The sequence below is a fragment of the Pempheris klunzingeri genome, chromosome 21 (assembly GCF_042242105.1).
Source record: "Pempheris klunzingeri isolate RE-2024b chromosome 21, fPemKlu1.hap1, whole genome shotgun sequence".
Taxonomy (NCBI): Eukaryota; Metazoa; Chordata; class Actinopteri; order Acropomatiformes; family Pempheridae; genus Pempheris; species Pempheris klunzingeri.
The window spans coordinates 7,058,383-7,200,353 of record NC_092032.1 but is presented as its reverse complement, the minus strand read 5'-3'; the positions used below and the strand labels follow the sequence as shown (position 1 = coordinate 7,200,353).

Genomic DNA, 141,971 nt, shown 5'->3' with positions numbered 1-141,971 from the left:
TCTGCCCAAAGAAAACAAGCTAACTGATTTAGATCAGTGGTCCAGATGTTGACAACAGCTGTATTTGAGGTTTCCTAATGCACAATATCAACAAACAACTGGCCAGCCAATCAGAGACAGTTATTGGTCATAGCGTAAAGGATTTTTCTCAATGCAAACCACAGCCTATCAGTGTGGTCTGTAATTAAACTCCACATAATGTAGTACGTATTAAATCAGAGGTGAGTATAAAATGGGCCAGTCTCCTAAAGTGAGACGTAAAATGTAAAAGTTGTGGACATGAATCAAACTTGAGTTGTCAAAATTGTGGGGAGATGCATGTATTTTCCACCACGTCAACCACACACACAATACTTTTTTAACTCTCAGACATAAAATATGTGGTATCTAAAAACATGGTGTTCATTTCATGAACTTTCAGGAGACCCAGCTTAAATGTTGATATGTTGCATTAAATCTTTTTGCAGCCCGACCACTTATATAATTTATTATGTTTAGAATGTGAGGAAAATTATAAATGGATTTGTCAGTATAATAAAACAGACACAGAGTTTTAGCCCTTGCAATGTTAAGCCCTAGCAATCATAAGAAACAAAGCAGCCGTACTGGCCCACATATATTATACTCCACACAGCCATGTCTGGATATGCTCAACTTCTTTTGTTATGCTACAGCTGTAAAACAGCACAGAACCATATGGAAGATATCACACATCTAAAGCCACGTTTGAGTTCCTCAGAATTGTCTCCAAGCATAATTTCCTTTTGCTCTTTACCCTCATGCAAGAAGTATCACATCCAATAGTGACTTTGATCAAACAATCATCTTTTAATTATTTCACTCTGATTTATTGAAGTTCCTCAGATCATTTTACAGGTTTGAAGTATGAAAAAATCCTCAGCCATGACCCTGATTGTGAGGACACACATGTCCATATATAACTTTTACTGCAGACATTCATAACTCATACTTGCCAAAGTGTGATGGGGGGAAAAACATTACATTGAGATATACATCTGAGCACAGACTAAACACAAGCTAACGATTTATCATGTAAATATTATGGCACAGCTACAGCAGAGCTAATTCCTATATGAGTAACTGGGAGGTTGTGGCACAGCGCTACATAAATCAACAATGGAAACTTATCCTGCGCAGCGTAAACTCCACATGAAAATCAGATACAACTAAGATTTCTTGATAGCCGTCTAATAGACAGGAAATTAGATGTATGAGTTTGGTGCCAAACAAAGCAAAAGCCAAAAAACAAATGGGTCAAACTGGCTTATTTGTTTTGTCGTCTCTGTTAAAGCCGTTCAAGCTCCATTTGGATGCCTGCAGTCTGTAGGACAGAAAATGAAAACACAAGCAAAGACGCGCAGATACGGACAGACATTCGGTACAGACGCGAAACCCGCTCACACACCAGCGAGGAGGCTGGAGCATGATGAATGATGTTTGGGCTCGGGAGGTTGCACTTCATTAGGGAGGAGGACAAACTTTGTGCCAAACTCAGTGCTCTGTTTATCCTTTCTGGTCTCTGACGAGCCAGCGGAGACAGTGGGAAACAATGTGAGTGTCAATGGGGGGGCACAACATATCCGTGACTGGGCCAGACGCGCTCTCACACTCTCTTCGCTGTATTGTATGTCGTGCACATGGATCCCTGAAAGTTAGCCGGTCAGCATTGCGATGATGGATTGCCTATAAGGACTGGAACTCAAGCCGAGTCTCGTGTTTCTTCCTGTGTCCTATGTTTATTATTGGACACTGTAGAGTCATCTGTCAGCAGACCTGCCTCAGGCCGTGTTACAGATACAGTGAGCCTGCACCCGTAATGTTGGACTAATCAGCCAGATCCGAAATTATGCTGATTATGAACGCATGGTGTGTATCTAGTAGACAGTATGAGGAGCTAATATAACCGCTGCTCACACAGCTCTGCGCTGCATGTTGCCATGTGGGCAACATAATTATAAGACCTTGCTGATGTCATTGATGCACTCGGGGTCTCAGATTGTTTGTAACACAGTAGGCCTTTCTTAAGCAGTGTTCTTGTATTTGGGTGCTTGTGGAAACGTCATCAGATACTTACCAAGTAGCCCATCGTCGCAATTCGAAGTCTGCATGTAGCTAAGCACAATCCATGTGCCCCACAAAGTGTTCTAACTCCTGTCGTTTCACTGTGGATGCTCTTGGAGCTCACTGGTGTGAACCAGGGGTTGAGAAGTATCTCTGTATACCTTTCACGTCACCACAAAGTCATTACAATGGGAATTAAATATATCTATGCACACTTTTCATGTCGGTTTCATCGTTGGTGAACTTTAACTCGCAATTTTGCTCTTTTAACCAACAGCAAATTTATTGTCCCATTAGCGACAGTGACACTTATTAGCAATCTTGTTAGCCTGGAGAGATTCAGTAACTCTTAAAGCTATCTTTAAGAGGTAGTGAGACTAAAAAGCTTTAGCCTGGTTGTCAAGTGTGTAAGCAGTTATCTTATCAGGTATAGTGGTGCACCAAGTAGCCCTGTGAGTAGTCACCAGGCATCAAAAACCAGATATTTCACAGAGATGCACAAATGAATTTGACGGTGCTGCTTACTTGTCTGACATTAGTACCTACATGAAACATATTGAGGTGTGTGCATGTAAATGGTAATTGTCTTGCTCAAGGACACTTTGGCACGCAAAAGTGTGATCCTGAGCTGCAGCCCTGCCCTGATTTCTCCGTTTGTCTTACAAATGTTGCTATATCTTACGTTACAGGGGTCTAACAGCCAAAATTTGTTAGTCTGATGGTAAAACTTTTTTATTGGAAAATTAATGTTGTACAAGAACTAGAATTTGAAAAAGGCCTTTTGTGTGCACAAAAGGTTCACATAAGCAGTATAAGGGCTGCTGACAACATTGTTTACATTTGTGGGTTTCTTTTAGATGGATGTCAGCTAAACAAAGTGTAACAGACCTTTGTCTCCGTGGTCTCTGCTTGGTTAGCAACAAGGTTCTTTGGCAGCACGTTATACCTCAGCTTACCCTGTAGCAGCCACAAGCACAAATCAGGTGTTGAGTGAAACTGATTTTCTGAGCCAGTGTTGCTGTGGAGCACAGTATCATTCAGAGAACAACAATGGCATGCAAAGCAGAGCAGCTTGTTCCCCTGACAGTGAACTGAAAAGTGAAACATTTGCCCTATAGTTTGGTTTTCTTCACTCACAGAAAGCAGTTGCATAAAATGTAGCAGGGAAACCTAGACGACGGGGTCTCTCTTGTCCCTTTGTTGTCAACTTGTCTGAATTTGTATAAAGCATCGCTGACCTGTGTGGGTGTTGGGTCATCACCTGAGTGACTGTGAGCAAAAAGCATCACGTGGATGGCAGGGTCAGATCAATTTGTGTGTGACCACATGCTAATATGGATGTATGTATGCACTGTAGGTACTCATACACCTGTGTGTGTGTGTGTGTGTGTCTGCGTGTGCTGCGTTTGTTTGTGCTTTTCATTTTAAATGATGACTGAAGACATATTGGCCTTGGAGGCAGAGCAGCGATCACGCTCCAGCGGCTTGTCCGGATGTGAGGTCATAGGAAGTGTGTGTTATATTTAAGGACCTGTCGGCCGGTTTCCTGGTGACACCTCCTGCGGCAATAGTGTCACCGCACCTAATGAGTCCTTTGGCCTCCCGGGACGTTTTCACAGGGTTTGGTCCAAATAGCGGAAATGACTTGGCTGTGACCCTCCTCCCCTGTGCCTCACGAGGGCAAACAGGAGGCTGCACAGACTCAGCAAACCTTTCAAACATAGAGGACAGAAAATGGGAATTTTCCCATGTTAAAATAACAGTTCTGTGACTTTGTGAATGTCGTGAAACAGTTTCTTGCCAAGAACTTTCTTGCCAGCTGATTTAACAAGCCTTTTTAAACTTGTTCCTGCAATTTTCCAGTTTCTACACTGCACTCTAGAAACTGTTAGGATCCCCTTTCATTAGGAAAAGGCTTGAATGCTTTGAGACTCCATATTACCACTCAGTTTGTACACATTTTCAGCCTCACTGGCAGCATGGCCCTAAGGAAAGCAATGGCGGTTGGTCAGTTCATCACTTTTTAGTCCAGACTGAAATAGCTCAACAATTATCCAGTGGATTGCCCCAAAAGTTTTGCACATACATTGTGGGTACCTAGAGGATCAATTTTAATGACTTTGCTGAGCCCTTAACTTTTTATACAGCACCATCATCAGGCTAAGATTCCCAATACTTTGTCCAATACTTCGGTTTATGACCAGATACCTGCCAAACTAAGTACATTACGATCAAACTCATTATTTTGTCTCTAGTGTGTGGATTCATGAATCCATGTTACACAGAATTTTCACCTTGTGATCAGTGTGTTTCGACAGACAACACCCCGTTGTCATCCAGAGATGCATTTGCATCCTCGTGGCCCAAATGTTGGATTTCAAGAGTCTCTCTCGTTTTCTCTGGCCTGATGGGTTTTTGCTATAAGAGTTTTTCCATAAACTGTATACCGTAGTGTCAGGATGGTTGATGGTGGAACCAGCATGTCTGGCACAACAGTAATTTTCTGTACAAAGTGTCTTAAATCACGTCCTACCCTGTTTATTGTTTAGTTGAACAATAATCAAACCTCTCAGTGTTGACTGAATGCTCTGTGTTTGTGCTGTATTTAAATATGAGTCAGTGTCTGGATGAGTAAGCCACTTATACACATAAAGGAGGCAGTGTACCTAATGAAATATGCTATAAGAGAAATCTTGAATTATTTCATTGTTTCCAGGAAGAAAAAGAGTCTAGCCCGAACAGACGTGGAGAGATGATGTTTTTGTAGCAGAGTCTCACTCTATTAGGTGATGTTTTCTCCTTTCAGCTGATATTTTTCTGCACCAATGTCATCAGGACAAATTATTTCGCAATTATCATGTGAAAAAGAGATTCACACAGAGATTGATCGCTTTTATTTGACAAGTCACAGAAACGGCAGCAACAGCAAAGACGCATATCTGGAAAAGCCAAACTTCCACCAGTGACGCCGCAGCTCGCTGCTAATGTCGGCCTTTCATCTAGCATCTCCGCTGATAGGAATATTTCCCCACCTCGGCAGATAAACGTAGGCATAAAAGTAATGACTGAAGCAGTAATTACCTGATGCAATCTGAATCCAGAGCTATTTTCATCGCATCCCACACGGTGGATATAGACCAACGCCGCCGTAAGCTTGTTTTTCTTCTTGCACTCAGATATGATCAAATGGAAAACAACGTAGGTCATTTAGCATGAAGGTCTCAGTTACTGGGCTTGTTTTAGAATCAATTTACCCAGACTGAGGGGTCGTTCCAGTTCAGGATGACCAGAGCTGTTTCTTTTTTCTACTGGGAATATGAGAAAGACCAGATTCTTGAAGAGGGTCAGTCAAGGTCTGTATAGTCTCAACATTGTCTATGTTCTTTAAGAGCTCTGCTTGTCTGTACTGGTGCTGGATATATAGAGTGTCCTTTGGTGACATTCCGATACGCTTAATGGAAAGAAAATCATATCAAATGTCGTTTCATTTTGTCCACTGTGTTGTCTGTCACATTGAAAAAGCACTGTCTATAGTTGGAGTGACCTTAATGATTAACCCATCAAACCAAACCACAAATGAAAGAAACCCACAGGAATCATTTCAGTAAATTCAGTGTTGAAAGAGCAAAACAACGGTCTAACTTCACCGTGGTGGTCCATTTAAAGATGTGCAAAAAGCTGAGCGCAGACATTTAGTTTCTCTGATGCTCCAGCAGTTCACAGCAATGATAGATGGCTTCAGTCTGGATAATACAGCAAGTGCTGCTGTCAGAGGTGGGATCTGTAAGGATGAAGTCATCCTGTAAACAGCAAATGAGGCTTTGGCAGGAAAAGTTCCAGTGAACGTTTGAATTTTGCAACATCTGGCTTCCTCCTGAGTCAAAGGCAGCGAGTGCACATGTGTGTCCCACAAAAGAGGGATGAGGCTTTGGTTAGTGGCTTAAAATCTACTCTTCTCTCCTTTCCTATCATACCATTAATCTGCATTCACTTAGAACAGCCAGTTTCTAGCTTAAATAGTGCCCATAGAATGCTTTACCACCAAGGTTTCTGCCCTCAAAGATTTATGTCCTGTTTCCACTCATGTAAAGCTGAGCAGACGGATTTAACCGAATTTTAATTAATGTTAGAACTGGGCTCAATGTCTACCACAAATCAGTCATTTGACGTTAAGTTTGAGCAGACCAGAATCCATAGGAATTACAGCCTCAAAATTTATATCCACTTCAGTGCCAATGCAGGAAGTATGCTTTATGTAGCAAGGCAGGACATCAGGGCGTGGAGGTCCGGGTTGTGGGTGGACGTGTTCTACTTTGATTCTGGAGGCTGACCTCCAATTAGTGTTTTGTAACATTTTTATCAACTCTGTAATGATCTTTCCCTGACCTTAATCAACTGTTTTAATTGCTTCTACTTAACCACAATTTATTTGCTATAACCCCAATCGGTATTGCTGTAATGAGGAATTTCGAAAACATTGAGACTGGACATCAAAATAAAAGCTTTGTTATTGAGCATAATATGGAATTGTGCAGAATCAGCCAATATTAATGATCTTATCTGGGGATAGCGTTGGTTTAAGGGGAGCTGTACACCTGTTTAACCGCTCAAACAATCACCAGTCTGGCTGTTGAGAAATTGGATGAATGTCTGACATGTCAGAAATTTTGGTTGGCTCAGCCGTTTCAGTCTTTTTGTGCTCCAATTGGCTGCTCATTATAAACTATAGTGAACTTGTTTGAAGGTTAATGGAGTAGTATTTGAAATGCTGTGGCTCTCTGTAGTGTTGACTGTACTCTTCTGGGATATAAATGAAATTGAACTTGACTGGAACAGACCACATTGTCTGCATCCTCCCATTGGCAGGTCCATATTATTCTTTTTTTCCCCCCTTGCTTTCCATTTAAAGTAGAACTGCAAAAAATTAGCACTGGCTTTCTCTTGTAACTAGACTCTACTTGACTTCAAAAGGACAAAGTCTTACAGTTTGACCTCTCAGAAAGGGTGATTATTTATGCCTAGTAAGTAAGTAAGTAAGCGAGTTAGTAACTTTATTTATGTACCATCTTTTGAGAGTAGAGATGCCACAAAGTGCAGTTATAACATGTAATGAGGCAAAAGAAATAACAGAAAAAATAGACACAGGTCAGTTTAAACAAATGGGAGCTGCTTTGTAAGTGTCCCCAGATCTTAAATGCAAAGGAGGACAGTTCCAAAGCTTGGGACAACAACTTTAAAAGCACAGTCTCTTTTAGTTTTAAGCCTCAACAGAGGAACAACCAGCAAACCTCCATCAGAGGCCCTTAGAGACCTGCTGGTGATACAGAGCTGCACTAGATCTCTCATGTGGGCCGGTGCCTGACCATGCACAGCTCTACAAGTGATTACAAGAGCTTGAATGGAATTCTGAAATGAATGGAGAGCCAGAGAAGAGCAATTAAAATCTGTCACAAGAGACCTTTTGGAGGCCACGTTCAAGAGCCTAGCGGCTGCATTTTGATCCTCTTGTGAACGGTCCAGGGAAGTTTGGCTAAAGCAGAAGAAAAGGGAGTTACAAGAGTCAAGATGGGATGAGATAAATGCATAAATTAAGATTTCCATCTCTGCTTGAGACACAATGGGCCCAAGCGTTGTGTCTCAGCTGGAAAAACAAGAGCGAACCAGACAGTTGACATGTTGGCCCAGAGTAAGAGCCTGGTCCACAGTGACGCCCAGATATCTTATGGAAGATTTACCCGACAAGGTCAGAGACCCAAGACCATCTTTTATCCTAGGGGCGTGACCAGGTGGGGCAGAAATAAGGATGTCTGTTTTTTCCTGCATTCAGCTCTACTTTAGCATGAGTTAACATGACATACAAGATTAATAAGTCTGTACAATGTCTGGCCATCGTAAAAGATGGAGCGTGGACAAGAGATGTTAGCACATATGAAGCATGCTGATGAAATGTATTCATATTCATTTATTCTAATGTTTGTTCCTTGATATGTTCTGCTTTAACTCAGCGTTTAAAGAGAGTGGGGCGTGACTATAAGAGATGTAAGACAAATGAACAGCTTCACTAATATTTTCCTACAAGTTTACCCATCTCTGCCAGGAGCCTCTGTATAGGAAAAAACAAAGAACACATCGCAAGAAAGCGGACTCATTGTCTACAACAGGAGAATGTATATAAATCAATGCAGTGCTATTACTTGAACTATCTCATGGGCACATAGTTTGGATCAAAATTATAGGAAACAGATAACCAATCATAGAGTGAATTAGAGACAGGCAGACACCCAGACTGATTTGGCTGTGGAAACAAATCAAGGGATCGATGTGCGTTATGTTTATGAATACAAACCGCTGCTCTCTGGTGGCCCAGACAGGCGGCTTTGGATTGAAATCAGAGAATGCATGCTGTGCACTCATTATCTGCCTTACAAGATGCATGCTCACGCACAAATAAAGACGCAAACCTGCGCGCGCACACACACGCACACACACACACTAATCAGTAGACTGAATGCAGCAATAGTATAGTATGAGCGCACTTGAACACACAGTTCAATAAAGTGGGAACTGGAGCAGGAGCCTTTTTATTGGGTTCATTAGATCCTACCTCAGGGCAGAGTTTCTAAAAATAAATAGTCATGAAATAATTAAAAGGTGTTCAATAAGTCAGTAAGGTGTGTTTTTCAAATGAATGTTCTGCCCTCGTGGTTGCAAATGAGAGCGAAGATTAGTGCATCAGAGCCCATAGAAAGTAAGCAGCCCTTGTCTGCTGCAACAATTTCATGTTCTGCTGTTGAAATCAAAAACTCAATCAAGCATAATGTTCAGCTTGGTGCAACATCAACAAGAAAAGGGAAGGAAGAGAAATGCAGGGAAACATAAAGAAACATCATAGAAGTTAGCATATACAATGGATTACAAATGTAAGCCGTGTCACGTGATGAGGTGTTTTGGTGCTGATAGATGGTGTTATTGTAAGGAACCACCTAGTCACTTCACTCTGCTTGCTTTTAACTGCTCCCTCCCGTTTCATCCACACCCTTTCCCACATCCACATCCCTGCATGTAACTTATTCCGTTGACAGGGACCATACACCAAGCAGTCTAACTTCTGGTGACAAGTGCTGCTGTTCCAAAATTACAGCCCAGGTTCCTGAGCAGCAAAGTAGCTGTAGTTTATAGGAGAGATTCACCAACGTTTCTGGCCCAAAATCCTCTCTTTTTAAACTTTTTTAAACTTGTCAGACAACATTTGTGGCATTTACCAAAAATAAATGTCAAAGCACATTCCCAATGTAGGGAGCAAGTAAGGTAGAGCCTCAGCTCCCAGTAAGATTCCCCAAAACGCACTATTAACGCTGGATATAACGCTGGAAGCATTGAGCCACAGAGCATGCAACTGGCTCTTTTTGAGGAAGACGTGAAGAAAACATAAAATTAATTGAATATTTTTTTGAAACAGTTGTCATCTTTACAGAGATTTGCAAGAATTTCTGACAACCGTTTTATAAATGTGAAGATGAGGAATGTGAAGGAGGGATTCCACTTGCATAATGAAAGACCTTTTTAAAAATGGCTCAAACTGCTTACAGGCCCAGCATTGTAGGTTTGTTAATTTGTTAAGTTAAAATTTAAGAGTCAGTCTTTGAAAATTGTTTACCGCAAGTATTCTGCATATGGGTCTGTACACCCCTATGGCTTTGAGCACAGAGCCACAGTCCAGACAATTTGAAGACATTTTGGCACCCATTTACCCATCAGAAGATCATTTTTTGTATCTAAAGGTCACTGTGGCTGCTACACCACAGGCTCATTTTTCCAATTTTCTAGTGAACCCTGACAGGAGGGAAGTCCTAGAGTTGAGACCACAGGCACTAGGCAGCGATGAAGTCCAACAACTGGGTGCTACCTGTCTGTGTGTCTGTCCGTCATTCTGTTAGTTTGACATGATTACACACAAGCTGTGCAAGCATAATGACGTGCGATTGTGGGACTCTAAAGGGATTGCACCGTACTGATTAGCATCCATAATGAATTTCCTTCTCTAAGTCAGTATTTGAGCCACGTTAGCGACAGCGCACACTGGCGTAATCATCTTGGGAAGCTGGCAGAATCCCAACACACATCTTACATGACACAACCGCAAACAGAGAGAGGATGGAGAGTAGAAAGTGAGAAGGCGAGCTTGCTGGGAGAGAGAGGGAGCGCGGTTTGGTGGAAAACAAAGAGAAACCACTGGAGCTGCTGGCAGGGAATTAGTATAAGCTCTGCTGACTATCAAAGCAAGTCAGCATATGTGTCCGCGTTGTGATGCAGGTCGAATACATTCTAAAAGCAGGTTGGTGCACTACAAAGGCAAAAGCATTCAAATGAATCATTCAAACACACCAAGATCCTTTGGGATTTTCCCTGTCACATCAAATATAATGTTAAACAAAGTATATTTAAATGAGTCCCTGACAGCTGATGCTGTGACAATGATGTGCTAATAATATCAAATGGTTATTTCTGTCATTTCTGACAGCACCAGGTGGTTTTGTGCCTTGGTAGATTCCCACTACTTAAAATTCTCGACTCAAATACTCTCTGTTATCCTGGTTCAAGAGAATGAGAACAAAATAAAATAAATAAATCTTTTGTCTGCCAGTCTAAACTTGAGAATATCAATTTTCATGTTTTAGTATCTATGTTAGTTGCATGGCTCCACTGTAGGAGCGACTGTCTCTTATTATTATTGTGGTTATTATTTTTGCCCGGGGACTACTACACATTTGCTGCTCATTCAGAGTAAACTACAGTGCCCGTGCTAATTGTGATGAAGGAACATTTTGCCCAGTTCAACAGCGTGCCTCACTAATTTGTATTTGATTGTCTTCCGACAACAGTGTAGCTGTATGGCACACAAAGAAACAAGCTACTTCACTGTATATCAGGCTTTTTACGGACAATACTGTAGGAGCAATTCACTCTTGGCGTCGGTCTTTGCATAGGATTTGCTGATGATAAGAACCATTTAGAATATCACCAGCCTTGACCTTTCTGTCTTTTTTGTAAATGGATATGGCAGTCTCCAGGAGACAAAATTGAATTTGAATGTTGTAGAAAATGAGGAATAAATGACCTGTTACTACTTTAACATTTCAAATGAAGTGTAATTATCTAGTTATTGAATGTGTTAAGCTACACAATGACTTGGTACACCCAGCAGTCAAACATGACATCCACCAGAGTTCTGCGTTGTTGCTGTTAACCTTTTATATTTGCTGTTTCTGCAGCTGCAGTGCTGTTTTTCATTGTCATGTAGAACGCCTGTAGCTCCCCTGTGGGCCAACCAAACCATGCCATCCTGCTGCCACTGAGCCCGAAGTGTACAAACATGTCTCGCATGACACATCATTTAATCCAGTCAGCAGTGTTGTTCTTTGTGATGTTGCTAAACACCCGCCTGTCACTCTGGATCTACAAGTGTCAACAGTCAGAACAAAAACAAAATATTTCCAGCATTTTCTGAGTCACTCTGTTTCCTTTTATAGAACACAGGAAATCTCAGGAGCTCTACATCATTTATTCTGTTTGGGGGAAAATCCTTCATAACTTTTATCCAATCTAAACACCAGGGTCACGCCATCGTTTTTAAGACCAATTTGGCCATCATGTCTGGATTTCAAGATTTGTGAAGTACAGCAGGGGCAGATTGGTATTAACCACTCAGATCTGAACATGCCCCTGTAAATAAGAACCGACACTGAGAAGTGAAGAAGAAATGAACGCTGAACATTAAAATGTTGAAATGGTCTTCTCAAACACACTCGGGCTCCCTCAGTATTGTCTTGTCTGCACTGACACATAAACACAAAGATCGTTGACTCTATTTGCACAGACAGTGATCATGTTTGGCAGCACAGGCATCAGTTTTAACTACAGCTAATTTAGCCTGATACTCTCCCCCCTTTGACTTTCTTCTAATGTAATATGGGAATTGTTGATCCAGTATACAGATCAAGTGAATTGTTCACAGATCTCCCTCCGTTCATGTTAGAATGATATCACATTCAAGACCCTAAAAATGGGGGCTTTCTTAAGTTCAGCACTATTTTCAAAAAATCTTTAATACAGCAGGTATTCCAGAGGGACGTCTGTTTCATCTGTTTTTTACACATTAGTTTTTGTCACAAAAATAACCCTAACTTCATGCCAGCCTCACCAATGCTCTCCTTCCCGCACAGTGAGTTTAGAACACACGTCAAAGGTTATAACGTTCACTTGCGTTATCCAAACCTTTCAGCCAAAAAAATAAAAGATTTTCAGTGACTATGGCATACAGCCTCTTATCACCAGCATGCTTGTGAAACACATGCCCACTTACACAAAGCAAAATGGTACAAAACATTACACAGAAAACATGCTGAGAAAAAAAAAATTGATAATTACACAATAAATATTCCCCATGAACCTAATTGGAATTATTATGACTATAATTTGGCAACTTATTACTTATTACTTAATCATTATTCCCTGGATATTTGACATATAAAAGACGTCTTCCTGTTGAGCTTTTTAAATTTTGAATTGGAGCTTGGTAGTGTCCTATCACTGCCACTCATAATAGGTCTCCTGTGAGGTGTGCACTACTGTAGCACTGTAATGTCTCCTCTGGCTGCCTGTTAAAATGCAGACCATCAAGTGTTGCTAAAAAGTGAATATACGGTGAGAAACATCAGCCAGGCCTGTGGACACTGCACCTGTCTGCCAGGATAAGGTCTCCAGTGACAGGAACTACTTTACTGTCCATGAAATATCCCCTCTCTATTTTCAGCCTCCGTCAAGTGACGATATAGATACAATATAGGTTTTAGTTATGTGCATAATTTTCAATGGAAAAGTTTTTTTTAACGAGACTTCCATTCAGGCACTTCCGGTCGATTAGACAGTCACGCCAAAAATAGACACATATAAGTTTCTCTGGCCCATATCTGTTGTTTGGATATGTGCAATGCTTTTGAAATGATGTTAAAGTAATGTTTATTCCACATGGCGGAACATTACACAGGCACACATATGGCATATTATTTAGCTTATTATTCGCCATAAATAGTTTGATTGCATAACCGGTTCTATTAACATTGCATAACGTTAAGTCATTTGCTACTGGTCAGGCGTAATAGGCACATACACACATTTGTCATTTCAGACTATCTGAAGATAGAACACAATGAGAAAATACCTCGACGTCTATGCCAGTCATACCTATGCCAGTAGAAAACGTTAAAGAAAAGTGTCATGCCACAATGACAGGAACCAGTTTCTCATTTAAATTATTTATGGTGAATGATGAATAATATATGCCTCGTTAATGTTTCATGATGCAGAGTTTGATTCTATGATAATAGTAACCGGTTACTCGTCATTAAATCGTTGTTCAAAGGCATTAGACATCATTAAATAAGCTAGTTAAGCTAGTTAGCTGAGGTGAGCGATGCGATCAATGGAGGTGCCACACGTAAAATGACCAACTGTTACTTCCTTACTTCAAAATAAGGTGGATCCATGTATAAAACCCACCCTTGCACTGTAGATTACATTAACCACTCTGCTTAGAAACATCAGCAAAACACTTTGAGAGCGTAAATGTAAAGAAGTCTGCAGGCAGCAGGGCTCGGTTATACAGAGCATCACTGACACAGGCACAGTCTCAGCATTTAAGTGCAGGATAAACAGTCGCTTGTTTAGTGCAGCCTGCTCCTCCTAATCCCCCGTTTGTTCTTTTCCTCTTACATTTGCATCCATTTGAAACGCTCGCACTGACTTAGTATATATTTCCCTATGACATGCCTCAACACCTCCGTAAGAAACGGAGGAAGCTTTCGGAGCTGTCTGCTGGGGACACCACTTGATTTAGTCATGTGTGCTTTAGTCTGCAAATTTTCAGGCACTACCTTCATAAGACCCGATTCCCATGAGCAGCGTTTATTAGCATGCATGTAAAAGATTAAAAAAGCTTTGGTAGTGGTCACAGGCTAACCTCTGTGTAAAACCATGGGCTTTACTGCCCAAAGACACTTACTGCTGCTAACAGTTTGTATTTCATGCTTAGTTTTTGGTTTAATGCTTCCTGTCCACTGGGAAGTACTTCTCACCAGTGTTCATATCCAACTTCAAAGGCCAACACGGTGAATGTGTCACATGCCATTAATTTGGAAAGGGACCCATTCCTCTGTTGTAATTTAAGATGACACAAGCATGTCCTTATATTATAATTAAAGTAAATGCAGTTAAAACATCCCCAAAGCATTTTTAGATCTTGCATGACCTCACACATTTTGCATGTGCCATTATAATGACTTTTGGAACTGGTGTCTCTTCAGTTTAATCCTTTTTCCATCACCGCCACCCATCTGCTCTGTCCTGGTTCCGCGTTTCCAGTCCACATCCTGTATGAACTATTGAGCCTGAGAGTCAGACTCCATCATCTGTTCCAATCTGCTTCAGCTGTGTGCTGGAAGAATACAATTTTTTTTTTACCGGTGTAGACCCAAAAGGAACAACACAAGTTTCAGGGAATGATGCAGCAAAATATCAACGTCTGCTGTGGAGCAAATAGAAGACATTTTGTAGGGTCAGACCTCAGATATGTCGGACCATATTGGAGGTGCAGTGGTTTCAGCTTTGACATTGAAATCAAATTGTTCCTGTATTGATTTATCTTGTTCTGCTCAGTGTGTGTTTTCTAGAGATAGCAACATAACAAAAGCGTGGCCAGGAGTTAAGATTAGTAACATCTGCTTCCTCTTTCCACCATGTAGTGCGATCAAGACTGAACTCCTACTTTATCCCATCACAAAAGAAAGCATCTCAGTGCACACACAGACAAATGGCTGTCATAAAAGCGAAAAGACAGAGAGAACGGAAAAGATGAGAGTGAAGGAGGTTGAGAAAAGTGAAGTGTGCTGCTGTGGTGCACTAGTTTGAGAAGATGATGCATCAGGGCAGTTAAATGAGCGAGATGCCCCAGTCTGCCTTCACTGTTCAGACCGGACAGGTTAGGGATGGCAGGCGTACTGTCCCTCCAAATCTTTTCTCTTTACTGGTTTTAGATATTATTTGCAAAAAAAGGTGGGGGAGGCCTTCTCTTCGGGAACTAATCCAAAGGAAACACTCTTGTTTGTCCTAGAAGTTGATTGTAATGGTCAACAGGTTCCAGCTACGAGGACTACAGGCAAAGACGCATGGAAACACATCACTCAGGAAGTGAACCACCTTGTTGTGTGCCAGTAGTGGCAACAGTGTGCTAAATCAGGGTATTTAAATTACACGCTTTACGCTAAACACGCCTGCAAGCTTCAGGCAAAAAGGCAAGAGAGAATCTGCCAGTTTGAATCCATATGTGAGCGCGAGGCTTTAATGTACCTGTCAACAAAGCTTTATATAGATTTTTACAGCATTCATAGCTGTTCTCGTCTCCCTTATCTGTACACCTCCCTGCAGGGGACTCATTTGGACCATTTCTATGGAAGGTAACATGAAGGCAGGGATTTCTGTTTTTTCTTCATCTCACACCTCTGTTTGTGTGTTGGCTGAAAAAACTAAGAAAGAGCCCTTTAGAAAACTCACCATTAATGCAAATGTGCTCATCAAAAAAAGAAAAAACAAACATGCTACATTCTGCATCATCAGTGCATCACAATATTCGCACTCTTCAAAGCTAATACTCGCTTTCTTCATTTAATGGGATTGAATTATCCATACAGTTTCTGTTTGACACCAGTGCAGAGAAGCCAGCATGGTGGGGTAGCAGCAGAGCTGTTTATTAATCAGCTGTAAATTGCAGGCTTAAGTGTGATGTATGCTCTTGGAGCCAGAAACTGGCATTTGTGATTGACACCATGCTAATGGGGTGAAGCCAGCACCAATGCTTTTTCTAGTTTTTTGGAGGCAGCTGAGGCAATTACTGTGCACGTGCACAACGTGAACAAGTGTGCCCATTTGTTTGTTGGTGTGGTATATACATTAAAGCATATGTTAAATCTCAAGGCCACTCTAGCTCAGCTCATTGATTGTCTAGATACCAAGTAAAGAGGGCTAATCAGGGGACAAATCATCTTATATCATCTCTAATAGCCCAGTATTAGGCTGCTATTACCCTGTTTGAGCCCTTCATTGACAGTAATGAGGCCATTGGAGCTGTAATCAGTCCATAATGCAGTGTGGAGCTCTGGCACATAAAGCAACATAGGAAAAAGATGGAGGGAGAAGAGAAGAAAAAGACAGCTGAGAATTCTCAGACGAGGCCAGATGCCAACAGCACACAGGCTTTAGGAGGAAATGAATTCATTCCCAGTGGATGTATCACGTAACATCAGTGTACACACACTGCTGCTCAACCACTGATAGCTCAGTGGGAACGATCCCCAACGCCACCACAGCCACACAATACGTAGCGGATTGTAAGCTTTACCTCCTGCATTCCCCGAAGGGGTATGAGTGATGCCATAACGCTGAGCCGTCCCACTCAATTAAAAGACGGCACAACAGCACAGCAAGCTCACGCGTGCACCGAGTCTTCACAGGATTAAGGCAGGAGGCATGGTAAATCGATCAGGTCTTTCCCTATACAGCACTATGAAAGGATCACCACGTTTTACATGTAATCCATCAGGCTGGATGGATTAAAATGCCCGCATGTACAGTCAATTCAATCCCCAGTTCTGTGAGGCCTCTGTGTGTTTGTGTATGTGTATGTATGTGTGTATGTGTGTGTGTGTGTGGTAGATGAAAACTAAAACAAAGACGGGCCAGTGGACTAACATGACTGTCTGGACACGAGACACAATATTCTGATGTGTGTCCAGTGTAAAAGTATTCCACGGTGTCTTATTCCAGGACAGTGTGCTCCAGTTTGGAAGCGTGGGAAAGCAAAGCTGCTGTTTGAATCAGGCCAGGCCAGCCAAAGGGCCCGTGAGGTTTGTTTGCATGAGTGTGTAAATGTGTGTGAGTGTGTCAATGTGTGTGTGTGTGTGTATAGAGCGCTCTGTAGATGAGATTATTGCTATATTGCCAGTGCAGACTTTTATGGATTGAAGCATCTTTCTGATTCCTGATCCACAAACCTCTTATCAAACGTCAATACTTCATTAAAAGACTGTAGTGGTAAAATAAAAACACACCTGCTTCATTACTGAAGATGAGAAATTCTGTCCCAGCTGATTCAGGCATGCTGCACTTTCCAGCCAGGTTTGGACAGACCGGCTGAGGTGACGCAGCACATGACAGGATTTTAGGACATATACTGTTTGGCAGCCATATTGGAGGCCCTTGGCTCCACCTGTCCATCTGTGTTGTTTGCGCTGATTATTCTAAAGAATGCCAGAAAAGAATGAAAAATATCCGTTAAAGAAGCTGGATCCAGTGACTGGACTTTTGCTTGATAAACAAGTAATGATTATGACTATAAATGCGTATCAAAGTTGTTGTAATTTCTGTCAATTGGCTATTCCTGCACGCCTCGTCTGATCCCCTGCAGGCAACCGTTTGACTGCTCGATGTATGTGTGTCCTTACAGCGGCTCTCTCCTCCCTCTCTGGGTTTATTTTGTGCATGCAGGGAGACCCCAGCACTCTAAGAGGTGAGACACACACACACACACACACACCACTACACACAAATACACACTTCTTTTTTTCTTCCTTCCTGTGTGAAGAGCCTGGATTGTTGCATACAAATGAGAGAAAATGATTAAGACAGAGACGGCTTCATTTAGTGTGTGAGCTACTCTGTGTGTGTGTGTGTGTGTGTGTGTATTTGCATGGCTGGGCTGAACCCATGTGTACCCTGCTGTCAGTCACCTGTCAGGCGTTGGCACTGATAAGACACAATCAATCCACCTTCCCTCTGTCGGCCCGGCTAGCTGTTATCTCACTGTCCACTCCATCTATCTGTTTCTTCCTTTGTCTATACTTTCTCTCTGTTTCCCCCTTTATCTCTTTACACATTATTGTCCCTCTCGCCTCTCTCACCTTTATTTTTTCCCATCACTCCCACCTCTATATCCTCTTCAGGAGACAGAAGCAGTGGAGTTCAAGCAGATGTCCTGGCAGGTGTGAATATCCCTGACGACAGAAACAAACCCCTGACCGACACTTTACTGTATGTATCTCACTTTACCACGTACTGTACTATAAGCATTGTTACATTTGGTGGCTCAGTGAAGAAAAGGCAAGGAATGATTTAATGGACTTTGTCAAATGTTCTCTTTGCTCTGACAAAATAAAAGCTTTAAAGCATTTTCCTTGAACCCGGTTCAAGGAAAAAAGAGGGCTTTAAAGCTACTTCAAAAAGACTGTTTGGGTCATGTTGTGGCTCCAACCAGGGGGTGAGAAGCATAAAATGTTAGAAAAAAAAGGCTGGACACACCACGTAGTGAAGAGTTCAGAAAAGACTGAAAAGTCAATCCGTGTGGTCAAAGTACCCTTGTTGAATATTATATTTTATGTATCCCTTCGGCATCTTTTGATAGGTGTCACTGTCACCCAGCTGTCAACCAAACAAGATCCAATCAAGACTGCAGAGCACAAAAAGTTATTACCAGAAAAAATTCATGCATTTGTTGCTCTTTTCACTAGCAGCAGCTCCAAAGCTGCACTAATTTACATGCTATATCTCACTTGTTTAATTTGCATTAAAACCAAAATGTGGCCGGGAGCGGTGACTTCCTGGAGCCTCCCAGCAGCAGCTGCTGGGCCAGCCAGTAAGATGTTGTGAACCAGCAGGCGAGTTTGCTCCTTCCTTTCACAAGTGTTTGGAGTTGAACCCACTTATGAGTTTTATATCCAGGGTGGGACAATCTGAGTGTTTTCATGATTCAGTGGTCAGTGTTGGCTTAACTGGGAGCATTTCAGGAGCCAAAACTTCTCCACACACAGAAAATAACAGAATAAACACATGATGTGATCCCTTTTTATCACTGTAAACAGATACTTTTTCTAATACCCCATCATTCTCTGGGGCCCTAAAAATCATCATTCAAGCGAAGAGGATGTTTTGACTGATTCATCATTCAGCAGATGATTAATACATCCCCCTGTGATTGAAAATCTCATTACTGGGTCCTTTGGGTCCAAGTCCACCGCTGAGCCCAGATCATGGAGCCATACCTAATAATGTAGAAACGCATAAAAAAAGTTTGGCTGTCGGGCAGCGGGGAGGGGAGAGACGAGCAGAGTGAGTCATAACACAGCTACTTTCTGGCTGAATGTCGGCACTCAGGGATTTTAATGGCGTGACCATCATCGAACACATCAAACAATCATTTCAAGTTTGATTTCAGCCAATTCCCATTCAGCTTTTGTTATTCTTCTCTGGGCAATTAATAAACCAGCCTTCACCAAGATAAAAGCCACACCATGGCAGAGGCTTATCTCTCAGAGAAACACACATGCTTGAGATTTTGTCTCAAAGGACAAATGCACACAAGGAAAAAAACACATTTCTGTTATTGCACATTTTGCTGTTACTGTCATAAATTTCATACAGCTGTCTTGTCCAAACTGCATAATGTATCCAGCGCTGACATTTACTCCCGACATATTCAGTCATTACTCTCTGTCCGTCTCTGGCACTTTTAGACCAAGCAGAGGATTTTGTCTTTTCCTTCTTCAGACTGGTTCCTGCTCCAGACTTCTCTACCAATCATTAATCCACTAGAATATCCAAGTGATTATCAGGTCTGGCAAAGAGAGAGCAATTTAGTGAATGTGAGAAAGACAGAATGGCTCATATCAAAGCAGAGAAAATCCCGAGATGACAAATGAAAACCCACTGAGCGTTGTCGGTTCTGCTTTGACAGCCTTTGATGATGTCAAATTGATTGATATCGGACCTGGTTTACAACATGGTCTTCAACGGTCAATCTAATACAAGTATTTTCATTTGCAGCAGAGCTTCAGCGGCTCTCTGCAGCACACATCATTTTCACCACAGGTGGATATTTTTTTTTATCAAAATGGAAGAAAGAGCCTTTTTTTTTTTCCTTTTTTTGTGCCTGGAAGCAACTTTATCTTCACATCATCGATAAATCTACATGAACTGACAGTGTGAGCATAGACGTCGTATGTTGTAGGTGATCCAAACATAACGTGTTTGTGTAAAATTGCACATTGTCTATGTTCTAATTCTGACTGTTAACAATCACGTTCCTCCCAAACCAGCCACACTTTTCAGGGCATGAAATCTCTGTGAACGTTTGAACCTCTGCAGACGCAAATCTGCCTTTCTCTATCTATAATTCCCTTTTGTCTGTCACCGCCTTCTCTCTACCATGTGGGTTGTGCCCATAAAGCAACTCTTTATTGTACTAAAAACAGCAGCAGTCGTGGCAGCTTCTCTCAACAGGCAACAGTTGTAAACCAGTTTAAAGTACAATGAAATGAAGTAAAACAGCATTTGATACTCAGTGCTGTGAAAACTAAAAGAAAATGCTCAAACCCACAAGGGCAGCCAGAAGCAGTGTTGGAGAACAAAGTTATTTATTGTTGGTGCCAGCAGTAGTTCAATGCTTCACTGTTGCATTATTACAGTTTGTCAGCACTTTATGGAATTGGAACTTGTTTGACCTTTTGTACCCTAAACTGTGGTTTATTCAAAAGTCCTAAAACATTTTGCTTTCTATTGTAAAGGGGCACACTTACGTCACATTGGCAGATGATAACAACACACAGCAGTTAACACATTTAGAGGACTATTTGGCACCAAAGTATTACAATAAGATACAATGGCCTAGGTGTTGGGGGAGACTGCTATACGCTTATTTGAGCAGTTCAATCTGACCAATGGATCATGTGGCTCTCATTAATTATAGGCTAAATGTGTTGCTGGGTTAGCTCAGTGGTTTCCAAAGACCCATAGCCCATAATTTAATCAGCAAAAGTAATCATGGCTTATAGAACGATGACTCCCCAATGGAAGAATGACCTTCCCAGCTCAATCATTACCTCACAGGCAGCCAGTCCCTTTGTGCCATTGTGAACTGAAAACACATCGCTTAAAAGAAAAGCTTCACATCCCACTGCCCATTACTGTTCTATACATACCAAATCACACCCCTGCCTCCCTCTCATGCCTCATCTGATTTGCAATTTTGACCCACTCTGTTCCTTTAGTCACCCAGTTCTCCCCTATCACACACTATGTTCTTTCTTTAAGATACGTTATACATGCATTTTTTCGATTTTTAGACAAGGATGCGTCATTCCCTGTTGTTAGAAAGCACTTCATCAATATGCAAAGGGTGGAGAACAGAATCTGTGTGTGTGGTTGAGAGGTGCCTTTAACCATTTCCTGCCTTGCTCGGGTCTGGGCTGTGGTGACAGCAGACTAAACAAGGTAGCCTGTGTGTCCTTCTCCTTACTCCCACATTCTTGGGCAACACCTGGAAAGATATTAGCCCTTATTCAGTGCTGTGTGTACATTGGAACCATTGTGTGTTGGTGTGTAGTCTTTTACAGCTCCAGCTCCTTCCCCACCAGAGAGGTATCATTCCACGTACCTGGCACTTGTTTCTGCAGCCAGGGCCCACTCCTTAGCTTGCTGCCGAGTTGGCAGCACACCCGAACTCTATGCCCTCATGGGTGGTGGGCAGTTCCATGTTGTTTCTTTGGGCTGAGCCTGGTCAAGACCCAAAGATATTGTCCTGATATGTTGCAGCTAGCTCCCCACCTGAGGCTCTATGAATTCCAGCCCAGCTCAGGTATCCATAGTCTTGGCAAGGTTACTTCAGTCTAAAGATGTAGATTCATAGAGCTGTTTTATACCATAGGCTAGGATCACAGGGATCCACAAACCCTTCAAACCGCCATTAGGTGGTGATTGATCACAGCATCTCATATCCTCTGCCATTCTCCCATCAAAGTACTAGCCGACCCTGCTTTGTTTTGTTGACATTGGATAAGATCAGGCATTGTTAGGCTGGTTTACCATAAGCAGTATTATTATAGATTTTTCTTCGTTGTTCACACTACAGTTTGCTTCATAAATTTGTAAATCAACAGAAAATCAATCAGAAATGCTTAAGTTTCCCTTTCTAGTTTCAGTTCCAGTTCTCATATGACTTAATCTGATGCTTTTCTCTGTGTTATGACATTGTAAATCGAAAATCTTTGTACTGGACTGGATTGGACAAAACAAACATTAAGGACACAACCTTGGGTTTCTGAAATCGTGATGTGTATATCAAATGAATAATTGATTAATAATAATAATGATAAATGATATATGATAATGATAATTGAATAAATCAATAATGAAAAGAATTATTAGTACCAGCCATTATTGAATCTGTGATGCAGAGAGAACATAGAAGCTGACTGAAAAGAGAGAGGATACCAGGAAATAGGAACGATTGCTCTTCAAGCTTCATTCGTTGGCTGTTGCTATTTCAGTAGTAACAAGTTGTTTCAGAGGCTAAATGGCTGACGGTTGTTTCCAAGTGTTCCAATTCCCTGTGGTGCTTCTCAACTGCTGTCATTCCTCTCCCACTTACTTCCCACCCATCCTCACCATTTCTTTACTCCTTTCTCCTCTGGCCTCTCTTCCCTCTTCCCGCTCCTCTCCTGTGTTTTGTTTTCCCCATTTCGCTCGTCTTTCTGCTTTTATCACGTGAAGGAGGGTTCCACATATGTTTGATCTGGCCCACTCGACATGGGGAAGGAGCTCTTCAGCCACGGAGAGTAGAGAGAGTGAATTATAGATGGATGATAGAGGCTGAGTAATTAAAAGAAACGGGCAGATGGCTTTCAGGCAATCAAATGCCTTTCTTGGTATTCATGTTCTGTTCATCTTCAAGAAAATGCAGTTCGGAGAATCAGGATAATATCATCATATGCATGCATGGGGTTGTGTATGTGTGTACGTTTCTTTTTTTTTTTTGACACATGTATGCATTAGTGTGTGTGCTCCAACATCCACGTCTAATGATTGTCCAGGCGCAAGCAGGCAGACAGACTGTCGCGGTTTGTTTTGCCTCCTGCTTCCCTACAGCTAAATCTGAACCGCCTGCTTGCTTGATGTATTCAAATGGCTTTGGTGAATAGGATGAATAATAGATGGTGATTGTATGTGTTTTTTGTGTCTTCAGTGTGATAGAGAGCGGTGGTGGGGAATGGGGCTGTCCAAAGCAATAACATCAAGGCTTTCTTATTGCACAGTAGTTATGCAAACAAACAGTAGAAGAGTTGTAAAAGTCTGTCAGCCCGGTCGCCTGTCTGTCTGAATAACTTACCTGGTTTGACAGTCTGTTGGCTAACCTGTCTGTCTGCTGTCTCACTTCTATCTCTGTGCAAACAAACAGGCCAAATAGTGGCTATAGTTTATTTTCTTTCAAGGTGACATCAAATACACAAGAGACTAAATATTAGACGTTTTATAGAACCAACAAGAATTGGATTCCTAAAGGTATGTAGGGCTAAAGGCACACAGAAAAACATGCATATACTGTAGTTTTACACACCGCTAACTCAAAGTTTCTCTCCACTGGTCTGTTATTTGTCCCTGGCATTTGGTTTATCATTGCACACCATTTTGTGTGAGTGAGAAGACTGTTTGCTGACGGTCAGCTTTTAGCTCAGCTTCGTCCAAACGAGACAATAGCTTCACACATGAAATGTATTTATACCATCATGTCTCATAACCGTTTGCAAACCAGTTCTTACTCTGACAGAGGAGGTTAAATAAAAGGGACGGTTGCAGCACTGCTAGTGAGCCATGATAGCTTCTTCTATTTCTGACTGTCTGGCTGTCCGCTCTCTCATCGGTCAGTACTGTCAAGATGGCTTGCTATTGGTCAGTGGCGCAAATCCGTGTGCAAACTTCACAAAAACTCTACATGGAACATTTGCACAGATTGATTTCGTCTTCTTGAGCAGATCCTCTGATCACAGCGATTCCATTGGAATTGTCTGACTTAGAATTTAAATTGTGATGTGTCCTCACCTTTAACAATCTGGGGTGGCAGAGAGAGGACAGTATACATATTATATGTGTCTCAAATTCATACAATACATGAATACTACGAAGTATAAACTAAGAACCAGTCCTTAAAGTTAACTTTTTTAACAGGTGGTACACAGGAAATACATTGATCACTGCAGCTTTAGAAAGCTGCTGCTCATGCAAATTTGGAAAGTTAGCAGAGAGAATGTACAATGTTTGACCAAAGATCTCAATATTCAATGTGTTTGTCTTCCAAGTTGTCCTTGGAGCTGTTTCACCTCTGCCCACAGTTACTTTTTAATTTTTCCCAGCTGTGAGTAGGTCCTCCATTTTCTTTTTTTATTTTAGAATAATAGTCTCTAGCAACAGCACATTATGCAACTTTAGTATTCATACTAACGCCAGTGAGTATTCTTGGTGTAATTTTGTCACTTTTGTGATGATGAAGTATAGAAATAGGAGTCTGCAACTGTACTAGTGTATTTAACATCATTTATATTAGTGGTTCTGATTCTATATAAGAAATATGTCTTGCTAATATATACACACTTCCTTGCAAGGGACATTTCAGCTGATGGCTTCCAACCAGAGGACTCCTAACCACTAGACTAGCCAACTGTGAATGACAGAGATGGAAAAAAAAACAAAAAAAGAGACAAAGAAAGACCTAAAGAGAAAAGGTGTGTCTGCTGTTTCTGTTAACATCCACAGTGGAGAAATTGAAGACATGTACCAGAGTCCAAACAGGAAATGGATGCCACAACCCATAGTCTGTTGTTCTCACAGTAATTCCTGAGAGCATTTTGTTGTATTGTAGAAAAAGCTGGTTTTCAGCACTTTCTTCCCAGTGGGAGGTTTTCTGAGGTCAGATGTCTGTATTAAATTTGATAATATTGCAACCTGCAAGTTGTACTGTGTGTGTGTGTGTGTGTGTGTGTGTGTGTGTGTGTGTGTGTGTGTCTGTGTTTTGCTCCACCGGATAGAGCAGTGATGATGATAGGGTAATTAGGTTGCCGATGTGGCTGCCTGCTCGCAGAATAGGTCAGAGACATCAATCACAGAAACCTCCACAATGCAGGCCTGTTGGGAGACTGGTGACGCTATGTGTTTATGTGTGCGAGTCTGAGAGAGACAGAGGGAGAGGTTATTGTGTACTCTTTTTCATGTACTCATACGGGTGTGGGCTTACCCTCTATATGATTAAGGAAACTTGTGTTTGTCTGCTTTGAAGATGTTTTCACATTGTAACAAAAGCCCCATTGGGCTTTTCTTCTTTCTTTGTATTGTCCTCACCCGTTCTCATTGTAAATGTGAATGAAGGAAGTCAAACCAAAATTATAGCATCGTGTCTTTCAGTTTCTGAGTTAGAAATTGACAGCCAGCATAAGACAGACCTTCTTATTCTGACAAAATTTGCTGTTTCACAAAAATACTATCACTCTGATTCATTTTCACATTTTATTTAATATTTATTGCCAAGTTCTGCCGATAAGGACCTTTAAGTATATTTCTGCCAAGAATCACATGTTCTTTCTGTCACCTTTTGAAGACGATGAACGTCCATTTGACCGTTGTATGCAAGTTGTATAAACAAGTGCACCTCACTTGTTTAGTCTCTAGAAGTGCTTTCCTCTTATTTTGTATCGTACATGAGTTGATGTTGTCACATTTGGACATGGCATTCTGTTGTCACCGTCATTGGCGTGACTCATGTTGTTTAGCAAGGGATTGATGAAGAGTCACAACACTGTCAACACTGAAGATGGAGATGTCAGAATCTTATACACGTGTCACACCAAAGACTAAAACAGAACATAGCTGCAAGCGGCAATTTCACAGGCCAAGCAAAGCATTTCCAACAGGATATAATGCAATGCACATGGGTATACTCCATCATACCCAGCTGCCAAGCACTTTGGCTTAATGATGAAAGTTTTGGAGATATGCAAATCACTAAGGTCCTGCCCAGAGTTTGGAGACTTAAAATGTTGTTGAAGAGAGACAATCAGATAAATGAATCTATATAATAATTACTAAAGCACAACAAAGTTATTTACAATACCATCCCAACACGTATCTGTTTGAATACAGCCTTAATGTTGCAGTTTATTCTCCATGTGGCTGAGTGGGATTTGGACTGACTGAAACTGACCCGACTGCTGTATGTTTTCTGAGCTCACCCAAAGCCAAGAAAGTCAGGGAAAAGTTTAATAACAGGATAAGTTAATTGGTGAATAACTGGTGCAAAAAGCACATGTTGATACATTGAGGAATTGTGTATCCTTGGAGCAATTCTGATCATTAATGAGGATCAATCAACTCCAATGCCCAATTTGACATATTTTATTATAACTATTAGTCACGCTTTTACATTTAGTCTATAAGAGGTCCTAAAGTAGGGACAAAACAAATGCCTCTCACAAGCTCTTAGAGTTCAAAGTATTGTGTTCAAAAAGTGTTTTTGTCGTACCAACAGTCAGAAAACCTAAAGGTATTTAGAGTATACTTCCATATGCATTTGCAGAACCAGAGTCTAATATTGGATTCTCTTTGTGCGCTTTGTGTCTCCTGATCATCAACATTTTAAAAGTCAGATGGTGAACTCTTCCTTCCACCCTGCGGCTCACCCACCTGCCAAGTAGAGCATGGCTCGTCGATGATGAATCCTCCAACACTGAGGACCTCTGTCCTCTCCCACCGAGTCATGCATGACTTTTGCTGAGCTCTGCCTCATAGCTCCCAGGTTATTTCAAAGGTTCAGTGCTAGACAAGCTCAAAGAGCCTGCATGCTAAATCAATGCTTCTCCATGTAGTCACACTGAGGCCAACAGGGAATAAGCAGCCTGTGGTATCTGCATCTGATTTCCTTCTCATATGGCGCTATTGCATTTACAAGCATAACGCAATAATTAGTTTATGGTTATTGCACCTCATAAGAGACACGATGAGCTCAGTTTGTTTGAGCAAATACTGGAGCCAAAGTCAGCAGCGTTATGCTGAGCTGTGCTGTTTGAATCTGTTTAAACAATATTCATGGAACTATGGCAGGGTTTCCCTTTCTTCTGAAGTCTCAGAGGGACCACATGTGTTTTTACTAACCACCAAAATGGAAATGAGAAATACACCATGGATTAAATTTTCTTCCCTTTATAGAAATCCCAGCAGTTGGGAATCATTGTGTGTACCTAGAAGCATAGGCCTACAGTACCTAAGCTATGTATATGTAAATTGTAAAAATAGTGTAGGAAAGGGTTCAATGCCCAGACAAACAATATTCAGTCATCCAGCTACACCGACCTTTATTCACTGACCTTGTTCCCTTCCAGACTTTTTGCTTCTGCCATCTTTGGTCTTCACCCCTTACCTGCACATAATTACATGTGCTTTCTCTCTGACTGTTACAGGCATCACAAGCCTCATCATACTATAGATGTATTGCCTTTTGAAAGTTGGTTTGATTTGCTGATGCAGTGGCTGTAGGCACAAACAAAACGTGGTGTAACTATCCCTTTCTGGATAATTGGCCAAATAAGACCTCCTACAATCATCTGAGGACTTCTTTGTTGTGTGGCTGATATTTTATTTTTACTGCAGGGAACCAGAATATCTACAACAACGGAGGATTGATACACTGAAAATGCAATCAAATGCTAAAATTGTCATAGCAAAGCATTCAAATAAACCTGATGGTGATGCAGTGCAGCGTACATTACTTTTGTAATGTCAATGCCATGTTTGTAATATGACCCCCTGTTTATGAGTGTTGCAACAAAAGATTAAATTATTTCCACCGTGCTACACCTTTCAGACTTGTATCCTGGTAGCAGAGCAGAATATTACAAATCTATTTGCAGTGCTGTGGTTTCTAATAAACTTTCAAACTCTCTGATCTGTTCATTCAAACTTGATTCCCTGGATCACATTTCATTGTCAGTCCTGTGTGTTTTAAAGCAGGGCTGTTGCTGAGAGTCTACAGGCGTGCTAGTGGCGAGGGACAGCTGTTAGCTAAACGTGAATGTCACCATTCTAACAGGCACATAATGGCAATGCTAATATGAGTAGTAAATCTTATGTTTACCATCTTAGTGTTTTAGTATGAAGCAAATTAAAGTTTTCAGTTGTTGATGGCACCCAGGATTAATTGTGACAACTGCAGGGATCCTTTAGTTTTCCATGTTGCGCCATCGTCAGGTCAAGTTTTCAATATATCTAATACTTTGATTTATGAGCAAAAAACTCAGCTGTTCTATGTATTTAGTACTATTAGCAGATATTAGCATGCTAACAAGCTAAATTGATGGTGAACATGGTAAACCGTCCCTCAGTGCAGCCTCACGGATTTGCTAGCATGGCTGTAGACTCTTGGTTTTTGCTTTAGCATCCTTCTGCCGTTTTTTTTTTTATTTGTTACCTCAAAAGAAATGGTGGACTTCCATTATTAGTGATTCCTTTTGATTTTTGTATTTCTAAGACAAAGCTAGTGACCTTCTCTAACCCTATTCGTTTGAAACATATTTCACAGTGAGGGCTGCACAGCTCAGAGGATACATAAAACCAAAAAAAGCAAAACTATGCATTTCTTAAAACCTCAAGGTCAGGCCACGAGGAGTGCTTGGTCTTCATCCTGCTTTCACAGTAAACAAACAATTCTAATTAATTCAGGCTTTAACTGCTATTTTCATATAACACTTGGTGACACTAATCATACATTTTCCAGTGATAATATTAATTGCCCTGTCTAATCCTTCCATACATTTGTAATTAACTGGTGCAAAAGTTTATCATCGTGAGTACAGAGATGACTTGAATTATTCTTGGTGGAAAAAAAACCCATTTTCTGCAGTGTCAAGGATTTGTAGCTCCTTGATGCATACACACATGCGCGCACACACACGCACACAGCAGCACACAAGTAGCTGAGCAGTCAGAAAAGGGACAATTGTGTGAGCAGCATGGCAGATTAATTTGTAGGATGCATGGTGTGTGTGTGTGTGTTTGCATGTATGTGTGAGAGAGTGACTGGTAGAGAGACAGAGGTTCTGACCGCGTCCTATGCCAGAGGAGGTCAGCTGTGTGCTGCAGCAGTGAGAGCTGAACAGCTCTTGTTGATGCTGCACTCCAGAGAGTTTGTCACTCAAGAAGAAAACATGGTAGGAAAGAGACGGAGACACTACAAGAGAGGATGATCTAAACTCCTGCACCAATAGATGCTGACACAGTCCACCCACTTTCTTGTTGTCATTTCTCTTCATCTTGCTCTTCCTTTCTTTGACAGCCTATTTCAGCTTTCTGTTTCAATCATCCTCTACTGTCCTACTTTTGCTACTTTTGTTAGTTGTTTTTTCTTTCTCTTTTCACTTCCATCTCTTTGAATAGCATTCAAAATTCTGACCAAATCATAATTTCTACTTTTTTTGTTTTACAGAGAGTAATTTTGCTAATAGTTGTTTGTGAAAATAGTTATTGTAATGTACACCAAGAGGTTATTTTCAGTCAAAAAGTAAAGTAGGTGATAGCTGGCCACATCACCTGTCTGGAGCCATGACAGTCCCGACTGTATATATGTGCTCTATTCCCCATCCATGGTCCAGTTCTTGGTGAATGGTTGCACACACTGTTGTTTTTTGATTTTTTCTTGTTGTTCAGCCACATACAACAAACAAAGGAGCTTCTCTCCTTTCTGTGGTCCAAGAGGTAGGGTTGTAGGGATGTAGGGTTTGTGTCTGCATACATATAACCTCTATTGTAGTATAGAAAGTGCCTCAGCTGTCCAAGTCCGTCCTGTAGAATTGTCATTATCTATACTGAAGTTGGTTGTTCAAGAAGATTTTATGGTTCTTTCCTAATTCTTCTTGTTGGTGTGCAAGAACTTGTTGTGTTACCTGCTGGGTATTACTGGTTAAAGTCATTAAAAAGGCAGAATATTTGTAAAAGTGCACAGAACTATGGCACAAGTTATATTGGGCTCTTACAAGCCACTAGCACAGTCAGGCCGTCTACACACCATCTCCACATTACTACGCTAATAAACATCCCAGGTAGAGCAGAAGCTGACAAGTGGGGAACAGTGTAATCTGCTTTTTTCGCCATGGTCAGAGAGAGAGAGCAGACATTATTTCATTACCGAGTCTCAATGTCATGACTCAGTGTCATAAACCTCTCTCTAAAGTCGGCTATCTAATGTTAGGACCATGGTTCACCAGTCCCACTGGGACTGCTTTGGCTCTGTTTCACCGGTGAAAAGGCGCTGCCTTGTGGCTGATCCAAATAAAACAGCTAATAAAGACAGGGCCACTGGGCTGCTTTCATGGTGCCCTCTGAAAATGATGATAATGATGGTAATGAGGGTAATGGACATTGTTGGTGGAACCAGAAGAGTCAGAATTGTACACCACAGTATATCTGTCAGAAGCACTGAAAAGAACCCAAATCACAGCAAATAACATCAAGTATGGTTTTTGTGAAATGCCTATCAATGCATGTGTACAAACTGAAAGCGCATTCTCTTCAAAGCTGATTAGAAACATACTATAAAACGACAAAAGCAAACACGAGGAGAGGTCTGAATAGCTGCCCGGATTTCCTAAAAGTTGGCAAGCTACATGTGCTTTCATGAAAATGATCAGAACTGTTGGAACAGACTCCTTGGATAAAAAAAGCCTGCTGTATAACTGAGGATAATCTGACTCTCTGGGAGATATAACTGTGTCGGTGGCCTTTCACTGTTGGAGAAGATTACAGTTCCCCTGTCATCAATCTGTCATGATTAATAATCACACTGATGCTGATTCCACCTCCACACATCCTGCTCCTCCAGCATCATCACATCAGAGGCTTTCACGACCAACACGCTGGGCGTCGAGTTGTTGGATGAGATTAGTTTCAGGTCCAACAATGCCTGAACCTGGCTGTGTAGCTCTCAGGGTGTCGGCATCGGAACGAGACCTGTCGTTAGTGACAGAGCTCTTTGCCTTCGCTTCACAAATAACAGTAATCGCCGCTATCACCGAGCTTTTCTCTGGCCCCTCCGACACTATCTTACCAGCCACCAAATACCTTACTTTTCCCACTATCTCCAGTGGATGTGGCAGCAGAAAATTGCCACTAAAGCAGAGTCATTCAGTGACATACATCATTGGGATGGGGCAGCATTGATAAGAGCTATCTTGCTAAAAGTTTAGGAGCAAAGAGCCCCACTGACTAGACACAGGTGATGAACTTAATTTGAAGTCAAAGTGCCACTTCCCCTGTGTGAGGCGGAGGCCTTCGCTCGCTTGGTCACTGAGATCAGGAGACTTTGATTGCTTCTTTGATGGCCTCAACTGTCCTCTTGTTTTTTTTTTTTTTCTTGCCTTTTGCTGTACTTTTCTTCAGAAAGAACTCGTAAAGGGTCAGAGGTGAGTCCCGAGGAAAAAAGCAGACTGGTTCAGTTTCAATTTCAGCAGCAGTAGGGGATTGCAGAGGAAGCTGTAGCTCGGTCATGTCTTTGGGGGATTGGGAGCAATGAGATTCCTACTGAAGCCATTTAGAGCTTTATCAGCACTAGCCAATCACTGTGGCCACTGTGGAGCGGCGAGGACCATCCATCACAACAAAGAGAGCAGGGCCTGCGACGCCCCTGTCACTAGATAATGCATTGTGAACAGAAAAGGGGGGAAAACGTCTCAAGAGGAGGGTGAATGTCCTCCACTGTCCTTAAAGGACTCTTTTTTTTTTTTTCTGGTGTAGTTTTTTTTTTACTGTAGGCGTGACTTGCACGGTGCGGCCAAGGCAGAGACAGCGTGAAAAACAGTCCATAACAAACAATACAGAACTTACCCAGAAACTTCAAACCCTTCCCACACTCAAACAAGCGTGTTTCTCTAGAAGGCTCAGCCAAGCGCCAGCAGCGCCAGCTAGGCCTGCGCCCTGAGAGCCAGAGGCCTCAATGTCCACCATCATCACCCAGTTTGGGGCGAATCCCAACACTCAACCACTGGAACACTGGGTTTGATTAATGCCCTGACTCCTCCAACAGTTAACTGGTGAGAGAAATAGAGAGCCAGAGGATGAGAACAAAGAAGAAATAAATGAGCAAAGAATGGGTGTTTAGAAGAACTCCTTTCTTGTGGGGTTTTCCCCGGCAGCAGCAGCAGCGGCAGCAGCTGTCTTTATGCTGGAAGAGAGACCTGGCAGTGGGTTATAAAGTTAGGTCCCACATCTGCCAGAAAGGAGTGAGTCTCGACAAAAAGAAATCCACGACAGAGATTACAGTGATAATATTTCAGCTGAAATGAGACTCCGCAGCAGCCAGTCTGAGTGTCAGTGTGAGAGATCGGAGAGAAAGGGGCAAAAAGCAGAGGAAGTTTTTTCTGAATCCAATATGAGATACATCAGGTATATTGCGGAGCATAGTCGGAGCATATCTTTATATTATTGCCAATAACATCTGCCCCATACAGTGTGATGAAAGAAAAGCAAAACAAGCCATCCTTAATAAAAGTGTCTATCAGATAGCTGCTCCCTCTTTTGTGTTTGCGAAGAAACCACAAAGTTCAATCTTCTCCACCAGGTCCTCTGACACCACAAAGTGGGAGATAACATTCGCTGGTGTACAAATAATATGACGGATCAGTCCTCCATCTCAGAACAAACTTTAGTATTGATACTTGTGACCAAACAGACAGCTGTATACATGTATGGAATAAAAGGTGTTTTTTATGACTAGAGTCTGCGATAATTTGAGTATTATTTAGTCTGACTTTAGTCATTTCTCATTTTTCGCAGATCTGTGTAAAACTTGGACTTTGAAAGTTGGATGTCACCTTAGACTGTTATTACAAAGTGATATATAAATCTCCAAATCACATTGTGTTGGGAGTTTGTCTGTGGAGGACTTGAATTAGATAATGGAAATGGTCTGGTAAAACTTTCCAGCCATGAGAAATAGGTGCCCAGAGCCGAATATCACAGTGCTCAGTGGTGCTTTTTCAAAGTACAAAAAATATAAAAAGGGCCTGATTTTGCCACTCTACACACCACAGATCCAAGAGGATGTCATTTCATTATGGTTATTATTTCTTTGCAATGTCTTTTGCATGGCACTGATAAAAGATGTCACCCTGCTGACGGGTTCAGACCTGAAAATGCTTATATATGTTGAAAAAAACCACTTGATTTCTCTTTTTACATAGTGCGTGGTGAATATTAAATTAAATGGCATTCTATTTCAGTAGTTAACCACCATGACTTCATGCGTTTGACTTGGCCACCATTTCTCCCCCTAACATCTGTCTGTGTGACCACTAATGATACAGAGTTAATTTCCATTCCTGGCTTGTGTGTGGACGTCTGAGTTAAACAGCCATCTTCCATTGTCTTGTACCCACTAATGTGCCTTTATATTGATAAAGCTGAGCTACTCTGCTCAGGATTGATGAACTTGGCATTTACAGATGATGTTCCTCATTACCCACAGCTGTCTCTCTTCAAGGGAACTTGTTTTTTGTTTTTTTTTTTTTTTTTTTAAAGCTGTGCCCTATTTTTACACATCTCAGGTTTGAAATAAGTGGGCAGGCACAAAAACTTTTTGAGTGGATAAGGAACAGGTTGTAATGCCTGGAGTGGAATCCTTCAAGGATCAATCAAAGCATGTCCACTGAAAGTACCTGTTTTTGCCATTTACAGGCTCAGACTATCATTCGAAATGTCTGACAAGATTACAGAAAGGATACCTACAGAGGTATACCTGTAAGATCCATTTTGTTTAACCAGAAACAGTTGTTTTCAAACCCACCAGATTCCATTACCATTTTAACTCACACAACATGTGATTGACAGGTTTGCCGCTGCCTTGATTGGTTAGTTTCTCTGTGTTATTATGTGCTACACAAATGTGTTGGTTGCAAACTACCTCTTTAAAGCACTAAAGTCACACAATAACACAAAACAAACTAACCAATCAAGGCAGCAATGGCCAGCCACTACCGTGTAAAAATACTGTTTTTGTCAATTGAGTCTGGTGGCTTTGAACCGAGCAATACAACAGCCATGTCTGGTTAAACAAAAAGGACCTTAAAGGTATATCTCTGGAGGGATCCTTTCTGTAATGCTGTCAGCCATTTTGAATAGCCCTTTTAGTGGACCTTCTTTGATCTGGCGCAACTGCCCCAAAGGATTACATTATAGTCATTGTTGCACATCCACCGATCCACTGCACCAATTCCAAACATTTTTGTACCTACCTGTCATTTCAAACTCAAAATGTGCAAAAATAGAGCCTGGGTTTATACACACTGGACTTAACTTTTAAAAGATTGCCTGATTTTTTTTTTTTCTTTCCCAGCAGCCACTGTTGTATTTGCTTGATCCTCAGTGGTGTCTGTGTAATGCAGGGTAGGTATCCCACTCTAAAATAGGAGAAAAGTTGAGACACTCCTGTCAGGCTGTAGTGACCACGCTGTCACATTTAGAATCAGATGTCCCCAACTTTGGGTCTCCTGAAGTGCTCTGTTTCTTCCTGTATTTCTCTCTTTCGTTAGGTGACTGAGCTGAGCTATACTCTGTAATTTTCTGTGCCCCAGGCAACTTTCAGTTTCTCTCATGTTTCACCACCAGACTGGAATCATTCCATGGGCAATTGTAGAGTGAGGAGTTCACGCACTCGCAATGAATGACGCCACCACCTCCTTTGGCCTTTTACTCAGTCCTGAAATGACTGCCTTGCCTTGAAATCTGAAATAAAACACAGCATTACTTGCCCGACAGTAAGCTGTGTAGGATTTCCATGCACCTGACTAGTCCTGAAAGACGCTCTACCTCGGTTGACCCTCAGAGCGAGATGGGAAGGAAAAGTCATTTAGCATTGTGGCGCTCCACAGGATGACTCACTCCTCCTCTGCCAGAACCAGATGAGAGGGGAACTTCCCTTCTTTCTTCCTTCAGCGACTCCTGTCTCTCCACTTCTTTCTCAGTGTTGACGTTTCCACAGCAAGATGAGCGCCCGGGTGATATTTATGTCCTGCTTCTTTTTCCCCTCTCGGCACAGTGTCAGACACATTTAAATAAAAAATAGAGAGATTGGCATAAAATGAGGTAAGGGTGAAAGTGATGGGGGGAAAGTAATCTGGAGGGATATTGTGTTTCCAGTACTGTGTGGCTGCAGGAGGGTTTTATCGCTGGACGGGCCTCGGTGCGGCGAAGCTGCTTCCAAGCACCTGTCTCATATTGGAGAGTGACGCCCTGCCTCTCAGTGTTGTTCACTCCATCATTCCTTGGGCAGGAAAAATGCTGGCAGAGACTTTACAGCTATCTGTTCCATCTCCAAGGCTGGTAATGCACCTCCACTCATCTCCTCCCATGCACCATTTTTCTACTGCACATAAGTCTAGCAAGGGCAGCTGTAGATTTGACTCCTATACGGTGTGCAAAAGCACAATCTACTTATCAGAACAGATGTATATCACGCTATGAAAACACGCCACAGCCCCTTGGTTTGATTCATCTAGCACACAGTCCACATTAACAAGGCTGAAGCGGAGCAGAAAGAGGGGTGGTTAAAGCATTTGCTCATGAGACAAGACATCAGACAGGGTTCAGGGTTCTGGCATCAGTCTTTCTGAAATACCTCAACAAACCCCTACCCCTGTAGGTCTGTGGTTTCTGGGAAAACTCCGGATAGATCTGAATTTGGAGGCAAAACAGAGAAGCTGGAAAGATGCACGCTTTGTACAAAGACCTCAGTTTCAGTTTATATCAAGCTTGGTCTTATTTTCAGTATTTGATACAGAATTTCAAGTATTGATATGATCATACATGATAACATGTATGAAAATGAAAATAATATGAAAATGTACATATTTTCATATATTGTGCACATGCAAGATAGTGTGGGTTTTTTGTTTATTTGAATTAAAGCAATATGTTATTTTCTGTAATTGTTTTGCTAAATATGGGCATCTCTGCTCGTTCCTGTGTAGCAGCTCCCCCCCACTGAGGTGCTGGAATGACGCTGTCATGTCAAGATATTTGAGGCCAATGACGCATCCATGTTACTGCAAGATCCCGCGTCACAGAAATGTTGTCATCTGCATCACAAGCGCGTCAGCGGCACATGTGCAAGAAATCAGTGAGGACCCTTGTTTTGCGTACTGTATGTAGGAACTATATTTCCCATCCATCCTGTTCTTGTTTTTTCTTTTATTACACTTTTTCATGTCGTTCACCCAAGTACAACAAGCGATGGACCTCTTCTGCTTGCTCTCATTGGGTCGCCATCTAGTGTGCATGGCGGGAACCCATCTGTGTAACCAGACCCCCAACTGTAGTAAGTGCGTCCCCAATCTACGTCCACGTCCACATTCGTGTTGCATATTAAAGCTTTAGATGGAATTCAATATTCATGTTACTCTGTCAAATTGGCCAAACCCATTTTCCCACACGAGAACCACAACAAAATAATGCATCCACAAGCACACAAACAGAAATTTGATCCCCTCCCTCTCATTCCTTGTGGATGTGGGAATGCAGCAGCTTCACACAGGGAAAGAAACACAACACTGACAAACAGCTTTTTGGAAGAGGGAGGATGATGAAAGGTAAAATAATGTGTGCCTGGAACAAAAATACAAATATTTTCAGTCTTCAAATGAAGTGGTTCAATATGGCTGAGCTGTTGGCTTGTTTCTGTACATTTTGTGTGATTGTCTGACCGTCACTCACACGTTACTTGTTGCAGCAATATTGCCATGTTCACTGATCTCTGCAATTACTTGGATTAGTATATTGTTATCATAACCGACAGAAAAGCCCACCCAAACTACAAGAGTAACACCAAAGATGCTTAAGACCTGAATTACTCTTTAACAGAATGACATACTGTGTACATCACTCAGACAGTTACGATACAGCAACCAGGTTACTCGGGCACATCAATATGCTTAGCTTTTAGTCCGTGAGTCACTATGTCTGATGCCACAGGACTTGCCTCATATTGATCACAGCTTCTAGTTCAGCGGACACAAAGCCAGCTGGCTATCACATTTCCATATCCACTCTAACATGATGGTGCGTATTGATTGCGCTCATCCCAATGGCTGCTAATAAATACCTTGTTGCTTCAGCTGCTGTAGTTTTTCCCTGAGCTTGCATCTCTCCAATATGGATCCCCAGTGCTGCGTAACTCCGCCATTTGCTCTAAGTAGGACCACCTGCCATTACTTTTTAATAAAGATTAAATATATAATGTATCAAGATTTCAGATCTTGGATAACGGTGTTGGGGCGAATAGGCGGATAATGATAATAGATGGCTTTAAGAAGAGCAGGGCCATCAGCTAGGGCAGGGAGGAAATCAGGAAATGAATAGCTGCTGGAATTGTGTGTGTGTGTGTGTGTGTGTGTTTGCCCGGCTTTACTGGCAGTGTTTGCAGTGTACAACACAGAGACAGCAGGCTGTCTGGCAGGTTTCCATTTGTTTAATTATTTTTGTCTTTTTTCCACCCACCTGACAGGTCGTCACTCATTCAGAATGTTGTGACATTTTGTGGCAGCAGCATCCAGGCAGGAAAGTGAATGACTTGAATCTGAGCCGCTCGCCTCTCTGTCCCCTCTGCCAGCCTCTGTACTGCTCCTTTGCTGAGGCAGCGATGGCGATTAAGCCACTTACTGTAGGTCACCGCAGTCATAATGATCACGGTGCTACTTCATTAATTTACTGGACCAGAATAAAACAAAACCAAGCTGACACTCAATGAGAATATTGTAATTTCGGCATGACTTGCCATCCATGTAGGGACATTTTCTTCTCCTGATCTTTTAAGCCATGCTAACAGCTGTAATATCTCAACTATATCTGATGGATTGCCATGAAATTTTGTGCAGACATTCAAGGTTCCCAGAGGATTATTCCTATGGACTTTGGTGATCCTCTGACTTTTCCTATATTACAACCATGAAAAATTAACATTAACATTGGTTTAAACCTTAAAGTGGACTCCATTCCCATCAGCCTCAGCTATGCTTTGTGTTTAGTGCTAATTAGTGAAACGCTAAACTAAGATGATGATCATGGTAAATATCTTAGTATCGTCATTGTGTTGAAGTTAGCATTTAGCTGGAAGAAGTGCTGTGTCTTAGCCTCACAGAGCTGTTTTTATTTCATAACATCGCATGCATACAGGGCAAAATGCATTGGCATAGTAGATATTAGGACTGCCCCTAAAAGTCTGTGAGCAGAGCGGTCAGTCGAGAAGACCAAGAGTAGACTTTCATTCGGCAGTGGAATCACTGTACTGTATTTTTAGCTGCGTTGTTGTACACACTCCTGGCTCATTAGTTAGGTCATTTAAATTAAATTGTTGAATATCAAAAAGAATCAAATCTGTATTTTTTTCAAATAAAAAATACAGTGGCAGACATTACAATCCTATATATCAGCAGTTGTTTTGTATTTTTCTTGCCTTTTTTCTGAGGAAAACAATCTCAACTCAAGGTCAAGAAGCACATTTACTGATGAAGACTGAAATGTGGTTGTCAGCTCAGTAAATGCTTAGGGTCCCTTTGAGTTGAGATTATTTGTTGCACATTCTCTGAGCTCTTTCCTTGCCAGACCTTCATCATTGTAAACTACACAATACAATTCTTACATGGGGCAGCATGGAGACAAAAATATGGGTATTTTTGTGTTTGAAATTGGTAAAAGACATGAAGGATAGGAATAGACAAGTCACTGACTAGAGTAGCAAAATCAGTAATTTTTCCCTCTGTACCAATTACTGGACCAGTGCTGGAATGGTTGGAAAGAGGAAATGGAAGTGGAAAAAGGAGGCTAAGAGGGAGAGAAGGATGGCTGATTCATAAAGGAAACACAAATAGTCGAAATCAGAAAGGTAAACAGTGAGAAAGTGCAGACAAAGCAAGTTCTCTGCTGGGGTCCCGTTTTCCTTCAGAAAACAAGCCGTGAGTTCCGCTGAGCTCACACATCAAGGGCTCCTGTTCCCCTGGCCATTACCCATGAGCACTGGGGCTGGACACCTATCCCATCCTGTCCCAGAGAGACTCATCGTCCGACATGGTTGGGGTGGAGGGGCAGGTGCTGGGTCCCAGCAGGATGACAGCGGGAGGGACAATGTATGCAATTCCTGTCTGGCACACAGTCGAGCTCTCATGGGAAAAAGGCACAGGAAATATATGTGTGTGTGTGTGTGTGTGTGCGCGCTACTATTGGGCCCCCCACCTGTCCGTAAGTGAAAATCTGGTGAGGCAGCAGGCATAGGTGGAAAAAAAAACTGCAGTGTACTTGCACATGCTGTAAGGTCAGCAGTACTGTATATGCACACACACACACACACACACACACACACACTGTAAATGCCTTTCAGCAGGTCTGTTGTAAAAGTCAAGCGATCCGTTTGAGCCGCATTGTGCCTGAGCAACACCTCTGCCCGCATGAAACAGACTCACGTATATGTAATCAAAACACTCATTAAACATAAAGCTGCTCAGAGACTTTAGCTTCTTGCTGTGAAGTGAACATAGAGGTGATTTCAGCTTCACTTTTTGGTTGGAAGAGTATTTTTAGATTTCTAGTATAGCATGCGAGGTGGGCACTGTTCCTGTGTTCAAATCCACCAGCTGGCTGGGCGTCTCTGTGTGGAGTTAGCATTTTTCCCATGTCTGCGGGTTTCCTCTGGGGCAGAGTCCAAAGACACGCAGGTCAGGTGAACTGGAGACTCTAAATTTGTCCGTAGGCGTACAAAAAATTAAGTATAGAGAATGGATAGTATATACTGTAGATGAGAGGCCACCATGGAATTCTCTCTATAATCTCTAATCAATATATATTTGGTACATTGCTCCTGGAAAAAAAAGGCTTGCTCAGCTTAATTTTAGCTGATATGTTCTTATACTGCATACTGTTGGATTGATATGCACCGAGGCTCGCAGTCTACTCCGAAGACACTCCACTGTGTCTTCTTCCAGTGCTGCAGGTGCACAGATGAAACATTTGGTTACACCACAGTCTCTGCATTCCCAGTCTTAACAAATGAGTGGCAGTGCAGCCAAGACGGTGTTAGAAATGATCCTCTGCGGTGCTGTGGGTTAAGTGGGGGCCAAAGCGTAGGTGTGGAGTGGAGGAAGTGTACAGTAGTGGGTGAAAGCAGGTGTGATCTGTGCAGCAGGAGGAGGCTCTGTTAAGACTCCTGGCTTAATTGTAGCTTTGGCAGCTCAATGCAACACAAGGCTCTTCATGATTCCCAAAAGACATGAAGTTGGAATTTATTTTACAAGAATGTAACACATTTAGTGATTATCATTTGATCATATGGAAATGATATCATAAGATACATGAAAAATTAATGATGGGTGCTGTGTTACAACTCCCAGATAACATCTAACTAAAGGAACGTATTAGTTGAAATCCAATCGGTGTTGCAGGATCAAAGTAGACATCCAAATTGAAATTGGGGTGGGATGTGTTTATGTCTTTTGTTTGTTTTGGAATAAACAGAAAAAGAACTCCACAGGTGGTGGTTACCGTCAGATTAAAGTCACCAACACTAAACAGGCAAAAGATAAACCACCGCCTACAGACAAATAAACTGTTTCACGCGGCATCTTGAAACATTCCCAAACTAGAATTACCGCCTCGTGGTTGTATGCCTCCGCCAACCAGTCAAGTTGTAGTTTACATCCACGTCTGTCCAGAACCAGGATTAGTGTCACCAAGTCAATATACGATCAGATGTGACAATGGTCACAATCTCCCCTTCTCTAACAGCATTGAATAACGGCCAGAAAAGCCAAATGATATTATGATATCATAGTGAAGTCGGCCTTTGTCTTTTCGGATGTAAGATGTCATTTCATCATTTTATCCTAATAGACATTTGTGGATCATGTGATTGGTTGTTTGTGTGTATCTGTCTGTCTATGGCTAATCTCTATGGCTAATATTTTCTCCTTACTCCTCTTCACTGACCAGTAGGGGCAGTGAGTCATCACTGACTGACTAATTGCTATAGGTTGACATCACACAGCAAAAGGCATTCAGCTGGGCTGAAAACAAGCCTTACCTAGTGTGTTCAGGCCTTTGCCGCGCCTCAAAAACTGGCAAACTGACAAAAGTTTGGTGTCATTTTGAGCTGGTGTATCTGCAGATTAATTTCATATGCAATATGTTTTGATCCACTTACAAACGATGTGACATGAATAAATCCCTGTATCTGTTATCTCCAATAGTGCAGTTTTCTAGTTAGGGGATGAATTTTTGAGTTATGGACAAAAATGTGTTTTGTGAGGTCACAGTGGCCTTGACCTTTGGCCTTTGACCACCAAAATCTATTCAGGTTGTCCTCGAATCCAAGTAGACGTTTGAGCCAAATGTAATGAAATTTCATGGAGCTCTTGAGATGCCGCATTGAGGAGAATGTGATGTATAGACGGACATATAGATGGATGGCCATCCTAAAACATAATGCCCCTTGGCATCACTGTGGCCAGCACAGAGGCATAAAAAGGCACTGTTCCACTGAGGTGATCGTGGGAAGTGCTTTATAAATCACCAAAAAGTAAAGACAATGAGAAAAGGAGCCCAGACTACTACTTTTAAAGGCTAATACCAGTGTTTTCAGCTTATATTCTCAACCCCTTTGACTGCATACAGTCTAAGTGGTGGAGAAACCCACTGCATGTTATGTCTAGCAGATGTCAAGAGTTAGCTGTTCACATAACTATTACATTTACAATAAAAAGAAGTTAAATAAAAGCCAGAGGAAATAATAGTGGAGTGTTTGTCCACCTGCTGTGCACAGGCCTCGGAAGTTGCACCATGGCAACACAATCATAAGCAAAGAGAGTTTTATCACTTTAAAAACACCAATTGGAAACACAATATGTATCCTTAAGCTGAGGTCAGCTTCCCTTTGCTATTATTACATGCCTGCTTTATCTTGCACAGATCACTTTCACACAAAAGGCAGTACTGCTCATTACTGTATTTGACGCACACAATAAAAGGCTGTCCTATATTCCTCACCAAAGCACACAGACACACACACCTGACAGATTACAGTTGGCATCCGTAGCCTAGATATGAAGATAGTGGGTGCTGCAGCTCTTATCCAGAGGAAGTGGAGCTCGACAGGGGAGGCAGCCGGGGGCCAGAACACAGCCAGGGCTGGGAGAGGAGAGGAAAAGGGAGGATATTATCAGTGTCTCCATCTGTGGAGGGTGGCACAAGACAAGATGACAGACACACCTTTCATTAACCTTCACCTTCCTCCCCTTGTTCTCGCATGTGTGTGTTTGTGTTTATGTGGTCAGATGGCAGATGAAACGCTGGCAGAGCAGCGTGTGGAAAGTTACAGAGAGGGATGGGTGTAAACCCTGCTCCTAGTCCTTTATTGTCCTAGTCCTAGTCCTTGATTTATCCTGACTGCATCTACGTCGTTTATCTTTTGCTAATTCGGTATATTTGTCATGTGCGTTTATGTCTTTTTCAGTTCCACGTGTGTGTGTGTGTGTGTGTGTGTGTGTGTGTGTGTGTGTGTGTGTGTGTGTGTGTGTGTGTGTGTGTGTGTGTGTGTGTGTGTGTGTGTGTGTGTGTGTGTGTGTGTGTGTGTGATGAGTGTATCTTTGGTGATTCACCACATAGGCAAAAAAAATAAAAGCAGAATATGTACAAAACACAGTCTGAGACCAATTCAATAAACAAAACAAACACTAACACCGCAGCTAAAAATACCTTTTCCTGATATAGACAGAGTTGTGACCAAATGTAGTTAGTCATCACACAAAAGGGCACACTGAAATGCAATCATGTCGTCATGACATAGATTCTTGCTGCAGGCTTTGTGATATACAGTAGTGACTATTCGCCATGAATAAAGAAGAGAAGTGGCTGCTGTGTTTAAAGATGGCGTCCCAGTGCACCTATAAATCTTTCAGATTTCCCCTGGCTTCAGTGTTTTTGTGCCTGTAGAGGATGCACATTACAGCCCTTCTGAGCTGCTGACGGAATTTTATTAGACACTGAACATTAAATGTTGTTAATCTTGTGTTTGTGGTGTGGGAGGGCTAGGTTAGGTATTTTCATTCAGATTCTTCTCGTTGATTGGGATTCTTTGAGGGGTGAGGTCAAAACAGGCCACATGCTTATTTAACAGAAAACCCTTTTATTTTTAAAAACCGGTTCACTTCATGCACTTTATGGAACCTGTAAATTAATTCATATAGTTTAGTTTGGTTGCTGCAAATTTATTCTTTTTTCATTCACTGCACTGTAACTGTAACAGTGAAGCCCACTGAAACGACAACACAGCAACAGTCTAAAAACCAATTAATTGACAGTTTGGGGAGTTGCAGCCCAGATGGGTGTTGATGACGATATAGTAGAAACATCTGTGCGTGGTACTGTGCACCTGCATTATTGCAACCAAACCAAACAACAAAGCTAGAACAGTCAAACCCTGTTGCAGACTAGCAGGTACGACTCCATAAAATATGAACAGTTGTTTTTGAGAGGAAATAAGCTGCCTGTATCTCGCGCAGTGGAGAAAACCCATTTGCTGGGTGCCGAGGAGTCTGGACGCATAAATACGAAAAGGCCATATTTGACAGTAAAGGATAGGCCATCCACTGACACCCCAGTAGGTCACCTGGTAGAGCGCGAACCATTAAGGCTGCGTCCTTACAGCAGAGGCTGGGCTTTGAATCCAGCCAGGATCCTTTTCTGCATGTCGTCCCCTGTCTCACCCCCGTCTTTCCTGTCTCTCTCTCTCTCTCTCTCTCTCTCTCCATTGTCCCATCAAATAAAGCAGGCTTATTACTAAAAAAGTGAAAACATCCATCAGAGGCATAGATGATTATTAAGACTAAGAACCTAAGATACCCAAATATAATTTCAGGTATCCTACACTTACATGCTCCTCTTCCTCGCTGTCTGCTCCTTCCTCATTCTCAGTCTCTCTGCTTTTCTCTGACAACACTGTGACATCATCATCTTCTCCAGGATCATGCTCTGTTGACTGCTGACAACATAACTGGCATTTAGATCAAACATTTTAATTACTGAAGAGGAGACGGTATAAATTTGTGCTTGAATGATCATTTTCAGTCAGTTCTCCAGCCAGTAACTTCCCCTCGATCGCTCCCAGAGTGTGGCACCGTCGTTCATCCTTTGTTTGAAGCGTGGGTCTAATGCAGCGGCCTCTTCTCGTACTCTTCATTAATTTCTTTATAGCCAAAATGCTCGTGGAGAACCAGCAGGATGTGACCGTATGTGGGGTGCTTTTCAGTAGCAATGCAGAGTGTATACATACGTACATCACTAAGTGTCTGTTCACACGGCCACGTTTGTTCAGTGTGTTGCTGGTACAGTGTTACATTCAGTTCACTGCATAATCTACACAGGCCCATGTAAGCACTGTTTATGAGGTAGAAACCCACCAGCTGATTATTGTGACGGTATTCACTTCATGATTGTTTTTGTGGCTTCAGCTGTGTTTTAATAAGCTCTGACCTGGCACTAACGCACTGTGTCTCTGCAGTGGTTCACTTCCACCACTGATCACAGAGATTCCACTGAAATGAATTGATTTTGGTTCAGTATTTAGGTTCTAAATGCTGGTGTGACTGGGCCCTAAGAAAACAAAACAGAGAAGATAAGTTTAGTGAAGCAGATCTTTATTGCTAAGCCTTTTTCTGAATAAAACTATTATCTATGATTTTACCAACTGTTATTATGAGGCCGCAAATTTAGCAAAGGAGTTCATGGGAATAGATACACTCAGTTATTTATTATTTTCATTTACCAAAATGTCCTCTGTGACACCTCTCTACTGTATATATTACATTATAAAGTAAGTATAAGATGAACATGTCAAAGAAAGTAAAGAGAATAAGTATTTCCTGTTTGCTTTCTGTATCCCTACAGCTGTTTCCTGCTGCAATGTCCGGTTCCCCACACAGATCATTAAAGTTTCATCTCATATCTGCCTCAGTCAATGTAACTAATTCAGGAAGTGTTGACCCAGGGAGTAATATTTTTCAGCATCGCTTGACCTTTGCCAGGCTGGAAGTGTTATGATGAGGAGACCTGTAGCTTAACGCTGCCTGACAGCCTTGTCATGTAAGATTTGATTGGTGCCAAGGGGTGTGTCAGACACTGACATAAAGTGGAGAAAAAAGAAATTGGGCTGTTAACATTCATGAGAAATGATCGCGATGTCAAAGGAAGAGCATCCACTTGTCATCCCTCCAGACAGCACTGATCTATTTGACTGGCCATCTTTCTTCTACTCCCTGTGATGTGTGATCTGTCTCATCTGTCCTTCCGTCCTTCCTTCCTTCCTTCCTTCCTCCCTCCCTCCCTTTTCTCACTTCTCTCTCTGATCCTTTCATGTCCTCCTTACTATCCTTCATGTCTCTACTAAAGCCATCCTTTCCTCCCTCTTCTTCCTTGCTTTTATTTTCTTCATTCGCTCCCTCCCCCCTTTCCTCCCTTTACGCCCTCACCTCCTTCCCTCCTTCATTCACTCACCCCTTTTCCTTTCCTTCCCTTCCTGTTCCTCCAGTTTGCAGTCTAATCTGAATCAGGCCACAATGCACGCATGAACAATATAAATAGACAATGTGGTAAAAAATGAATGCAGACATACTGTAGATATGAATAGCCACAGCCACTAGAGATGTTTAGCATCATGAAGAGGAGATGTTAGCACATCCCTGCTTATTGGCCACCTGTCCATCCAGCCCCCTCTGCCTAGGAGACCAACGCACCTGAGCTGCCGGCCGATCCCTCTCAGCCCGAAGCCCCACTGTTGTGTCTGTGGAAACATGTGACTGTGAAGCTTTAATAGACGGTCTAAATCACAGGCCTGTCACTTTGAGCCTTCATTCAGATTAATGTACACACCGACCGTCCAGGCATTAAGCCCCACAGGCCCTGTCATTGACACACCTCAGTGCTCTGTGGCTCTCTGCTGCGCACCTGCTGCACAGAAATACACACTGAAAACCCACAGCGAAGCTTGCCACTCTCACTAAGACGCACATGCACTCACAAGACAAACACGCGCATCGTCACCAGGAAAAGCCAGTAAACCAGCGTTCTGCAACCTCGGGAAGAGGTGAAATGGAAAGAGTGAAACAATGGGAGTGTGAGGGAATCAAACGTATCTCATATGTGGAATTCGCCAGTAAAAACACGACTGTGGGCTCACCTCTCACCTCATCTCACCCTCCCTGAGCCTTTAGTTAGCAATTGAAACACACCTCAAGATGTAAGTCTTCATGGCTCATTATTGGTTTCCATTCAACTATCAAAGAAATTCTAAGTGAGTTCTTGACAATTATGTGAATCTGGCGTGTTTTCATAAGCTTTGGTTAAATAAGAGAAGATTCACTCATTTGTTGTAGTCACACACCATTAATGGAAGCTTTCTACATAGGAATGATGATATAAGTTAAGGAAGCATTAAAATGGAAATTTTTGTGAAATGTCTTCTCAGTTTACACTTTAATACATCATCATTTGCTTAAGATAACTTTTTCGAAGCCAAACAGTCACAGTCACTGCCCAAAAGACGCGTCATCCAAAAGAATCACATGTTAAGTATTAATTATCTCAGATTTGACGATGAATTAGTGGCTCTTTTTATTTTCTTGGGAAAAGTTCTGTAGTGGAACCAGATGCTGCTGTCTTTAAAATGCTCGTACGTCGCACTGCTGTTTACTCTTTTTTTGCTCAGAGTAATTGTCAACAGCATCTGTTTAATTCTGATGAATACAGTTTCATCATCTGTCGAAGAGGAGAGGAGCACAGACATATGAAAGGATGCTCTGCCCCCATTTGGTAGCAGATAGAAATGCAACGCTCAACATACTGAGGACTGAGACCTTAAAAGCCAGTAAACCAGCGCTCTGCAACCTCGGGAAGAGGTGAAATGGAAAGAGTGAAACAATGGGAGTGTGAGGGAATCAAACGTATCTCATATGTGGAGTTTGCCAGTAAAAACACGACTGTGGGCTCACCTCTCACCTCATCTCACCCTCCCTGAGCCTTTAGTTAGCAATTGAAACACACCTCAAGATGTAAGTCTTCATGACTCATTATTGGTTTCCATTCAACTATCAAAGAAATTTTAAATGAGTTCTTGACAAAAATTATTATGTGAATCTGGCGTGTTTTCATAAGCTTTGGTTAAATAAGAGAAGATTCACTCATTTGTAGTAGTCACACACCATTAATGGAAGCTTTCTACATAGGAATGATGATATAAATAACATCTAACATAAAAAAAAGAATAAGTTAAGGAAGCATTAAAATGGAAATTGTGAAATGTCTTCTCTGTTTACACTTTAATACATAATCAACGTTTTGACACATCAACAGTCACAGTCACTGCCCAAAAGACGCGTCATCCAAAAGAATCACGTTAAGTATTAATTATCTCAGATTTGACAATGAATTAGTGGCTCTTTTTATTTCCTTGGAAAATATATATATAGTGGAACCAGATGCTGCTGTCTTTAAAATTCTCGTACGTCGCACTGCTGCCTACTCTTTTTTGCTCAGAGTAATTGTCAACAGCATCTGTTTAATTCTGATGAATACAGTTTCATCACCTGTCGGAGAGGAGAGGAGCACAGACATATGAAAGGATGCTCTGCCCCCATTTGGTAGCAGATAGAAATGCAACACTCAACATACTGAGGACTGAGACCTTAAACAGCACCAAATCTAAGCCCTTGTTAACTTTTCAGATATTTTCTTTAAAGATACTGTTCCCAAGATGCACTAAACACCAACACATCAAACACACAGAGAAGAACTTAAGACCATTTTCCTGATTGTGAATCTGAGGAACATTATTACACAAAGATTCTGAACTACCGTAAAGGTGCACAGGCATGCATTGCAGAGGCTTATGCAGCAAACAGAAATGTATAATGTCACAGAGAAGAACTTGGTATTTAGTATGAGCAGTGAGGGATTTCACGGCTAAAACACTGGAAGTCAGACTTGCTCTACAGAAAAGCAAAACAGTAAAAATACCACAAAACACCAGAATGCTTAGCAACAACATTGCCAAAACACCCCCCAAACACCCACAACAAGGATTTTCAAGGATTATTACTTTAATCTTTGTGGACCTGCTTTGAGGTTTACGATTTAATACAGAACCAGTAAAAAAAAAAAAAGGTGTATTTAATGTTCTTATAACAATTTAACAACTCAGCGTCATCCATTCAGTTTCCATTCAGACACACAGACACAGATGAGCAGTGATTGTTTTTGTAATTTACTGTGGACTTGGATCACACAGCTGGTGAGCCTGCTCTGGGTCATCCCTGGGTAAGATAGGTGACGGCCTCATTATAAAGCTTCATGGGGCCGATGGGAGCTGCAGAGTCAGGTGATAATTCTCTTCACATTCATCACCGCAAGTGACCCTTTTCACCCTGTCACAGTGTTTTCACGCTGTCGTTTCATACATTATTATGTAAGTATCGATTATCGTCACTTTCAGCATTTCTCTACAACTCATAACTAAATCAGCGAAATGCAGAAATAAAGCTTGGTCACACTGCATGGCTTTCAAAGTTGGCAGATCACTGTACTGTTCACCCTACGCTACTTTCTGCAATGTAATTTTGAATCTTGAAGCCGTGGTGGTTGTGGTTTACAGCTACAGGCGGTCACACTCAGATGAACCCGCCTCGTCTCCAAACTACATTTTGTCAAGAAAACACACGCAACACATGCCGTCACTTGCGTCATTTTCCACCTCACTTACAAGAAGTGACGCGGAAAATGAAGCAAGTGATGGCATTTTATGGACAGACATAACAGACATTCACAAGAAATGAGTGGTCCAAGTTGTTTACGTACTGATTTGCAGCAAAAAAAACAAAAAACTAGGAAGATAAAGAAAAGTCTGGTGCTATTTTGTCTCTCCCCTCTTTTGGCCTGTATTGTTCCCACATCCAAAAGCAGTTAGAGCTGAACTCATATCCCATTTAAACCGTCAAACAAATCAAAGCTAAATGTTTCACTCAGATACATTCAAAAGTGCATTCAAGCTTATAGTCAAAGTTCCCTTTCTTTAGATATTCTAGACATTTCCCCTGAATGACCATGTTGTTTAGGCCCATTGATTTCCTGAAGTGGGTTATTTTCAGTAAACTGAACCAGTCCTTCAAACAGCCTTTTTCTTGGAAGAAATCACTTCCATTTTCCCTCCTACTTCTCCTCTCTGAAGGGAGACCCCTCACATAGGAAGTGAGAAGTGCTTGATTTTTATGGCATTGTTAAAGGGGTAATCACAGTGGCATTTGCCATTATGATTACTCTATGAATTGGCCTCCCTTGGCTAGGCCTTTTTATAATTTCCAGACCCCTCGTTGAGAGTAGCTCTGTATTACACCAATTAGAGCGGTGAGTCATATGTCACTGGCCACAGGAGAATTCAGCCTCCTCCACTTTGTGCTATAAATTTACCTCTAGCTCTTTCATTGGCCTGTTGTCATTCTGCTGCTGACTGACAGCGGAAACGGATATGCTTCCTGCGCGGCGGTGTCAGGGCTGTGTGGTGGAGAATCTGTGCGACGAGGTGAAAGTTCAGGGATCAATCAATCTGGTGTTGTACTGCATTCATATCCTGAAGTATCCTGAAGTACATTAAAATGTTTTCTTCACTTTTCCCTGTGAAACAACGAACGAGGCAAAATCTTTGCTCTGTTTAATATGTTTGGAGCTCTTTCAGAGAAATGTCAGGCGCAAGGCCCAACCCCAAGGCTTAATTAGATTAATGGAAGAGATGGAGAGGATCTAATGACCTATCTCCCTGCATCACTGGACAGCAGAAAGATGGAGAGGCATGAAAAAAGTGCAGCAGCGCTCGCTTGTTTCCTCCTCCACTCATCCTCTCCTCTCTTCTGCCCCAGACAAGTCAATGGTCCTTGAGAACGTTCGGAGATACATTACACAAAAGCCCACGGCTGAGTCAAGCCCCGCCTGCATCACTGTGGCATTTTGTTGGTCGTTCTCCAGTGTGACAAGGGGAATGGAACAGCAGAATATGGGCTGAGTGGGTGGGCTATAGTGGTATAATTTTATTCTTAATGACAAGCAAGCGTACGAGTGTCTTACTGAGATAAGGGCTAAATGAAAACAGGAAAATATGCAGAGATAATGAAAATGACAATGAGAGAGATTTATAAGTGGAAACAGTCCTGCTTATAGTTTCCCCCCCTACATGTATCATGCTGATTATAAAATCTGCTTAATGTATTCATGATGTTGAGTCTGCACACTGTGCATAGTGGGCTCACTGCTAAAGCAGAGTGCTGTTACGTATCGGTAGACTTGTACAAAGACAAAACATGTTTGAAAACTTCTCATATTTTGCTTTTCATAGAGCCTGGAAAGACTTAAAGCCGCCGCGTGGAGTTTCTGACCACTGGTGTCACGATAGAGCAATGTTTTGATGAATGGGTCCCCATTTGGTTTGTATCTTGTGCTGCTACTAGCATGTGCACAAGGACACACAGTGGGAAACTAGGCCCTCACAGACAGCAGATGATAACTTATATATGATTTTAAAACGTATTATTCCTACTTCTATATTTATTTATATTCCAGCTATTCATTTTCAATGACATCTAAACGATCATATTTGGAAAAATCAAGCACGGAAAACAAGATAAATACATATATAAGGATCTTTTGCTGGGTGACTGGATTAAAAAACATGTCGGGGAGTTCTGTGATCAGTGGTGCCTCTATAATTTTGCAGAGGGCCTTGACATTACAACATTATAAGACTACTTTTTGGAGTGACAATTACACTGACAAATCATATTTTACCTCCAAGAGGGAGCGCTCTTTTAGTGATAAAATAGAAACCTCTTCAGCCATGTACTGTAGAGTGCCTGCTTGAACTTGAATAACAATGTTGGTGTCTGCTTTGATACGAGTGAATTTCGCAGCTGGCGAGTCACGATTCACCAAATGGTTCAGTTTATTGTGCTAATCTACAAGTTGGTGGAACTAATGTACCAGCACTAATATGAAAATGCAGCTTGATAAAGGCATAAAGGGAAGAAGAAGCCTGCTAGCTTACAGTAGAAGTTTTGAAATGTTTAAACAATTGTGTTTTTGTTTAATGAGGAAAGAACTTCACTTAAAATCAATCAATCAATCTTTATTTATATAGCACCGATTCATAACAGCGTTATCTCAAGACGCTTTCCATAAAGTGCAGGTCTAGACCAAACTCTTTAATAAGATGCTTACTTACTTTTGCTAGGCCTCAACGATACAAGATATTTTATTAACAACCACTAAACACAAGAAAACTGCCAGGTAACCTTTAAAGGTAATGATAAATGAATGACAATATCAGACAATGTGAAAATAAACTATTTTTGTAGTGTTTGATTTTACTAATATAGATCAACTTCACTGTCCTCTTAACATCCAAATGTTACAATATATCAATTACAACAAAGTCAACAACAAGCTTTTCAAACAGTAGAGCAGGACTTTTGTCTTGAAGTCACATTATTAGTCCTGGACTGTTTTCTGCATCAGTAATTTGGTACCGTTAATTTAGTTTCTCTAATTATCGTCTCATAGTGCTCACACATCAGCAGCATTTCACTGTACCCTGACAACAGTAGCTTGTTGTGGCGAGCATTTGTTTCAGCGTGACACCAGAGTGCAGAGCTCATAAGCAGCTAAAGCTGGCAATTCAGCAACTGCTACCAGGGTCGATCAGTCAATCAAGCCACGGCTGAAACATCTACAAGCTGACTCCAACTGTGCTGAAGGAAGGGAAAAACCTCTACTGCAAATGTGGTGTGGTGGCATTTTCCAAAACTATTGTTTTATTAATAAAATAATGAAGTTTAAGGGCTTAAATTTGGATTCATCACACTCACAGGTAATATTTAGTAGACAGTTTTGGGCCTATATTCACCTGCATAATTTAAGGTCTTTACAATTTAAGTAGTGGGATTTACTTAAACTTGATACTTGATCTTAAACATGTAATTTTCCCTCTGTATACCACATGATGTCTTCCTAAAGGCACAGGGACCATTTTGTCAATATAACCTTTAATCACAACAGTGTCATGTGCTTAGATACATGTCTTACAGCCCTCTTTCATTTAGTACAAGTGCGATAGTAAATGCAGTCTGAATGCACTCTGCACGCATGTATTCTGTAGAGGCTGCCCTCGAGTGTCTCAGCCCCGCTTTAGTGGTCACCTAAGCCTATTGGGATCTTGTACAAGATAGTGATGGGCTTAGATGTCACAGGTGATGGTGGGGGCTATTCTTCATGCAAGAGTATTAGTGGTGCTAAAAGCAGTAATACCACTTGGTTATGAGGGCGTGTTGCTTTAAAGTAGAAAAGGCAGTCGGACAGAAAAGCAAGGGTTAATCCAGGAGGGTGCTCTCTCAGCTCCTTAGGAATCGCAGCGTTCGCTTCATAGTCACTTTCAGATGGCAAAGCAAGTGCACCTTTAGGTTTGCAGACATGTTTAGCAAGTTGAAGGGCTTCCTCAGTGGCCCGCCGGTACCAGCAGCTTCAGGGACCACCAGTGTGGCTCCAGCTCCAGCTCCAGCTCCAGCTCCAGCCAAGGTAAGACTTGTTTGTAAGATATTTGTATTCATGTTTAGCGTCTTTGCTAGCGTGTTTGATTCTTCTGGGATGCTCTTAATAGCTTTCATACAGCTCATCGTGTGCCAGAAATAGCAGTTAACAGCCAAGAGTGAAATCAAGCATGACCACAACAAATGAAATATTGCATCCAGCTTGTTATACAGCAAGTTTGGTTACATTTGTTTCTCCCAAAATCACAGCAGTAGCTTCTTATCCGCTCCTCCATCCATTCAGTTGCTCTGTACGTTTGCCAACAACGGGGATCAAAGAAAATAGTTTCATTACATGGACCTCATTGAAATCACTCATTACCCAATGGGCACTATTGAATCCTATCCATCTCAAACACAGCTTGATTTTAAAGGACTCTATCAGGCAAGGCAGTCGTTTGTCAACTGCTACATTCGCTGTTCTTTAAAAAGTAAAATGTCTCTCTTATGGCGGCGGTTTAACTTAATGAAGCCGAGCATCTGACTTTGTGGAAAATGTTGATTTTGTGGTGTAGGAGGAGAGGCCAGCGGATAAGGAGAATGAGGCCAAGAAGGTGGACAAACCACAGGGTAAGTCATCATTAGAGAGGCAGAAATGGTTCATTTAGAGACTAAATGACAGGATGTCCTGTTTTGTTTTGCTTTGTGTCAGATGGGCTTTCTCTATGGTGACTGCCCATTACCTCACTTGTACCAAAGCCAGTGGTTAATACTGCATCCCAGGCAGGTACTGGGAAGGCTGGCTCTTATAGAGAATACTGATATGACAGTGTATCAATATGATGAGTTTACCTCTGGTCAGCTTTTCTTTCTGTCACCCAATACAGGTGATTCTGAGAGGTGCAACTTATCTCTCAAACAGCCCTCTAACTGCAACACAAGCTGCATATGGCCTTATGAATCTCATTGCTTCTGTTCTGTCTGTCCACACATTGTCTTCCTCTTCTATTTAAACGGTGCAGCACAGATGCTTGAGCAGGATTAACCCACTGTGTTTTGCGTGATTGCTCCTTATAGAATATTTGAAATGTGCTTCTAAGCATCAGCAGTATTGTAAATCCTTTCAAAATTCATAATGTTTCCCCTACAAAAATCATTTCTTGAGGAGGAGAAATGTAATTATGATTGTTCCACTTTCTTAGACTCATCTCCAGCTCCACCAGCTCCAGCAGCTCCTGCTCCAGCACCAGCAGCTCCTGCTCCAGCACCAGCACCAGCACCAGCACCAGCACCAGCACCAGCACCAGCTCCAGCTCCTGCTCCTGCTAACCCTGATCAAGCTGGACCTGAGGGGTAAGATCTGATATTTAATTGCAGGGAAGATGCATTAGAAGTATGACAGTGCAGTAAGCATAATCATTTAAAGAGAGACATTGTGTATATAGCCCTGGAGTATCTGTCTGGACTAAAGCACATGTCTGCCAAGACACTTACACCAAACTAGTATCAAATTAATCATCCAATGGATGCTAATTAATCAGATTCCCTGGCAACATGGCAGAAAGAGACAGAGAAAGCTTTCAGAGGTGAGCGCAGCATGTGAGATCTTTATCCTCTGGTGCACCATGCATATTAACAGAAGGATGACCTGAAAGTGGATTAAAAGCTTTTCAGCTTTTTAGTTTTAAGAAGCTCACTGGCGCTGATTCTGGCCCAGCAATAAAAACTACGAGGGCGACAAGTTAAGACAGACCTGACTGATCCTCGCAGCTGTAAACACAGCACACACCATGTGAATGTTTCCTCAGGGGGATGATAAAGGAGTGGTGGAGAGAGAGACGGGCTCTGTGTGGAGCACACACAGAGGTGTTTGGCCATCAGCATGTGTGTGTGAGTGTGGAGACAATAACCAGTGTGTATAGAGAGCTCAAAGGTGATGCTAATGAAGTGAACCCCCCTTTGAGTGAGACTGGTACGGGCTAATTGGCATGTTATCAAAGGAACAGACGCACCACTGATAACGCTGTGTTTGATTATATTGTCAGATTAAAAGGATTTAAAGAAACACGGCCTCTAAATCAGGCTATGAAGCAGTCTGGTGATTTATTTGCTTGACTGTGCTTATTCCTAAACAAAGGGCACCCAGGTACACCCATTAGGTGCACTCAGCTAAACCTAGTATAGGCTAATATAACAGTCCTGCAGTAAATCCTCTTTCATGAAGGTCGTAATGTTCACTTTTAGTTGAAATGTTTCAACTGCATATCATGGATTATACAGAGAGGTGTTTCTGTTATTTTGCCCATGCTCAGTGTTGTCAGTGAGGTGGCCAAAATAATAGAAACACCAACAGTTCAACAGAACCACAATCTGAAGCTCCCGATTGCAGGAAATATTAGTGTCCTTCCTGCCTCCTCCTGTCTTGCTGGATTGTGTCCACTAGGAGGCGACATAAGAGCACAGACGTCCCCTTTCTCTGCGTGTACTGCAGAGGCTGAGGTGTCTGTCAGCTGAGCCTTTCTGCTTAGAATGTCATTTCACAGTACAAATGTTTTAGTTGCCATTACAAATCACAATTCACACGTCATGTTATGTGTGAAAACCATTTTCTGTAGCCTGCAGACTTATGAAAACGTCTTTTGTGTAAGGTGCTCATTAATCAAACAAGCCACAGTAGTCTGGTTAGAATAAAAACTCCAGCTCCTCTCACTACTCCAGCTTTGTATTTAAACTTATGGTACTTCAGTATTTGTAATAACTGAACACAGCAGTGACATGTTAAATTAAGTTGATATATCAAGCTTGTCAGCATACAGTTTGCTATTCACACATCCAGCTGACTCATTAGCAACATCAGCATTTGTTCCAGTTGCATCTTTGACATTAGCTCTGTTTTTTGGTCTCCACTAAACTCCTGAGGGAAACATCTGGCTGCTAAATGCTCCACCATGATGACCAGCTAATGCCAGTTGTTTTGTTGAACTTTGTCAGCAGCCTGGTGCTGGGCAGGTTGTGCACAGAGGGCACATGGTTGTTGTTTTCCCACAATGAGTTGCAGCTCAATAGTTCTGCTGTGAACTGCAGAGTGTGGTGACGACATCTGTCACACTAAACATTACACTGAAATGGTATCAGAGGGATTTTAGCAGGAATTTTGTTTCAGCAGGTAGAAAAGTTCCTGCAAAGTGTCTAAGTGGAAAAAAAAGTGTGAATGACTTTGTGGCTCACTTTCCCAATGGTATTTTCCATCTGCAGGCAAGAGGCGGCCCCTCCTCCACCGCCTCCACCCATCGTTATCAACAAGTATTCAGATGAGCAGCTCAGAGCCATCATCAGACTGATGAGAGAGAGGCTGCATCTCTACAAGGAAAAGGTGGCTGATCAGTATGCTTCATCCCCAGAGATCAGCCCCCCTGTCAGTGAGTACAAACACAGAACTATTCATCTCAGCGCACACAAGCTAGAGCTTCACTTCTGCCCACTTATTAAGCACAAAAGTCCAATATTTGTGGCCTATGATTATCGTTGTTATTGGTGCTTCATTTCTGCTACAAATGAAGAATGATTAAACTGGATTACATGTTGCAGCTCCTGTGCTGCGCAAAGGTGACTACGCACAACTCATGGAGGAGAGGAAGCGGCAAGCTGAGGAGGAGCGGATAAAGAAGGAGGAGGCTGAGCAGAAGAAGAAGGAGGAGCAGGAGAAGAAAAAGAAGGAGGCTGAGCAGAAGAAGAAAGAGGATGAGGAGAAAAAGAAAGCAGAGATTAAAGACGAGATAGTGGAGGAGAGGAGCGTGAAGACCAGGCTCAGTGAAGCTGCCTGGTCTATGGTGGACACTGCGCTGAAGCCGGTTGAGGACAAGATGGACTCGGTGCTGGGGAACACCATCGACCCTTTCACAGACCGCCGCTACATCGCCTGGCTCAGCCTCGTCACGCTGGCCTTCAACTACAACACCTGGTTTGTCACGGCCCGCCTGTGTTTCCCGTACCACGGCGAGAGCGCCAACCTTAACTGGTTCATGCTGGACTCCCTGGCCGACCTCATCTACCTCACAGACTCCGTCTTCTTCCAGCCCCGCAAACAGTTTGTCAAAGGAGGAGACATCATAGTAAGTCTTCGATAATCCTGTCCTATGAGTCCGTTCCTGAGAATGACCTGGATTTAGGATCTAATAATAATACTTGTCATTTTCTTCTATCAGAAAGACAGAGTGCTGACAAAGAAGAACTACAGAGAGACGGAAAGATTCACGGTATTGTAACATGAATTCTTTGAAGTTGGAACATTAGGATGAACTCGGGGGCGTCACACGTGTGTCTCTCCTCAACAGATGGACGTGGTGTCCCTCATACCGTTCGACCTGCTCTACCTCCAGTTTGGATTCAAATCCATTTTCAGAGCCAACCGTCTGCTGAAGGTGAATTTACTCGAGTGCTGTCTCTGACCATCAAAGCGGACCCAAGTTAGCTCACCAGAGTGACGTTGTCATGCTTACTCCCAAGGCAGATACGTTTTTTGAGTTCAGCGACCGTCTAGAGAGCATCATGGCCAAGGCTTACATCTGGAGGTGAGGCACGTCAAAGAAACTATGATAATGTCATAGCTGCTTAGTTCATTTTTGTTGTTATAGCAAGGCCAGACTGTGTTAGAGTCATCATCAGGTCAAGGCCAAGACAGGAAGTTTACTAACTAATACATGTGAAAAATAATGATGAACTCTAAATCTTCATATACAGTAGCTCTCTTGTGTTAGTTTAGCAAAGTCGAGGTGAAACTATGTAACATTATTATTGATACCACGGTGTCTGCACCTTAAAGTCACTGTTACCTCTGGCTTTAACACCGGTGGATAAACAGAGCAGAGACTCTAACATCTTTACTTTTCTGACAGAGTGATTCGGACCATCGGCTATCTTCTCTTCATGCTCCACCTTAATGCCTGCTTGTACTACGTGGCGTCAGACTACCAGGGCATCGGGCAAACGAAATGGGTGTACTCCGGTCTGGGCAGCGCGTAAGTACAGAAGCTTTATAATCCAGCTTGTGTTTTCTCCATAATGCACACTCTAAGATCTGATCCGATTGGTAGCTGATCCTAAGTATCAGTATTGTGCTCTTTCTGACTATTATTTACTACCAGAATACTACTGCTATCAACACTACCAGTACTGTGGGTTACCATTCTGTCAAAGTCAACCATTAAAGATGAAAACTGTTGGACTTCTGTCAACACATTAGTGAAGTGCAGTATAATTCCAGTAATACCTAGACTTTGGTAACAGTATCCCCACAAGCGACTTGTTCCAAACTCTTAGATGAAGAAATACTCGCACTAATGAAGTTTATTGAAATATAGTGACCAAAAGCCAAGAGACCCATAGTTCTGTATGATGAAAGTCATAAGACACCAAGTACCAGTTAAACAGGAAAATCTTTTTGCAACCTAAATAACAACATTGTTGGTTTTTTTTTACTAATATATTAAATGAATTAGATATAATAAAAACAGTAATCGTACTTAGGACAGAATATGTGTCGACCTTACATGGTTAAATATGACATGATGAATATCAGACACGTCACAGAGGTTCATGCTGCACTGAAACAGAGCTCCAGTTTTCTCCTGCCTGAGAAATCCAAAGACAGACACCAACTCAAAGTCTATTGTGTGTTCCATCTTTGCTGCTGCTGCAGTTACCTCAGCTGCTTCTTCTATGCGGAGAAGTCCCTGCTGATGATCGCTGAGCTGCCGATCCCGGACACCATGTTTGGACAGATCTTTCAGATGGCTAACTACCTTTTTGGGGCATTCTTTATGTCCATCATTCTTGGCCAGGTAGTTTGTCTGTAATATTTTTAGTCTTTTTTTGTATTATTTTTTTTATTTTTCTTGATGTTTCGGTCAGCCTGTGTTTGGACGGCACATATGGCATTATTTTTGAAAAGTGTGCAGCAAGACGTCAAGGGAATCAAACTTGGAAAAGGGCAGAAATAAAAAAGATTACACACACACATACACACACACACACACACACACACCAGTGACATGTAGTTTGTGACAGCCCCTCTGACGCCCACACCCTCTCCACAGGTACCTGCGTTGTTACTACTTCGCCGTCCGCAGTCTGATCAACATCGGGGGTCTTAACGAACCCCATACCGTCTTTGAGATTACCTTTCAGATGACTAACTTTTTCACGGGCGTCTTTGTGTTCTCCAGTTTGATTGGACAGGTAACATAGAGATACAGTCTGCCCATAGTATGATTCATAGTCCCAGCACACTCAGTTCATCTGGAAATTAGCATCTCTAAATGAGCATATCATCCCCTCTAAATTAGTATGTCTTTCTTTCTACCTGTTCATGTAGTGATAGTAATCCCACACTAGTTTCACTAACCTGCCATCCGTCAGTCCAACCGTCAACTGTTGTTGTGTGTCACTGGTTCCCTGTGGAGTCTTGCTTGTTAAATGTGGTAAATGTAGCATTTCTGCAACAAAAAGTTATTAAATCCACTGTCTGATTGACATGTGTCATCTAATTTAAAACTGAACAATATGTTTTCCTCAGTTCATGTGTTTACTCCATCATCTCACCTCAGATGAGAGATGTCATTGGTGCAGCCACAGCGGGACAGACCTACTTCCGGAGCTCCATGGACAACACTGTGGACTACATGGTGACCAACCGCATCCCCTCTTTGGTGCAGAACCGAGTCCGCACCTGGTACACCTACACCTGGGACGCTCAGGGCATGCTGGGTCAGTAACACTGGACAAAGAAATCACTCCATCCTTCAGATTAAGAGCAACTTTAAAAAACACCATTTCGGTTTCATCTCGGTGCTTCCAGATGAGTCTGAGCTGCTGGACAAGATGCCTCTGGTGATGAGAACCGCCATCGCTGTGGACATCAACCTGACCACCTTTCAGAAGATTGACCTTTTCAAGGTGCCTTTTTAAAGACATGATAGCACAGTAAAAGAGACATACTGCTGCTAGGACATGAAGTCAGCCAAGTATCATGTTGTCTCCACAGGGCTGTGACCAGCAGATGTTGGTGGACATGTTACTGAGGCTCAAGTCCATCATCTATCTACCTGGAGACTTTGTCGTAAAAAAGGTGAGTTCTTATCATCAATCCTGGACTTCAAGTGTGAACTTTTATAGTTTACCCTGCATGTGTACTGTATGACTGTGCCCTCTGTGCAGGGTGACATCGGCAAAGAGATGTACATCATCAAAGGTGGAGCGGTGCAGGTGGTGGGAGGACCTGACAACAGCATTGTGTTTGTCACACTGAAGGCTGGCTGTGTGTTTGGAGAAATCAGGTAACATAAAGTTGTCACTTCCTCTTTATTCCTCAAACAGAAGAAGATAATGGATTCAAACCCACACGCAGGGAACACTGGGGAGGAATGTTCAGTCATAAAATGTTTTTTCTCAGTCTGTTGCAGTCATCCAAAGATGGAGGGAACAGGAGGACAGCTAATGTCAAAGCCTACGGCTTCGCTAACCTCTTCGTCCTGGAGAAGAAAGACCTGTTTGACATCCTGGTCCACTACCCAGAGTCTCAGAAAGTGTTGGCCAGGAAGGGAAGGTGGGTCAGACAGACAGACAGACAGACAGACAGACAGACAGACAGACAGACAGACAGACAGTGCTGATTTGTCTGGAGACATTTCCTCTCCCACACATTGGAGTGCAACTAACTTTTAGCTTTTAGGTCTTTAATTCAGCATCATATACAACTGAGGGAAATATGTATTATTTTTACTTGATAAATGACTTAAAACGTATTGATTTTTTTTCCTACAAAATTTTTACTCAAAGCCATTTCTCCAGTTTAAGAATCAATATATTTTCTCCGCTGAGCGAGCTTTACTGTATACATCATAACAGAGGACATTTCTTCAGAATGATCAGCCCAGCTTCTTTATCCGTCTGTGTGTGTGTGTGTGTGTGTGTGTGTGTGTGTGTGTGTGTGTGTGTGTGTGTGTGTGTGTGTGTGTGTGTGTGTGTGTGTGTGTGTGTGTGTGTGTGTGTGTGTGTGTGTGTGTGTGTGTGTGTGTAGGAAACTAATGAAGGCAAAAGGTCCAGCAGCAGCTAAAGCAGAAGAGGACAAGAAGAAAGGACTGGCGCTGTTCGGACCCAAACCTCCCACACCCAAACTGCTGCGTGCTTTTGGTGGAACTCTTAACAGAGGGATTATTGACAAAATGAAGGTACCTACTCATACATTTCTTTCTCTGAGTGGTCGTATAAAAGCCTTTGCACTTGTGCTGACTGCTAAACACACCATATTTTGTGTTTATTTTTTCCCCAGAGTACTGCTGCTGGCAAGTGAGGGTTGTGTGGTCATTTGTTTATGACTCCGTTTTGGGAGTGAATGTACAGTTTTGTTTTCAGCCTCTTACTGCCCTTTTGTATTGAATCTGTATTTCCTGTCAGGTTGAGATGTGTTTTTTTTAAATAATTCAATTATTCCCCATGGTCAAACCTTTGGCAAATTAGATGGAACCACATGAAAAAATAAACATTTGTAATATCTCATGTGATAAAGCCCACCTAACTACATAAAAAAAAAGTATTTATACATATTTCCAAGCTATTTTGATTAGATGTGCAATATTTGAATCTCAAACTCTGCCCCTAGTGGATGCTGCTTGTCACATGTTGTATATTTGTAAACTGAGTATAACTTCCCGTTCACATTTTTGCGTTTGCCTGCTTTTGTTGGCTGCATTTTTTTTTTTCAGTTTTCAGATGCACTGTAGTTATAAAAGCCTAACAGAGATTATCACAACAACTGCTGACAGTAAAGCTCTCAATTTAACATTTGATTGATTTCATCTCTGTCGATATCTGCTTAAATAAATAATTCCCACATTTAACTGCAGTTTACTTATAGTGGCATCCCGCTCTGTTGGTTTGCTTGTTGTGTGTCTGTCTGTCGGCTTTGAGTTCGTACACTTCAGAGGGTGAGGTGCTAACTAATCCTGTTAGCCACACAGGGACATTGTGAGGTTTAATTAGCTAAGAAGTCTGTTTGTGAACTGTGGAGCCAGAAGGGCCTGAAATAACCCCGCAGTCTAATTTTACTGCACCTACTTTTATCACCTACAGCCAAGAGTTAGTACCCTATAAATGTTATGCCATAATGATTAAATATATTGAAACATGCATGTAGTTCTGTGTGAGGCAAAACTGAGAAATATTTAGTATTTTATTTCTTATTAACTATAAGCTTAATGGCAGAATACCTAGTTTGTAATATTGAAAATGCAACACAGCCTACTTCGACTGGCAGTGATTCATCCTTTCATTTGATCATTGATTATTCAGAGGATGCAGTTTTATCATGATGGCTCTAAAGTAAAAAGACCCTGTAAATGGTCCTTGTTCTGGACCAGAGCCAAGACTGCAGTGACTGACAGCTGTGACAGCTGATCTGGTGTTGACTCCAGGAGGAAGGGGAGTGCCCAGAGGGAATTAATGGATCTAAGAAATTAAATTGCCTCAGTCTGTCATTCGGATGTGAGACGAGGACTACGGAGGAACTCGGGACTCTTTTAGGGATCCGCACAGGAGAGGGTTTCCAGGGGCAGAAGTGGGTGGGCAGGCCTGTTCGCTGTAGCCCACACCAAATAACGCCATGTTCAGGGGGCTGAAAAAGCTGCTCGGGGTTCCTGAACCTCCTTCTGCTCAAGCTGCTACCCCACCTTCTACCGCGGCTCCACCCGCCAAGGTAAGACCTGGCCTCTTTCCACATCTTAGATATAAAAGACCTGAACCAGAGACCTGCTTTGAAAACCTTTTTTGACCTTAAACATAGTTTTATGAAACTGATTTGTATTGGCTGCTCGCTAAACAGTTTTCATATGTGCACCATTTAAACCAAATGTTAAATTAATCAGGCTCTTGCTTGTCACATTGAGTTGTTTTGAGGTAAACCATGGCAGGTGTCTCAGATCAGTGAAAGCCTCAGAAGCAGCTTGGCACCAATGAAGAGTGGCCACTGCAGACTGGATTTATTGCACCGTTGTTTAGACATTCTCTGGATCCACAGTGTGGAAGATGCACTTACAACAGAAAAGATGAAGCTCACAGCGAACCAATGTTGTGTATTTGCAGGAAGAAAAGCCACCTGAAAAGAAGGATGAGAAAGAGGAGGAGAAGAAGGAAGAGGAAAAGAAAGAAGAGAAGAAAGAAGAGGAACCCAAGCAGGAAGAGCAGAAACCATGTGAGAAGTCTGGTTATTTGGTCTGAACTCCATACAGCACCTTCTCTTTTACCCTTTCTCTCACAGCTCTGTGTGTCTGTTTTGAGCCAAAAATGGCTGCAAGCAGATCATTAGTGTATTAATGTGTCTTCTGTTCTTTCTGACTCGACTCTTGGTTGCTTTGACTCATGTACCTCTGCGGGGAATTGCAAGACAAAATACACACTACACTGTATTTTTCTATTATTGGAATTTTACACTTGAATTTATAATCCACTTAGCAGAGAAGCAGATTCTGGAGCATTCACACATTTCCAAGTGATTTTATTTTCACAGATTCAAATCTGCAAGAGGTCAGAGGAGGGTCTGTTACAGTAATGCACAGGATTAAGTGCAGCATTTCATGGTGTGATCACCCTTTATCAGTGTGATATTAATGTTGGTGTTTGAGATGAACTGACTAAAGAGGGCTGCTATGTTTTTCTTCCAGCTCCTGCCGCTGCTGCTCCTGCCCCTGTTGCCCCAGCTGCTCCTGCCCCTGCCGCTGCTGCCCCTGCTGCTCCTGCCCCTGCTGCTCCTGCCCCTGCTGCTGCTGCCCCAGCTGCTGCTGCCCCAGCTGCTGCTGCCCCAGCTGCTGCTGCCCCAGCTGCTGCTGCCCCAGCTGCTGCTGCCCCAGCTGCTGCTGCCCCAGCTGCTGCTCCTACCAATCCAGAGGGGGCTGATGGGTAAGAATGCATCATACACTGTGTGTGCCCCACATCTCACCAGTCTCCTGTCCCCAGCGCCCCTGCTGAGGTTAAGCTTCTATAGATGATGGATGTACCAGTACTGACATTTCAAGCTTTACCTTACAGGACTTAAATTCACAGTCTCTGATTGGAGTCGATCCATTTTGGAAATGACTGTAATAAGATGATTACAGGAGTACATTTGATGGGTACTCAATCAAATTTGAGAAAATTTTAGTTTAATTTTAGTCAAAGAGCTTGAATTTTGGTGAGTGAAATGCATTCACTAGCAGAAATACTGTGAAAGCCACTGTGGTGGATGAAACACAGTGTTTGACCATCTTTTAGGTGTATTCTGTTCTCTCCGGCATGGGATCAAAGCACATATGTCTATATTTTTGTCTAATAGGCATGTTCCAGAAAACATTTCAAATATTTGAAGCGGCATGTAAATACACACAGAGCACCCAAACACTTCCTAGTAATAAATCCAGAAATAATAAGAAGTAATTAGTAATGAAACAGTCAGAAGTGATTGTACAGATGGGCAGGCTGCACTCTCTGTTAGCATGTTCACACTTGAAGCCTGTGACTCCTAAAGTAGAAAAGGAGATTAGGAGCTTAGTGGTATTTGTGATTGATCAGAGATAGCGAACCACATGCAAGTGGGAATTCCTTTCCAAGAATTAATGTTGTCCTCTGCAGACGATTTATAATGAATTTATTTACTTATTGTTGCAAATGAACAATAGCTGAATTGCAGAGAGATTTTTTTGTCTTATTAAAATGCCAGAATAATATTTTCATCATAAAAGAGGAAAAGAAATCTAATGTGCTCACTACTAAGTGTTATTCTCCAATCATCCGTTCCTTCCTCTCACCTTTTCTGTGGTATTCCTTTTTGCTCTTCAGTGAAGAAGCCCCCCCTCCGCCTCCTCCGCCCGTTGTCTATTTCCGTGACACAGACGACACACTCAGAAATTTGGCGAAGAGGTTGAAAGAGCGGACAGAGATTCTCAAAGAGAAAGCCATAGACCCTTACGCCACTTCCCCTGAGATCAGCCCACCTGTCAGTAAGTATTTCCGCACACAAACCGCCATTCAGACGGAAAACAAACACGACTGAAGGGCTGTTTGACTCACCGCCACCCCCTCGCCCTTCCAGCGCCTATCCTGAGGAAGGACGACTACATCAGGTTGAAGGAAGAGGAGCGGATAGCTAAGGAAGAGGCCGAGAAAAAGAAGGCAGAGGAGGCGGCCAAGAAGGCGGAGGAGAAGAAGAAAAAGGACGAGGAGAAAAGGCTGGAGGCGGAGAAGAAAGAGGAGGAGGAGAGGCTGGCAGCGGAGGCCAAGAAGAAGGCGAAGATTCTCCCGGACATCAACTTCTCCTGCTTCGACGCCCTCTTCCATCCGATTGAGGAGAAGATGGACGCCGTCCTGGGAATCACCATAGACCCTTTCACAGGTGGGTGAGTTTCACAGCTGAGATTAAATGGATGCATAAAGCTTGATCTTTAATCTGCACGTCCTCCTCTCTCCAGATCGACGCTACATTGCCTGGCTGACTGTGGTGGCGGTGGCATACAACTACAACGCTTGGTTTTGCCCTGTCCGGCTGGCCTTCCCATACCATAATGAAGATGCCAACCGTTGGTGGATAGCCTGCGACATTCTCAGTGACGTAGTCAACGTTATTGACATCGTCATCTGGCAGCCGCGACTACAGTTTGTCAAAGCCGGGGACATTATTGTAAGCTGCAAAGCATCACTGATCCGTGTGTCTGATCTCTGTCTGTGCCTGGCGCTGTGTGAAATTCACAAAAATCCTCTACCCCCTGCAGAAAGTCAGAGCGATGACGAAGGTACATTATCGGAAATCCCAGCAATTTAAGGTGAGAATGTAACTGTATGTCACTAATTACATTCACTGAAGTGCTCTACTTAAAGCATATCTGTTACTTAGCTGTTCAGAGGTCAGATGATCTAATATTTCACCAAACATGCCAACGTTATTACAAATCTGTGTAGCAGAACTTTGTTTTTCCTCCTGTCTCACTCCCATTAATCATGTCTCGACCCCTCAGAGTGATTTTGACCCTTTGAGGGAGCCCACTCCCCATGTTGGGAACTGTACATTAAAAGTGATTAAGAGTAGATCCACCTCAAGCAGCTGCAGCAGTAAAATGGTGGCTATGCAGTATGAACAATCTAATGGTGTCATATCTAGTAATCCACCAGTTGAATACTTCATGTCGCTGCTAATCCTTCTGTACTTTTACTTAAGTAGAAGTTCACATGACATGTACTGGTAGTTCTTCTTCACTAAATCATATTAGTACTTCCTCCACCACTGTGTGTGTCCCAGTAAACTAAAACATCTCAGTTCTGGAGGTCAAATCATGGAATTTTTAACAAATCTACCACTTGCTTTAACCTCAGAGGTACAAGTACTGTAACTTTATTTTTTCTTTATTCCTCTTTTTAGACTGATATAACCAGCGTCATCCCCTTCGACCTGCTCAGCTTTCAGTTTGGATTCTCCTCCATTTTCCGACTCAACCGCTTAATCAGGGTAAGCAGCCCGCCAATCAGTTTTTCTGACGATGCAAATGAATAAATGCAGAGGAAAATCTATTTCCTGTGAAGATCCTCATCAGCTCTTTGGTTCCTTGTGTGGTCTAGATCAACTCCTTCTTTGAGTTCAGCGATCGACTCGAGAGCATCATGGCCAAAGCCTACATCTGGAGGTAAAAGCTTGTGGGGCCGATGACGGGAGCCAGGCAGCACTGCTTTTATCTTCTTAGTACAATTTTCATTTGTTTGTCATTACATGTGAAACGTCTACAAATGTATTACAAATGTGACTTCATTTTACAACTGTGATTTAACAGTATTTGCACATTATTCTTATTCCACATACAGACCAGTTGCATTTAATCTTTTCTATGTCTGTCTTTTCTGTGGCTCCCTCTCTAACACAGAGTGGCTCGCACCACAGGTTACCTGCTCTACGCCCTCCATCTCAACGCCTGTGCGTTTTTTCTCGCATCAATGCACCAGGGTCTTGCAACCACTCCATGGGTGTATGACGGAGAAGGCTCAGCGTTCGTACTTTGTTTGCTTTGTGTTGTTTGTGACTGTAGACGTTAGCTCTCCGTGGCACTGAGACATGCAGGCTCAGTCTGTGAGCCTGAGACACATGAGCCTCTTTGTGTGTCCGTCTGAAAAGTTGCTGAAAGTTTCATGCACAGTCTCACTAGAATCACTCCCTGTGTTAATGTCTGCTATTTTATTTAAGTGTCTGAAGGCTGAGCGCAGATTTTATTCACTTTATCATTGTTTCCCAGTCCTGGTCCTGGGCCCACTGCCCTGCATGTTTTAGATTGAAACAACAGAACAACTAAAACATGCAGGCCAGTGGGCCCCCAGGACCAGGATTGTGGAAACGCTGCTCTAGATAGTGCCTTCAAAAATGACCACAGTGGAGTGTGTGCTGCTTTCTGCCAACAGTGATACAGTTGCACTCAAAATTCCCAACTCAAACAAGAACGATTTAAATAGCTCAACACAACTAACACAACTTCTTCAAATTCAACACAAAGTGCCACTTTTAATGACTACTGCACAGGCAACATTACTCAACACCCTGAACAGAATCCCTCATAAGAGCACTCATTTGCAAATCAGGTGTTGTCTCTGGCACACCTGATGCAACTGACCAAGGGACTCATTAGTTGCATCAGGTGCACCTGAGATAAAACACATCAAATATCCGGACTGGCTATGGGTTTGGACACAGTGACATTTGGCTGCATGTTAGAAAATCTCTGCTAGGATTTAAAGAAGGTGGTTGCAGCGAGCAAATCCAAGAATATCAGAGAGCTGGAGACTATTTCCAATGAGGAACGCTGTCAGAACCTGGTGTCTGGCTGTGCGTCATGTTTGCAGCAGGTCATAACAGCAAAAGGTGCTTGTCAAGAAAGGCTTGAATAATTTTGAAACTGCAGAAGTCATTAAAAGTGGCATATTGCGTTGAATTTGGAGAAACCACTTGTAGTATTAGTTGTGTTGAGCTATTTCAATTGTTCTTGCTTGGTGTGTTCATTGAACACAGCTGAAAGATTGTAAATTTTGCCAAAAAACACAATTTGCAATGGTACTGTACATTGCAATGTGAACATTTCAAATGAGTGGCATTTCACCTGATAGTAATTGAGCCAAAATCTCAATTTAATACTCGCTAGAGAGTAAATGCTGATTATATAGGGAGAAGTGAATGAGGGAATTGGTCTTGTGCACCTTGCAACCACCTGGAAGTCCCCTGACAACCATGCTGAGCAAGCAGCCATCAAGTGGGGCCCAGTCAAACATCCAGAACTCAATAACAGCCCCACCTAGTGTCACAGTGGAAACACCCATGTGTCCCTAAAAGCGTCCCTAGCAACAGCATAGCAACCATTTAGCAACACCAGCAGAAAAGGAATTCTAGTGTCTTTTTTTACAGAAATGAAATGAGGACGGACGCTGTCCTTCCACAGGTACCTGCGTTGTTACTATTTTGCAGTGCGCAGTCTGATCAACATCGGGGGTCTCCCGGAGCCTGTAACCACCTTTGAGATCAGTTTTCAGATGTTGAATTTTTTCGTTGGCGTCTTTGTGTTCTCCAGTTTGATTGGGCAGGTAGGTGGGATTTTATCATGTGACAGCTGTCTGATCTTAGACCAGTAAAATTCAGTTTCCTTTATCAGTACATATTGCACCTTTTACCAAAAGCATTGCATCATGGTATATTTTAATGTAACGCTCTCCCCATCCGTCTGTCTTTCAGATGAGAGACGTCATAGGAGCAGCAACAGCAGGTCAGACATATTTTCGGGCATCAATGGACGGCTGTGTTGACTACATGAACACCTATAAGATCCCCAAGTATGTCCAGAACAGGGTTCGGACCTGGTACAATTACACGTGGGCCGCTCAGGGCATGCTCGGTGAGTCGCACAGAACCTCACACTTCACTCCAGGCTGATACAGAAATAACAAAGCAAGCATGTCAGGATGTCTGTGTCTTTTCCAGATGAGTCTGAGCTGCTGGACAAGATGCCTCTGGTAATGAAAACTGCCATCGCTGTGGACATCAACTTGGCAACCTTTCAGAAAATCGCACTGTTTCAGGTGAGTCAGCATTCACTGTGATTCACTGTGTCCTCTGGTCAGGAGTGTGGGGACAAAAACAAAGACTCCCACCAGCTCCACATAAAATACTGGAACATAATTAAGATGCAGGGAATCAGGTGACTATTCTGAAACAAGCATGCAGTCTAGATTCTGTTTTTATTTTTTTTACAACAAATCTGCAGTACATTGGGTCAAAGAGGTTTAAATTAAGAGAACAAAATGGGTTGAAACAATGATGGAAAGGGAAATGGCCAGCTACATGCATTCTTAAAGTCCAAGCTCAAGACTGAGACAAAAACCTATAAATCCTTCGGAAAGTTTGGAAAATATGACGATCTGGAATCTGACCTGTTAACCTGCTGCTTCTCCCCACAGGGCTGTGACCAGCAGATGTTGGTGGACATGTTACTGAGGCTCAAGTCCATCATCTATCTACCTGGAGACTTTGTCGTGAAAAAAGTGAGTCTGTGTGTGCGTAAGACAAACTAGGCCAACCAATACTAACTCATCGAAGTGTGACGCTGACCTGTGTGTTCCTGGCCTGCACTCACCTCCGCAGGGTGACATCGGTAAAGAGATGTACATCATCAAAAGTGGAGCGGTGCAGGTGGTGGGAGGACCTGACAACAGCATTGTGTTTGTCACACTGAAGGCTGGCTCTGTGTTTGGAGAAATCAGGTGTGTCTGAAGGAGCATTTACTGATTTGTATTTGTGTGGACGTGGCACTCAATTTCCCAGATACAACCCAAACGTTCCCGTCAATAGACTGATTTTATTTGGAATGGAGACTTAATGGAGTTTATTTGTGCCTCTGTTCCCTTCACAGTTTACTACAGTCTGCCAAAGATGGAGGAAACAGGCGCACAGCTAATGTGAAAGCACACGGCTTTGCTAACCTTTTTGTCCTGGAGAAGAAGGACTTGTTTGACATCCTCGTCCACTACCCAGAGTCTCAGAAAGTTCTGGCCAGGAAGGGAAGGTGAGTGTTTTAGTCGAAGAATAAACCTCAACACTTCAATTTAAATCATTGTGATGGCACATAAACTGCCTATTTAGATTGAAAATGCAGCCCATTAAGAATTGTGTGTGTTTGTGAAGGAAACTGATCAAAGCCAAAGGCCCTGCTGCTGCTAAAACCAACGAGGAGAAGCAGAAAGGTATGACCTTGTTTGGACAGAAGCCGCCCACACCCAAATTGGCCAAAGCCTTTGACGCTTTCCGCAAAGGAGGCTTCTTGGAGAAACTCAAGGTAAAGTCTTCACAGAGATAAGTGGGGAGTACCATAGAAAACAGAAGCATTTGTGCTGGTTGTGATGAGAGAGCTGGTGCCAAACGTACTGCAGACACACCGTGTGGCTGCAGTACGTGAGTAACAGAGCAGGGATGCTGATGTCTCTTGTCTTCCGTTCACAGAAAGCTGCAGAGGCGCAGGCGCAGGAGAAGAAATGAGAGTGCGATGTGTGATGCTTCTGAACCTCACCAGTGTTCATCAGTGTATCCCACAGCTGAAAAGCTCACGAGACAGATTTACGAGCAGAGCTGTGGAACGGTTGGAGCAATGTTTAGCCCGTTCTGAGCTTTCATCTGTCTGTAAGTCTGATCTGATAATGTTCACCTTGTAAACTTCTGTAGATTCCTTAACAGATGCGGATGTCTGTTAAATAATTTAACCTGATCAGCGCTGGTAGCCAAATCTGAAGGTTAACGTTATGTTCAAAGTTTGTATTATGTAAATTGTGCATCATTTTTCACATAAACAAAGATGTTTATTACTAAAGGAGGAGTTCTTTTCTTTTAGATTGAAGGAACTGGAGGGTTGGTACGAGCGGCGATAGCTCACATGGCTGAACAGGTACGACAGCACCGCCTACTGTCTGACATTAGAACTTACACTTTATCAAAAGAAAATCAAGGAGCAACAGCTCTGACTCGCACAGATCAGACGACAGATTCTCTCTTCGAAGCACATTGAAGAAATGGCTGCCTCACTCTAAGGAAAAACTCACTAATGTTGAGGCACTGCTGGATTAAAATGAGGTTTTTTTTCAATGGGATACTTTCTTCCCCTGTGAAATCTCGTAGAAACTATAACAAAGAAGAGAGAGGGACAGATGACTTTTACAGATGAGTGTTATTTGGTAATGATAACACCTGAGCAGCATGAAGCGACAGACTTGAGTCCAATTTACAAAATAAAATGCACTTACGGCTATAAACCTAATTTAAAAAGCAGCGTAACATTATACATCACAAATTATAAACGAGGAAAAATCCACACGCATTTAGAGTAAGCTGAAAACGGAAGTGAAGAGTACGATGTGAACACTGTTTCAGCTTCCTGCTCTCATGCACAAAACTGCAATTGGACATTTTCTCTCAATATGCAGAACAGGACTGTGCATGACCTTTCGTTTGGCTTTGGATTGAGAACAGCTGAGAGAGACTGACGACGTCACCCCCCCCCCTCCTCCTCCAACTGCTCTTTGACTGCATTCACAGTGCGTTTAATGAGTCTGTTCAGGGTCAGATAGTTGGGTCACACTTGGCCAGTATCGTCCAGTGGATTGCACTGGAGGTGTGTATCTCCTCGGCAGATGAGTCGTGCAGAAACTGTTGTTTAGCTCTGGAGCTTCCAGAAGATGGTCTGTCTGTCCTCCCCACCTGTGATCACTGTGCTGCACAGCTCACTCATCCACATGGCTGTGACAGCAGCTGTGGGAACACCGTTTTCACAATCAGCGTACTATGCATAATAATATCCATCCACAGGTATGTGTTCATGTATTAGTAGTAACGAGCATTAGTAGCAAAATTTGTATTGTTACTCAATAGAAGAAACACATGCACATAGACTTTTAACCAGAGGAGCGCACTACAGAGTGATTAGTGTGTTAGTGAGGTATGTTGAGCCCAAAGACACCTTTCAGTGTCATGAAGGTGTCTCTTTTAACCTGGTTAGATCACCATGGTAACTTCTGGGTATCGGCTTTAAAAAGCACCGCCCTCTCTAACCTGACAATACTTTCTATGAGCGACGTAGATTCTTCTGATGACACCAAACGAAGCCACTCACACAAAGAAAGTCCGGCTCTGTCAGACTGGCTGTGCTTGATAGGGACCCCCCCCCCTGCAGGTGAGCTGCTGCGTGTGTGAGGATGAGCTGTACCTGAGTGTGCAGGGATCCTCTTGGTGACGGTGTTGCTGAGCAGGTCCCACAGCAGGAGGTCACCAGACTGCCCCCCACACAGCACTGAGTTCCCGTCCCAGCAGAAACACCTGGACCACACGGACAGGACTGTGAATCCTTTTGGCTTCAGTATCCGTCACCAAGGAGACGGAGAATCTGTTTTCCTTTTCCAAGGCTGACAGTTAAGAGCCATTTCTTCTAAAGAATAAAACTTCTACCAGCTGCTTAGCAGAGCTGATTCAACACAGCAGCGTTCAAAGCAGATCAGTGATTTTCCTACAGCAAAAAACATTTTCCAGACATTCACACTAGAACATTATTACAGTAAGATTTCTAACAAAGATTATTGCTCATATCTGACTTCCAGGCTTTCTAAGGAGCTTCAAATGCTGCGACCTCTTGCTTTGTGTAAAACTGTAATCTGAGGTGGGAGCCTCCCCCGTCGTGCAGGTGGTGTGATCTTACCTCTGCTCCTCCTCAGCTTTCACAGATGAGATCACCATTCCCGTCTGCACATCCATAACCTTCATGCAGGAGTCGGCACCGACGCTGAGAACATGTCTGCTGTCTGAGGATGCGAGAAGCACACTTGTTGCTTTAAATGAAAGGACCTTAGGAGGTGTTAGGGTTATCACACAGGAACAATGTATTAGTTTACTCAGATCTTTCAAATGCTGCTAATTGAGAGAAAACCAGAAAATGGCTGACTAGAGTACAGTGCTGCACACCTGTCACATACCCAGGTGTTTACAGGACTTATCTGTCTGTATTCTAGATTGTAATCTATGTTTCTTGGATTGCCAGGAAAATACAATTTATGAGTAAAAGCTGAGAAAAAGCTATTTGGTAGTTTTTGCATTCCGCCCGCTCTTTTGTAGTAAAGATCCCTGTGGCTCATGCAGCCACTGCGTGTTGAAGTGTAGGAGCACAACAAAAAGAACAATACAGAGCTGATTACTGGTGCTCTGTATTGACCCTTGAAGGCACCATTTCTGCTGACACACACCAGGGCTGAAGGCCGTGTGGTGGATGGTCCCGGCGTGGCAGTGGACCTGCTGCAATGTTCCGTAGCTGCTCGTGTCCCAGATGGTGATGGTCCCGTCTTTACAGCCGGACACCAGCAGAGTCCCCGCTGGATTCAGACCAATGGTGTTCACCTGTGTGCAGGTGGCAGAAAGGTCATATTACAGAGGCCGGCCAAGGTCCTGCTGCTGCTTCCAGTGTCAGTTCCATCTTTAAAAAGGTCATTTGTTTTCTAAGTGGACTTATTTAAAGCACACAAGGATTATCCCACACTTAATAATACATTATAACAAATGAGAAACTAAACCTTTCTTAGCCTGATAATTAAGATTTTACAGTTCTTGATGCATGGAAGCCCATTTCTGCCACCACAAGATCCTCTGTGTCAATATAATGAGACACTATATCTAAATAATGACTCAGTATCTCACAATAATGAATTACGGACTTGTGAAAGTTTCTTTTTTTTTTTTTTTGACGGTAAGTACTTTTAGGACCTTTTTTCTATCACAGTAGCAGAAAAGGGCCTCATAATGATGTAATCAGTCATAGAAGCCACTCGCTCCCTCTCACTCACCCCAGCATCATGTTCCAACTCAGCCAGTAACTCAAACTGGGATCTCTTGTGACTGGACGAGCTGTCAGAGGTGCACTGCCACACCTGTGAGGTAAACATCGTCACATGTAACTCTCACATCTAACAAACACATGCACCGAATCTGTCCGCCATCACAGAACAACGTCACTGTATTTGAGTGCTCAAGTTTGGACCTTGACGGTGGAATCCCAGGACGCCGTGTACAGCCGGTCATCAAGCCAACACATTTGGCTGACGGCATCGTCGTGGCCCATCAGCGTGTCCTGCCTCCTGCCGTACGGGACCGAGTAGAAATAACTGAGGGAAGAAGAGAAGCGGGTAGGTCGGGGTGAAGTCAGGAGCATCTATGAGATCATCTAATGTCCATATAAACAATACTTACACATTGTTGTCCCATGAGGAACACACCACGGTTTTGCCATCTGCCAGCATCAAACATGACGATAAAGCCTGAAAAATAGACAAGCACTTTAATTTTTAGGCAGAGTTAGTCAGGGGATGAATACAGGCAGGGGTGGTGACATGCAGCTGCATACCATGTTAGAGAAGGACATGCTTCTCTGGAAGTCCTTCAGCTCTTTGGAAAACATTTTAAGCGTTGAGTCTGGAACAAAGAGCGGTACAGTTGAGCATGACTCCACTTTCTACACACGTTCACCCCAACGAGACAGAGGTGCTCCAGTGAAGGAGCAGAGGGCTTGTTAACGTTACACAAACAGGATCACTGGTTTTCTGAAACAAAGCTGGATTAGGACATGCAAGGTAACATTACACTGATTCTGTGTCTGTCTTTAGATCCTTTTGGCTCCTCTACATTAATGTAACAATAATGGTCTCTGGTTTGAGTTTTAAAGAGATTTTTCAGACCTTGGGACGTGGAGAAAATAGCTGCTCCATCTCGAGTCACGGCGATGCCCGTCACAGCCCTGCATGTCCAGCACAAACACTCAGGCACTCAAAATCACAAGACATGCAGAAATATCTAGAAACAGAAGGAGGACGGGAGGAGGGACTAATGTTCATGTAGCAGTCACACTATCACAGCGACACAGTTGCTCTGCAGATGTTCTTCTAAACTGGAGGAAGTTGTTTTTCTGTTCCCCTTCTAGAAGTGTCCTTGTGACACATTTTAAAAAGCTGCTATTTTAAAAAACGGAGCCACCTGCCTCCAGCTTTGCAGGCACTTCCTCATATTTGAACCAGTGCTTTCATTTCAGTTTACACAGTGTTGTGTGGACTAGTGATGAAGCCAGCTGGACGCCTCCACACTCACTCTTTATGGATCTTGTGGCTGGAGATGAGTTTCAGGTTTCCCATGTTTGCCCAGGCCAACTTCCTGCTCTCCTCCGTCAGGTCTTCAAAGGATGAGTCCTCGCTCTGAGAGGCTGCAAACAACACAGGGCTAACTGCTGCAGGGTTATATGGACATACGTATGCCAGTGTAGTATTATGCAGTTAACAGCAGATTATTACAGTATTTCTGACTTTATATTCTATTATTATAGAAATGATCTGGACCAGTAGAAGAATTAATCAGCCCATTGTGAGGACACTAAGATGTTATTGTTGAACACACTTTTGGTCCTAAGCCCTTTACTATTATATATATATATATATATATAATACTCCCACTCTCTGCAGGAGAGGATCACATCACTCTGCTTTTTAACTGTGTGTGTGTGTGTGTGTTTCTACCTGGAGACAGCTCGCCGACTGGTGAGTTGATGCTGGAGCTTCGCGTCATGTTGTGGAACCTCGGGGTGATCCTCTGAGGGTGCGGGGTGGTGAACAGCTGCTTCGGCGTCTGGCCAAACTCCAGGATTTGTGTGAGCATGGCGATCCTCTGGTCAGGGTCCTCGATGCTTCCCAGAGAAACGGAAATGTTAGTTACACAATGTGAAAAATCTTTAATGATCATTTGTGAGGGAGTTGCAGTGATACCTGTCACAGTCAATGCCGCCCTCATAGGTCAGCAGGTGAAACACTGAAAGGCAAACAGATGAATGTTACACTTTGCCCAGTTTTGATGGGCTTGATGCTGAAAGCAGCGGGCGGTTAGTTTACCGTTATGAGCTGCGATGGCTTCACTGCCTCTCTGTTTAAAGCCAAACACCAGGTCAATCCACTCGTGAAGGTGCTCCGACACGTACTGACTCTCCAGTGCTGCCCTGTGCTTTTGAAGGAAAACACTGGCATCTGCAGTCGGGACAGACAGGACAGGAAATATGAAGCGGCACACAGACTGAAAGCATTACGCATTCTGTTGTCAGGTGGATGCTGGTGTGGAGCCAGGAGCCATTCCACAACCTCAGAAAATGTTGGTCAGACACCAGAAATAAAGTCTGTAACATGTTTTAAACACTAGAATTTGTCATATTATTAATTAACTTTATTTTATGCATTTCTGAAACCGAAAACTGCAAACTGAAAAAATTGGTGAAAGCTGGACTTGGGACCAGTGCCCTCAGTCTGCACACTGACTACAAAGCTACAAAGACATTTTTATATTGAAAATGTAAAAAAAAGACTCAAACAACAGTGAGGCTATGACCTCAGTGTCTTCAGTGGTAGCTACAGGCCGGGTAATGCAGAAGAAGAAGGAGGATATGACAGTGGGGAGTTGGCGTGCATGCTGGGATCAACAGGAAGTTACCTGAGGCCCATGGCGGGAGAACGACATCACCCACTAAGCTTCCGTTCTGCTTTCTGCCCAAATCAAGATTCAGTTTGTTCTCCAGAAAGCTCGAGTCAGTCCCATAAAACTCCGGGATCAGCTGCATTATGGGAGATTAGACAGCACGTCATGAAACAGGTTCGAACACCAAACAGGACGAATCAGAAAAGGACCAGAAGATTCATGTTTTACCTCTTTGAAGTCAGTGGCTCCCTCTAAGCAGTTTTTCCATGTTTCACTGATACTGTAAGAAACACCAACATGAAAAATCAGACTTTCAATATGTTAAAGCTCAAAATATCACATGTGATTATTAAGTCAATTATACAATGAAGTGTTATAAGGAAACATAAATAACATTACATAATGTTTTGTATTCCATAATATTCATAAACAGACATCCAACTTTACAATATCTATAAATATTTTAATCATTTATTATATTTTTCAGTGCATAGCTGTCCCAAATTGTCTGTCCTTCCTTTCAACAGTGATAAATGAGTAAAACCTTTGTTGTGTCACTGGTTTGTGACGGATGGTTATAACGTACCTATTAAACATGCGATCTGCGTGGTCGTAGCGGCCGTTCTGCAGACACAGCATGTGCTCTGGAGCTGCAGGGGAGACGACAGTGAGCATTAACACAATACTAAACCTCATCTTTTAGTAGAAATAAGATAAGAGCCAAATATCTTGTTTGGTTGGGAAAGATGGTGATGACACTGCTGATTTTAAAAGAACTTATTTTGTTTTAATCTCTTCTGGTTTTAGTCTACATGGTAATATACAATTGATGTTGAAAATGAGGATGATTTCTTTTTCTAAAAATAAAAACAAGTAACATCAACAACTGTTTCTGTGGAATTTGAAAATGTTTCAGATGTACAGAGAAAAATTTGAGTTTTACATGTTAGTATGAGTCGTGCCTCTGAATGAACTGACAGACCTGATGAACAGCGAACAGTGACAGTATTTCTACAGTTCCACAGACAGTCTGGTTGCATAAGCACACTGAATGCAGGCTGTGTGCGCTCAGGTTCCATGCATGCTTTGATGGTGAAGTGTGTGACGTACCGACTCTGACCAGGTAAAAAAGGACGTAGCCTGGAGACGAGTAGTGACTGCCGTACATGAAGGGAGGTTCAGGCATGCCTCTGTAGCGGGCCTGTGGACAGGAGAACTCTGGGGTTACTAAGGACCCCCTGACTGGAGTTTAAACCTGTGAGGGGGGGGGGGGGGGGGTAACAGACACAGCAGAGTCTCACCAGCAGTCTGTCCAGGCGCTCTTTGTTCAGGGCTCCTACAGGTTTGCTCAGGTCTCTGAATGTGGCAGCGTTTGTCATATCTGGGAAACAGAAGTCCTGATAATTAACTACTTTTAGTAAAAGTACTAATCACACACTGTAAAAATACTCTGATACAAACCTGCATTGACAATATTATTTATGTAAAAGTATGTAAGTATAATCAGGACAAAGTACAAGTGCACACAATGCAATGCACCTGTGACTGTTCTATGATTTATTGTATCATTAGATTCAGATAGAAATAAAAGTGACAATAGGACCAGTAGTTGCCCCACAGAGGCTGATGCTGGTCACATTTGGCCTCTGCAGTCACATGTCGTGTAAATGAATGTGTGTGTGTGTGTTCCTTTGCTGTGGACCCACCCAGCTGCGGGCTGCTGTAGTCGTCGATGACCCAGGGGAAGACGGGGTACTGGGAGAGGTCGTTGCAGCTGCGGTCAGCCAGGTTGTTCAGGTGAAGGAGATACTGGTAGTTGCTCAGATGGCCGCGTTGCCACTGCAGCATGTAGCTCTCTGCTGTGTGCTCCATCATGTGGTTCTCTGAGCAGGAAAAACACCACGCAGTCAAGTTTCCAAAGACAAACAGGTTTTTGATGGCTCTGACTCTCATGTCATGTTTTTAAATGTGATCAACAAAATCCAAATGAACCCTAAACCCCTCCTGAACGCCTGGTTACATTGTCTTTTCAGTTTTAGTGACTCTTTGAAGGCCTGTGGAGGTAGAAAGTCAAAGACAGATTCCATCCATTTTCTCACCCAGGAAAGTGGCGATGTAGTAGTAGATTTCATCTCTGTCAGCTGTGCTGTAAAACTTCAGGTAGATGTCCGAGCAGAAGTCATTCTCAGTACAGAACACCTCCAGACCCTTTGTGAGGAGAGACGCGCGCACAAAAACATGTAGTTATCCTCCTGCTTCTGTAGCAAACTGCACTGCCAGCTAGGGAAAGTCACATCATCGTTTATCTGCTTCCTCTTGCTAGCTGGACTCACCAGCGGTCTGAGTCCATGCCGCCTTTTGTAGATTCTTCTGATTCTGTGGAGTTTGATTTGGATCACCTGTGCCTGAAATGACAAGCGGTATTCAGACGATGTAATTATCTCAACAGGAACCCCCCGACTGAGGGGTCTCAGCCTGTCCAGTCAGATTTGCCTGCTCACCGGATATCCGTTGAGAGGCTGGAAGTAGAGGTTTTCATCTGTCACGCAGACGTGGCCTGGGTTGGACACCAGAGGCAGGACCATCTCCACCGCACACTCCATGTGAGGCCTCTCGGCGACGCTCTGAAAGCTTCAGTCCCAACATCGTCTTTAGTGCTATACCGCTCAAATCATTAGATTAGGTAATGCAAATCAAATGTGAAGATAAACTTTTGTTTGACATCAACACACCAGTTTTTGTCAAAAGATGACCTCGCCAGCCGGGACTGTAAATTGGCTGCAATCTAGAAACGCACAAGAGGAATGTGAAATGTGAGTTTGATGATGCATGGTTATATGATGGTTGCCAATAAACAGTAATATTGAAAGAGGCGAGATTATATGGAATAAAATACGGGAAGCAGAATGGATCAGTGTGTAATTTCTCAGGCTTTAGAGGCCGATTGTGTGCTTGATCAACTCACCATTGCAGTCTGGTCTCCCAGCTTTTCCAGACAGGAAGCCCTGTGGAGCTGCAACATCCACAAACTGAGTCAAACAGTCCTGACACATGCAGTACCAGAGCGGTTAAACGAATGCAAGCAAATGCGCGATATCACGTGTTCCAGGGTCAAGAACAACAATGTGAAGGCTCAGTTTATTAAAACAAACACACAGTGGAAACACACCTGGAGTAAAGTTTGAACAACGTCTTCTGTTTTACTCCACACTTCCAGCTGGAAAGTTATTCTGTTCTCCCCCTGCCGAAGACATGAGAGAAGTGTTTCATTTGATTAAATGAGCTAATTTTGGAGTCGTTCCTGAGCTCTCAACCAAATCCTTACAGATCTTAATGACACAATCACAATTACGTAATAGCTGAGATGTTGCGGCTGAAATGTGATGCCTCCACAACGCTGCAGCCAAACGGCTCCAATCCTCCTTTTATCAGAGGCTGTGATCACTCAAGTGTGACTGACTGTATTATTCAAACTCAGCGGGGAGTTTTGCTATTTTCATAGTTCGAGCACACACATGTAGGGAACAGTGCAGCCTATGCAAACAGCTCGGAGCATCTAAACCTCAGAGGGGACCCCCTGTGGTTCACTCACCCTCTCATTTCTGTAAGGTGCTATCACATTGCTGTCTTTGATGTAAATGACCTGAAAGTCAAAGAGAAAATTAAATGTTACTTTGAGACAATGATGGAATAAAATGAATACCCTTTATTACAGTGTAACAGGCCACGAGGACTCATGCATCTTTAAAGGTCAAAAAAGTCAAAGCTGCATTTTAATAACTCACCTGTGTGCATGAAATAGAGATGGCAGATGGTCGAGGCCTGTGAGGGAAACACAGATACCAAAGAATATCACTGCTGAGCATTACGGACAAATTAAAACACTGAAATTACATAAGGACAGTTGAATGTAGGGAGACTAAACTACTCAGGGATTTCAGATTCAGGGCTCAGTAAGTTATAGATGCTCCTTCAGAATTGCTTTCCAAGTACAGTTAACATGTGCATGCCATTTTGAAGCCACCAAACCAGTCTGACAAACTAAATAAACATCAGTGTGTGTGAAGTGAACGTGCAGCACTAGACATGAGGCCGTGCTCACTCATTGAAAGGGTTGTTCTCCTTCTCCACGAACTCGATCTTCTTACAGTCCCGGAGAGGAATCTGCACAAAGAGCAACAAGTTATGATGTGCATTATATAATGCACAACACCACATCCGTGCAAAGCAGAGCGCTGAGTCGGCTCTGGCATGGACACAATTTGAATTTCAGTGTTTCATTTGTCTTAAACTGCATATGTACTCCAAGTTCTTCTATCTTCAGCTTCAGCAGGAGTTAAAAGACACATTACACATAGAAATATTATTAAATCACACCTTTAAAATGGGCTCTGAAAGATCCTCTGGATCAAATATGACAGATCTGGAACAGACCTTGAATGAGCCTCGGATTTTTCTGGAAGGAAAATAGCTGACGTTAGCTCTTTAGCACCACTAGCCCCTTTAATTAAATACTACACCCACACTGGCACTATTAAGACTGCAATGAAGAATATTATAAATATAACCTGATACATGAATAAATAGTTTAGTGCAACAAAAGATCAGATATAATATGAAGAAATTATAACAGTTCTATTGCAGAGGTTGGCAAAAAGAAATATTGGCAAACTACATGCCAGCTTGTTAAAAAAATACTTTTCTTCCACGAGGCCAGAATGAGTTCAAACAACAGTTTATAGAACCAGATTTTACTAATTTACCGAGATAATAAAAGTGTAAAAATGGCTCCCATGTTGTTTTGTGCTGTGAAGCAGTGCAGCAGATTTGTAGGCAGCAAACAGGGTAGGATTATACTAATGATGTGACTGATGAATCCAAAAACAGTTAGCAGAAATCTTTCCCCTCTCCATACTGAACACGCCTTTGATATGACAGTAAAACTAAATCGTCTGAATAATCTTGTTCTGAGAAGCACTTTGCTCGGACCCTCAGAACAGGAGAAGATGATGTTTGAACAGCTGCTCCTTTCAGGCTAAAAACAACTGCCTCAGGCTTTAAAGCCTTTCACCAAATATCTGTACCTGCAAGCAACTGATAAATAAATAAAAGTGCTCCAGTGTGTCCACTAGCTCACATCCTACTTCGGTGTTGGCAAAACCAAACTTGTTGAACAGGTGCTGGCGACAGCAGGCTGGATCGATGATGGAATGATGAGTTGTACGTGACGCAGATCTAAACCCACCTCTCCTTTTGTGAACTTCTTGTTACGTGGTACGCAGTGTGCTGTTCAAAGTAATACTCCTCCAAGTCCAGCAGCAGGAGAGAAAACCTGAGAGACAAACAACGATAGAGGAGTGTGAGGCGGCGTGAAGCAATTGAAAAATTCAAACTGCGTTATGGGTAATGTAGGCGCTGGTTTTTCACAAGAACAGAAACAATATATAATATCTCTGGCTCTGCTTACTTTCTTATGATTTTGTTGTTTTTTGGTCTGTTGTGAGTCCAACAGTGTCACAGAAATGCTAGATCAGTGGCGTACTCTTAATATATGAGATGCAGTCAAAGGTTTGTTTACAACGGTAATGTTGGTAAAATGCAGCAGTTAACGGGAGGATTTCAATAATGATCACAACACAATCTGTGAACTATTATTCATTGACACAAACTCTTCAATTAAACATGTCAAATTAGCTTTAGTGTAAGGGGCCGAAAAATGAGGAGTGCGCCTTTAAATGTGCCGAATGTCAATGAAACGTGAACCTAATGTGTCACCTGGACTGGATGCTCAGGTTTACCGTCCCAAAGTAAACACAGACATGTTGTAATCATTTTAGTGTTTTCTGTTTTTGGAGCCTTTGTGACAAAGTTTGACAACACACTTTTGGAATTGCTGTTTTTTTTTTCCCACACAACTCACATAAAAGCATATGAATACAATCTGAAACTGCATTTCCCATAATACATTTGTTTCATGTCCTCATTGCTCACCCCTAGAAGTGATTTACTCTTTTAGCCCTTTAGGAGTGTCACACTAAGGCTGGTAAAGAGCGCCGACAGGATTTTACCAGGATATTTATGTAACACAACAAACATGGTGCCAGCGTGTTGTTGGTATTATCATTCTACATCAGGCACTACACCTTCTGTCAGACCTGCCCACCTATAAAATGACACAAACCTTTTAAATCAGTAATCACAAACAATATGTGAAGCATTTAGGGTCATCTCAGCATCTGTTACACAGCTGCGGTCAGTGCTGCAGCTGTGAAATATTTCAGTTTACTAGTAATAGTGCTTCAAAGCCACATTTCAGCTGAACAGGGATGTGTTTGACATGCTCACTTCCCTTCTTTACACATCTGAGCACCAGCTTGAACTTTCTCAAGAAAAGCTTTATCAGCTATATATTTTGCTATAATAAACACAAGTTTCAGCATTTCCTTCATTCTGGCTCATATTGTATTAAAAACACTGGCCACAGTAAAGTGATCGGGGCCTGATGTAGCTCACATCATTATAATGAACAGACTGAACCTGTAGGCTCTAATTGTAGCTAGTGTGCAAAATAATACAGGTCAAAGTTGTATTTTGAAAAAAAAAATCAAATAATGAATGTGAAATTGTCACCTTACTCTCTCTTATCTCACCATATTCATGTGATTGGTTATCACCCCTGGTCAACATTAAAGGGACATTGCAGTATTTTTTTTTAACCGTGGTCTAATTCCCATATAAGTGAGCCAGTTTGTTGCACTTGCCACCAGAGATTTGGGAGATGCCACTCATGTTTACCCACAGTAGTGTGTTACGGATGAACAGCCACCGAGTGGATCCCTATGCAGTCAGCTACAGTAACTGATGAAGGAGGCTGATTTCTGTGTTTAACTTTGTTTGGGAAGGTATTTGATTTGTGTGAAATTTATGGTGACAAAGTCTGTCCACAGACACGACGTATAAACAGCTGGCAGAGTTCTCAAAACGGCGTGTTTATATGAGCAGCTTGCACATCACGCTTACGTGAGTTGCATTGCAAGACCATTTCACTTCCAAACTTTGTGATGTCCCAAAACCCTGCTCGTACATCCAGGTGTTAAACTGAGATTCAAGGTGAGATCAGACATCCAAGGGACCTAACAATGAGACAAATGTCTGAGTGTGTGTGTGTGTGTGGGGGGGGGGGGGACTCCAAGCTCATCCAGCTTCACACTGCTGGAGCTGCTGGATGTTGTCCTGTCGGAGTTGTATTTCCCAAAGTCAGCAGGAGTGTGAATGGTCACAGAAACACCAGAATTCACCCTGACACACAGCTTCTTTGTCACTTCCAGTTAAATTCAATCAGCTGACTGACCTTTTAACGTGAAAGTGTAATCGATCTTTAACTCTAATTCACTCTCATATTCATCCCTGTACACTGCACTCATAAACACAATGGACAGTTTATCTGCTGGTCCATATATCAGAGCCACGCTGAACATCATTAAAAAGCTTTTAGGAGATGGCTCTGATGCTGAATCTGGAGCATATATAATTCATAAATTGGATGCTACTTTTCTGTTTGCTCACAATGGCAGCTGTGTGCTCCATGGTGCACTTTGGCTGAGGTGCAGCTGTATCAAACTCATGTTGTTGTCTGTCAGGTCAGACAGAGGTTATAGAGGAAAGTCAAGCCAGGGTTTAAAACAGGTTTTAGGCAAACATGAGGCATTTCACCACAGTTAACAGTGACTAAACGGTATTTAACTGTATTATTTGTAGCTCGCAGGCTGCTGCTGCTGCTGCTGCTCCTCATCGTGCCCTCAATAACAAGAGTGCATCACTCAGCTGACAGTGAAGCCCTCATTAGCTGAGTGGCCCAGCCGTGAGGTATGATGGGACAAAAACACGCTGCGGAGCTCCAACTGAACACACACAATGACCCCCCCTGGCGAAATAATGCACGTCAACAACGCGGAAGCAGCACAAACCTTTCTTTAGTCCGTTCTTGCGTCCTTAAAAAGGCCATGACTGCACACCATCCTCCGCCGACCCCGAACAGCGACCAGCCTCCGTCTGGTCTGTCAACACGGAAACTTGCTGGACACCACGTGACCGACTCTCAGACAAACGATCCAGGAATAAAGGACCGTGAAGAGGTCTCACTCTCGCTCTGTTTCAGGGCACTGAACCTACGTGACAAGATGTAGCCCACGCTGAGGTACCCTTATTTTACCATGGACAATGACAATGGCATCATAGTCTTTATAATTTCATTTTGCGTCATGAAAATGTTGTTTTTAATTTGTTTAAAGTATTTAACAATTTGAAGAAATGGCAGAAATACAGTAACATACATCATGAGTGCAATGTTTCGAAATGTGTATAATTAGGCGACTAAATCTAAATACCCAGAAACATTTTCATCTATGTGACATGTTTTTAAGTAAAATATGCCCATTTGTTCTTACTCATGTACAATTACTTTTATACTGATCTTTTTTACATAGGATGTAAGTTTTCATTTTTATGTATTCATTTGTGCATTGTGCATTATGCATTCATTGTTTGGGTCAAGCTCCAAAAACACTGGATCCTACAGTTCTTATAATGCAACTCTAAACCACGTACATTTAGACCCTCTCTGCTTGGCAAATGCAGACAACTTTCAAACTTCACATCCCAAGTTTATAGTACAAATGACACGGTCGTGGTTATTGTCTGTGACTGTAAGGGCCACATTAGTGCCCCTTTAAAGCAGCACACGGCAACTTCTCTAAAAATATCTTTTTGTCATATTTGCTAAAACTGTCCTCGTATCTTGTCAGTAGTAGATTAGACAAATAATCTGTGAAAAAAATCAGCTTCCTTTGGTTCCTCCTTGTTCTTCTAACATCATTTGCAAGAATCCACCACGCCTGAATGAAAACAACTAATTCCCTATGGTCCAGCCTGCAGCCCCGGGCTTCCGCAGAGTTCACAGCGGTTCCTGTCCACCACCAGGAGCTCAGTGGCGCTGTGGTGTTTCCGGTGTGCACCACACTTGGCTTCTTCAGTTGCTGTGGTTAGACTGCAGATGCATGACAGCCTCCTCTGCAGGGAGGGGCTTCAGAGGCAGAATTGAAACTCAAACTTAGTCTTAGTCTTTCTAGGGCTCATCTTTCTACATAACAATAATTTATTTGAGGATTTTTAGTCAGGATTTAGAGTGCCCATCAGCATCCCCCTGATTTCATGTGACAAAGGGCCTCTCTCTTCATTTGTTAGATCTTAGTGCTGCATTTGTCCATCACATTTTATTACTGGAAGGCTGGAGGCTGGAACACTTAATTGGCATGAAAGTAACCGCATTAAAATGAGCACTAAAGTTAGACACTCTGCTCGGACCAATACTATTCACCTTATTTAGGCTTTCTCTAGGTAATATTAGCATGAAACACACTGGTGTTTTCATTGTAACTATACCGCATTAGAAAGTAATTCATTATTTGATATTTAATAAGCAACAAAAAAGAGGAATTACAAAAAATAATTTAGATCCATACAGATCCTGAGGTAACAGGTAAACACACCGAAATGTTTGATATTGGTGGATTTGCTCTTTCTTGTGTCTATATCTAATACTTTGTAAGTTCAGGCTGACACACCACCAATTATGTTGGTGTTTGTTTTCAATGGCCTTCAGAAGAAGAGAAAAGGCGCCTGCGTGAAGCTGACCGGTGAATGATCTTGCCGAACAGAGACGATCTTTGTCTCACAGCGTCTTGACGTGTCATCGGGACAGAGAGGGAAGTTTCCGATCTTAAAAATGTCTCTAGTTTAAAAACCAGGCAAGGTGTGTAAAATGTAGTGATCATTTGAGCCCGGAGGCATGTCCCCGCCGCTGTGTGTCTGCAGGCCAACATGCAGTGGAGAAGACACGTCAGTGGCCTCGCTTTCAGCATCGTTTTCGTTGTAACATATTTCACAAATAAGGTGAGTGCTGAGGAGACTGAAAGCTGAATAACGGGTTCACTAGTTTTAACACTCGCTTTAACTCCAAGTAGGAGACACATCATTTCTCAGAGTTCCGTTAAACAAAGGGAAAGTGCACACTAACCAGTACACTGCATGCTTTTATTTTGCACACAGAGAAGCAAGACTTCATCTCAGTCCATGTACATCGGACCGCGTAGAGAATCTAACAACAACCCTTATCATCAAGTAATAACCATTAAGTGAGCGACACTTTCGACTTGCTGTGACCAATCAGGTGTGAAGATGAGCCATCAGAGCAGCTCTGTGAACCAACCCTCACCTCCTGTGCTGTTGGAAAGCAGTGACAGGAAATGAAAAAGAACAAATTATTAAAACGGCATGTTGTTGGATGTAAAGTTTGCCGAACTGAAGAGTGAATCCGACCAATGATGATTATGTATTAAAATTTTTATTATGTAATATAAGTGCTTTGCAGAGACACACTATTGGCAGAATTTTGTACGGGGTTTGGTACCAGTGGTGGAGCATCTCCTAGAGTCAGAATGGTAGGCTGTAAAAATTACTGGTTTGCTTATGGACTGAATTGTATTTTTTCCCCAGTTTGTCCTGTCAGTGTTGAAATTCACCTATCCAACCTTATTTCAAGGGTGAGTAGCTGAAAGTAAATACTCAGTGTGGGTCATGGTCATCGCAGGATGTGCAGGCACTTAGTGGATCAAACAAGTCAATGAGAGCAATTTGTGAATCTTCAAAATGTGAGAATTAAGAAGAGAATATAAATCTGCATTTTAGTTAATGTTACTCCTATTACAAATGATCTGTGCACCCTATAAATGACAAACGAAAACACTTTATGGTCCCAAAATGTTTATTTCTAGATGGCAGACATTTATCGGGGCTGTCCTGCTTCTGCTCTCTGGGAAGCTGGGATGGGTGGAAATGAGCCGCATCACCAGGTAATACTAAAGCACTTCTGTAGTGTTCATACGTGACTGTTTTAAGCAGCTGCCAATATGCATTTGTGCTACCAAGAGCTTTGTCTTATATGGTTTTATGCTGTTTTACAGATCAGCAGCTCTGTCCTGGCTTCCAGGGTCCCTCCTGTTTGTAGGAAACATATATGCTGGTTCTAGGGCCTTGTCACGCATAGTACGTCAAATAACATCTAAACAAATGTAGTGGATTGTTGCTCAGCACATACAGGAGTGAGATATCGGTTGGTTTTATAATGGTTGGACTCAGTTTTTCCTTTCTCTCTCTGTCCAGGAAATACCTTTTTTCTTCACTCTTCAGAATTCCTCTCATGTTGTGAGTTACATAATCTCGAGGGTCATCCACAGGGAGGTAAGAGCCTGCATTGCCTACTGGATGTGAACATGTACAATTATATGTAGCACACGCCCCTCTCCTTGTACTCCCTGGTGTTATTTACTGGATAATGCCACTGCTGTATGGCCTTGAACGAACCCAACTGCGACATCTTGTACGAGCTTGAACTACTTCTGTGATACTCTTTATATAAAACATGCTCTGCTGTCTTTTTTCATCCACAGAAGGTGCAATGGCTGAAATTTTTCAGGTTTGTGCTTTTCCTCTGTTCTTCTTAAAGATCTTGACATTTTTGACAATTTTTCATAGGATAAGTCCAGGAAGGTTGCATGAGATGGAATAATATACCACATTTCCCATGAAAGGAGCATACTTTATTTTAATTAATTATTACCCTTTTAAATGACCACATCTCATAAATGTGCTCCTTTTTCTTGTAGCATATGTCTCATGCTGCTCTCAGCCATCAATCTCCCCCTCTATGATCCTCAGGTAATATTACAACGCTAACTTTTCTGTGACTATACTTGGGAGGAAGAGTACAGGTGTTTTGGGGTCATTTGCTACAACAAATTTACTCTGTTTACATGTTTGCCTGTTTTGCAGTTTGACTACAGTGGTTACCTGTGGGCTGTCTGTCATCTCTTCTGTGTTGGTAAGTCTAACAATACGCAGAGACGCTACACTGTCAGCAATAATAGCTCACATAATGTTACAAAAGGACAAGATCAGTGGCTCGAGGTTTGAGCCTTGAGAAACACCTCAGATAATTGAAGGACACATAATCATTAGAGGGTGAGAGTAGATGGGTGCCACCTAGATTAGAATGATCTGATGACCAAGATGGCCAAGTTGCCCATCAAAATATGCATCATTAGAATCAGTTTTCACCCTGAAAATGACAGATTTACCAGATGTTTCAATAGAAAATGTAAGAATATCATTGAATTTTTCAGGTGCATACAGAGTGTTTCAAGTTCACTACAAACCCAGTAATTTGAGGTAAGTCTAAACACAATGATGAATGCATTGTTGATAATAGTAGTAGGAGCGTTGATAAAGATATCAACGCTCCTACTACTATTAATTATTTGTACCTCCGCTCCTCATACAACATCAGGTGCCGTATTTCAGCTTCAAGTTGTTAAACCACTCTGCTGATGGTAGAAGTGTAGAAATATACTTATAAAAACAGATCATTGAAGACTCTTTTTGTTTTCCTTGTAGTGACCTTGAACAACAGTGCATCAACTACTTGTTCAGGTAAGAAAATATAATCCAAAATAACCAGAACTGATACATAACTAGCACAACTCCTGAGAAAGTCGGTTTAAAAAATGGCTTGAAAGATCCAAATGGTTTTGAATACAACTAGTATCATACACCTATAGACCTGCACTCATTTAATTCTTACTTTCTTTCATTTAAGAGATTAAGTGCTCTTTAAGAAGGGTTTACTGTCCCAAAGTAACATGATGCAACATACAGATGGTCCGCTCATGTTTATTTCCTTCCCTGGAGCTTTTTAAGTAATGCTATGAGTCAATGTTAGCAAAAAAAAAAAAAAAAAAATCACATCCCCTTTTTCTATGAAGTCACGCAGAGTTACATCCTATTATAGCAACAGAAGGTCTGCAGGAAGAGCACGTCAGTCAAGTTAGGGGTTGAAGACTTTTCCATGTTGATGTGCAGAATTGAGGCATTACATACAAATAGCATACTTTCTGACAATATTCTGAGTAAACCAAAACATCTATAACCTGTTTTACTGAAGTATTAGTTAAAAGGTAAAGTTATTTGCTTGTGCATCCAGACAGGCTAGTGCAGCATCAGATATGACTAATTTCAGCCTTTTCCACCTTCACATAACAGTGTCCTGCTGCTGGCTATCGCTGCTCACCCAACAGGTATGAAAGAGCCTGTGATGCTATGCATTTCTTATTGCGAACCAATGTAGATTATGTTCCTAGAATTGTCTCCAAACATTTATGTTATCAGTTTGTTAGTTAGGAGGCCCATGGTCTCCTGTGTTGTAAATCATGAGTTTAACCAACATGGTATCTACATTCTCTGTCCCTCTACAGGCGACCTAATGGCTGCCTTGGAGTTCCCCTCCCTTCAGTCCCACACATTTCACTGTGGTTGCTGTGCCAGGTGAGGTTCTTTTTAGGTTTTCACAGTACGTTGAATAGAGCTTCTTAAGTAGCTTTCGTCTCAAACTGTTTTTATATACAGTATATATTAACATCGTGGAGGTGTGTCTACATCTGGCCAGCAATGCGTTCAGGCTCACCACTTAATTTAGCAAAGTACTTCTATCAGCCATTATCCTTTAAAGGTTTACATTGTTAGTACAAACAAATTGTTGATACCGAACCTCATAGTTGACCGTGTGTGTGTCTCACAGTGCACTGCTGGGGTTTTTGTTGCTGTTGGTCACAGTCAAACTGAAAAGTGGATTGTCCATCGAGTACTTTTGGGTCTGGATTTTTTTGTCAAAGGTGATTGTTTAGAATATTTCTATGTTCTTTTTCAAATTTTGGTCTATTTCTTTTAAAATACAGAGTGATTTGTAATAAGTAAAATGATTAATTCCTTCCAGGTTACGGCCATGTCCCTCTCCCCATTTATTTTCTACGTGGACGTTAATGCTCCAGCTCTGATTTGGTAAGCACCTCACCTGCCTCTTGTAGGCACTGAAGTGTAAAAATGACTGTTTTTCATGTCACCCGTCATGAATGATTTGTCCCATGTGGTTACAGTGTGGTCCTCAGTCACGTCGGAGAGGCCCTGCTGGTGTACTCGGACACAGAAGCTCAGTCGTGATGACAACATTGCAGTTCGCCACATAAACCCAAAACTTGCACTTCCTAAAGAGATTTCTTTTCTAGAAAATGTTTTATTTTTTCACGTTATTTTTGTAATTTCTCATTCATGCTGACTAAATAAAGTTATCTTTGTGTACATGCTGTGCTTGTAGCGTGCTCTTTAGCAGACTGCATTTGTGATCCTCTTATATCAAGAACTACAGAACATTTATGTCGCTCCATAGACTTGCAGTTCATTTTTATTTATTCAAAACGTATCGAGCACACTCAGTATCCACGAAACCAAACAACCTACTGAAATTAGACTTTAAATTGAAAAACCATTAAGACGACAAGGACTGAACATTCTTAATGAGGTTGCTGTACAAAACAGAGCTTCATTGTACGCCCACTGGAGTTTCATCACAGTAGCAAGCCTGTTCTTATATACAGCATTTTTTCTGTAAATGGGCCAATTCACATACATACTTTTTTTTTAGCTCTCCAGCTGCTTTTGCTTTGGGGAGAATAAAGCATTGAATGGTTGTCTCCTCCGTGTCCGTGCCTGTGGATTCTTCTCTTCCTTGATGTAACCTAGAAGTAAAGTCATGCATCAGTGTTCACGGTGCTTTACCAGCATAGTTTAGTGGAGGGTTTAAGCAAAAAGTAAAATAATTAAAAAAAAAAGTCAAATTACCTCTTTCAATGCATGTTTGAGTTGAGGGGAATCCAACTTCCCAGAAGTTTTCAGGAGTACTAGGAGGGATATACAGAAACCTGTGCCTGGAGCACGCAGACAGCTTTCTCTGCTTCTCCTCCTCAGGGAGATGGGCGTAATACTGTTGGAGAAAACCATCCATCAGAGAGCATCAGTGAGAAAACATGTCGGGTTAATCGGCTTTGTGAATAAAATACTTACAATGTCACATTCCTTGCAGGTTGTGCCCATCAATTTTCTTCTCTCGTCCTTCTTGCGAACCACGGCCACGTGGGCGAACGTCGGTCGTCTAATCCAAGGAATGAAAACATACAGTAGGTCGCGGGAAAATGACACAACTGGTCCCCAAAAACTGTCCACTGACTATAAGGGCTGACGGCAGGGTTCCTTACTGTGCTTTGCTCTCTTTGCATTGGCTCCAAGTGTTTTCATGAGGGTCTTGTTCTAATTCGGGACAATAAAACAAGGATGCAAGTTCAATTTAAGAACCGATGAGATCCAGTGTTAAACACAAAAATACCGGCATGATGACAGGCAGTTTCTCTAAACCTAAAAGCCCACCATTGTCCTCCTCTTCTCCTCCTCCGTCGTCCTCATCAGAATGATGGCTCTGGTCTAGGCGAGAACTGTTGTAAGACTTGTACTCCCCGTAAACTGTTGTGTCAAACATCATATCCAAACTGTCATTTGCCTTCTCGCCTAGTTCTTGAAAAGCAGACGAATAAAAACGTTCTTAGCACGGTACATTTGACATATTTTACAATAAAAACAATGATATTGCAATGTAAAAAACCTCCGTAACATTTCAGTATGCGATTCTTGAAAAAGTCGTTGATATTCACCGTGCACACTGTCCTCTCTGTCCAGACCGTTTTCTCCACGATGCTGGAGTACACTGTGACTGACCCACGTGCGGTCGGTGTCGTCCAGTTCTCCAGGACACTGTTGCTCCTCTTTTTGCTAAAAGATAATCATACAGATAAACAGCCTGGTTTAAGAGACTCCAAACATCAGGGACAAGATATCACTTATGTAGAACACAGATTGCCGAGTGCATGCTGTTCCTGTCTTTTCCAATATTTGCTTAATGATATTACAAGCACTTGACATCTGACAAAAAAATTAATACAGTACAACAGTACAGCTTGACTGCTAAAACGAGGCACAGGAACCCAGTGACTGTTGCTGTACATCAGGTCATGTGACCGTACCTCGTCTCCTCCATCCTCACTGTCATACATGGACAGGACGATGACAGGGTCGATGCTCCACATGGACTCCACTTTGTGCGTCCTTTCAGCTGGGAGAACACACACAGTTAGCATGGCCACATTAAATTCAGCTGATGGACACACTTTCAGCCTGTGGCCAGACAAACACACTACCCTTCGAATGATGTGCATTGTAAAGGGACAGCGACAGGACAGAAAACTCACCATTTTCTCTGTCATGTTGGTCATGTGAGGTGTTCGTGTTGGTCACGTTCTGCAGGCGGTTTCCTCTCCTCCCAACACCGTCCTTGTTTGTTTCTCCTCTGACATTTGGCTTCTTGAAAGCAGGACTCATACAGGATACAATTGGCCTTTGATCGGAAGTCCCATTTTGTTCTAACTGAACCTGTTAAATGTTTAAATGATAACAAATTGGTGACAAAAAGGATGGCGGGACACTAAAATCTGAAAATAGCGCTGCAGTTCACCTTCCCCAACACACACATTCACACAGGCCTTTTGGTTGTATCTCTGACCTCTATGTCCAGTGGCTCCTTCTTGAAGCTTTGATCACCTACAGGTGCAAAGGTTTGTTTGACCAGTTCGGGTTCTATTTGTTTGCCTTCCTTCTGTTTGTCCACCCTGTCCTGAATTCCTTGTTTGTCCTTCTCCTGCTCCTCCCGCTCACATTCCTCTTTCTTCCGTTTTGCTTTGTGAACAGAGCCGTCAGAAAAGCATCTGGCATGTGTGAGGAGTGACGGGGACCTTTCTGTGGTCAAGTCTGGACTGGAGACCAGCATGGATGAACGGCAGGAGCGGTAAGGCCTTCAGGCAGGGAAACAAATATGTTTGTGTTTTCAGCTTGACAGCACGAATACAGAAGAAAAAAGAATGACGTTGTGGGGGTCAGCGGCGCGCGTTACAGTTCACCCCCACACAGGGACTGGCAATTTATGAAAAGCTCTACACAAAATGGTTTTAAAGTCTCAAAATATGTCATCCGCTACACATGGAATTTGTGAATGTATCACTTATTATGCGCAACAGTCAGCAGATGAACATGTCATCCTTACTTTAAACGGACGTCACACTTCCAGGGAGATTTCGTGCTGCTTTGCTGGGCTGCAGATGTCTCCGTTTTCTGGGAAAAAGATACCAAGGAAAGAAATTACAGACACAATCCAAAAAGCTAAATGAGTTCAAATGGTGCTAAGAGATAATTATTCAGCTGACACGATTAATTTTCTGCAAAGTTTAAATAAAAATGGCAATAGATGTGAAGGATGTTTCTAGAGTGCATATGCTAAAAGTGTTGGAGGTACATCAGGGTCCAAACACCAGGTGTTGACGAAAGTAAGGGTTATGGAAATACAAATGTCTATTGTCTCTGATGACTTTACACATGTCAAGCTCACGTACCGTGTGAGGCCTGTTAAGAAGCTCAAGACCACAGGTCTCTGCTATCGCTTCTTCCAGATATACGTTCACGTCATCTGAAACGAGACCCAGCAGTCGCAACACGTTTACCCATCTCACAATCACCATCAGCGGCTTTGCACGTATGGCAACTGAAAATTTACAATCTTCCTCAAACTGCAATATCCAGAAATCATGTGAGACAAGTGAAGAAAAAAAAACAACTATCAACCGTATGATCATGTGAACAATCCATGCCAATCTACTGTGCTTTCTGTCAAATGAAAGCAAAGCGATGGATTACTATGCAAGAGGCAGTCTGTATTGTACTTTTTAAATTCACCAGAATATAATGTGAGGCTTTAGGGTGAGTTTACAGCACCGCCTCTTTCTGTGCAGCCCCACCATGTGAATTAAGCTGATATGGTGGGTGTGTTTATCTAGATAAATGTTGCCCAGCGCTCATCTAGGAGTACAAGTAACAGACAGGCTCTAATGACAGGAAATAAATATAGTTTCCAGATCTTGTTCTTATCTTAGAAACCAGAAGTAGTCCTCCTGCTGTTACAAATAATGATGATATAGGAGTGCAGCGGGTTAAGTCATACTTAAGGTTTGGGATGTGTCCAGTTCACATGTGTTGGGTACAAGCACCTCTGCTCTTCCACCATTCATTACAGCGTCAGTGAACTCCTCATTCGGTTCTTCAAAAAGAACACAGGCGTTAGAAGACATCCAACAGGTGATTCAGATAGAAGGACTGGGCATTAATAAGTGTAGAGGTCACTTTAAAGCAGACTGACCGTTAAAGAGCGAGTTGCCTGACTGTAGCAGAGGCATCTCTGCATAGCGAACGTTCTTAACTTTGGCCATGTTTCTGCGTTTCTTCAGTCTGTTTGCCACGGGGAAAGAGTTCGGCAGGGTTGGAGAGTCTGGGATGATGCCCTCTTCTTCTGAGGCCTGCTGGAGCTCTGAGCTGAAAAAAACAAAAGCACCTGCGATGCTTATCTGGGAACTGAAACTTCACTGTAAAAGCTAATTCCTGTGCAGAATACCCCGGCTTCAAAACTTAGCTGCAAGAATTACACTATTTGTACTTTTCTTCGGCAGCTGTTACAGGAAATTCTGATTAAATATAGAAATGTCCATGCATTTCATTTCACTCAACATTCTTACAATATCAAAAGATTGCATGTTCACAAACACTGCAGAGCTTACCGAGACATCCTTAAACTTTGCAGTTCAGCATGTAGTTTTCTGTTTTTGTCCTCGAGGATTTTTCTTTCACTCTCTGGGGCACAAATGACAGACAACAGTGTTTCACACACATCATAATTAATAACATTATGCTCTTCATTATGTCAGTAGCAGTATCTTGTGTTGCAGTGGTGTAATCAACATAAATCCATAATTAACAATAGTAATACATGTCGTGGATTCTAATGGACACAGGCTTATCTACAGCCATGCTAACTGCTCTGTGTGAGGCTATAGCTGCTTTGAGCTAACTGCTAACATGCTAATAATGACTATACTAACTTGCTGATTAGCAGGTTTAGAGTGTTAGCATGCTAACGTGTTAATTAACACTAGAAACAGAATGCTGCTGAGAATGATGGGTACATCATTAGTTTTGCAAGTACTCTGCCATAAGCCAAAGCTCTGGACAAATTGGACAAAATGCCTTGATGGTGCTAGATACTTCGGTCTGGACCAAAACTGTGGACCAACAAACAAACCAAGCTACCGACATGCCGTCTGTAGGGCCAGTCACGGCTATTAACGCATGCCCAAGATAAACTTGGTAGGCTACACACTGAAAATTAAGGGCCTAATTAACATTTTACTAAAATGAGATGAATTCTTACATGTTTTCTGTTTTTACACATCACATTAAACTACAGCTTTGAAAACTTCATATTGCTGTAAAAGCCAAATTTTTTGGCATCTTCTTTTATAAGCGGTTCACCAATTATTGTCCAAGTGCATCAAGCACCTGGACTAAGTGTACAAGCAGAGCATAAATGTATTCTTTCAGTTTTACAACAAGAAGGGTGTTGAGCTGTTAGTCACAGCTCTGTCTGACAGAGGAATAATAAGAACAATGAGTAAACTCACTCAGTTCGGTGATGATGTGTAAATTCTGAGCCTGGTTACTTTTCAGGTTCTCCCCTAAAACGGCACATTGATCACACTTTCCTGCACGGAGCCTGGAAACGGTGAACAGAGCTGCTAGTCTTTGTAACACATTTGGAAGACAAAGTGAACCTGCTGTGGTGGAAGTTACCTCTCCTCCTGGCGACTGATAGCATTCTGCAGGCTTTTGTTTTCTTCCTTCAGCTGCTGGTTGCAATGGTGAAACACCTCAAGTCTCTGAGCATCTCTGGAGGAAACAAAAACCGTGAGAGGTATTTGATGGAGATAAGATTGTATTTTAACTTTTTTTTTTGAAAGCCAGAGTCAAAAATATACATTTTACTTAAACAGTATACTCACAAACAACGCTCCTTTTTCAACTTGCCCACTTTTGCCTCAAGTTCTAAAAGCGGCAACAGATACAACATTGAAGAGTGTGAATTCAATGCAAAAAAAATAAAGTAGGTTTAATTTTAGTATGAACCATTCATCACTTCTTCATCATGCCACATTGGACCATCGTTGGACTATTGTAACTCCCGTTTCACCAGCCTCAGCAAGTCCTCTCTGGACTGCCTACAACTGGTCCAGAACGCAGCTACAAGGCTGCTAACAGGTCCAAAAGATCAGCTCACATCACACCCATCCTACCCTCCTCACACTGGCTTCCCATCAAATTCAGGATTCATTCTAAGGTTCTTGTTTTTACATTGAGAGCCCTGAATAGTCAGGCACTGGTGTACATCTCTGAGCTGCTTCATCCACACATCACTAGTAGGTCCTTGAGATCCTCTGAACAGGGTTTCGTGTCAGTCACCCGCTCTCGACTAGAAACGAAAGGTGATCGTGCCTTTGACGTGGTGGCTCCGACATTGTGGAACAGCCTTCCTTTGGACATTAGATCTGTAGTCTCAGTTATATGATTTTAAAAAGGAGTTGAAAACACATTTATTCAAACTGGCCTTTTTCTTGTTCATTCTAATGGCTGATTGTTGCCGTTTCTTTTATTGTTTTTATGATCTTATCTATGACTTTATTATATTTTTATATACATTTTATATATGAAAAGTGCTATACTAAATAAACTTTACTTCCTTACTTACAACAAATGGTAGATCATGGGTCAGTTACCTTGCAGTGCGTTCTGGTGGCACTCTCCCAGCTGCCTCCATAAATCTGCAAAGAGGTCAGCTGGTTTGGGTGTCCCATTGCTCAGGCTGAGGCTACTCATCCTCCATTCATTCACTGCCAAAACACAGCCAGGCCTTCTGCTGCCTGCCAAACACCACATGGGAAAGAAGAAAAATGTTTACACACATATTGTTGTATTTGCTTATGAAACTACAAATACTTGTTCAGAAAATGTATCAAAATAAAATAGAAAATACTGGTAACTTCATTTCTTCAACTTCAATCTCCAACTTTACTAGCAAGAAAATGAATAAGTGCAAAAGACACAAAGCAGCACCATCACAGCAGAGTGCAGCATTAACATTTTACAGTTTGATTACATATCTTTATTTATTAGCAAACACCAAAGCAGCTTCTTTCCTCAAGCGACTGCTCACGAGTACGGGTGGTCACGAGGGACATAAATTAAATATAGTCGTTCACACACTGAGCTCACATCGAAACACTGGATTTACTTGTTTTTAGCCGAAGACTGAGATAGTTGAACCTTTTTTTGTTTGTTTGTTTTAACCAAAAGTTTAAACTTGGAGGGAAATATATATAAATAACATATTAAATCATGTATTTTACGTATTTTCAATACACCAATAGAAGCCAATTCAATATGTTGTTACAAATGAAACCTTCTTCTTTTCCTGTTCAGCAAAATACACATTACAAAACACGTACAAGCTCAGCCTTACTCCGCTCCTGTCCGTCCAGCTACAACAGCTGTCCTTCATTTCACCGTTTCTCCGCCCTTTACTCATTTTTCAGTTCTTTTGTTTATCGGTAGCACCAGTCTGTCTGTCATGTCTTACAATCACCAGTTAACGACTATATTAGCTAACTAAGTAGCACATCACTTGGCACTCTGTACTAATCATACTAGCGGAGCACAAACTACACAACAGAAAAACGCTGAATGTCTTTTATGTCCTCTGCTTTGAAACTAAAGATAATGGGAGGTTTTAACGCTGTGCTAACTCAAACTGTTCGCCTGGCTGTAAACAAAGTAACTGCACACACTGACGTTAGCCCCATAGATTACAGCTGCCGCCTTTAAACATGAACAGGACTTACAGCAACGAGTCCAAGAAACGCGGTGGGGTTTGTATTTGATGAATGTTCCCGGCTAATGTAGCCTAATAAACTACTGCCATGTCAATAACGTTAGAACAAAGTCCGAATTCGCGCGTCGAAATGCATGCTGGGAAGTCAGCTCCTCCTCTTCCTCTTCTTCCTCTACTGCTACTGCTTCTTCTTCTTCTTCTGCTCATCTGAAATGTTCGACGCCCTCTCCTGTTCAAAAGCTTCTTCCATTACTGAACTGAATACACAGGACTGTCATGTAACAATCAACCGAGACATTAAAGAAAAAAACCGTTTTCATTACTTTACTATTCTTCAGTCAATGTAATGGTTCAGTTTCTATTTCTATTTTGAGTTGGATGTGTGCCATCTTTTTTAGTTTTATTTTCCATATAAACTGAAGCCATTTAAAATCAAGTCTTTTACAATCAATGACATGCTTTTCTCAAAGAAGATATATAGTCTTTGTTTCTAAAGGGCTCCAGAGTACTCATATACAGCAGGGCAGCAGTGATGCTCGTCACAGTAGCCACACAGGATCACAGCATTTTAACTGGTTACCATGGCTGTCAGTCAGTAATGTGGTGGCTTGTGTGTTATGTTGTCCTTGTTTTGCAGGTTGATTGCATGTCATCTTTCAAGCTAACAGTAGAGTGTGTGAAGAACGAGGATGTGAATGTAAATTTGCCTAAAATCATTTGTGCTCCTCACACAACTGTGTGTACTGTTCGCAGGGCAGGAAGTACAAACTGACACAATGAAGGGAAATAAAAATGATTCTTCTATTTCTTTTTATTTTTGGTCTTTCTTAAGAATACAAAACATGAACCCAAATCACAAAAATAACATTTACAAAACAGATTATTTAACTGAGGTGACTGAGGCAACATAGAAAAGCATGTCTGTAACAGTGATATTGGTGTCTTAGCCTGGAACCTTGAGGTAAAACAGCGAGCAATGTAAAAGGTCAGATATCTTTACAAACTGTTTTGAATTAGTGCCTTGCTTCAGTAGTGCTATTCATAAATGGAGTTTAACAATATCATGTGTTCCTAACATGTCCATAGTTAGCAGTGATTTAATGATGTAGTGCTTCAGACCTACCTAAGAACAAATTGATTATTGTGAGTTACAGGTTGAATATTCTAGGCGTGTCGCACTATATGGCACCATTTTGAATGGTTTCTATTTTTATCCGCTTTGAGACACACTCACACACACATAGCACGGTTCTTACTCATTCACTCTCTTAACTCTTAAATGGGTGCAAATGATTCTCAACAACTCTCTCAACTTGTTCCCCATCAAGAATACTTCCGGCTAAAATAAGTCAATAGCTTTAACGTTGATATCACCCAAAAAAGTTTCAAGCAGGAAACAAAAGCCGCTTCACACTTCTGGAAAAGTCGACACTCTTTCCTAAAGTGTGACAGGGCAGGAAAAATAAAACACTTTGAATGATTAAGTGTTGAAATAGCCGTCAGTCAGAGGCAGAAACTCAAAGTCCCATCGTTTTCCTAAAATACAAAAATGGTAAGAGAAAATGAATACACTGCATCACTGAGAGAAATAATAAAAACCTAGCATCACTTACCAAAACACAAAGCAGTGGAAATAGTACAGTTTGTTCTGCACTTGTTTGTGCAGGTATGTTTTTGCATGAACAAACATCTCTTGTCTTTTCTTCTTTCACATGTAAGACATGGTCACTGGTGATTCAGCATTGCAGATTATTACTTTTTTAGTTCCTTTGGATGTGTGCCTTTTGTTGACTTTGCATCTGTCACAGCAGGTATTGAGCTAGCATTACTTCATATGTCTATATATACACATGCATTCAACATCATATGTATCCCCCAAATTAAAAAAAAAATAAATTCCAAACTCCCTTTTCATCGCTTAAGAGTTTAAGCTATAAAAACCCGCATGACAGTCCACAAAAAAAGTTTGCATGGAGGCTTTGCTGTTTGACGTGAGATATGCAGCAGGTTGTAGAGGTGCTGGCGCTGGGGTGTGACATGGAATGCAGCCTTATTCCATTGAGAGGGGTCATGGGGATGGGCCTATTCTTCACCCCCTCCTATCCAAATGGGCCTCTTTCTATGTAGTAGGGTTTTAGATTCACATTATGCTGGAAGAAGAGTAACTGGTTGCGGACGCTGGCAGGGCAGGTCCTCACCGATAGCAAAAAACACTGGAGTAGAGTGTGAATGCATTTCTACCATCTTCTCACCTGCAGGGAGAGCAACATGTAGAAATATGAGCTTTAAATGTGTGTGTGCGTGTGTTTTAAGTGAAAGTTTTAGACTGTGGGATGTGAAGCGAGCAGGGTCACATGTAGAGCTTATTACACAAATTTGTATCAACAATTTGACACAACATATGATTTTAGAACTGCGTCCACAGCAGCGGTCTGTTATTCATGGCAGCAGTCTGCTATACAGAAACCACAGACCCTTGAATGCTGCAATAGACCAATTAGAATCGAGTATTCAACAAATGTGTGTAATAAGACATAAAACACACTGGTGTTATGGAAAAATCTTCAACCGATATACTCACGCTTCCCTCTCTTCACCACTGTGGGGGCACGTAGCTGTAGCTGGGTGTGCCGGGGGTCCGATATGTGGGCATCGTAACTTGGTGGGGGGCAACAGGAGCTGGTGATGGAGTTGTCAACAAAGTTCCTGAGAAGCACAGTTGACACCAGAATGGTGAACAAATATGAAACTGTGTATGATATAATAACCGCTTCCATAGAAAAGAATGGGGCCCAGATTTACTGAGACTGTGCTGCAAAAGCAAACTGGTCATGTCTTGCACTCTTTCCATTTCAAATTAGTACCTTTACAAAACATAGAAAACCATAAATAATAAATCAGAAGGTCATGCTCACCAGCTGACATGGCCATGGTGGTGCCGGCAACCATCCCCATGGCAACGCCATTGTGGCGGGCAGGGGGGATAGGTGGGGCATACATGGCCGCAGGCATCCCATTTGGCTGGACCACTGTAGTGTGATGGATAACATGAGGTGGCGCAGCATACAGCGGCTGTGTGTAATAAGCGCCTTGTTGTTGTGAAGGTATTAGCGCCTGGATCACAGAAGAGCAAAACAAAATGTTACAGCTCAAAACATGTGACAAATCCTAGTAAAGCAATCAAAGTTTGATCTGTGATCACTTTAATACCAGAGCCAAGAGTTAAAATCTGCCATCCGTCAACAACACAAAAGCACTGACCTGTGCATAGGGGTTCTGTTGGGGGTAGGTGCTCCTGACGGGGTAAACAGCAGCAGAGTAAGGGTTGGGTGAGGAGGAGTATGGTGGGACAGTCCCCGTGTTGGGAGAGCAGGACATTTTGAAAGGAGTTCCTGGAGCATAGCCTGGGTGGGAGGAGGACACTAAGTAATGCTGATGGTGGTGATTAACTGTACAGTCAGTGGGTGTGGATGGAGAAATATCCAGCAGGTCTTTATTCTTACCACTAGTGAAGGCTGTGTTAGCTCCTGCGTAGACACCCGTAGTGTAAGCTGGAGCAGCTGCTGCATAGCCAACAGGAATTCCAGCTACCAAAACGGAATAAAAAAACCCAGTATTTTTTACTTTTCTTTATTTGGGGGTAGTCACGTGTTACCAGAATACGTACTTAAACCATTACACATCAACATTAGGTTACCTGGGTAGCCAATGCCCTTAGTATTGGTGAAGGGGACCCCTGTTGATGCAGGGCTGTACACTGGATTCATTATGGTCGCCTACTCACAGATGCTGCAATGAAAGAAGCACAGACCTTCAGAATTTCAGAGCATTTTAAAATACATGCAGAGATGAGCCGACTGACAGCTGTCCACCAACCTGACCAAACGCATCCTGTTACAGAGCATCTTCTGCAGTGCAAACAAAGCAGAGCATGCTGAAATGTAGACGTTTCCCTGATGCTGCTGATAAATAATAGTGCCAGATGACTGGCAGATATAAGGACACTGACTGAGAAAAGATTCCTGAATATCTTTGGATGAAACCATACCTTTGCACACCAGATTTGTTGAAGGAATTACTTCTAATTACATAGTGAGGAGAGCAGTGAGGACTGCCTGTGACTTATAGGGGATGACCTTGCTGGGTCACAGTCGTCACGGATATTCACATCTTTATCTTTCAGGTAACTACAGCACATAATTGGAATTCCAACATTTCATGGGAGCTGGGCTCATGTTTTATATAAACACACATAATTTAACACGGTGCACTACTCGATCCAAATTTGAATTTCCCTCTTTTAATGTGTTGATTTGTACCATAGAGGGAATGGAAAACCTGATATGTTCCCTCAGGGCACAGCTGTGCCTCTGTGCTGCCCCCCAGCGGTGATCAAAACACCATTACATCACTTTCCAAGTGTGCTACAACGCACTACTTCAATACTTGATGTTCCACTAAGGTAGAGCTCCAACAATGAAACCACGGTTGTCACGACATGATTTTCAAGAGAGAAATAATATTTGCATCTTATGAAGGCATGGAGGGAAAACTACGAACCAAACTCTATTGTATATTTTTATTTTTATACCCGACATCATTAACAAATCTTTTTCATGTCGTTTTCAAACTGTAAAACACACGAAACAGTGAACAGCAATAATTCGGCTGTATTAAATATTGTAACATGGATGCTTTTTATTCTTTTCTTTCACTAAAACACGCAGTAGGCGACATGGGCGAAGAGTGTGAAGCAATTCAATAAGTTAATGATTTTTATGTTTGTTTTTAATTAAGTTCTGCGTAAAGCTTATCCCCAGTGGCTCTAAACGATTACAAGGTGATGATGTTCATTCTTCTTAAAAAGGTGACGCTGGACGTGTTGACGGCAAAAAATAAAGATGGCAACCTTTAAAGCAGAAGAATTTTGAAAGGTGAACGGAACGAGGCTTTGTTATCATTAGCTAGCGTAGCTCACAAGCCTCCTCAGCTGCACAGCCCAGCCGCTAGCTTAGCATGTTCGCCCCTAGCAGGTCGGTGCCGATGTGCAACACTGACCTGCTAATCACCTGTCTGACCGAGCAAAACCACTGGACTGTCCCCGGACAGCAGCAGCCAGATGGGGGCAGCTTGTCAACAGGCCGCATAGCACAGGAGGCAGGCAGCCAGGCAGCTGTGCTCTGCAGTAAGGCCCGTCCCAACACCACAGATAACACACAACTCTTCTTACCCAGATAATGACCGACAAAAAAACTTACTGTTAACAGTTTTGACCGTCTGATAGTCTCCTCCTTTGGTCTCCTGGTGTAAAATGAAATTAAGCTAGCTGGTGTTTTTGCTCCCAGATGCTTTGCTGAACTCTTTTGAGCACTCCGCGTCACTTCCGGGTAGTGTCACGTGGTCCGCAAACACGGACTATTACACTTCGCTTTGACAAATAACTAATATTCGTCTTGTAATGAGTATTTTTTGTATTCACACACCAAAGCGTTTAATTTTATTTTCCTCAATACATGCAGCCTGTAAGACGAGTATCAATCAAACTAAAGTGCCCAAACAGGCCAGATAAATTTATTCATAAGTAATAAATGACATTGTTATTTAGGACAGTTCCTTTAAGACGATGTTTCCCCCATACAGTCGCTGCATTTTGACATTGCAACAGTAAACCGTCCAATATCCTCTCACCGCAACACTGTAGCAGTTCCCTGTGAGCTCATTATTGTGTCTGCGCTGTGGTCCTTGCAGGAAATAAAATCTATTTGATTATTACATGGGCTTTCCTTTACCTAAAAACTTATCAACGCTGGATTTAGCGCATTTTCTCCAAAGTCAAATATAATCAGCATCTCTACAAATCAGTTTCCATGTGTCTTTGACAGCAAACACAATAAGTCTACTTGCTCTTTAAGGACCTTGACGCATCGTTCTGTTCAGCCATTGAACTGGGAAGAGTGGGGTCCATACTGTTGTGATTTTTGTGCGACCTAAATGAGATTTCATGGTTACAATGTTGCTGTTTAACTTATATTAGGAATCATTCTGCGGTGTAAGGTGAGCCTCTTCGGTCGGCTGGTGTCGTCGGTAAAGAGCAGGGGTATAATGTCTGGAGCGGCCGGTGGAGGAGGAGGCTCCTCCAGTCTGGGCGCAGCAGCGGCAGCCAGTTGCAGCTCCGCCGGCTCTCCCTACGCTGCTGCAGCCGGAGGAGGCGGAGGGGTGGCCGGGAGGTTGCCAGCTCGGGTCCTGGAGCATATTTTCTCCTATTTAGAATTGTCCGACTTGATACAATGCTCGTTGGTCTGCTGGCACTGGAACAATATTCTGGCGGATGAAAACAGCGAGGTGTGGCGCAGCCTCTCCAACCGGACTTTGAGCGATGAAGCTATGCGGTCTGACATCCTGTGCAATCTGCCCACCTACAAGGGGAAAGTAGGTTTACCAATATACCGCTGTTCTTTCGGTTTGGGAGGACCAGACTCCATTCAAAAATCTGCCTGTTTAGTGCTACCTTTGTTTTGCAGACACCTTCACGGAATGTGACTGAAAATGTGGTCAATTGAACGCAGGATGAATCCACACTGCCTGCCAGATGACCTCACTGATTCATACCCAGTCTTTTACGAACACATTCAAAATAATATACAAAATGAATGTGTGTGTTTGCTGAGAACCCTAATTAAATAGGTAGATTCTTAAAGGGGGTTTGGTGTGAGGTTATTTTGAGTCAGACCGTGCACATATATTACAGGGGGCCAATAGTGAGGTTACTGTTAATGTTTATCATTGCATAGATGTGTGCACCATGTGCAGGGAAATAAGCCCAGTCAAAGTGAAACCTAATTTAGGAAAATTGATAACATGAAGTAAATAAAGTAGTTGATAAATTTTCCATGGGGTCCTGTGGAAGTTCCTCAGCACCCAGGCCTTATTTTGAGATCCACTGATCCAGTTGTATACCGCACGCTGCGCTTGAAAATGTCACACTTCTAAGTTGAATTTAGTTAAAAATTTTGCTTCCGCTATACATCTCTTTTGTGTCTATCATTGGAAGATATTGATTAATTTATCTCAAATTATAATAGCTTTGCACGGTGGAAGAGCCAAGGTCCATGGCCATGTATCACTTTGTTTATGCAAGCATATATGTTATATATAGAAGGATGTGTTTCCCAACAAAAACAACAAGAGAGCTTTTAAATGTAGCACCCAACACATGCTAATTTGACATTTTTACACCATTGTTTGAAGAATTTTGGAGAGATCACTTAAGGTCATGAATTCTGTTCTTTTTTTTTTACATTTTTTCAACAGGATCTTTCTTACCTAAATGTCTGGTCACTATAGCAGTTGTGCATATCTTATCATTCTCTACAGCTCAAGGCCTTTCAACATGCTCTGAGCTCCCACGACTGCTCCCGCAATGTTTACGTGAAGAAAAACGGCTTCACCCTGCACCGCAACCCTATTGCCCAGAGCACAGATGGTGCACGTGGCAAGATTGGCTTCTCTGAAGGGAGGCACGCCTGGGAGATCTGGTGGGAAGGCCCCCTTGGCACGGTGGCGGTGATAGGCATCGCCACGAAGCGGGCGTCCATGCAGTGCCAGGGCTACGTCGCCCTGCTGGGCAGTGATGACCAGAGCTGGGGCTGGAACCTGGTCGATAACAACCTGCTCCATAATGGGGAGGTCAATGGAAACTTTCCACAGTGCAATAATGCACCAAAATATCAGGTAGGATCTGGAGCCAAATCTGCATATTATTCATATCCTGTGGAATTAATCACCCAGTTGTTAACTGCAACAGTTTTGGAGATAATTCTGCTGTTGTCTCCAAAGATTGTATTTAATATTTGGTAGTTTTGTAATCCAGCAATGTGTATTTGTGTCCACAGATTGGGGAGAGAATACGAGTGATTCTAGACATGGATGACAAGACGTTAGCCTTCGAGAGGGGTTTTGAGTTTCTTGGAGTAGCGTTTCGTGGACTGCCCAAAGCCTGCCTGTTCCCAGCTGTCTCTGCAGTGTACGGCAACACCGAAGTCACCATGGTGTACCTGGGAAAACCTCTGGACGGCTAGAGGCAGAGTAACCCGTGCCACCATCCAAACCAAGAGGCCGCTGGCGAGTGCAGGACTTGTTGTGTCAGCAGACGACCCTGTTTGTGGCAGCATTTCAGAAAGGTTTTGGAGGCCAAGTGGTCACGTTTCTTCAAAGCAGAATAACTCTGTTTGCACACACAAAGAGAACTGTCGGCATTTCTACTACAGCTCAACATGAGGAGTCGGTGTTTGGACTGGACAAACTACAGGGAAAAGGAATGCGTAGGAACTGTGATAAACATGTTTCTGTATCAACGTGGAAGTGTCCACTTTTACAGTTTAGCTGCTGGACTGTTTTATTCACAGGATAGGAAAATATTATTTAATTTCATGAAATTCAGGACTTACTTGACATTTTATGTCTGCTTGAATGAGGCCAAAACTCTTCCAACTGTTTGCAAATAGTTTAAGTCACAATTTTAAATGGTAAACAGTAGTTAGTATTGATAGCTATCTGTTGTATGAGTTCATGGAAACAGCTTCATGGAGTAATACAGTTTATCTATAATCGATGACTGGAGTATAATGGTGATATGCCAAATCAATGTGACCTAATGTTATATTTTGCTACAGGCAAACCAAGAGGACATGCGGACTACTGTCATGCATGTGCATGGATTCTGATGTATGGACAATAACATCTGCCATTTTGGAATACCTAACCAGTCATGGTGGAAACTTGTATCATATTAATGTGTGTCCTTTTTAATGTGCTACCGTATTATCACACACTATTTATTTCTCGGTTTTATCTATGGTACTATAGATACTGTATGGTTAAAAGGCCTGAAAATAAAGTCTACATGGTGCCACTCTTAGAATTAAGGATTGTTTGCTGCTTGTATTTATGTGTGCATAGCGCAGATGGCTTTTATACCACAGGCCGTCTGTTTGTCTGCTTATGCACAGCTGCCCAATGGCATCGATTTTGTTTTTTTTTTGAGGATATAAACACAAGGCTGCAGATTGACTTGTGCGTCTAAATAAAGCTCTGAATCTCATAGAGGCTTGAGCCCAAGTCTGGATGCTGCATATTGATGCTGTCCAGCGAAAGCCAAGTACTGTATCTGTTTTGGAGACACAGTAGATGGTTTCCACAGGACAGTGATATGATATAACTTCAGTAGTACGAAGCAAAGAACAAGAAAAACACACACAAACACTATCTAGCCTAGAGGATTAACCATTATATGGACCATTACTACTAATATGCAATAAATCAATTGCACAGTAACGGGCAGTTTGTAGTATGCACCATTCAGAGTGACTGTGCATATCAGGACAAGGGGTTGGACTGCATGTATCCACAAAGTGGGGATCAGCAGCTTGCAGTCATCTTTCCCTTAAATCAATAGAAGTGCAGAAAATGAAATATATTTCAGTTACAGCTTGAAGGGAGGCTCAATAAAAACTATTTGAGGCTGAAAGCATTACTATTTTAGAAAGCAGGAAGTTATAAGGCTCCATATGAAGTTTAACTTTACAGTCAGACCCATTTATACTGTCAGAGTTAAGTCCCATTTTGGCTCCACTCATGCGAGGTACTGTCAGTGTAAGGTACATTTACAATTCTTTCATTAGCAGTGGGGCACACAGGGTAGCCATGTTGGAATAATGATCAGTCCACCACCAGTGGAGCATGTGAGCATTTAGCTCAAAACACTGTTGTGCCTAAATGCAGCCTCACAGTTTTTTTTTTGTTTATCTTTTATTTACATCCATCACATTAGATGGAATATCAGTTAGCAATATGTAATAGTGTTCATAGATGTCTGAAAATCACCATTTTAATGAGTGAGTTTTCAGTGTTGTCGCAGGAGTATCATTTAACTGTGTAGAATACAGTTACAGGAAAAGGCTCCTAAAATGATAGCAATATGTGCCAAAAGGAGGACAACTCCAGTAGCAGAGCAACACTAACCGAACGTCAGCATCTGCCAGGATCTGTCCTTGACAAGACCACAAAGCACGGCCTAAAAATAACCTGAATCAACACCTCTGACTGTCACCGCAAAAACAGAACATTCAGTTAGCATTTATTGCAAATACTGAGGTTTCTCTCGCACACACAGACACACACATTCAGCACATTCACAGGAAGAGGTACATTCTACATCTCAGGCCTCCACATCAGCAGTTATTATCTGATCAGCACGAGTCAAGAATGTGGATAAACGCACAAAGCAAAGTGCATCACCTACGGAAACTCAACCTTCATCAGCAGGAAATAAAAGGAAAAGACATCACAGAAGTGGACACGGCGTTCTATGGTGGCATGATCTCTGCACTGTAGGAGAGGATTATCGCTTGATTCAGTATGTGCTGCCACTGCTAAGAGCTCCTTCATATGCCTGCATATTCATCCCTTTTTCTTTGAATCTCCTAACGCAGAGCATCTCTAGTTCCCCGCCACTCCGTCCTGCTGTGACCCCGAAGGTCTGTTTTGACCTGTCTGCCCATCAATGTCAGTCTCTGCTTTCTTCATCCTTCTAACAGCCTGTCCGTCGGTCAGTGACTCTAAGTGTAATCGGTCTATCGGCCTGCCTGTCTGAGGCATTTAGCGCAGCATCAAACATGCAAGAGCTGCTGAATTTATAGTGAGTGTACGTCTGACTTTGCTCCCTCACATCAGTGCAATACTGGCACCACCAGAACTGGCTATGATTTAAAATGTCTCTAATAGAAAAAAAGATAATAGAAAATTGTAGGTAATTTATTATTTCATCTATTAATCTTATGTAAATATATAATCCCATGGGCTAGACTAACCTTCTTGAGGATGTGCTATTTCCTGGGGTAGAAACAGAGACTTGAATGCATCATTCTCAGATGGATTATGTAACCCCATGAAAACTTTCACAAAAAACAGAACTGATCTTGACGTTACTGTGTTTGTTGTTTTTACACTTTTCATACAGCAGGATAAACTTTATCAGTGTCAGAGCTTTGTCCTAAATTACTGCTCAATTCAAATTCAAGATGAGACATCAGTGTGCACACAATGCATCTTTGTTATGATAAATAAGTTACAATGAATATCATCATGCGTGCTATGATACAGGTTTTAGATATTCCTGAATATGATTAGAAACACTTGGCCATTATAACTTCCAGATCTCAGAGGAACTTAAAACATCCCTCAGAAATTTCCAAAATTCCTCTCAGAGCCCAGAGAACTGGACTGATTCCTGACCTTCAGGCAGTGATAGGTTCATGTTATACAGATAGAATATATCCTCTTTCCACAAGAGGGCAGCCATACTCTTTAAGCATGTTATGCAAACACCACAGACACTCCAGGTCATTTTCTTTATGAACCGTCAAGAGCGGAGGGGTACTCTAACAGAAGCAGGTTTTTGCAAATGTTGTATGTTTTCATTATGTTGCAAAAGTGGACTCGATCTTATAGTTAAACTAAAGCGTAAAATTAAAAAAAAGTATTTAAAATAGAAAAAGAGAAAGATATTAGGGGAGAGAGGGATTACGTGTATCTACTGGGTGTTGCCGTTGAGCAAATAAGTGAAGGGCAAACTTTAAAACCCTCTAAAGCTGAGACATAACAATCCTCAGTATTCTAGTATTCATCCTCATGTCTGGATGTGTAAGTCCTCATTGCTGTTTCCTACTGCAGGGTATGAGCTGCCAACACCCACAGACAGGCAAAAATAAATGAGAATGTATTTTGATACAAGATTCAAATTACACAGCAATGTGTTTTGTGTTAAATCAAACGAGAAAATATAGCAACCACGAAATGTATGAACTAATAATTAACTAGAGTTTATTACATCTCCAAAGGAGCATGAAATCATTTCATAAACCCCTCACTATCTACATAGCCTAGATTTTTGTAGCATGCACCCAAATGGTGCAGTAGGCCACAGCGTTGTTCAAATTATCTGGTGAGATAAAAATAAAACATAGGACAGGTACAGTTAGATAACATGACAGCACATCTAGTCTGTGGCTGACACAAAGTCTAACTTATATAATCCTATAACATCGTTTTTTATGTATAATATACATAACATACATATACATGATAGAAATGTACCAACCAGGACGTTGCATCCACTTTTTCATACATTTTCATGCCTCTTGAAGAAGCCTGGGAAAATTACCAGACCATCATCAAGTTCCAAGCACATAGCCTGGCCCGTGTGTTGGGCACTGATCCACTTGGACGGGGGAAGACTGAAGGGTCAAGACAGCTGATGAGTCAACCTTAATTTATCCAGGTAGCGCAACCATTCAAGGATGCAAAACAATTATTGGACATGTCTATAAAGGAAAGGGTTAATGCATTCAAACCTGTCAAAAATCCACTCTGAACACAAGTCACATTGCACTGACATCCACAGTCTTTGTCATCTTACACAGATGATGTATAGTATGGAGTATGTGCAGGTCTGGTCTATTTCCAGTGCGTCAGTTTGCATATATGTGAAGTCATCATGCAGACTGTTTTAGGTTAATTATTTTTAGTATTTTTAAAAAAGCATTAATACAGAAAATGAAAATATTTTGATAAAAAATACAAACCCATTTCCATAAAATGCTAAATACAAATTTGTATTTCAAATGTGTATTTTTAATACATTTATCAGAATTGCTGCCCATCCCTGCCCACTTCCCACCTCACCCACAGGACTTTGCGCCCCAACTGCCACACCACCTCCGCAGCTCTTCAAAAATAGAATGCAAATGTTCATTCTGCGTTTTTGTCTAAATGTACCCTGAGGTCCTGAAATACACATTAAATACTCGTGGCCAGAGCTCTGAACTGTGCTGCTCACATCCACACCACCGCGCAGGTCCAGACACAAGCTGATTCACATGCTGATTTATATATATAAAGTTAACCTTGCAGGGGTAACACTGGAGACAGGGTCACTCATTCTGGTGTCCTGAGGAATTTTCCTGTTTAAAACCTGTTTGCTCAAAGTCCTCTTCCCTGTATTTGTTGCATTGTGTTGCATCTCTAAGAGGACTGTGTGTGTCACCCTGTGCATGTGTGCTGAAGAAATTATTGATAGTGTGATATTAAAATGTCAGTCATGAACTGTTTGGGCTTAACGTTTATTCACAAACCATTTTTTTCTCTTTGATTTAGAGCTTCCTGTCATCAGGATACTCACTCATTTGATGTGAAGAAATAAAATTCCTCATCCTTCTACTAAAGGAGCTGATTAATTTAATTTGCATCAACAATTAGAGTTCATGAAGTTATTTCCACCGTGGCGTGATGCAGCTGAATTCTCAGCTGTAATGAAGGAATGGTTATTATAATAACCTCCCTGTGAGGAGAGCAGACTGAATTGGAACTGTTCACAATTCAAAGTCCACATTCACTGGTGGAATTACACTGGGTTCACTGCAAATACCTGCAACAAAATCCTCAGCCAGTCAATTCTCATCACTATTAGTTATGTTTTGCCTTTAATCCATCACTCACATAATCATGTTGCCCTGAATGATAATTCACAGGCTCACAGTTGTCAGTTATTCAATCAGAAACAAAAGTGCTTCTCCATCTCTATCAGGAAGGTAAGCATTCTTAAAGGTTTACTCATCCAGAATTCTCGTCATATCCATGATGCCAAATTGTTAAAGAAACGATCAATAGTGCGATATTAGAATGGACAAAGGTCTGACATGTTTGAGGTTTATTAAAACAAGCACTTGGAGAGAGAAACAGTGCGAGGGTGTGTGGCTCAGCCGTCTTCGCTGCGTGCAGCGAGGATGGTGTAGTTATCAGGTGAGGACAACAGCAAGGTGCCACAGAAGTAGCGAAGAAGAGTACAAACACGACACTTTCTCCCACAGTGTGCATCCTCGCGTGTGTGCAAAACACTAAGAAAACCCTCAGAAAAACATTGCTCCGTAGCGCCACCTGCGGCCAATAAGTCCACAGGGAGCCTTTAAGAAAATGATTTACAACCAGTTGATACACAGAAGTTTTACAAAGTGTTAAGAGTGTCACACGGCCGAGTAAATCCACCTGCCTCCCACACGGAGTCGTGGAATCAGAAAAAATCTTGTTGCCACACAGACGTATAACAGAGTCAGAAGTGAGAGCTGGAGATGTCCTGTGTGAAAACAGGAAGGAACAACTAACAAATCAACTCATTAAGAACGGCACCATCACTTCCTGATTCCCAATTCCCTATTCTTGCACCAACGGGTGACTATTAAGGAGAAACAAGTTAACATCTGGAGTTTAACAACAGACCAGAGAGAACTGATGCATTTAGCAGCTGGACATCAAGAAAGAGAGAATATAGTGCTTCAGAAAGATACCTGGTTGCTAAAGTCACCATGTTGTAAAAACAGTATTAAAAATAAAACAGTCAAGGACGTCTCCATTACTCATTGGGGGTATGCTGCAGTGCTAAGGTTTGTGTGCTATCCATCAATCCTCTTCTAGACTCTCTGAGTTATGTTATATGGTATCTGGAACAGAGACACTGTGGCCCTCCAATACATCACTGCATATTATGTGTGTGTACAAGTGTTTTGTAATGGATTTTGCAGTGACAGGCCGAAAATCTGACAGGAAGGGTGTGTGTGTTGAGTGGTTTCCTCTCTAGATGGTTTGGCTGATCAGAACAAGCCGAGGGTGTGAAGGGTGTGTTCTCGTTGGGTTTTTGTGGTAGCAGTTGTGCTACCATCCTTAGTTGCCTGTGCGAGAACACGAGCGTCACGGGGTTGTGAGCAGAAGTAAATACTTGTGCTGTGTTGGTTGAGAGCTGTTGAGCCTGCACTCGCCTTCCTGTGGCCCCGGGCTTGAGAACCTCTTTCTGATTGCAGCTTGTCCATGTGACTTGGTTTCCGTTTGCCTGCCTGCTTCCGTGAATAGTAAAAAGAGGCAGCAGTGCTTCAGTCAGAGCAGAGGAAGGCAGCTGAGAACACGCTCTGCAACAACGAGTCAACCAGCGATATGGTCAGGGGACCAACCGTCAGTGGCTTGGGAAATCCACACCTAACCACCAGTGTAAGTAAATGCACTGTGCACTCATCTAGTGGTGCAGTTTGCACCGATACCCTGACCGCTAAAAGGAGCAAACTGCATGCTTTATCTAAAATAAGCTGGACTTTAAGCATATTTCATCTTTAGTGTGTTTGAGCAAGATGTCTTATTGATCACGTGCACAATGCTGCATTGGATGTCTTAAAGGTTCTTGTAGAAACAATGTCATAAAAGGACACAGTGTGTTTAGAATGTTAAGTTTGCTGCATGTAGATCTAGAAATGTTGCATATAAAATACTGGTATTGCATTTGATTAACACCTCTTGTATTACGCATGGCCCATTATTAAAAAATAAAAATTCTGAAAATCAACTGGCACGAAGTCATTTTGATATAATAATGCTGATTTCTAGCTTCACTTATATAAACATGTTGCACATTTCATCATTACTCTGACAAATGGAAACCTTGTGGTGCACATTGGTGCAATCTTTATGCAATATAAGTGTGGCTCATATTAAGGTGGTTTATCACAAAGTGGCTGTATCATGTCCAGCCACGCTCAGAGAAGAGAAAGAAGTATCCTGCGAAATGCTTTTCTCTTCTGTGGCCAACATACAGGCATATACTTCAGACACTGAATTGTGCTATTGTCAGTGTTGCACAAAACACTGTAGTCAATTACTGTCATGCAGGTACGCTAAAGTACTTATTTTGTCAGCACATTGATAAGAACACAATGATTAAAAGAAGAAAAAAGAAAAGAAAAATGTTTATATGAAAAACAAACTGTGAGGGCTGTTAATAATAACTCACCACATAACAATATCTATCCTGGGGCGCCTAAAATACATAGATTAGGTGCATGCAAGGCAAAAAGGTGTTGTTACATATGCGTCACACGGTGGTTTGAATTACAATTTTGGAACATTTTGTCAAAATATTGAGCTGCTGTTCGCAGGATAAAAATATGACATTATATTTTTTAGAGACGACATTCACTCATTTAGGTCAGGCTGAGATGGGATCCAAAATACAAAACATTTATCATGTTATTTAATTCCACTGTATTATTTCTGTTAAGAAACGGGCTGCATGTTGTGGACATGTGGAATAATGGGATTAATACTTTGCTCCGCTATGAAAGACACCAGACCTGGACGCACCATTGTCACATGTTAGTCAGATATAAGGTTAGGATACAACAGGTAGGAATAGTTGCTCAAAACTACAAGCATCCTTTACTTACAACTGAATAACAGCTTTTCACTAATTTTCACACATTAGAAATTAAGTGACAATCGTTTTTGGCAGGAGTACATCAGGTAACCCACGCTGTCAGAGCTGATCGTTGATGCGGCCCCCAGTCTGCTCCTCTGGCCTGCGACCTGCTTCAGCACCATAATGCCAGGCTGCTGTCTCCGTCCCCCAGTCTGATAATCCATTTATGGTGGACAGGGAGATTCACGCCCTCCATTTTTTCATCAACAGTGAGGATGTTAAGATGCCAGTCCACGGGCTCACTCCCATCCTGCTTTGCTTGTTGCTGATGTGGAGGATCCTGACCCCAGGCTTAAGTCATCCACAACACAGCCAATGCCAGCTGGTAAGAACTCAGCTCTACCTTTTAAAAGCACACCTTCACTTTGAACCAAGGATCATAGGTGGAGCCATTTATGTGGGTTTTTTGGGTTCTGCTTGGTTTGGTGTGTTAATTTAGTTTTAGGAAGGAAATGCTGGCTGGTAGACAAAGCCAGATGTACAATTTCAATAATTTCAATACATCTTAGTACTCTATCATACTCTAATGCAGCATTCAGTGTGTCACAGATGTTCTGTAAGCATGATATGGAAGGTCAGACTAAAGATGTTCCTGTGAACATCCTACAGGAAATTACTTATTTAGTGGGGACATTTTGTGTGCTCTGATATTTCCCACTTTGCCTCATCTGGGAGGCAAAACGGGAAGTGATTCATTTATTAAGTTTACTGTCAAAGTTGATATTCCACTGTGTGAAATGTTAGAATTATTTGTCAGTCACAGCAAAATGATCCACTTTTTATTGTCCATTTGCATATAGTATGCACAATGTATTTCAACATAAGCCAGTTGAAAATTGGCTTTTTTTTTATCACTGTATCAGTCTGCTAGTATCCCTTTAATGTGGCTAAAGGGAGTGTTTAATATTTTTTAGAATGATTGAATGTTTTTATATGACCCTGTGAATTAAAGAGCAGTGCTCATGCAAAACTAATTCTATGTCATGATGAATTAGTAAATGATGAAAATGTGTGCACAGCCAGTCATCACGAGGGCAGCAAGCCTAAGCCTACAGCCGCGCTAGCTTTAATACAGCTGTGCCTTAGGCTAAATGCTAACATTAACATGCTGAAATGCTCACTAGTGACAACAGATAATATTCACCAGGTTCACCATCTTAGCATAGCCTATTGGCATACTAACATTTGCACTAAAGAAAAGCACAACTGAAGCTGATGAAAAGGCAAGCTGAAATTTTGACCTCGTGTTTGTGCTACAGGAAATGTATCAGGAGTCATTTCAGTCCATCTGCCAGGAACCTGATTATTACTGTTATTTAACGGCATCTAATCTATGCTAAAATGGTCTTATGTTCTTCAGGTCTGCATTCCTTTAATATAACACACATGGCAGACTTTATGTCTGGCTTCCTGGTCGTTTAAAAGAACAATGTGATTATTGATTAAAAATGATTCTTCTTCTACGTGTCCTCTTTACACTTCAATTTGTTTTTGTCTCCAAGTAGCTTATGCTTCTTCGTTGCTGGACACCTTGTGGAAATCAGAGCATATAAAGGTGTATAGGTGTATACCAATCTATGTTTGAATCACCTAAATATGCAATTTTCTATCTTGGTAGACAATTAGACCAGCTACACTGAACATTTTCTGATCTGACTTTCCAAAAGCTTTCCTATTATTGCTTGTCACATAGTCTACATCCTAGAATCAGGGTTAGGGTAATGATATTGATCTGGTGTTCAAAGGACCCATAGAATCCTGGGAACATAGATACTGTATGCTCCCATTTCACTCTGGACCAAAGTGTGGACTAACTGACTGAAAGAACATCATTGCCATCCCTAGAGCTAAAAAACTAATGTTAACGTGTTAATATATAAAAATTCTGAAGTAGTGATATAAAAAATAAATAAAAAAGGAAGCTGACTGAAATAAACCCACAAAGGAGTAAATTCAGGCTTGTGTTTTTTTCCCCCTGTACCTAGAAAAATAATTAGCAGACAAGATCAACATGCTTTTTGAAGGATAAAAGTGCAAAAAATAAGCCCAAACATTTCTCTGTTTTTTTTCTGCAGATACAAAGATCAGCCCTCTGCAACAATGCCAAGCTCACCTTTGTGCCTGCTGGACTGCCATACAACATAGAGGAGCTTCAGCTCAACTACAATTACATTCAAACACTACAGGACAACTCTCTCCTACGCTACCCCTCGTTAAACACCCTGAGTTTAGCATGTAACAGTTTGGCAAAATTACAATCAAACACTTTTAAAGACTTGAAGTCGTTACACAGCCTCAATTTAGCAAATAACAATATTCATATTGGCTACCAAGAAACCAGCCATGCATTAAAGATGATACCCAGGCTCAGAGCTCTGGATCTCTCTGAGAACAAGCTTGATGACGAAATGGTTGCCATTCTTCTCCAAAATCATACATCCCTTGAGTATCTCAATCTTTCCGGAAACCTCTTGCAGAGATTGGATGAAACCTCGTTCAAGGATCTTCACCAACTCAAAGAACTCGACCTGCAGAGGAACATCATTTTCGAGATTGATGCCGCCTTTGACAGCAATCCCAAACTCCAGCGGCTCAACTTGGCCTTCAACTACCTGCCGTGCCTGACGGACTTCCACATGACCCAGCTGACGGTCCTCAACGCCAGCCACAACTTCATCGAGTGGTTCATCTCCAGACAAGACCTTAATGACACTTTCCAGCTGGAGACACTCGATCTATCAAATAATAAACTGCTCTTCTTTCCTTTCTTGCCCAACCAGAGCCACTTGCAGAATCTTTACCTATCCCACAACAATGTTAGGTTTTACACACACTTGGCAGACAACGCCACATCACAGAACTTGACTGCAACTGTTGACTTCTACAATATGAAGAAGTACGCGGGCAATGTGACGGCTAAGCTGTGGGACGAGAGCCTTCACGGTGACATCTCCTCTATAGAGATTTTGGATCTAAGAAGAAACCAGGTGGAGTACTTCCCTCAGGGATTCATCCAGAAAATGCCTGCCCTGTCCAGACTTCAGATGTGCACAAACTGTCTGGAAACCTTAAATCTAACGTTAGAACAGTTCTCTGGCAGCTTGTATGAATTGGACTTAAGCAACAACAGGTTGAAACAGATTGTGGCAGATGAAGGTGCACTTTCCACCCTTGGCAATCTGACATACCTCAACCTGAGCCTGAATGATCTCGAGTGGTTGCCCTCTGGATTGTTTTCCTCATTGGCAAGCCTCAGGTCAGCAGACCTCAGTTATAACAACATTGACATTTGCCTTCCTGAGGAAGTGGAGACCAGCACAGACACAGTCTCATCTTGTGTTGATTGGAAGAACGTTACATCCTTAAGGCAGCTTTACCTTAAGGGATGCAACCTTGAAAGAATTCCGTCGTCTGCGTTTTCTGGGTTGTCTCTAACACACTTGGAACTCTCCGACAACCCTGGCCTCATTGTACGAGAATCAATTCAAAGTCTTAGCAGAACGTTACAGCATTTAGGTTTAGGACACACTCACATACAAGACTTTGACTTCTCCCATTTCCAAAATCTGAGGTCTTTAAACATTTCAAGGAACTCTCTTGCCCATCTCCCCCCTTCACTTCTAAGTCTTGACCTGAAAGTGCTAGATTTGAGGGACAACAGACTGTCGACTATTCCCGTAGGTCAGGCTAATGCATTAGCCCCGAAACTGCGCACAGTTTTCCTCACAGGAAATCCGTTCAACTGCTGCCAAACTGAATGGTTCAGGACATTTGAAACAACAAAGACAATCAATATGGTCAAACAGTCAGACATCATATGTGAGGATCTCTTCCAAACGACATGCAGAGTGGAACACTTCCACTCATTTTTGTGTTGGGAGGAAGGCGGGGAATCTATATTTTGGTATGTTCTACTTATTGTACCTGCCTGTATTTCTTTTGTGGGCATTTTGATTATTGTTCTCCTCAAGCCCAAAATGCTACAACAATCTATCAAAAAGAAGTGTTTGAAGCCTACATCTTACTGATACTTTATAAACCCTTAATAAAACATATTTTGTACATATTATTGAGAAATTAAAATGAATGTATGTTGGAAATAAATTCAATTCATTGTCTTAATTGATGAAGGAACAATTCTAAAGAATTTTTTCACATTGCTGTTGAAGTGCGGTTCAAAACCAGACCCCACTCCTGATAACCTGATGTAAAAATGTGGCTGCGTTCTTGTGGGACTTGGTGGGACATGCTGTGTGTGTGTGGGAGGGGGGGGAGGGGGGGTGTGTGAACATATGCAGAAGTTGTGTGATGCAAGCTGTTGCTATAAGCAGCAGAGGAAACATGAAATTTCCTGTTTTGCTAAGATGTGCAGCAACTGCCCAGTTCTGTATGTGAGAGAGGAGGGGTTTGAGGTTTCCTTCCCATTGCTGACACACAGATGCAACGTTGACATGAAATTCCAGTGTGTTTGTACTCATGAGGAGTTGCTTTGGACCCATACATTCATGCTAGCTAATATACTCTAATGTGCAGAAAAGCAGTGGCCATTAAATTTACACAAATATGCATCATCATTAACACTACGTCGTCACACAAGGGGCAGCACCAGCATTGTGCTGCACCAAAGATAAAGGTAATGCTTTTCTCCTCCTTTGTGTGTATGTGTATAGTTGCTCAGGAGTGCAAAGACTGGTAGATCTGTGTGTAGCTGTGCAGAGGCCTAACCAGAAAGTAACCAAAATACCACTGTGGTGATGCTCAAGGTCATGGTGGTTGAAACATAAAAAGAGAAATCGGAGTGAGGCCTTGCCAAAGCCTCTAAACCCAATCATTTTTACATATCTTCTACAACATTAAGTTCCCAGTCAGCCAGCTACAGTAAAGTTAGTTAGTTATTTCTGAGCATGCAAATTGGTTCAAAAAAGTGAAACAAAGAAACTCAGGAAAGCAGTTGATTAAAACTACAGAAATATGCCTGTGACTTGAAGGTTTCTGGTTTGAATATGTTTAACCATGATGAAGTTAGAAATCAAAAGTGTGAAAAATGGAAGCATGACGTGGACCTGGAGCGATAAAGAGCCGCTGCTGCTCTGACACAATTGGCTTAAGAGTCTGATTATTGGGAAGGGATTAGGAAAGACTTGTGTGCAAGAAATCATCATTTGCGGAAGGCACTTCGCAACTGGTCACATATTGTTGACCAAGAGGAATTTGATCTGACTACTCAGCTACATTAGGTCAGAAGTTAGAAGACAAGTCAGTATGATATAGGTTAGAAGACGTTCGCACAGCACGGCAGCTAAACTTTGTGATTTGACATGCGAGGTGAGAGAAACAAAGAGACCACATACGTGCCATACAAATCATTGCAGCGCCCAGTCAAGTTTGTCGTGCACACATAACACAGCACACACATCCATGCAGCTGATTCGTTTTTGCTAAACAGTCCAGCTGTGGTTATGGGCTCCGCACTCAAAGTGAGCTCCCAAATATACACCACATTACTACTTTAACAAGCTGAGCCAGTGCCAGTGCGTTTTTCCCTTTCAAGTGGCGGTCACAGCTTCTCACAGATAAATGCAAATGAGAATGGAGAAGTGAAATTTGACTTGAAGTGGTCAAATGAGATTCATTTGAGTTGTATTCTGTCAGCAGGTGCGTACTGTGGTATCTAAGTTATATATACAGTCAGGATATTGCATATCTGCATACATGATACCAGAAGTGGGTCACGTGCGCTATGTGAATGGTAATATGTCCCTGATTGCACTGAACAAGTGCCAAGATGACTAATTGTGGTGTCGATTATGAACTGTATGATATTATTACAATTCTGTGGAGCATCTTGGGTGAGTTGGTTTGCGGAGAAAGAGGTGAGGTATTAATGCATGATTGATCAGCAGCCATTCTCAGCTCTGTACGACTGCACGATGGTGAGTTGAGCACCAACTGGCTTTGCTATCTCACAGAGCCTGGCTGCTAGCATGGCTACAAAAACATAACCCGTCTTCTTTCGCACCCCAACAAACTCATTTGGCCAGAATTGTCACTTTCTTGGTAGCTGTCGAACACTAAGTGGGAGTGCCTAGTGTGTCATGTATTATTCGGCATCGGGATCCTCTGTAGTGGTGACAAGAAAGACCTTGTTCGAGAAAGCTGACATTTGGTCCATATTTGCAACTCCTCGCACGTCAAGCGAACTTTAAGGAAGCCCGAAATAGCAGATGTCGACAAATATTTACTGTTTTCTGTGCAACATATGAAAGAACATAAGGACTGATGAAAGAGGAAGTGTTTTTCCTCAGGCATACAATGGCTCATCTGATGTGTGAGATGGTTAAGGCTTGCGTTTTCTAACTGGGTAAGTATTTTTAGTTAAAGATGTGAGAGAGTGTCAGGTTTCAGAACGCAGAATACTGTACAACTGAAATCATATGTTCACAGCTTTATGAGGATCAGCGTCGTCAGTCTGGTGTCCATTTGTGTCAAAAACTAACACACATACACTCTTTTACACCCATAAAACCTATGTTGCTAAATGGCCAAAGGTTAGTCGTTGACGGATGCGTGTTGGAAAATGTAATTTTTGTCCCGTGTAAGCTGATCTACAGGCAGCATCTTAGGCAGTCAGCAGGCGGTTTGCAAAACCCCACTTCCTCTTAACCCTTCCTGCTTGGGCGCTTTGCACTGGACTTATTGTTTGGCCAGGAAGTGCTTCATATCAGCTGCTAATTGTGTGGCTGCCTCAAGACTAACGTCACATTGTGGGGGACACAAACAACAATTCACTGCAGGTTTTATGGGCTCATTTTGTGGAGAGGTGCCCTCATGATCATAAGGTCAAGCAAGGCCAAAGTTACTGTATAAAAATAGGATGCCTACCCCTTAAATAATCTTCACGTGAAGAAGTTCTATCAAAGTGGGTCAGTATTACGAGTCATTTTCCAGGGATTTGTATGTTTCTGGTTCACAGCTGGAAGCACTGTAGCAGTGGGAGCTGTGAAAACCACTGGGGAGAGCCCAGAACAACCCCAGGGTAGAGGGGATGTACTCTTTGCCTGTGCTCATGAAATTCTCTTTGTGTCCATATTAAGAGTTGGTTTAAAATAAGGATGTTCTTAGGTTAAAAAAAACCAACATAGGCAGCAGAGCACAATCCAGTGAGAGACATTGGGCCTGAAAGCCGGGGCTTAGAAAGGTCATCTGGATCAGAAATTTTTTTGTAGACCTGCAAAACATTTAAGGTTTAACAAGCCAGTTCTTTTCTGTTGGTTTTTGATTGTACACTATTTGTGTGTTTCAGTTTTGTCCTTTGTCTGCTGTGCATTTCACATTTTTCAATTAGTAATAAAAAAGAAAAATCTCTCCACTGGGTCTAAAAATGGAAGCTTTCAAAGGTGTCCCTGCTTTACAGACATCATTAAATTTGGCGTGTCCCAGTCTCACATGATTCAGCTGATTTAGAGAGACTGGATGGTCATTTGTGCAGTTGTATGTACCCTCAGAGGAGCCAGTTCGGTTTCACGCTCCACCAACAGACTGATCATGTTGCCTGTTCTGCCCTCTAGTGGCTACAACAGGAATCATGAAAAGAACACAGTGAAGCCAGCCGTGAAAACCGCATTCTGCTGTGTGACCACTGAAAATGTGCACCACCGTAATTAAAAGGCAACCTCAAAACAGACAAGAAATATTTCCTCATTTCTTTGCATCATGTTGTATATTTATTTAACAATTGTATGCCATCTTATTATCAGTTACACACAAAACAAAAAGCAGCCATGTAATAATATACTTTAATCTCCCAGAACGTAACAAGACTTTTATCTGTGTTGAAAAGTTCAGTTGAAATTCATGTTTTGGGGAAACTGATGAAACATGCAGGTCATGTTAAAAGCAAAACGTTGCTTTTGTTCAGAGTAAGCACCGAATCAACCAACACCAGACCATAAACATATCACAAATTATGTATTTATGAAGAATACACAAAGGAATAATTTCATCAGAGATCCCAGCTATGCTCTGGTTGATGAACCTCTGCTGGTTTCCAATTCAATAACTTAAATAGAAATATTAGAGGAAAGACTGAATTGACAGCCTCAATACTGCTGGTGTAGCTGCAAAAAAGGCAACTGGTGTTTAGAAAGGCGGTTGACTGCAAGAGGCACTTAATGATGTGTGAGAACTGCTTGGCCATCAGCAGGTCACAACGTGTCTAAATCCGCCTCGCTCACAATTGTACTGGAACAATGCGTTTTACTCACTGTCCGGTAAGGCTCTGTGCCAAATAACCTGACGCACAATACATATGATACCGTTAAAAATAAAAAAAAGATTCATAGAGGATAACCAGTACAGCCACTGCACTGTAAGATTATCAGTTATAAAATAAGACTTAAAAATAATCTGCATCACTCGCCACTTCAAAATGAAGTGCATTTTTGCAATTAAAAAAAGAGGCGTCTACTGTATCACTACTTGGAATAACTTCAATTAGCCATAAGGGAGGAGAAAACGTCCTAACATCAAAAGCATTTAGGTCACCATCTGAGATATATGCTGTAAACATTTTTTTTTTTTTTTTTTTTCTCAAAGTTACAGTTTGGGAGATATTGTGGCACATATTGCAGATTGCATGGCATCAAACACAAAGGCATGGAAGCAGGTTTTAAGAAAAGTACTGCAATTGCATACAAACACATCAGGGAATGGGGTCCATCTCCTCTCCACTCAAATGTGTTCATTCCAGCTCGAGTGCGCTGAAACTGAGACTCCGTTCTTATAGGAATAACACTCACTCTAAACTGACTGAATGGAGGAGAAAGTCCCTGCAACACAATATAAATATGAGATCACAGCTGGTTACAGAGGACTGGGGGCGCTGGGCCTCAGTTGAGCAGCTCCAGGTAAGTGATTGGCACTTTGCCCTTCTGGTTGCCTCGCTCACCCATCAGCCAGTCTGAATCCATGCCTGGGACGCTGCTGACTGTGATCACCTGGAGGATGGATACGGTCTTTGTTATGTTAAGCCTTAATTTCTGTTTACGGGGGTACAATGTATCATCCATTATCATTGCCAAGCTGACATTGGATGTAGCTTCTGAGTCTGAACAAGTGAAGCCTAAAACCTGTATTCTTTCTGATGGCCAGAGTAGTGTGACTCCGCTGGCAGGAGAAAGAAATCTGATTGTATGGAAGTCAATGACACTTACTTGATTTATTACCTCAGTAAACATTTCCCTAATGAGTTTATAGTCTCAATTGTTTCAAGTCTTTTTCAACACAGCCTGATGACCATTTTGTGAATTAAAGCAGGCTATGTTTTAGGGCGGAACAACCTTGTGACTAACCAATCAGATTTAGGTCATGCTTTATCCTAACCAACCAAAGGCAAGGGAAAAAAAAAAAAAAAAAAAAAAAAAAAAAATCGCTTTTGGCTCCACAATCAAGATGATGACTTTGACAATGCTGAAAGGCTTCAAATCGGCAGTCCACAAACTAACAGGTGATGTCACAGTGATAGCTGCTTATAATCAGGCTATGGCTACATTACCGACATAGCAAAACTTTACACGTCAGTCCTTCTAGCAGCATTCTTCAGCTTTGCAGACCGTTTTCCGCTCATCAAAGACAGCACGTTTATGAAATGCTTGGTTATAAATCCTGTTATTATCAGTGGCAGTTCAGGCCACACAGCTGGCCCATGAAATGCAAGGGCTGACTGGAAAACTTTTGTGAATGTGAGTATTAGAGCGGTGAGGTAATGCTGGTTCATTGTTAGTCAGCCACAGGCTTGTAATGGACAGTTCAGTGGTTTTCCAGGAAAGGGAGTGGCTTATGTGTCACTGAACAGAGGCTGCTGAGCAGAAACTGCTCCATTGGAGCTTCAGGCCATGATGCGGTTAGCACAAACATGTTAATTTTAGACTAGGCTTCCTGATTTTGATGGTTAAAAGGTTAATTAAAAAATAACTGCAATAAAGAAATAAACGAGTAGTGGAATCCTCCTTAAACTTTCCTCAATTTTTCTCCTCTAGTTGTTCCCCACAATGATGCTATGATAGACAGACAATTGTTCCACACTCACCTCATCAGCCAGCAGGGAAAGCTCGCTGCTGCTGGCAGCGTCGTAGTCGTAAAGCACCCGGGCTTTGCGGCTGCTGTTGGAGCTACGCAATTCACTGAAGCCGCCCGATGCCGTGGAGCTGCCGTGGCCCGCAGACACGCTGGGCAGGGAGGCGGACACTGGGATGGTGGGCACCGAGATGCTCGCCCCGCCTGACACAGACGATTGGTTGTTGTTGGAGAATGATGAGGGGAAACTGGCGGGAAGACGGGAGATCAGTGAGCGCCGGAGCAGAGATGAGTGCTTAAATGTTCTTCAGTACAATGATGCAGTCAGTATTTACCAGTCCAATTCTGTGTTCTCTGTCTCTTTAAATATCAGCTAAAGTTGACTTCTCTGTGACCTCATCCCTGAGTACACTGAAGCCACATTTAGTCACTTTCCTCTTTCTACGGAAAGCTGAAAACTATGAAACCTACATGAACTTGAACTGCTTTGCTTTTATCACACTGACTGATGGCGAGAACAGATGACATACTTTTGTTTACAGGAAGGATTTCTAAAGACAGGAGAGTTATTTTTGTATTTTAAAAGGAAACAGGAAATAACAGCGAGGATTGTGATGACTTTCTGCTCCCTGCAGTGAGAGCATATTAATCTATTCTGTTATCTGCTGGAACAATGCCAGCTCATGCAATGTGATGCCAGAGTTAGGACCCAAAGGAGATGTTGGTGACAGAGAGAATGGAAGGTGACCTCAGGGTGGTATTTCACCTGCCCAGCTGCTTTTGGAGATCCACCATGTACTGGTAACACTGTGCGTAGTACGTCGTCTGGGCCTCCACAAAGTCATTCAAGCAGCGTAGGTGGTGTGCCTAGCAGTGCATAATGAGAGGAGTGAGAGAGCCACACTCAAAGTGTCACTGGTTTTATATGGGTTTCATGTTTGACTCAAGCTTTCCAAAATGAGAATCCAAAAGATGCCAAACCACACAGACATGTTTCGCTAATCAACCTTTTGTTATCTTAAATGGTAGCTCAGCCCATTTTACACAACAAAACTGGTTTCAGGCTGGAAGGAATAGTTCAATGTGGCAAAATAATAAATCTGATTTTGAACTGCATTAGGTGAAGTCTAGGATCCAGATTCTTTTTCCGGTGCCAAGAACCATTAGAAAAACATCCCTCGTTGCTACTTGTTTAATGACTGAATGGTGATTGTGAGTGGAAGCCGGGCTGAGCCTGGCGACATACGTGGGTGCTGCTGACGCCCTCTAGCAGCAGTCGGGTGATCTCTGCCTGACGGTCAAACTCACTCTGGGTCATCCTCAACTCCTGCTCTGCCTGAAAATGAACAAAAACCTAGTTTATATATCATCACACCCCCCAAGTCCATGATTATTATGGATACATGGAATCACAGTGCTTTACAGACCGGAGGACATACACATAAGAGTGAATGAGCATGTTTCAGACTGACAAATGGGTTTGCTGATATTGGCCTCTTTTTGAGAATGAGGCCAGTGGGTTCTGCCACCTCTGACATTCAATATTATTGGTGTTTCAATACAGTGTTTGAGTCCCATGGGCAAAAGCTGGTTGTCATCTGGAAAAACATAAAATACTTTGCAAATTTTTAAAAACTCTTTGGAAGAATATAATCCAGTTCATTTAAACATACACAGCACCACACCACCAGTTAGTTCAAAAACTGTATTGAAAAATAGAAATGAACAGAGGAACGGTTCAGTCAGCCGAGAGAAATGATGCCAGCGTCTGTGTGTGTGCATTTAACATGACATGGCAGCAAAGAAACATCAAGGAAAGATGGCGACACACACTGAACATGATGTTTCTGTCCTAAGGGAAATGGTTCCTTTTCCTCATATTGAGCCAAAAGATTCAATAAGAGACCTGCTGCAACAATGGCATGTTGAGACTTACTAAAAAGTCCAATAAACATATGGTCTGGAACTTAGACGGACAGGGACAATGGCTCCACTGTCTACAGCTTACATTAGAGCCACAGAGAGAGGTGTGGAGGAAGGGAGGGTATTTACTGTGTTTGGTTCTTGTGCGAATCGTCTACAAGGGTTCAAGGTTTTCCATGAGGTGCCCACAGTATGTGTCATGGAAGAGATAGAGAAAGGGATAGACGGCAGCTGTTGACACAGCTATCAAGGGGTTTGGTGTGGGTGTGTGCGTGTGCGCGCGTGTTTTTAATTCAAAAGATAGCTCCAACATTCCACTCACCTCTGTCACTTCCTCTGCTCACATCTGCTGCTTTGCGTTTTGAAAACAGTGACACAGTAGTTAGAGCTACAGCTGCTGCACGGCCGCAGCCAATACAACACATCCTTACACTCTGTGTCTGTTTGTGTGTGTGTGTGTGTGTGTGTGTGTGTGTGTGAGTGAGGCATGCTTTAAGAAAAGCACACTCGGTAGAAGGTGGAGGAACAGTGACGATGTAGCGTATAAACATTTCTCATCATGACCAAAGCGCCTCAGTGCAGAACTGGTGCAGAAATCTACTCCTGTGTTTGGGTGATGCTCCACTCTTTCCTGAGAGAACACGTTTCTGCAGATATTGTTGACAGGACACACGTTTGGAAAGAGTAAACACACCATTAGACTGCCAATAACCACCAGACAACCCTGCTATTTGGAAAAGCCTATTTAATGAGACAAGCTACAGGGATAACTTGGCTCTGAGTAGCCAAGAAGAATAAAATTAAGTGCACTGTGTTTCAGCTAGATTGTTTCTTCCTGTATTTTTGGAAAATTGTGCTCAAAGGCCAATAATTTACTCTAGATCTGAGGACTGCAGCCAAGCAGTGTTGCTGGGATACTGTCTATTGTTTTAAAGTCCACTGTGACTGACATTACATCGCACTGATTTGTGATATTGCCTCTGGTAGTTGAACAATATCAGCAGCTTAATTGAGTACTTGTCTAATCTATCTTTTTTTTTTTTTTTTTTTACTGGCACACCAATCAGTGTTCCCCTCTTGATGTGGGAGGATGGGGACATGTTTTTCCGAAAGGATTTGGTCATAAACGAGCTAAGTCTTGGCTCAGTGCTGAAGTCATAAGAGATATCATCTTCAGACATTGTTAACTAGGAGGCAGTCTGGCCGGGGAGGGCCATGACAGACTATCTGTAACTTTTACAGCTAGAATTACATCCGAGATCCCTTTTGGGACGAGAGACATGAATGAAAACCTGCACGTCAGCACGACCTCAACTGTATTCAAGATGTTTAAAAGCCTCAATCCCCAACTTAATGCTATGTTTTCAACACAAGTATGATGCTTCTACATGCTTGACTCCTTGAATTATAACACCTGGAATAAAGACCCAAACCTAAGTTCAAAAGCCTGTAAAGACCTGTTGGTGTTTGGATTGTCAGATTTGACTCTGTAGTGGATGGATGCCACAGTCAGTTACTGAGACACACTCCGACAGGAGAATAACTGCCCCACACCTGCGCACACAGAACAGGCAGAGCACTATTCTTTAAGATCACTGCTGTAAGAACTGATTAAGATACTCTTGACAAAGGTCCAGAGGGACTGAAACATTATTATGATCAATAAATTATGATGCTGAGCAACAACAGTGTGAGATCTGTTTTCTCAAAACTGAAGTGATACTTTGACACACCTATATCTGAGATAGCTGGATGTGTGAATATTCATTTTGACAAAACTCCATGCTGTTTGAAAAGAGATGCTGTTTGCATGCCTGAGGTACATTGCATCCCTTTCATTTGTTAGGTTCCCAGTAACTTATGCTTCAAAATTCTTGAGTGATATCCTAGTCACGCCCCAGAATTTTATGAATACTGTATGCTTAATATTAAATAATTTTTTAAAAAAAAGGGAAGAAGCATTTGTGTTATTTCTGAAAAATTATAACTGTGCCCCTTCGCTTTCATGTGTGCCCCTGGTGCCCTTAAAAATAAATGTGAGCGTGGAGCCCTGGTATGCCAAAGAAACAGAAAATCAATCCAGATGTCAAAATAACATCATGGCACGAAAAAAACTATCCAGAAAAAGGGAAGTCTAAACTTTCCATAGCTGCTCATGTGACTGCAAGCAAGTCACAGGAGATAAAATGGTCAGCTTCATGTTGTGCAATTTGGCGTGTCAGTCATGACTGGTGTGGCTGAGGGACAGTAGGATATGCCCCAACAGCTTTTCTTCCTGGGAAAGGAAATTTGGCTAATGATTTCAGAAAAAGCACTAAAACTGTTCATTAATCAGCATTAAAATAACCCAAAGACATCCAGATGCAAAAAAATCACTGCAGATGATGGTGTGTGTGTATGTGTGTGTGCATGTGTGTACTTACTGCGGCTCTGGCATCGGCCATCCTGGCTTTCTTTAGCCTGGTTTTGGCTGCATCCAAATCCAAACGTTTGACCTGCAGTAGCTTCCGTTCTTTCTGGACACAAATCACATAACACAGTAAAACCCTCAAAAACTAGAATTCTCCGCTCTGTGCATCTCACACTGTCACAGTTTTCTTGCAGATGAGCTCAGTGGTTTGCATTTGCTGTCATCACTCACTTTACAGCAGATGGAGGATGAGCAGTAATATTAGGATTCTTAAGCACAACCACATGTTCCATGTGCAGGATGTTTGAATGCATTTGATAAATGGTCTAATGGTGGAAGCTACATTAGCATCAAACAGGCGCACACAGTAAAATAAAGACGACTATGTCAGGTGTCGTATGGTCCACCATAGAAGAGCTTTCATTTTGAAAATATAAAACAAATATAAAAACATTTGGCAATACAGAATTACACATCAGTTAGACCCTGAAACTGAACTGAATTGGGGATTTTTTTTAAAAAGTGTAGCGTGTCCAATATGGGGATTGGACAGAGTTCAATATGATTTCTGAGTATCAAGGCTGTAAAATGCTAGGGACCGTTATCAAAACTATATCGTCTTCAATTTACAGCCAGTAGTATTCAAAGTAAGTTCCAGATAAAAGTTCAAAGGTCAGTGAGAAGTGAAAGTGATTTAAGACCTTCGGGCAGCGCTCCGACTCACCAGGATGGTTTTGAAGTCGCCCTCAAGAAAGTTCCTGAAAGGCGTCAGGAAGTTGATGGCTGCACTTTGGATCAACTCCCGCTCTGCTCCACCAATCTGTTTCTCCGTCTCTCCACATTTTATCAGAGCATTTCCTGTAATGGTCGGCAGCACAAACACAACTTTACTCCCAATACAACACTGGACGGGAGGACTGTACAGTGTGGCGCCACAGCCTCACAGAAAGCTTTAGCCTTCAGTCTGGAGAAGACAGAGAGGTGTGTGGCTACATACAAAGTGGATATTGACCATAAAAGATGGCGACTGATGGCGCTCAAATCCCCACAAACTGTCAAAAAGCCTTTACTTGAGGACTGTGTGACAAGAATCAGCTACATAAACTCCACGAATAAAACTTATCTGAAGCACAGCCATTGTTTACCAGAATTAAGCCGGGGTTGAATATTCGTTGAGGTCCCAGTACGTCAGGCAGCTCAGTGCATCACTCACCATAGGCAGTTCCAGGACCAAATTCATTTCCTGACTCGATCATGGACTGGCCCAGCAGCTCATGGTTGTTCATCCGTGTAGGGGCTTTTTTCTCCAGTTTCTCATACACAAATTCCTCTAGTCGGACATCTGCAGATCACAACAAGAAAACTCAATTACAAAGTCATAAGACTACAGTGAGGGAGCCAAACGCAGGCACTGACTTTATGACAGTGCGTCCAAACAGCCTGCTTTCCATTTGGAAAATAGAAGCTTCCATGAAAATGACCATAGCCAGAAAAATATCAGAACTGTTTCATATGATCACATCAGATGATCGAACACTGGCAATCACAGTCGGCATAACTGTGGTATGCTGCACGTGAACATAGCATAAGTAGAACAAATGCAGTTTAACATACCCAAGAGTGTTACACAAGACTGTAACCAGCAGCTGCTCTGTCCTTGTTTGTGATGCAGCTATATGGCGTCGTGGTGTGAGCTGAGGCAGATGCACAGCTGAGCTTACAGACTTCACCGACACCCTACCTGCAGATGTACGCCAACCACCATCTTAAAGACGTTAAACATTTCTGACATTTCTTACTGGCATGTACATCTCCTAAATGACGCAGGCATTTCCTGAATCACTGAGTCATCTTCAGTCCAGAAACAGTACATCAACTGTCAGTAACTGTAATTTGATGTTACAGCAGTTGTTGATGTCCAAATATTGGGTTCAACTGTAACACATATGTGTGGTGACATCCTCCATACAGGGGGCAACATAGGGTGGGTACCTGCCCTGCACTGCCCTGAAAAAGGGGTCCAGTATGTCAGCATTTTGTTTGTCAGTCCAGAGTCAAAGGTGTGGCCTTACTCGGGTTGGGCTGTAGTAACACTTCTGTCTGCTTCATTATCCTTTCCGTCCATTGCTTGGTGGTCTCAGCTCTGACCAAGAGGTTCTCCAAATGGGCATCCAACTCTGTCTTCTCAGCCTGGCCAAATTTTTCTTCTGTAAACTTAAAAGAAAATCACTGGTTAGAGTGTGCACATAAACATAAACTTGGCTTAAAGGTGATACACAAACGTTGGACGGGTTTGAGAGAAGCTGTTTACAACCGTTAGCATCAATTAGCATACTAAATGAACGTTATCTGCCGGGCTAATGTTGATAGCTCTAATGGTTTCTGAGGCCTGCTTTGATGGTTATGCTGAACTGTTTACTATAACAGAGTCTGAGAGGTCTCCGCCACTGTTTAAAACCACTTATATGTCAGTACTTTGCAGGAGAGAAAGTTTTCTCCCAGGTGATAGCCGGGTGCTTAGCTACACAATAACTGTTTAGCAAACGAGCTAACGCTACCTGACTGGTTGAGCTAGCAGCTAACGTCGATTAGCGACAAACGACAAACACGAACTAGACGGTCAAACTTACTTGTACCGCACGGCTAAGGAAAGTACCGGCGTCTGCGGCTAACCGCTTAACATTAAAATCCATGGCACAGCGGAGAAAATACAACTCTTGATGCAATAGCTGGCTTGTTTCACAGTCTAACTGCCATCCCTGTAGAAAATGTCATTGAAGCAACTTTTTGTCGGAGTTCCACCCAGCTGTTGAGCCTGACAAAGATAGTGTACGAACAAGATGATTCACTTCTCCGCTCTAATTCTGATTGCTGAGAGAAAATGTCGCGCATGCGCATATCGACAGACGCCGAAGATGGAAAAAAGTTGGTGGGAAAAATCATTGTCAAATATGTTTTCAAGCGACAACGAATAACATTGAACCGCACAAACAGAAGCCTCAGAAGCGACGCTATAGTTTGCGGTCGATTGCCCTGCAAACGGTGATTGAAAAATATCACAGGTTATATGACAGGAACAGAATCTTATCTATAAGGACACATTACCTTGACTCACGCCCCCTCACTGATCCCTTACCACTGATATCATGATGTAGCGTTGTAGTTTAAAACTCCAAACGTATCAGATATATTGGAACAATGACTCATTTATCTGATTATCAACCTTTAGCAGAAGTGGTGACTAGTTGAAAATCTGCTGGGTAGAGCTTTGCAACATCCAAACACCCCAGCCTAATGCAAAAAGGTGGAAGTATCAAAAATGCATTAATACTTTGCAGTGAAATTCAACAATAACACTTGTTTTATTCCAACACGAAACAACAGTAAATAGTACCTTAGTAGCACATTAAGACATCTGACCCACCTACACAAATTCAGTATAAGATTAAACATCTAATACAAAATATAATAGATGTTGATCTTTGTCACCATAAAGCAGAACATCATGGAGCTAAAGTACAAATTGGGTTGGACTACAAGTGAGGCTATTATGGGAGACAGCCAGAAAGAGCTTGTTCAGGTCCTCTGCTTTAGAATATTGTCTCTTTGCTCCCATTGTGTGAGATTTACATGTTTTTTCCTAACAACTGTATACCCCGTCATCATGAAACAGACCTGTAATACTATTTGCTTGCTACAGGTATATATGCTGAGTAGTGATGCTGACACAGTGAAGATAATATTTCTACAACATGATATCTTCTGCAACCCTCTCCTTTTTCTTAGAAAATGTCTTGAGGAAGCGGGTTTTGGCAGATTTTGGAAAAACAAAAACACTCTTCGGGTCTGGATGTAATTATGCCAGACAGAGGCTGCTACCTGCTGTGTGGGAGGAAGTCAGGCAGAGAGCGAAATCAAATGACTTCCCCTCTGTAGGCTACCAATGCACTGTCAGCTACAAGCTTCTCGCTCAGCTAAACAATGGCTCCACGGTGTCTTCGGCCACACTTTTGTTCCTACGCTGTGTTTAGGCCACACGACTGAAAAAGGACGTGGGGTTTTCCCATCACACACGTACCGCAGTTTCTTATTGCACTGCCAAGACGACATGTAATACCAGTTTACATAAAGATATTGATTTACAGTTGAAAACCTTGAAAAAACTCTAACTATTTATCATTTTTCAAGTTTAAGCTGTAAAACAGCTAATGTGCTGCAACAGTAGCCTACACACTGCACTTTTTATAACCACACTGTGTCAAAGCTATTAAGGCTCTGGCTTTGCTTTCTGCTTGGCCAACTTTCAGAATTGTTGGGGTGGGTGCTCTAAACACGCGATTATGGAAGTCAGCACTTTTTGGAAGGCTGAAAGCTCCTTCGAGGGAGGAATAGGTTGCAGTCTCCGGTTGTTACACTAGTAAATCTGTGTCTATCTGCTCTTTCTCTTCACAATAACACAAAGCACTCGCGGGTGGGAGAAACTTCACTTCAGCAAAATGACTTTTTCATCAAGGCAAAGCAGGTTTGCTGAGACTAGGAAATCCCAGCTGTCCACTTAGGAAGAAAAATATAAAGGAACAATACAGATGTGTTAACATAAAGGTTCTTTATTTGAGGCTGCTGAGGATGAATGTTTTTCATGTCCTCAACACAATGTAAATACGTTACACAGACTTTCATTTTCTCACATGATGCAGCTTTGACAGAACAAATGGTTTCGAGTTTCATTCAGTCCGAGACTTTAGAATGTGACTGTCATGGATTGTCATGTCAAAGCACATCTGTGACTTGAGAAAGTCTCATTCACACTCCATGAATACTTGATAGGTGATGAAACAATTGCATTTTGTGCAAAAATCAAAGCTGAACTACATTCGCTGACTTTTTTGGACCATATTTTCGGCAAGCTCCAACAGCAGAGGGTATCTGAGTGTCCTCGTCCTCCAGGACTCGGGGATTCCCTGGACACCGGTCTGAAAACACATCAAGACGACGGCTGAAAGCATCACAGGAAGCACAGAGCTTTCACAATATCTGAGCTCACTGTCAAGCTCATCGAACAGACAACACCAAGATGCAAAAGGAAGCGTTTGAAGTGCTGCTGTCTGTCTGATACAGTAAATGCTGCAGAGTGTAAAATGTGGGTGAGCATCACACTTTGCAATGTTGTTCCTGTAATATTTTACTGATACAGTATGAGAACAATGTACAGTGTTGTATTTATAAGGTACAGAAAGGTTACCTGCAGACTTGACCTATGTGCATTTTCATCTCTGCTTTGCTATGAAAAGGAGTCAAATTATGGCTTTTTACACTTAATATAGAAAAACTATATTTATAACAATAGGTACTCCATTTGAAAAAGTTAATAAATGATAATATAATATAATATAATATGATGTGATATGATATGATATGATATGATATGATATGATATGATATGATATGATATGATATGATATGATATGATATGATATGATATAATATAATATAATATAATATAATATAATATAATATAATTTCATTGTTAAGATGGTTACCTCACTGTTCCTGCCTTGTAATATTGATATTGTACCCTGTAATTATGAAAAAGGTTCTTACAGTAAAACTGACCGTGTAATTTGTTTCTGTGTCTCCTTTAAACACAAAATTATGAACCCTGTATTTTCTAATCATTTGTCTCCCTTGAACTTCCATGCAATAGGACGTATTTTATTGATACCCTGTATGCTCTAAATGAATAAATCCACAGTAACTTGGGGGCTTCTAATCCACAGCATTGCCCAATACAAAATCAAAACACCTCTTCCTCAAATCAGTGTCTAGGAATAGACACTAAGTTTAACAAGAAAACTTCTTAAATGAATGATGCTCTTTAAAAATGCAGCCAGGAGACTCCTCCTGATTCCCACCAAAACAATGTCGGTGTCTAATGACTGCTGTTTGTGTCCTAGAGCCACATTCCTTCAGTACCTGTGCCCCAAAACAGGCTCCAATGAAGGAGGCTCGGCTGGCGGTGCATCCCCCGCAGCGCATGGTGTCCCTGACTGCTTCATCCAGCTGCTTCAGCTTCAGGACTCCATGAAGCGCTCCCTGGAACGCACCAGGCAGGGCTAGACACAAACACAGATTTAGTAGGAGCTTGATTGCTGATCTGTTAAATGTTAAATATAAATGATCCAGACTTTTTAGGTGTTCCCACACTGCCAATAAATGTCATACGTTCGTCACTGTGCCCCGAAAAACACCAGAATTTGTTTTACTTTTGCACATTAATTTTACAGTTCAAGTTGGCACTTGAGTGGATATCGCCAGCAGAACACTTCACATGTAGATTAACCTTTTAGCCCAGTAAAACCTGAGACACTCCACTCAGCGGGTAGGGGGAAATGAAAAGGAAGGAGGAGGGAGACCATAAGTCAACAGATCAAAGGCTGGAGGACCTACTAACGGATATACTGACAGGAAGGGTATTGCAAGCTGTGCCAAGTCAACAGACCTGAATCCTGCTGCCATCCACTGGCTTACCTCATGTGTTTGTGAACACAGCAGGTACGAGCTGTTGGGATGTCTTGGCTAGGTTGTCCTTCACCTGGTGGATATGCGCTTCAGCAGAGATACAGGAAGAGAGAGAAAATATACAACATTTAGACACTGGAGCTGGCTTAATGTGGCTGATTACTCACATAACACACATTAAATATCTTGTAACATTATTCTTTGATTTAGAAAGGCAAACGCTATGATTTCCTTAAAGATGGTCGTGTTCCTGCACGCAGCATTTTGAGTTTCTTGCATTTCTCACTACAGTTCCCATAAGACCTGCATGTTTTTGTGTTGTATTTTGCCTGCTTGTTTTAGGGAAGGATGATGGGATACAGTGGCACATACACTGTAAAGGTTGCTACCAGCTGCAGGTGTTCTCACATTACTACTAGTAAATAAATGAATCCACATTCCAGGAATCATACATACATAACTTCACACGGTTAAATGAGGAGAATAACACCTCTCAGTCTGGAGCCGGAGCCTGGAGTCAGTTTTAGCTTTTAGTTTTAGTTTGAACTTTTAGTACCATTTAGTTCAACATTTTGGAAAATACACTTATTTGTTTCCTTGTGGCGAGTTTGATGAGATGGTTGATAGCACCTGCCGATTAAACATGAAACCAGAGCCAGCGCTGATTAGCTCAATTACAGACCCAGTTACAGCAAAGGGAAACAGCTTTCCTGACTCTGTTATCTATACCTCACTAATTAACACCTTATATCTTGCTTGTTTAATCCATGTAAAAGCTGAGGTGTAAAACAACAGCTTTTGGGTTCATGGTTATCTCTATAAACAGATACCTGCATATGGACGCAGGATCTGTAGGCAAGGGACAAGATTGTGGTATCTTAAGCCTTCTGGTTTCTTTTTGTGGTCCATTCGTAGTCCAAGTTGTACTGACCAGTCATGGTCCACACATTGACCAAAATGTAATCTCAGTACCCAATGTTTTTTACTGGGCTTTATTTCCATTTATCTGCATTCACATGTAGATATCGTTTGTAAAGTTATGCTAAAATGACCAAGAAAAGAAAGTCTTGGTGCCAACTACACCATAATCACCATAAAACTGGTCCTAGTACCGTCTGGTTCTGAGACCAGATTTAGGAGTGCTAGTAGGTTTCCCTCTGCATCCAGTCTTTATGCTAAGCTACGCTAATCAACCCCAGACACAGCTTCATATTTAACAGATAGTTATTATAGAGGTCTTCTCGTGTAACTCTCAGCAAGAAAGAAAAACGTGTATTTTGTCATAATATACTATTAAATTAGAAATAAACCTTTGAAGACACATGTCCTGGTAGCCTTACCAATGACAGCCCGATCCAGCTCCTGAGGGTTCTGTCTCTTCGGGTCATTCAGCTGAGCTAGAACTGCATCCAGAGCATTGGGATCTGGACCGTTCAGAATGAAATGCTCCAAAAACCTAACAAAGTTAGAAAGACAAACAAAGGTTCAGCACTGCCCCTTTCTTCACTCCTTTAAAAACATCCTAATGACCACTGTGCTGGACCAAAAGTTTATCAGGTTCTTTAGAACGCCTGCATTTCTTACCTTGCTGCAGCCAGCGTCACAGCCACACACATGTCATTGTTCTGAGTCACCCGTATGGCTTTCTCCACTTTTTCCAGCATCTCAGGTCGGCCAGCAAACATGGCCACCACCGGAGCCAGCTTAGTGACACCGTCCATCTGGCAGTCCACATCGCAGCCTTAAAACCACACACACACACACACACACACACACACACACAGATTACAAAAACTAAAAAAGTCTGGGGAGGGTTTCATGCACTTATAATCTGTGATCCTTACCAGTTTCTTCTTTGTCGGCATCCACATTTCTGATGAAAGCTTTCAGGCTCCCGTTTCTCCACGGGCCATCAATGGGGAGGACGGCTTTGGGACCTAACAAATGTAACAAACGGCTACATTGCATTGGAAAATTTTTATTTGACAGCTTCTTCCTCATTGCCTATGGTGAAAACAGAATCAGAGAAGTAGGACTAAACGACAAACCATGCAACAGAGTTTTAGAGACATTTCCTTGAACTTTCTGTTGATGCAGTTTGTTTCTGTAGGTGGAGCTCTTTTCTGTGTCTGCTTTGTCATGATTGCTATCGCTGGCCATGACGATGACACAGCTCTTGTTATATTATTCTAGGTCATAAAACTGTCTGCTGTTTACCATTCCCAGTGGCGCCATGTGCTGTGACTTACAGTAGCACTATATTTATACGATATTCTGACAGTAAAAAAGTATCAAATAACAGAAAACAGGGAAGTCTGGCTGTATGGAATATTTTCATGGAAAGGGAGTTCCCCATCAGCAAGGAGGAAAAACGATATGCACGGTATTATCAGACAGAAACAGAACCTCTCACATCCTTTTAGAGTTAGAGTTTAGCTGATGATTAACACATATGGACATAATAAAACTGACATGTTGCTTGGCGAGATGCACAGTTACATAAAAGCTGGACAGGTACAGTACCTCCTTTCTTCCTGTAGGGATCATTGAGAGGCAGGTCGTACACTGTTCCTGAGCCAAAGAACTTGTAGATGCGCTTCGTCAAGTCTTCAACATTTACGTCTGCTGACACGATTTTTAGAAAACAATCATTTTTACGTTTCTCTGTGATCTGAGGAGCAATGCATGCCATTTGTTTCAAGCACATTTATGTGACATCATCTTGTATAAACTTTACGTCATGCAAAATAATGATCTCTTAAAGGTGGTGCGAAAGTTCAGCATTCTGGGAAATTCACTTATAGACTTAGCTTAGCATGAAGAGCTTGTTCACTTTTGTGTCAAGAGTTAGATGAGAAGATTGGTACTGGTCTCATGTCAGTCTGTTAAATATGAAGTTACAGCCAGGAGACCTTTTTCCTGGGCTTGGCATGAAAACTGGAAACAGCTAACGAGGTCAAAAAGTAACAAAATGTGTCTGCCAGCACCTCCAAACATCACAAATTAACACATTAATCTTGTATGTTTAAATGCTACACAAGTGTATTTATGTTTTGAGATATTTCTTGGCTGAGAATCTTGTCATATTAACCAGTAGAGACTCCAGGAAGTCAATACAACCTAGTAAAGTCAAAAGGTAAATCTTCAAATTTGGGGGACCTTTAAATTCCTCATTATGCGACATAGGAAATGACTGTATTTATGGGAAATGTAGTGATAATTGTATAATCAGTAATCACAATCTTGAACAGGGTAACTTTTCTAATGATTGAACAGTGCTTTAACATGTGAGCAGGCACTGAGAGTGTCATGTTAACATATGACACATATCCTACTAGTTGCTGTCTGTTATGGATACGGTTCAGCGGGCCCACCTCCACACTGGCTCAGTGACTCCAGCAGGACGTATGCCTGGTCTCCATAGCAGGTCTGCTCGCCAGTCGTCCTGCGGTAGAAAGGGTTCGCTGACTGAGGCCGAAACTCAGGACAGGGCTCCAGATCGGAGAGGACTTCTTTGAGCCTGTCTGGATTGTAGATCCAGTGCATGGGCTGGGCTGTATGGGTGGGGAACACACACACAAAAAGAGGGAGAAAAATAGTGGAACATTCAATAGTTTTGTTTTTGGGTATGACCTGACCTCCTGTATATACAGTCTGTCGATAATAGATGTCATGGAAAGGGAAATACATGTTGAATGATGCAGAATCTAAACATGAATCACGTGTTAGTTACTGTCCCACATCATTACACAGTGCGTTAACAATGATGTTGTAGTGAAAATAAATTACAATTTTCGGTGTATCAGTGCAGCTGTTGCAGAAACTGAGCTTTCATGACATTAAGTGTGAAGTCATCATGACTTATACAAGTTAGGGAACCTCCCATGCACTTTATCAACATGTGCACATGTTGCTGATAGATAATGCTCCTGATAATGCCTCCATGCAACACTCAAGAAAGCACTGTTCATATTGTATAACACCTAACAAGCACCCTAGAGAAACACCCTAAAGAAATTCAATTGCAAATAGTGGAGAATTGTGACACTTAAAATCAAACAAGTGCATAACATGAAACAGTGGAAGCTCAAAACAGGCAACAGCCTATGAATTACTGGGATATGGGAACTGAAGGAAGCAGATTTAGTTTGTTAGATGGAAAGCTCTGTTGTTGTAAGTATCTCAGTCCCAGCATCAGTGTCACACAGTTTATCTTACCGGCTGCATCTGCCACTGCTGCCCCAATAACGGCCCCAATGGCTCTGTCTGCCAAAGTCAGGGCCATCTGCTCTCATTTCAGACAGAAGCATCAAGAAATAATGTGAGGATTTCATGGCATATATTTACACATAACCTTTAACTCTTCAGAGTCTCGGACCGCCCGTTGGCATCAAAGACACAAGCACAAAGAAAGCAAGCTAAACAGTTTTAATGGGAAACACAAAGGTAAAATGAAAAGTAGTAAAAAACGGCCATTTTACCCCAAGACTCTGGAGGGTTAAAAAGGCTGCCACTTCAAATGAATGACTGCAATTTTAATCACTGATTATAGAAATACAGCTCATTGTTGTTGTTGGAAATGATCTAATGTGGTTACTGACCAAAATACTTTTATACATTGACTTGTAATTGAACATTCAAACTGATTAATGCAACATTCAGTGTTACCACATAGAGAAGTCATATTGTTCCTTTTGATAAATTCTCATTGTGGAATCAAGCGTGTCTTTGTGGAGTTTCCTACCATTTATTTTCCTAGAAAAAACAAGTTACAATGTAAACTGATGCAACACAGCATTAACTATATTTGATCATATGACATCTGTTAAAACGATTCAGTTGTTCTAATGCATTCAAGACATTTTAACCTTAGAGAGGACACATTTTGTGATTTTCTCCTGTTATTTTGGAATATACTTGGAATATACTTGGAATATTCATGAATGCATCTTTTAATTCATTAATTAATCATCAAATATCGAAGAAGTCCTTGAAACAATGTGGTGCAGCATAATGAAGCGCTAAATTATATTTGTTGTCAGTGCAGACTTGTTTATCCTTACCTCAGAGCCTTGTCTTCACCTTTTAGAATGCAGCTTGAAGTATGGTAAAACACCGTCTCTGTGTCCGTTTTCTGACGAGGGGAGGGCACTATGAGCCCGGTGATAAGCTACACCAATGGCAAACCAAGAAAAAAACATTTTGTGTTGTATTAGCCGTGGAGATGATAAGATGGAAGTAAAAACACTGTTTTTAGGTAAGGTTTAGAGATTTCAACCTTAACAATCAAAGAAGCATCAAGAGAATACAATAAGCAGGTTTTTGTACAGTTGCTTACAAATGTATTGATCTAACTCAGCATCTTGCTTCTTCTGATGCTTCTGGATATCCAGTCTGAAGCTGGAGGTAACAGTTCTGCTTTGCTGGGTTTCTGAGGATCTCTACAGACTGTGGCTCACCCCCCTTCACCCACTGAGCTTGGGTCTCCAGCCATATGGACTGTTTGTGCGTGTGGCCGACTGTGACAGTTCTAATAAAACTGCTAACATATTCATTAAATTCCTCGAAGGTTAAACATTTAATTTATCAGTTAATTTGCACTTAAACTCTACTGCAACCCCAGAGGGAAAATTACTATATGCTGAAATAACTTTCAAAGACTCTCTTTGTCATTTTAATTGATCATGCTCTCTCTCTGTATATCTTCCACTCCATTGCCTGCATCCTGATGGTTCCCCAGCTGATCTACTCCACCGTTCCAACTCTGATGAAACCCTGCAAGGCCTGGCCGCACTTCACTTATCCCAGGCCTCTCATGGGTATCCCAGGCCATTGATTTCTCCTCTGGGCTCCTAAACCAGCAAAATATAGTGCTATGAGTGGGGTCAAACAATCAATAGCAGTTAGAAAACAATGAACAGAAGCCACTATGGTCACCTTCAGTGTTGCCTCTGTGCTACGGTCATGTTATAGAAAACTGACGGTATTTATGCTGCTGTATGTTTAGAATAGCTTTATGTACAAAGACATACTTACTGAAAGGAAGCAATCAATAGGAGAAAAATATGAATGGGAGGAGTATGAAATGACAGAGTGAAAAACATCACATTTAAATGTGTGTAAATACAAGTGTCAGGTACAGCTGGGAGATACATGTTCATAGAGAAAATCTACAGGAAATGGAGAGCATTTGCTTTCTCTGGCAAGGAGATAACATGCCCTTCACAGAGGGGATAAAAGAGCTGCACAAATAGATCAGCCACTGTCACCAGATCAAGTGACACAATGAGCAGGCTGAAGCTCCGTAAATTACAGCCTGGCAGAATTGCAAGACGATATTGATGGAGTGCGGACAATGTGGCAGTGCCTGCATGTTCGGGGGCTGCTGAGCTTTAGGGGCTTTGATCATCTGGCAGGACAGTGGGGAGTGGGCAGCATGCCATTCTGTTATCTGAGGACAGAACTTGCAAAGTAATAAATGTGCAACAAGGAGGGCATTTACCCTTTTATGTGTTTTTTTTAATCTTCTTTTATCTTTTTGGGTCTTTCTTTCTCTTCTTTCTTGGGCAAAATCAACAGATACGACAGTAACCTGCAAAATGAATCAGCACGACTATGTGTTTACAGCCATTCCAACGGCTCTGTAACGGCTGTACTGAGTG

General features: G+C 42.0%; 10 protein-coding genes across 15 annotated transcripts; 5 read left to right on the top strand and 5 right to left on the bottom strand.

The window, feature by feature from the left end:
- The first annotated feature begins 52,587 nt into the window (after positions 1–52,587).
- Positions 52,588–60,993, top strand: LOC139221144 (cyclic nucleotide-gated channel beta-3-like). The gene is made up of 17 exons (XM_070853058.1): positions 52,588–52,692; positions 53,219–53,273; positions 53,846–53,996; positions 55,899–56,062; positions 56,232–56,755; positions 56,849–56,899; positions 56,978–57,064; positions 57,150–57,214; positions 57,539–57,661; positions 58,739–58,880; positions 59,249–59,408; positions 59,500–59,597; positions 59,686–59,769; positions 59,859–59,977; positions 60,094–60,246; positions 60,721–60,871; positions 60,973–60,993. The coding sequence occupies exons 1-17, from the start codon at positions 52,588–52,590 to the stop codon at positions 60,991–60,993; spliced, it is 2,253 nt and encodes a 750-aa protein (XP_070709159.1).
- A 1,308-nt stretch (positions 60,994–62,301) lies between these two features.
- LOC139221403 (cyclic nucleotide-gated channel beta-3-like) lies at positions 62,302–70,042 on the top strand. Its single transcript, XM_070853333.1, has 17 exons — positions 62,302–62,394; positions 62,781–62,901; positions 63,359–63,593; positions 64,509–64,669; positions 64,762–65,061; positions 65,138–65,346; positions 65,438–65,488; positions 66,082–66,168; positions 66,279–66,343; positions 66,578–66,700; positions 68,135–68,276; positions 68,425–68,584; positions 68,671–68,768; positions 69,147–69,230; positions 69,331–69,449; positions 69,599–69,751; positions 69,871–70,042. Exons 1-17 carry the CDS (start codon positions 62,302–62,304, stop codon positions 70,040–70,042), a joined length of 2,373 nt encoding a protein of 790 aa, XP_070709434.1.
- Positions 70,043–70,884: 842 nt separating this feature from the next.
- On the bottom strand, positions 70,885–84,265 carry nsmaf (neutral sphingomyelinase (N-SMase) activation associated factor). The gene is made up of 31 exons (XM_070852873.1): positions 84,186–84,265; positions 81,464–81,550; positions 80,596–80,674; positions 80,321–80,382; positions 80,004–80,040; positions 79,811–79,861; positions 79,388–79,459; positions 79,184–79,231; positions 78,951–79,003; positions 78,720–78,849; positions 78,552–78,623; positions 78,318–78,426; positions 77,925–78,101; positions 77,520–77,599; positions 77,329–77,419; positions 76,805–76,868; positions 76,447–76,498; positions 76,234–76,354; positions 75,645–75,776; positions 75,522–75,564; positions 75,276–75,442; positions 74,854–74,965; positions 74,448–74,506; positions 74,117–74,184; positions 73,963–74,030; positions 73,754–73,877; positions 73,560–73,643; positions 72,966–73,116; positions 72,425–72,527; positions 71,939–72,048; positions 70,885–71,484 (listed from the first exon to the last, which is right to left on the bottom strand). Exons 1-31 carry the CDS (start codon positions 84,221–84,223, stop codon positions 71,390–71,392), a joined length of 2,739 nt encoding a protein of 912 aa, XP_070708974.1. The 5' UTR covers positions 84,224–84,265; the 3' UTR covers positions 70,885–71,389.
- A 99-nt stretch (positions 84,266–84,364) lies between these two features.
- Positions 84,365–90,465, top strand: LOC139221250 (UDP-N-acetylglucosamine transporter TMEM241 homolog). Its single transcript, XM_070853171.1, has 16 exons — positions 84,365–84,415; positions 85,880–86,169; positions 86,773–86,819; positions 87,051–87,128; positions 87,240–87,321; positions 87,439–87,516; positions 87,726–87,751; positions 87,942–87,993; positions 88,108–88,156; positions 88,458–88,503; positions 88,729–88,764; positions 89,374–89,408; positions 89,586–89,655; positions 89,909–90,002; positions 90,104–90,168; positions 90,264–90,465. Exons 2-16 carry the CDS (start codon positions 86,098–86,100, stop codon positions 90,325–90,327), a joined length of 894 nt encoding a protein of 297 aa, XP_070709272.1. The 5' UTR covers positions 84,365–84,415; positions 85,880–86,097; the 3' UTR covers positions 90,328–90,465.
- Positions 90,466–90,550: 85 nt separating this feature from the next.
- Positions 90,551–98,143, bottom strand: rbbp8 (retinoblastoma binding protein 8). Of its 5 annotated transcripts, none has more exons than XM_070853166.1 (19): positions 98,043–98,143; positions 96,921–97,064; positions 96,150–96,192; positions 95,941–96,036; positions 95,772–95,863; positions 94,872–94,944; positions 94,457–94,629; positions 94,262–94,357; positions 93,657–93,730; positions 93,311–93,378; positions 92,774–93,062; positions 92,463–92,643; positions 92,238–92,326; positions 91,869–91,986; positions 91,588–91,731; positions 91,419–91,470; positions 91,228–91,315; positions 91,006–91,147; positions 90,551–90,902 (listed from the first exon to the last, which is right to left on the bottom strand). In XM_070853166.1, the coding sequence occupies exons 2-19, from the start codon at positions 97,018–97,020 to the stop codon at positions 90,805–90,807; spliced, it is 2,016 nt and encodes a 671-aa protein (XP_070709267.1). In that variant the 5' UTR covers positions 97,021–97,064; positions 98,043–98,143; the 3' UTR covers positions 90,551–90,804. The 5 variants fall into 5 exon arrangements, with proteins under 5 accessions (XP_070709267.1, XP_070709268.1, XP_070709269.1 ...); XM_070853167.1 differs by having other exon boundaries at positions 91,588–91,725; XM_070853168.1 differs by having other exon boundaries at positions 91,588–91,680.
- Positions 98,144–98,819: 676 nt separating this feature from the next.
- Positions 98,820–103,405, bottom strand: fam168b (family with sequence similarity 168 member B). 2 transcript variants are annotated; one of them, XM_070852864.1, is made up of 7 exons: positions 103,291–103,405; positions 101,730–101,821; positions 101,536–101,619; positions 101,294–101,436; positions 100,948–101,146; positions 100,614–100,738; positions 98,820–100,284 (listed from the first exon to the last, which is right to left on the bottom strand). In XM_070852864.1, the coding sequence occupies exons 2-6, from the start codon at positions 101,797–101,799 to the stop codon at positions 100,626–100,628; spliced, it is 609 nt and encodes a 202-aa protein (XP_070708965.1). In that variant the 5' UTR covers positions 101,800–101,821; positions 103,291–103,405; the 3' UTR covers positions 98,820–100,284; positions 100,614–100,625. The 2 variants fall into 2 exon arrangements, with proteins under 2 accessions (XP_070708965.1, XP_070708964.1); XM_070852863.1 differs by having other exon boundaries at positions 101,294–101,619.
- Positions 103,406–104,134: 729 nt separating this feature from the next.
- Positions 104,135–106,935, top strand: fbxo45 (F-box protein 45). The gene is made up of 3 exons (XM_070853089.1): positions 104,135–104,461; positions 105,407–105,763; positions 105,925–106,935. The coding sequence occupies exons 1-3, from the start codon at positions 104,135–104,137 to the stop codon at positions 106,108–106,110; spliced, it is 870 nt and encodes a 289-aa protein (XP_070709190.1). The 3' UTR covers positions 106,111–106,935.
- A 3,495-nt stretch (positions 106,936–110,430) lies between these two features.
- nrros (negative regulator of reactive oxygen species) lies at positions 110,431–118,509 on the top strand. The gene is made up of 4 exons (XM_070853332.1): positions 110,431–110,538; positions 113,118–113,125; positions 114,594–114,708; positions 116,459–118,509. The coding sequence occupies exons 1-4, from the start codon at positions 110,431–110,433 to the stop codon at positions 118,409–118,411; spliced, it is 2,184 nt and encodes a 727-aa protein (XP_070709433.1). The 3' UTR covers positions 118,412–118,509.
- A 3,590-nt stretch (positions 118,510–122,099) lies between these two features.
- Positions 122,100–131,600, bottom strand: sh3glb1a (SH3-domain GRB2-like endophilin B1a). The gene is made up of 9 exons (XM_070853042.1): positions 131,421–131,600; positions 130,863–131,004; positions 130,004–130,132; positions 129,515–129,648; positions 128,804–128,896; positions 125,704–125,793; positions 125,224–125,324; positions 124,471–124,705; positions 122,100–123,379 (listed from the first exon to the last, which is right to left on the bottom strand). The coding sequence occupies exons 1-9, from the start codon at positions 131,481–131,483 to the stop codon at positions 123,272–123,274; spliced, it is 1,095 nt and encodes a 364-aa protein (XP_070709143.1). The 5' UTR covers positions 131,484–131,600; the 3' UTR covers positions 122,100–123,271.
- Positions 131,601–133,397: 1,797 nt separating this feature from the next.
- On the bottom strand, positions 133,398–140,434 carry LOC139220990 (crystallin J1C-like). The gene is made up of 10 exons (XM_070852884.1): positions 140,373–140,434; positions 139,528–139,594; positions 138,684–138,863; positions 137,833–137,931; positions 137,154–137,246; positions 136,894–137,050; positions 136,650–136,765; positions 135,319–135,396; positions 134,764–134,903; positions 133,398–133,763 (listed from the first exon to the last, which is right to left on the bottom strand). Exons 2-10 carry the CDS (start codon positions 139,592–139,594, stop codon positions 133,659–133,661), a joined length of 1,035 nt encoding a protein of 344 aa, XP_070708985.1. The 5' UTR covers positions 140,373–140,434; the 3' UTR covers positions 133,398–133,658.
- Between the last annotated feature and the right edge of the window lie 1,537 nt (positions 140,435–141,971).

Bases quoted from the DNA above. Each gene is read 5' to 3' on its own strand.
- LOC139221144 (XM_070853058.1), top strand. From the start codon at position 52,588: ATGTTTAGCAAGTTGAAGGGCTTCCTCAGTGGCCCGCCGGTACCAGCA. The intron at 52,693-53,218 runs GTAAGACTTGTT...TTTGTGGTGTAG, and splicing joins CAGCTCCAGCTCCAGCCAAG to GAGGAGAGGCCAGCGGATAA. The intron at 56,063-56,231 runs GTGAGTACAAAC...TACATGTTGCAG, and splicing joins AGAGATCAGCCCCCCTGTCA to CTCCTGTGCTGCGCAAAGGT.
- LOC139221403 (XM_070853333.1), top strand. From the start codon at position 62,302: ATGTTCAGGGGGCTGAAAAAGCTGCTCGGGGTTCCTGAACCTCCTTCT. The intron at 62,902-63,358 runs GTTATTTGGTCT...TTTTTCTTCCAG, and splicing joins GAAACCATGTGAGAAGTCTG to CTCCTGCCGCTGCTGCTCCT. The intron at 66,701-68,134 runs GTTCGTACTTTG...GTCCTTCCACAG, and splicing joins TATGACGGAGAAGGCTCAGC to GTACCTGCGTTGTTACTATT.
- nsmaf (XM_070852873.1), bottom strand. From the start codon at position 84,223: ATGGCCTTTTTAAGGACGCAAGAACGGACTAAAGAAAG. The intron at 74,966-75,275 runs GTAGAAACACAC...TGTTGTTTGCAG, and splicing joins AGTCGGCGAGCTGTCTCCAG to CCTCTCAGAGCGAGGACTCA. The intron at 71,485-71,938 runs GTACAGCTCATC...GTGTTCCCACAG, and splicing joins GAGGATCCCTGCACACTCAG to CTGCTGTCACAGCCATGTGG.
- LOC139221250 (XM_070853171.1), top strand. From the start codon at position 86,098: ATGCAGTGGAGAAGACACGTCAGTGGCCTCGCTTTCAGCATCGTTTTC. The intron at 87,752-87,941 runs GTTTGTGCTTTT...TTTTTCTTGTAG, and splicing joins CAATGGCTGAAATTTTTCAG to CATATGTCTCATGCTGCTCT. The intron at 90,003-90,103 runs GTGATTGTTTAG...AATTCCTTCCAG, and splicing joins TCTGGATTTTTTTGTCAAAG to GTTACGGCCATGTCCCTCTC.
- rbbp8 (XM_070853166.1), bottom strand. From the start codon at position 97,020: ATGAGTAGCCTCAGCCTGAGCAATGGGACACCCAAACCAGCTGACCTC. The intron at 93,731-94,261 runs GTATGACTTAAC...GTCTCGTTTCAG, and splicing joins GGACACATCCCAAACCTTAA to ATGACGTGAACGTATATCTG. The intron at 92,327-92,462 runs GTGAGTTTTCTG...GTGTTCTCCCAG, and splicing joins CCAACATGACAGAGAAAATG to CTGAAAGGACGCACAAAGTG.
- fam168b (XM_070852863.1), bottom strand. From the start codon at position 101,799: ATGAATCCAGTGTACAGCCCTGCATCAACAGGGGTCCCCTTCACCAAT. The intron at 101,620-101,729 runs GTAACCTAATGT...CCGTTTTGGTAG, and splicing joins TAAGGGCATTGGCTACCCAG to CTGGAATTCCTGTTGGCTAT. The intron at 100,739-100,947 runs GTGAGCATGACC...TGTGCTTCTCAG, and splicing joins CACCATGGCCATGTCAGCTG to GAACTTTGTTGACAACTCCA.
- fbxo45 (XM_070853089.1), top strand. From the start codon at position 104,135: ATGTCTGGAGCGGCCGGTGGAGGAGGAGGCTCCTCCAGTCTGGGCGCA. The intron at 104,462-105,406 runs GTAGGTTTACCA...CATTCTCTACAG, and splicing joins TGCCCACCTACAAGGGGAAA to CTCAAGGCCTTTCAACATGC. The intron at 105,764-105,924 runs GTAGGATCTGGA...TTGTGTCCACAG, and splicing joins ATAATGCACCAAAATATCAG to ATTGGGGAGAGAATACGAGT.
- nrros (XM_070853332.1), top strand. From the start codon at position 110,431: ATGCATTCAAACCTGTCAAAAATCCACTCTGAACACAAGTCACATTGC. The intron at 114,709-116,458 runs GTAAGAACTCAG...TTTTTTCTGCAG, and splicing joins AACACAGCCAATGCCAGCTG to ATACAAAGATCAGCCCTCTG.
- sh3glb1a (XM_070853042.1), bottom strand. From the start codon at position 131,483: ATGGATTTTAATGTTAAGCGGTTAGCCGCAGACGCCGGTACTTTCCTT. The intron at 130,133-130,862 runs GTAAGGCCACAC...TGTGATCTGCAG, and splicing joins GTTACTACAGCCCAACCCGA to ATGTCCGACTAGAGGAATTT. The intron at 125,325-125,703 runs GTATGTCGCCAG...ATGCACTGCTAG, and splicing joins AGGGCGTCAGCAGCACCCAC to GCACACCACCTACGCTGCTT.